Raw genomic sequence first — 137,612 nt, forward strand, 5'->3', positions numbered from 1 at the left:
GCTGCTCATGCACACGCTGCTCGGCACTGCACATTGCTCCCCCCGGACACAGAAGTCCCTGCCTCGGAGAGCTCCCCTTAGACAATACAAGCCTGCTGTTAACACTGCACCCACAAAGCCATGGGGGCTGCTGGACTTGCTGACAAAAGCTCCCCAGCTCAAAGCTGCATTGCTGGAGACTTTCATGGCCCTGGGGTCTGGGCATCCCAGAGCCAACCCCAGGGGCTCCCTAGGCTGTGTTTCCTGGGACCAAGGCTCTGTGTTTCTGGACGTGTGCGTTTCTCTGCTCTCCCTCCGTGGAGCTCTCCACTCAGCTCTGCGCCGATCCCCAACATCTGGGCTCCCTAGCTTCTGTCTGTGCCACGCTCTGAACATGCAAAGGGCTCGGGGTGGCAGGAAGGAGCCACTCCGCAAGGATCTGTGCAAAGGGAACCGCAGGCGTCCCCTAAGAAAACCGCGCCTGGCCTGGCTGGTGCTCCCATCTCCTCGCTGTGCCCAAGGCTGCTTCCCCTCCACCCCGTGGCCAGCGGGGGGTGATTTCCTGGCTAGCGAAGAGGTGCCCAAAGCTGCGAGGACTTTGGAACTTCCAGCACGGACTCCAGTGACTCACGGGGGGGAAAGAAAGAGCCAAGCCCTCCCCAAAGTCTTGTGACGATCCGAGCACTTTCCCATGACTAATCCCCCCGCTCGGCACCCCCTCCAGCGGAGCCGCGTTGGGCAGGCTGCCGGCGCTTTGCTCTGGCTAAGGCCTGTCGGCCCCGGGGAATTACTTTTCATAATCTGTGGAAACATCTCATAATTCACGTTAGACACGGGGATTACGAATATTCCGGCAATATTTGCACAACTGGCTCTCGGCACTCGCCCAGCCAAGCCTGAGGGGAGTGGGGGGACTCTCAGGTACGGGCTGGGGGATGCGAGGGGGGAGCAGCTGTCTTTCGTCTGTAACACATGGACTTTATTATTTTCTCATGTTCGCTCTGGAGCAGCCCCGGCTGGCGAGCTGCGCTCGCTACTCGGCTGTTCCACGTGGAACCGTTCTCCGGGAGAGCGAAGGCCGGGGAAGTCAGGCCGCGATGCCAGCATGGCTCCCTGGGCTGGGAAACATGAGGAGGAGCTGGGACAGAGGCGTGCCAGGGCACGGAGAGCCGCGCTGCGGGCTTGCGTCAGGCCTGAGCAACAGGGTGCAAAAGAGGCCAAGCATTACTGAGCCAGAAATCCGCTGGCTGTCCGTCTGTCTGTCCTATGCCAGCCTTAGCCACGGCACACAGGGCACACGCTGGCTGTCAGTCTGTCTGTCCTGTGCCAGCCTTAGCCACGGCACACAGGGCACACGCTGGCTGTCAGTCTGTCTGTCCTGTGCCAGCCTTAGCCACGGCACACAGGGCACACGCTGGCTGTCAGTCTGTCTGTCCTGTGCCAGCCTTAGCCATGGCACACAGGGCACACGCTGGCTGTCAGTCTGTCTGTCCTATGCCAGCTCTAGCCACGGCACACAGGGCACACGCTGGCTGTCAGTCTGTCTGTCCTGTGCCAGCTCTAGCCATGGCACACAGGGCACACGCTGGCTGTCAGTCTGTCTGTCCTGTACCAGCCTTAGCCATGGCACACAGGGCACACGCTGGCTGTCAGTCTGTCTGTCCTGTGCCAGCTCTAGCCACAGCACACAGGGCACACGCTGGCTGTCAGTCTGTCTGTCCTGTGCCAGCTCTAGCCACGGCACACAGGGCACACGCTGGCTGTCAGTCTGTCTGTCCTGTGCCAGCTCTAGCCACGGCACACAGGGCACATGCTGGCTGTCAGTCTGTCTGTCCTGTACCAGCTCTAGCCACGGCACACAGGGCACACGCTGGCTGTCAGTCTGTCTGTCCTGTGCCAGCTCTAGCCACGGCACACAGGGCACACGCTGGCTGTCAGTCTGTCTCTCCTGTGCCAGCTCTAGCCACGGCACACAGGGCACACGCTGGCTGTCAGTCTGTCTGTCCTGTACCAGCCTTAGCCATGGCACACAGGGCACACGCTGGCTGTCAGTCTGTCTGTCCTGTGCCAGCTCTAGCCACGGCACACAGGGCACACGCTGGCTGTCAGTCTGTCTGTCCTGTACCAGCCTTAGCCACGGCACACAGGGCACACGCTGGCTGTCAGTCTGTCTGTCCTGTGCCAGCTCTAGCCACGGCACACAGGGCACACGCTGGCTGTCAGTCTGTCTGTCCTGTGCCAGCTCTAGCCACGGCACACAGGGCACACGCTGGCTGTCAGTCTGTCTGTCCTGTACCAGCCTTAGCCACGGCACACAGGGCACACGCTGGCTGTCAGTCTGTCTGTCCTGTACCAGCCTTAGCCACGGCACACAGGGCACACGCTGGCTGTCAGTCTGTCTGTCCTGTGCCAGCTCTAGCCACGGCACACAGGGCACACGCTGGCTGTCAGTCTGTCTGTCCTGTGCCAGCTCTAGCCACGGCACACAGGGCACACGCTGGCTGTCAGTCTGTCTGTCCTGTACCAGCCTTAGCCACGGCACACAGGGCACACGCTGGCTGTCTGGCTGTCAGTCAGATGCGCATTATGGAAGTAGATTCTGGCCAAAGAGCGAGTGGATTCTGCACCCCAGAGGTGGGACTTGGGGGGGCCCCAGATGCTGAGCAGAGTCTGTGGGCCAGAGGAGAGTCTGGACCGCAGAAGCACATCTCCTCCTCCACCCCAGACAGGAGGAAGGGATTTCCCCAGGCTGCCAGGAACCAGAGCCGATGGCTCATCCACATGCAGAAAGGAAAAACCGGGCTGGGCCTGGGGGATGGGGAGAGACAGCAGCGAGGAGCCCACCCCATGCAGCGACCTGGATCAAGAAAGGAACCACAGACAGACCCTGGGGCTTGGGCCCCAAGCACAGCCTGTGACCCCGTCCTGGGTGGGTCGTGCCTACGCACCCCTGATAGACGCCAGCGGGGCCTGTCTTTTCCCTGCACCTTGGCAATGTTCTGTCTGGCGTGGGCCTGCAGTCTGAGTCATCTGGCTCGCTCCTAGCCAGACTCTTGGGCAGCTGAGCTGGGGGGGATGGTTCCTTGGTGCTCTCGATAGTGGGCATCAAGCTACATAATCTGGGGGACTCTAAATCCCAACCAGTGAGGCTCCCTGCCTGGGCATGGGGGGCAATGGGGCTGGAGCAGAGCCTGTGTGTGCTCCCACGGGAGCTTGGCAGGGAGAGGGCACTGCACTGGGACAGGGGGGAGGACCACACGGGAGAGGCAAGTTCTGGGAACTCCCGTTCTGGGAGGACACCAAGGCTCCTCTTCCTGCTAACCCCGCTCGGAGGTTTCCCAGCGGGAAGTGCCGATGCAGCACCAGCCACGCGCCGTGTGGGAGCACGGCCACTTTGTCCCTGTTTGGGTTGAAAAAGCCTCAGAACTTGAAGAGCACAGGAAGGTGAGAGCTGCCAGGCCGGGCCAGCCCAGCGGTCCTGCTAGCCCACTCCCCGGGCTCCGACAGTGGCTGGGGCCAGCATACTTCCATCTAGAACAGCATTCATTAGTGTCAAAGCCACGAAGCGCTCCAGGCCCCTGAAGGTGGCCCGGCCTGTGACGCCCAGGCCAACAGGCCCGAAACACCTTTTGTCAGAAACTTCATTTCATGGGGCGTTTTGAAATGTCAACTCTTCGTTCTGAGTTGGCGCGAAGGGACGTCTCAGCGACTGGCATTTGCTCTGCATCTCTCCCTGCTCTCGTCCAAAGCCCTGGAGCTGGGATTTGCTGTGTGTCATGTAAACCCCCAGCTGCCCCGAGCCAACCTTTACTCACTCTCCCTGGGACTCCACAGGCCTCCGGGGAGCCCTGGAACAACAGGGATCTATAAAAGGTCCACTACATCAGCACAGGGCTTCCTCTTCCCCTGCACAGGGGGTGAACTGGTCCAGAACAGAGCCCCTGCGGGTGGATTCAATAAAACCTCAGCTTTAGAGAACATCTTTCATCCAAAGAGGCCCCAGGCAGTTAGCTACATCCAGGAACTGCTGCATCTGGCACTGATGTGCAGCCACCTCTGGGGTAGGACACAGCAGCTGTTTAACAGCTCACAGCAATGCTGGGATGTAGTCCCCCCACCGCGCTGTCTTCACTCAAATCCCTCCTTGGAAAGTCTGGCCCTGTGAATCCCCTGAAGGAAGGAGATTGTTACAGAACGTACACAGCAGCATAGCTTCGAGCCTAGCCCACCACCCCGGGCCCTGCCGTCGGAGCGGCTCTGGCTCCCTTGGGCCAGGGCTGCACCCTCCCAGGCTCGGTGTGGGGTGGAGCAGGCTGACGGCACTCAGAGAAAGAGAAATGTTTGGCGATGCAGCAGGCCGTGGCAGAGCTGTGTCCGGCGGGGACACCAGGGTTACGGCCTGTGTTTTTGTGACGAGTGCTGTGGGATCTTTCCCAGCACACCACCTCCTAACACCCACCTGGGGTCAGTCCTGGCTGGGCGGAGAGCATCCCCGGATGATCCCTCCCACCGCTCTTTGCAGCGCAGCACCCCGTAGGGTCAGACTTGGCTGGATGCAGAGCACCCCCCAACGGAGTGGCTCACACCGCTCCCTGAATTTTCAGCAGCGGTCTCCCATCCGCCTGCTGGCCTGGTGGCTCCCGCTGAGCTAGCGAGGCCGGTGGGGATCAAAGCCTGCGGAGTCCCTGTGCCCAGCAAGGGGCATTCTCGCTGGAGGGGAGGGGCTCTTGTTTGGAGTCAGGATTAGCAGCATTAGAAAGGGAAGACTTAATGACACCAGTTGTGCTGTGGAATTGTGTTTGCCAGGGGATGGGCAGTGGCGGTTCCCAGCACCCCCCCCCCCCAGGAGCCCTGCCACACAAGCAGAGCCAGGACACACAAATATTTGTGCCCAGACTTCACAGGACAGTGAGAAGGAATTTCATTCCTGCACCCACCTGCTCCTCCCACAGGACGGCATTAACCCTTCACGGCCAGCTCAACCAGGGGCAGGCTCAGCTTAAGGCCCACGAGCTCAAGAAGGAGCTCTGGCCTTGCTCGGGCTCACTGGAAGGGGGGACCCTGGAATTCCCCCCCTGCAAAGCTCCAGCCCTTAGTCTGGGGGGCAGGCAAGGGTGCTGGGTGCCCTCTGGCACAGGAATGGTGGCTGGGAAGGTGGGGCTCATGGACGCCTCTTGAAGGGAGGGGGCAGGCTCCCGTTGGCGTTGGCTTTCCCTCCCCATACGAATATAGCTCCAGTTCTTGCTGTTTAGAAAGTGCCCAGTCGCCATGGAAAGATAAATTAGGCAATTAACCCCGAGACGCCCTTCCCTTGGCTCAGCCACTGTGAGCCCACGTCCAGACAGGTCCCGGTCCCCCCAACCCAGGGCCACCCCCGTCCAGGTAGCACCCTCTTGAGCACAGCTCTCCCTGCCCGTGATTGGCGCCAAGCTCTGGTTCAAAGCCCGGCTGAAATCATGGCCCAAGTTCCTAGGCCAGAGCCAGCCCCTGGGGAGCCGGGCTCCAGCACTTGGATTTTAATGTGTTGCCCTCCTGCAGAGGTTACTGGGGGTGGGGTGGGGGGGGTTAATTAGGAGAGACGGGCTGGCTGGGCTGGTCCCTGGGAGGGACAGCACTCTCCTGCCATCCATATTAGCCCCCTCCCAGGTCTCCCCCCCGCAGCGGTGTAACAGTCCCATTCATTAGAGGCTTGGAGTGCCCAGTCCATCAGGAGAGTGACAGGACCTCTCAGTAGGGCCCAAGGATGTGTGTGTGTGGGGGGGAGTCAGCATGGGCCCCACGGGGGGACTCCTAGTGATGCCTGAAATAGCAGCCCTTGCAGCTGGGGGATGGAGAGTGTCACAACTGCGCTCAGGGCATCCTGTCCTGTGGTCCCTTGGCCAGGCCGGCTCTGGGAGGCCCTGGAGAGCACTCCCCGGTGTGCCGCAGCCCTCTCCCACAGCCACTATTCAGAATTTCTGTGCTGGGCCCAGTGAAGAGGCAGGTTTCCTGTTTACCAAGATCATAAACAGCTAAGCCCTGGGGCGGCTCGTGTTTGACAGAACCGTGGCGGGACAGAGAGCCCTGGGGCGGCTCTCGGTCTGACAGAACCATGGCGGGACAGAGAGCCCCGGGGCGGATCGTGTCTGACAGAACAGTGGCTGGACAGAGAGCCCTGGGGTGGCTCGTGGTCCGACAGACTGTGGCGGGACAGAGAGCCCCAGGGCAGCTCGCAGTCCCACAGAACCGTGGTGGGACAGAGAGCTCTGTGGTGGCTCGTGGTCCGACAGAACCGTGGCTGGACAGAGAGCCCCAGGGTGGCTCGTGGTCCAACAGACTGTGGTGGGACAGAGAGCCCCAGGGCAGCTCGCGGTCCCACAGAACCGTGGTGGGACAGAGAGCTCTGTGGTGGCTCGTGGTCCGACAGAACCGTGGCTGGACAGAGAGCCCCAGGGTGGCTCGTGGTCTGACAGACTGTGGCGGGACAGAGAGCCCTGGGGTGGCTCGTGGTCCGACAGACTGTGGCGAGACAGAGAGCCCTGGGGTGGCTCGTGGTCCGACAGACTGTGGTGGGACAGAGAGCCCTGGGGCAGCTTGCGGTCCGACAGAACCATGGCGGGACAGAGAACATCCCGATGCCCCCCAAACACCCCCTAGTCCAGACCTCAGGGTCTGGGAACCTACTGAGACGGGTGCATCGGATGAAGGATGCCCTTCCCCGCTGAGCAGTGAGCAGGTGCTTGCTGTGTCGCTCTCCAGCTTTCTCGAATGGGCCGGGGTGTCCAGCTGCTCCAGTTTGGTTTCATCTGGAGCTGAACTGAGCTCTCCCTCCAGGGCCCAGCTGGGTCAATGTGGGGCTGGGGGAGTGCGCTACTGCCTAGCCCCACTCCCTGGGGCAGGGGCTAGGGTGCAAGTCCCCCATTGGGGCCAGGATTGCCCCATGTGCTTTATTCCTCCCTATTCTTTACTCCTGTGCCTTGCTGTTCCCCAGCCCTGGCTAACGGAGGCACGTGGAACCCAGCAGTGGCCAGTTCCCTGGGCTCCCAACGATCTGTGTCTGCTCTGGGGACAGACCTGGGTGCTGCGGGGGCAGTCCAATGTACTATGGGCCCTGTGGAGCCCACCCAGCGTTTCCCCCACTCGCTAGCAGCCTGGGCACCTCAGCCGCCATGTTGCATGGGCCTAGCCTGCCCCGCACAGAGCGGGCTGCACAGTGGTCAAACCCCCGAGCACCAGGTCTCGCTCCAGGGAAGTTGAGTCCCCCTCGGGCAGCAGGTCCTCTCCCTGTAGGGAGGTTGCTTTCAACCCGCCCCCCACATCCCGGCCTGCCGGCATTTCTGTGGGATGCCAGGAGAGGAGGTTGGGTGCAGGTGGCGGGAGAAGGGGTTGGAGCTGGGTCCCCAGGGAAGCGTGTGAGAAGGGGGCAGGGGGCAGCTGGCAGGGGGTGTGCTGGGGGAGGGGATTGGAGCTCCAGGCCCCTGGTCCTGAAAGAAGGGGGAGCGCAGCAGCTGGCGGGGGTGTGTGCTGGGGAAGTTTGGGAGGGGATTGGAGCTGGGTCCTCAGGGAGCCTGAGAGGTGTAGGGCCGTGAATGAGGTGCTGGTGGCTGTGTTTATCCTCCAAACGAATGTTTATTATCAATTTGCAAATGTAAAATTGGCGTGAGGAGGGGGTGGCAGCTCGTCAGGGCGAGAGCTCGCAGGGGCAATGAGGTGCTGATGGGCTCCATGGCTGTGACCTGAGACAGGGGCCCAGCTGAGCTCCCCACCCGGCCAGGTTCCCTCGGGACGATGGACCCTCCAGCGGCCCCGGCTGTATGCTGCAAAGACTCCAGGGCAGAACAGTGTGATGTGGAAGCCGGTCAGCATGCGAGTGGGGGTGTGCATAGATTAGCTTTATCTGTGCCCCCCATACATGTTGAACCTCCCCCCACATGCCCGCACAGTCCCTGTTCGCCCCACGGGCAGAATCCTGAGAGCTGCACCCCCATTTGAACGGCCCCGTTGGCAGGTCCCAGGGGGCCAGGAAGGAGAAAGCCAGAGGGGTGCACCCTGTCACCGGCCTGTCGCCTGCGCTGGGCTCCAGATTCATGCAGTGGCATTCTGCACTCCCTGCCCGCTCCTGGTGCTGGTCTCCCCCACGGCAGGGAGCCCCAACCCCTGTGTGCGCCCCCTTTGCCCAGCTCCCCATGCCACCCCCTGCAGCCCAGCTCTCTGCACTGCCCTCCACCCAGCCTGAGCACAGCTGGCCCATGAGCAAACAGAGCTGTTTGCTTTGCTGGCAGATTAGCAGCCCACAGTCAATCCCCTTTGTCCGCTTGACTTTCTCTTTTATGATGGGATCTTTATGGCAGCAGGGGCTTCAAAGGGCCTGGGGGCTTCCCCTCAGCTGCCCCCACCCCAGGCACCTGGAAGTGGCCTGTAGCTTCCCATCTCCCCCTGCAGCTAGTGCTAACATTCTGGCCCAAATGCCCGTGTGGGAACCACCAGGGCTGCAGCTGTGGGTGGCCTTCCAGCTGCCTCTGGGAGGGGGAAGACAGGCGCCGCTGGGGGGCATAGGACAGGGAAGGGCTCAGTGGAGATGGCACCTGACTGCACGGGAAAGGGCTTGAGTGAAGTTGCAGAAAGAATCCCCCAGAGCCAGCTCCCCCTTCCTGGCTCGGTCATTCACACCCATGCAAACTGAATGCAAATGGCTCCCACCAGGGGGAAAGAGGAGAATCCTGGCCTGGGAGCAATTGTCACCCACTCTGCCCAGGTGTAAATGACGATGCCAGGTGCCAGAGGGTGGCGCCCATCCCTCTGTCACCAATGCAGCAGCCATGCAATGGGCCCCTCCCCCCCACCTGCGCCAAGACCCCTTCTGTCCCTCGCCCAGGCTTTGCTTTGAGTGCTCCTCTCACCTGGAACAATTGGTCCCCATATTCCAGCAGCTGTGACCGGGCAAGTGCTGGCAGGGCAGGGCCTCGGAGCAAGGTGACACCTCTGAGCCCCGTTTCCATAGCAGCTGAAAGATGGGCACTCATGTTCCGAGCACAGAGGCACTCGCCCAGCCGGGGGCATTCGGTCCTTGGGGCCCATTTGCAGCTTGGGCTTTGCTAAAGCTTTTGGTACCAAGCAGGGAGATATGCCACTGGTCAGCCCAGCAACTGGGCAGAGCCCCACCTAGCCTATTCACACAGGGACTCCAAAGGGAAGAGCCCTGTTGGGATTCATGCTGGAGATCTATAGGCGACAGGCCCTATATCCCATTCCCTGACCCCCACCCACCACCCAGCCGTTCCTCCAAACCAGAGCAGATTGCAGCATTGGCATCACATGGGTTACAGCTAGCAAGAAACAAAAGCCAACAAGAAGAGTTCTTTAAATACATTAGGAGCAAGAGAAAGATGAAGGAAAGTGCAGGTCCGCTACTTAGCATGGAAGGAAACTAATAACTGGTGACATTAAGAAGACTGAGGTGTTTAATGCCTATTTTGCTTCAGTCTTCACTAAAAAGGTTAATGGTGACCAGATACTCAACAATGAATAATACTGACAAGGGGGAAGGAACGCCAGGGATAGAACAGGTTCAAGAAAATTTAGCTAGGTTAGATGCATTCAAGTCGGCAGGGACTGATGAAATTCATCCCAGGGCAAGTAGCTGGAGCAATCTCCGCTCCGTTAGCAATTATCTTGGAGAACTCCTGGAGGACGGGTGAGGAGCCAGAGGCCTGGAGAAGGGCAAACATAAGACCTGACATTAAAAAGGACAAAGAGGACCCAGGGAATTCCAGACCTCCGAGCCAAACTTCAAGACCTGGACAGATACTGGACCCAGTGATTACACACTCAATTTGTAAGCCCCTCGAGGGTGTCAGGGTTGTAAGCTATAGCAAACAGGGACGTGTCAAGAACAAGCCGTGCCAAACCAACCTCATTTCCTTCGTGGCCAGACCTGCTGGCCTAGCGGCTGGTGGGGAAGCAGCCGTGAGAGATCTTGATTTGAGTAAGGCTTTTCACACCGTCCCACACGTGACATTCTCATAAGCAAACTAGGCAGCCTCGGAGGAGAGCAGGGTAGAGAGGGAGGTCTGGGAGCCCCAGGTGTAGAGAAGGCAGCAGATGAGGTCACCCACGTAAGAGTCTAGAGCAGGGGACCAAGCCCAGCACCCTGAGGTGCAGCAGCTGAGCAGGGGAGAGATGATGCTGAAGGGGAGCTAGCAAGAGCATGGGGCTTGAAAGCTCCAGAGGGAGGGGAGGGGGAGTACAGAGCAAAGGGCCTGAGACGTAGCCAGGAGGAGGAAGTCACTCAAAGCAGGGTGACAAGCACTGATCCCCAGTACATACCTCTCTGTTGGCTCCCATGTGATCTGCCCACCCATGGTGGCTCAGATCTCAATAGCCGATGCCCCCAAAAGTCCCAGAGCAGCCAAGACACTTTGCAAAATATCCATCTAGATAGCACTTCACTTACCACTGACCTGCAGCCAGCAGCTGTTTAATAGCAACCCCGGGCATTGCTTTGGGATAGGAAGGGAGGAACAGTCCCTTTGAAAGGGAGGGGTGATTCCTGGGATCAGAAGGATCTCCCAGAGCTAGAGTTTTGCCAGGATGTGGGGTTCAAGCCCTCTGATTCTCAGAAAAGGGTCCCAGAATCACAGGAGGGGCTGCACGAAGCATGATCTGGGAGCATGGGACAGCTCAGTTAATAAGCAGCAGTAACTCAGCCTGTCCTGCAAACAGCCCTTGCCCCAGCGCGAAGATTGAGGCAGCTCTGGGTGTGGCCTTTTATGTAAATTATTCCACACACTAATTTGCATGTCTCAATTGACTTCCGCTTATGGTCAATGCACCCTGCCCCAAGCAGTGGCATGGGCAGGACATGGAGCTGCAAACGTGGAGCTGGCAGCTGTAGCTGGGGAGGAGTGAATCCAGGATGAGTGGGGGCTGGGGAGCCGGGATCCATGGGGGGTGTGTAGGGTGGAGGGTACTCTCGGGGAGAGGTAGGTGCTAGTTGGGATCGACCTCCACCACTACAGGATCCACCCTGGGGCTGGGGGGAGCAGCAAGAGGGGAGAGGCAGAACAGCTGATCCCAGGAGCCAGATGGAGCACTTATAGCTCTGTTGAAGGTGCCCCCGTCCAGCTAATACACAGGCAGAGCTGGTCATCCGGCTCCTACCAGGCCTGCAGCCTACACCACAGCTGGGGCTGGGGTAGAAATAGCAGGCTTTATAGAGGCATCTTATTTCCCATCAGGCGTAGCTTCCTTAAAGAAACAGGCACACTAGTGTAGCCTACTCCAAGTTGCAACCCCTGCTCTGAGTCCTCGGCTCATGATCTCCCAAAGCCCCTCCTTTTAGGAGTCCGTCCACGCAAGCGCAAACCCTTCTGGTCGCCCCTGCGTATGACAGAGTAATGGCACCCAGCACCCCCGTCCACCTGGGAGACTAGGAAGAAAGAGAAGGCAGGAGACGAGGCCTGCAAGGAGGGGGAGAGACAGCACGAGCCTTCATTCATACCAGGTAGGTCTCCTTCGCCTATTACCAAGCCCACCCAAAGCCCTATGGTATCATAGCTTCCCAGCTCCCTCCCCTGCGGCAACTCTGTTCACCCCATGCAGGAAGAATCAGTTTCCAGCTAAATGTGGCCTAGATGAAATTACTGTAAGGTGGGCGCATAACTGGTTGAAACACCGTCCTTAGCGAGTAGTTATCAATGGTTTGCTGTCAAACTGGGAGGATGTATCTAGTGGGCTCCTGAAAGGTTCTGTCGTGGGTCTGGTACCATTCAGCTTTGTCATTAATAACTTGGAAAATGGAGTGGAGGACATCCTTATAACATTTGCCGATGACACCAAGCTGGGAGGGGTTGCAAGCACTTTGGAGGACAGGATTAGAATTCAAAAAGACCTAGACAAACTGGAGAATTGGTCTGAAGACAACAAGATGAAATTCAATAAAGAGAAGTGCAAAGTACTTCACTTAGGAAGGAAAAATCAAATGCACAGCCATGAAATGGGGAATAACTGGCTAGGTGGTCGTACTGCTGGAAAGGATCAGAGGTTAGAGTGGATCACGAATTGAATATGAGTCATCAGTGTGATGCATGTGCAAACAAGGCTAAGATCGTTCTGGGACATATGAACAGGAGTGTCATATGTAAGACACTGAGAAGTGCTCTACTTGGCATTTGGGAGACCTCGGCTGGAGTACTCCATTCTGGACACCATTTTAGGAAAGAGGTGGATAAACTGGAGAGAGCCCAGAAGACAGCAAAGAAAGGTTTAGAAAACCTGACCTATGAAGGAAGGTTACAAAAGTGGGTCTGTTTAGTCTAGAGAAAAGAAGGCGGAGGGGCGACATGACAACAGTCTTCAAATATGTTAGGGGCTGTTATAACGAGGGCTGTGCGATCAACTGTTCTCCTTGTCTACTGGAGGTAGGACAAGTAGGAATGGGCTTAATCTTCAGCAAGGGAGATTTAAGTTAGACATTAGGAAAAACTTTCTAACTCTAGGTAGTTAAGCTCTGGAACAGGCTTCCAAGGGAGGTTGTAGAATCCTTGTCATTGCAGGGTATAAAAACAGATCAGACAAATATCTGTCCAGGGTGGTCATAGAATATTAGGGTTGGAAGAGACCTCAGGAGGTCATCTAGTCCGACCCCCTGCTCAAAGCAGGACCAACCCCAGCTAAATCATCCCAGCCAAGGCTTTGTTGAGCTGGGCCTTAAAAACCTCTAAGGATGGAGATTCCACCACCTCCCTAGGTAACCCGTTCCAGTGTTTCACCACCCTCCTAGTGAAATAGTGTTTCCTAATATCCAACCTAGACCTCCCCAACTGCAACTTGAGACCATTACTCCTTGTTCTGTCATCTGCCACCACTGAGACCAGCCAAGCTCCATCCTCTTTGGAATCTCCCTTCAGGTAGTTGAAGGCTGCTATCAAATCCCCCTTCATCCTTCTCTTCTGCAGACTAAATAACCCAAGTTCCCTCAGGCTCTCTTCGTAAGTCATATGCCCCAGCCCCCTAATCATTTTCATTGCCCTCCGCTGGACTGTCTCCAATTTGTCCACATCCCTTCTGTAGTTGGGGGACCAAAACTGGACACAGTACTCCAGGTGTGTCCTCACCAGTGCCGAATAAAGGGGAATAATCTCTTCCCTCGATCTGCTGGCAACGCTCCTACTAATACAGCCCAATATGCCATTGGCCTTCTTGGCAACAAGGGCACTTCTAGGTTTACTTGGTCCTGCCTCAGTGCAGAGGGGCTGGACTTGATGACCTCTCAAGGGCCGTTCCAGACCTACATTGCTGTGATTCTGTGATGGCTCAGGACATCGGTTTCCCGTCTCATTCAAAAGGCGGCGACTGCAGCCACACAGTGCCCCCCAAGCACTGCCCTGGGGCATTGGGGTCAGCCCCAACTGCGAGGCGAGAACCACCCCCGCTGGCTCCCCCACCTGGCTCCCTGCGGCCCCGGGGCACTGGAGCCGAGAGGAGCACGCCCCCTACCCCACTGCCTACAGCAGTGCCTGAACTCTGCCTTCCCCGCTCTCGCCAGGCCGCGCCGCGGGGAGCCCAGCACCCAGGCGCTCTCCCGCTGGCTCAGAGACGGGGCAGGCCGGGGCCAGGTAGATCCGCTGCAGAGATTTTGCCCTGTCAGAGCCCAGCCTGAGCTGCCCCCGTCCAGCTGAGGCTGCAGCAGGACACTGTGACTTCTAGCTGCCAGTCACTGTGCTGGGGAGCCAGAGGGACACATGTCACTGGACTCTGACGGGGCTGGCAGACAGGCCAAGGGGCTGCCTAGGGCCAGGGCTGCAAGGTAACAGTGGCCCCCCCATCTCCCATGGTTTCAGATGAAGCTACCCTGCCGCCACCTAGTGGCAAGCGAGTGACACCGTTGGCACCGTTTCCCTCTTCTCAGCGTAGGACGGGTTGGGATTTCATCCACCTGCCCCCCTGACGCTGTCCCCATGGCAAGGGGCAGGATCATCCCCTTTGGGATCGGGGCTGCTTGTATTCTGAATGCCCCTGTGTCACCCAGGGGCCCCCGCCAGCCACTGCCTCATGCACAGCCCTGCGTGAGCAATTACTGAATGCTGGGGTAGATTTGGGAGGGGCCCCTGTTCGGCAAACGCTGATTCAGGCCCACAATGCTGCATGCAGGGGTTGGCCCGGACACCCTCCACTACACACTATGGGGGTCTGATGTCCCGAGAGCGGGTGATGCTCAGTCTAGGCCCTGGGGAAAGGTCTGCGATGGGAGCCGGAGCGTGGTGTCAGCCTGAGAGCTGAGACACTCCACGGAGTGCAGTTCACCCCCAATTAAGTGGCTTGCGGTGGGTGGGCAACAGCAAGTGCTCCTGACAATGCAGCTCTTTGCACTATGCAGACGTTGCATTCTGCAGGGACGGCCCTGGCAGCCAGAGAGCTTAGGGACCGTTACTCCTGAAGATCTGCAAAACACTGGGCTTCCCAAAGCAGATCAACATGCCAATTGCCCAAGCAGGATCCAACAACAGACCCCTCTCAGCCGACGCACTCCCTGGCGCTAACCCTACTCGCACTCCCCAGTGTCTTCCGCTGCCGCAGCCTGGAGTCCTCGCTTCTGGGGCCGGATGCGAGAAGGGTCGCAGGCTGGAGACTCTGCATGGTGCGTCCCCATTAGCCTTGCTGCTGAGCCCAAGGCTTGGGCTGTTAAATCAGTCTGGGTCCTGTTGCTCAGATCTGGCCCTTGCTGTTGGGATCATGGCCTTTGTCAGCCAGAACTGTACAGCAACACCCTGCTCCTGGCATGTCAATTTGTCCTTTTGAAGCTCAATTTCTTCTGAGATGCCTCAGCCCCGACCCCCACTGGGAACCTGAGACGGGCGTCCCCAAAGACAGTGACAGTTCAGAAATAACTTCCCTGCTCCACCAGGCTGTCTGTAAACCTTCGATGAGTTACTGCACCAGCCCTGTCCCTGCGGCCCTGTCTCCACTCTGGCGGTCACCTGTGCGCTCTTTAACTGACCATATGGGCAGTTAGATCTTGGAGAAATGCTTTTTACCAGCCGGGGTGCAGTTCGTTTTCGACTCACCACTTATGCCTGGTTGTTGCAAGGGTCCAGCCACACAGATCCAGTTGCAGGACTGGGGCCTTGAATCACGTGTTCAGGTGTCGAGCTCCTGCTTAGAACTTTATACCCAAAAAGCCACAACCCCCCTCCCCCCCCCCCCCCGCCCCCATTCCATGGTATTGAAATGTCCCGGCCACGCACTTATTGTGTTGCTGTCTGGAAGGAGGTTGTGAGCTCTTTGGGCAGGGCCTGCGTCTTATTGGTTTCGGGAGGCACTTGGCACACTTTGGGGTGCTTGGTTAGTTATTACTGTTGTTGCTGCTCTTCTGGGGCTGGTTCTAACCAGGTCCAAATTAATTTAGTTTCCTTAATTACCAAGGGAAAGGTCGTCCCGCTTAAAGCATCAGCCCTCTGCTCCCTGGGCCACTCTGTAGATTTGGTCCCAGGAGCAGGCTGGCAGCCTCTTTGGTCCATGCTCTTTGCTGTGGGTTTATTTCCTGCTGGCAGCCCACGGGCTGGGCAGAGGAAGCGCCCCCATGGGCATGGGCACCGGCGGCAGCTCCGTATAGGTCCCAGATGGGCTGTGGGAGGGCAGAGGGCAGATTTGTGAGCCGCTGCTAAATTCCAGTTTTAAAGAGAATCCACTTTCAGGTTCAAGCAAGAGGACCAGGAAGGCAGTTCAGTGTGGAGGCCATGCCCTCCCCATGGCATCCGGGTGCCCTTGGAGACGGGGTCCGAGGCTCTGTGCCCACTTGCAGTTGGCGTTATGGAGACACAGAATACAGCCAGTTGAGGACTGGGGCGGTTTTGCTGTGCCCTGCATAGCCCTGGCGCTTCAGCCCCTGGCTCAGACTCCCTGATGCCAGGGCGCCTGCAGCCCGTCACGTCCACAGCAGGCAAGGAGGTCAGGCAAAGACGCCCACCGCAGCTCGGCAATGTTTGTATTGGGCAAGGCCAGGTGTGTGGGAAGCCGGGGGTGTTTGACCCCGGTGCGCTTCACTCGCCTGCCAGCCCACTCTTGCGTCTGCTCAGAACCAGGCCGGAGCTCCTGCTGGCATACGCCCTGCCCTCCGGCTTCCCCTCCAGATCCCAGACTGCCGGCCCAGCTCCTCTGCGGCTCTCCAGGTTGGCATGGCAGGGCCTGGGGTCGGGGAGGGAGGGAGGTCATGGGAGAGGAGCGGTGTTTGTTTTTGTCTGGTCTGTCTCACATCCAACTTCCCAGGGAGGCCGCACCTCTGCCAGGAACAATGGCCCACGTGGCTGGCGTGTGAGCATGTGCAGGTGTGTAAGGCCGGAGGTGTTTTGTGTGCATGCGTACGCCTGACCGTGAGCGGGACTAGTCTGAGAGGAAAGGCAGGAGACAACAGTGAACCCAACTGAGGGCTTCCCAGATGCAGGGCAGCTGGGGGGCAACAGACGTGAGTCAGTGGTTGGTTGCCAGGGTCTTTGCAGATGCTGGTAGCGCTGGGTCCCTGCCTCTAGGCGCTTGCCCTGCAAACAGCTTCCTCCTGCAGCCCTGGGCGGAGGAGCCCGGGGGAGGAGCCGACGTGGCTGGGGTGGGGTCTGACCCTTCTCCGATGGCCATACCCTGAGAAGATGCATGCTAGGAACTACGGGGGCAGAGACTGGCAGGTCTGTTCCGACTGAGCCCCTCAGGCCCCGGAGCACGTCGTGCTTTCTGTGGGACGGGCACCCAGCGCAATGGGTCCTGACCCCTCTTGGGCACCCCCGGTGGCAGCACGAGAGGTGGCCCTGGGGATCTCCGGCAGCATGCCCCCTGTACATGCAGCTCCCGAGCAGAGGAAGGCTGGGTGCCCGCTCCGAGGGGTGGGGGCAGTGTACAGCCGAGGGGTGTCAGGGCTGTTGGCACAGCTGCGGGGGGTCATTTTCCAACTGGCTCTAACTGGATGGGTCGTTACCCGGCAGACAGCTCCCCTGGGGAAGGGGCTGGGGTGTATGGGCAGCAGGGCAGCACCTGGCTAGACAGCCCAGTGTTGAAGGAGGCCCTACAGTGCTGTGAAGGAAGAGCCTCACCCCATCCCAAGAGGCACCTGCAACCTTGAGGATGCTGGGGTGCACACATGGAGCCCTCCTGGGGGACACTGGGATGTATTCAGCTTCTGCCCATGCGGGAGCAGCTCCTCCCTGGGGGTGAATGTGCTGGGGGAGGGGGGGTCTGCCCTTCCCCATTCCGCGCTGGCATCCTGGCACTCACCAGACAGAACTTCATGGGGTGGGGGCGAGGTGGGGGGTTACAGGGCCCCCCCGGGCAGGGGAGCTGAGGGTTTGACGCTCCAGGCTGGCTGTGTTTCACCCCTTCTTTTACTGAACAGGTGGCAGCCTGGGCTTTCCACAGTTAAACCAATCCTGGGGGACTTTCATTAACAATTAACGTTGAGCAAATAGCTCGAGAGTCACTTCCCTGCAGAGCCCCTGCCTAGCTCCTGCGCTGTCCCTTCCCCGGGCTGGGCCCCTGCCTGGTTCCGGTGGGCCACCACTTCCCTGGGCTGGGCCTCTGCCTGCTGGGCTCCTGCAGTTGCCCTTTCCCCAGCCCATGCCCATCTTCCACGGCTGCCCCTTCCCTGGGCCTGGGCCCCTGTCCCACAGTTGCCCCTTCCCCAGGCCCCAAGGATTCCACCAGCTGCCCCCTGGGCCTGGGGGCTCTGTGTCTGCTTCCTCCCCTGTCCCTTCCTGACTTGCAATCTGCTCTGGGCTCCCAAAGCTCACACCTCCCCACCCCGCCCCAGAGCTGTGTGTCCTTCCCACTGCCCCACTGTACGGACTTCTCGGCTGTTTGCGCCTGGTCTGGACAGGGTTTTCCAGTGGCCACTCGCGGTGAGGAGTCCAGAGGGACTGGCTCGTTTGGATGGGACATGCCGGTCACATGGTATCAGCTCGGTTCCCTGGCTGGTTCCCTGGTTCACAGAGCTTAGCGCCTAGAATCCGATTCCTTCCCAGGAATCTTCTCAGCTCTGCCCTGCACCCCCTCTGGGGCAGATGACTGAGTCCAAGGGTGGCCACAGAGATGACCCAGGGGCCCAGGGCAGAGGACAGTGCCTGGAGGCACTTCTGTGGGGCAGCAGGAGCTGAGCAGGTGATAAAGCCCAGGGACGAGGCTGAGGGTAGCTCTGAGGATGCTGGAAATGGGGCTGCCCATTCTTTGCATTAGTGTGAACCCGACACGGCTGGATTGCCTGACACAGACATGAGGGTAGCGGGCCCCTTACAGCTCCCAGGGCAGATGTGTGTGTGTTCCTCTGGATGGTGGATGCTGGGGGTCTGGGGCAGGATTATCACCAGCATCTCTGTGTGTCACTTAGGGGACCTTGCGGGGTGGGGGTGGGGTTTGCATCCCTGAGCCCACAGGCCAGGACTCCGGTGCCAGGGGGAGTGAAGGGGGTGCTGGGAGCAGGTCCACCATGGAACTGGAATTTCCCTTCTCTGCTCACTAATTGCACCGTCTCCATTCCAGGTGGTGCCGAGAGCAGCCCGTGAGCCCTGACCTGCTGGCTGGATGGTTGGGGCTTTCTGGGGGAACCAGCCAGCTGTGCAGCCCAAAGCAGACACCCTTGCAGGCCTCCAGCCGTGGGGAGCCAGCGCCAGGCCCCCAGCTTGCATGCCGTTCACTCTTTGGGGCACTCAAGTTCCCACAGTCCGTGCTGTGAAAGCAGGTGGGCAGGAGACGCGGACCCAGCGGGAAGTGGGGCTCACCCGGCTCGTGCAGAGAGGGAGCTGGTGGGGCTGGTTCATGGCACGAGCTGTATCGCACGCCAGTGGGTGAGCACAGCGAGGTGGTTGCCTCCGAGATCCCAGCCCGTGTGCACAGCTCCAGTGCTGCAAGCCAAGGAGGAAGCCGGGGGAAGCAGGAAGCCTTCCCAAGGGCTTGTGCTCTGTGCCCCAGTGCCTTCCCTCGGAGGTCAAACAACACAACAGGAAGCCTTGCTGTGGTCACTCGGCAGCGGGAGCTGGGCAGCGTCACTCGGGGGCTCTTCTGTCCCCTGCCCCACGGCCCAGTCCTCCTGCCCTGCCAAGAGCCTGGGCTAAAGCTGCCCTAAATGGAAGCCGGACGGGAGCAGGAGCCCAGCCGCTGGCCCCGGGGAGAAAGATGCAGTGCAGAGACGGCCAGCTTAGCATGGAGTTGAACAGTGAGTGCTGGGCTGGGGGTGGACAGGGACAGGGCACCCCCCAAGTCTGGGCATGGGGAGGGGGGTGGAGTCTCACACCTGGACAGGGATAGACAGAGCTCCAGAGCGGGCCCTGCTTGGTCCGGGGCAGGACTGGTCCCTGCAGCCCAGTGTCCAGGGCTGTGCCCATGACTGCGGGGATGAGGCCTCTCCCCCTTGGGAATGTGGGGCTCAGAGCTATTGGCTGGGCACTTCCCAGGCCTGTAACATCAGTGACTGTGCCGGCCTGAGACAGCCCAAGTGCCCCCGGGTGCCACAGACTGCCCTCCAGCCCCGGGTCACTCAGAGCACCCCGTCCCCCCGGGCTGATGGGGCGTCTCTCACTGCTTTGCCCACTCTCAGTCCTTCAGGAAAGGGAATCCCCAACCTGCCGGACCCTGCCCCAAACAGCCTCAGCACCGAGCGCCAGCCGAGGGAGAGGGAGCAGGCCAGCCCCTGCTTGGCTCACAACCTTGTTCCCATCACATGGCCCAGATCAACCTGTCCGTGCATCGGAGGCTTTCACACTGTAGGGGACTGGGGATGGGGGCGGGGAGGCTGCCAGGGATGGGAGGGCAGGGCTGGGCTGATGGGGAGGGAGAGGCAGGGGCCAAGTGAGTCTGGTGGCAGTGAAGGGGCAGTGACCAGGGGATGACGGGGATGGAGGGGCAGGGCAGGGCCGGGCAGGAGTGATGGAGATGGAGGGGCCGGGCCGGGTGGGGGTGATGGGGACGGAGGGGCAGGGCCGGGTGGGGGTGATGGGGATGGAGGGGCAGGGCAGGGCCGGGTGGGAATGATGGAGATGGAGGGGCAGGGCTGGGCCGGACGGGAGTGATGGAGATGGAGGGGCAGGGCTGGGTGGGGGTGATGGAGACGGAGGGGCAGGTCAGGGCCGGGTGGGAGTGATGGAGATGGAGGGGCAGGGCCGGGTGGGGGTGATGGGGACGGAGGGGCAAGGCAGGGCCGGGTGGGAATGATGGAGATGGAGGGGCAGGGCTGGGCCGGGCGGGAGTGATGGAGATGGAGGGGCAGGGCTGGGTGGGGGTGATGGAGACGGAGGGGCAGGTCAGGGCCGGGTGGGAGTGATGGAGATGGAGGGGCAGGGCCGGGTGGGGGTGATGGGGACGGAGGGGCAAGGCAGGGCCGGGTGGGAGTGATGGAGACGGAGGGGCAGGGCAGGGCCGGGCCGAGCGGGAGTGATGGAGACAGAGGGGCAGGGCTGGGTGGGAGTGATGGAGATGGAGGGGCAGGGCCGGGCCGGGCGGGAGTGATGGAGACGGAGGGGCAGGGCCGGGTGGGGGTGATGGGGACGGAGGGGCAGGGCAGGGCCGGGCGGGAGTGATGGAGATGGAGGGACAGGGCCGGGCCGGGCGGGAGTGATGGAAACGGAGGGTCAGGGCTGGGCCGGGCGGGAGTGATGGGGACGGAGGGGCAAGGCAGGGCCGGGTGGGAGTGATGGAGACGGAGGGGCAGGGCAGGGCCGGGCCGAGCGGGAGTGATGGAGACAGAGGGGCAGGGCTGGGTGGGAGTGATGGAGATGGAGGGGCAGGGCCGGGCCGGGCGGGAGTGATGGAGACGGAGGGGCAGGGCCGGGTGGGGGTGATGGGGACGGAGGGGCAGGGCAGGGCCGGGCGGGAGTGATGGAGATGGAGGGACAGGGCCGGGCCGGGCGGGAGTGATGGAAACGGAGGGTCAGGGCTGGGCCGGGCGGGAGTGATGGAGACGGAGGGGCAGGGCTGGGTGTGGGTGATGGGGACGGAGGGGCAGGGCAGGGCTGGGTGGGGTTGATGGGGACTGATGGGCAGGACAGGGCCGCTACAGCAAAGGCCTGGGGTGCTCAAAGCAGCTGAGTAGCAAGGAGCCTCTCCCAGGGGACTCAAGGGGAGACGCCAGGCTCCTGAGCTCACAGACTCACCGGCCGAGCGGAGCGAGCTCACCCACAGGCCAGAGAATCCCCGTCCCAAGCTCTGAACTCCCCTGGAACTAGCGCGTCTCTGTTAGAGACCCAGGGCTCTGAGTGCGGGGAATCGGCCCCCCAGCAGTCACTGCAGGAAGGGTCGCTGCCTCTGGAGAGTGCAGGGCCCGGGGGCTGCCTGGGGCAGGGTGGGGGTTTCTGGGACGCACTGTACAGAGGACACTGGCATTCCCCGAAATGCTCTGAGCCGCGTGTGACGCCACCCACGACGTAGAGCCCGTCCGCGTCTGTGCTGAGGCCACCGAAGAGGAACCTGCGTCCAGAATCGCTCGCGGTGCAAACGCGCCTTATCAGCGGGATGAGAGTGCGACGCACACGGCCAGCTAAGGAAACCATTTATCCTCCCCTATCGCTGCCCCGCTTCCTGGGGATGGAGCCCAGCAGGAAACATGGCCCCATTTCACTTTTGCAGTGGATACTTGCGGTTCTCCTGCCAAGGGGCACTGTCAAGTAGGTGGGTCTAATGTTTCAGGGTGTAGAACCCCTAATTCTAGAGGGAGGGTGGCCTAGAGCTCATGGCCTCCCTTTGGGAGACCTTGTTTGCCACACTTTAACCATTCATGTTGAAATTTTCCATGCCTGGGATCTGCCTCCGGCTGAATCTTTTGGGAAAGTTTCAGCTAAAACGATTCTGTTAGAGGAGAGGAAAATATGTCGTTTTGCCCATGTTAAGAAAACACATGCAAGTGTTTGGCTGGGAAGCTCTCGCACTCCCCAGCTTTGGAGTAAGGCTTTGAGATTTGGCAGAAGGGTTGCCCTGGTGGGAGTGATTTGCCTTTTGCCAACCCTGTGAAAACCAACCCAAATTCGGCCACGTTATAAGCCGCTGAAAAAATCTCAGTTTGCAAAAGAGATTTGTTCTAGTTTGGCAGCTAAATTCCCCAAAGTTTTCATCTGCACTGAGCATGCTCCAACCCTCGCAGTGCCCAGCCTGCAGCCAGACCCCATCCGCAGAGGGCAAATGAGCATGTCCCACCCTCAGCTGGCCTTTTCCTGCAATTGTTGCTCTGGACATCAGCAGTCTGAGACTCTCCTGTGCTCTCGGCGCGCCGCCTGCTGGGGCCCAGGCAGCGGGGGAACTGGCGAGGAAACTGGACAGACGCACAGGAGAGAGGATTGGGGGTGCCTGGAGACTGGCTGCAGAAGGGGGCAGAGAACTTGTTAGAGTGGGGGTGGGCAAGGAGCTGGGGGACAGAGATCGGCTGTGTGGGGGGGGATCTAGGTAAACGGTGGCAGAGACAGGCTGCAGCAGGTATATGCTGGGTGGACTGTTAAAGAAGGGGTTGTAACCACTAGATCACACTCCCCTCCGCAATCTGGAATTGATCCCAGAAGTCTTGTGTCTCACCATTCCTCTGCTGTTGGCAAGCAGCTGTGACGGCCGCAGCGCATCCGCACAAGTGGGCCGAGGGAAGGTTGCGGGGCTTGACTTTGCAACTGTAATGTCCTTTTACCATTGTTTTCTGGCTGTAATAGTCACATTTGTTCTGCTGTCGTCTCAGTCCATTGGAAAGCGTTGGAGATGGCCTCAGCCTTCCCCTGCCACATTCCCGCACCTGCGGTTGCAGCTGCTCCCTGAGAAGCCGAAAGTGAAACGGCACGGGGCTAGCACGGGGACATTGCCTGGCCCAAGCTGATGCGGTTGCGAGTGGGAGGGAAATGAGCTGCTTACCTGGGACGGTTACTCTCCAGGAGTTAGCAGTTCAGGGAAGGGCTTCTGTTTGGAAACCTGCTGACGTTCAGCCTGGCACGGCCTTCCAAAGCCCCTTAGCTAGTAACAGCCATATGGCCTGGTGGGTAGGGCCCTGAGCTAGGAGACCCGGGTTCTGGTCCTGCTATGGACATGCTGCAGGGGCTTGGGCCAGTCACCTCTCCTCTCTGTTCTGCTTTGTCTGTTTGGACTGTGAGCTAATCAGGGCAGGGACTGTCTCAGTGTGTTTGTACAGCACCAAGCACAGCAAGGCCTGATTTGGTAGAGGGCTGTCAGCACCACTCTAGACCAGTTCATAACACCAGTCACCACCACAAAGGGGCTTTCTGTCTGAAGATGCCCTAGCCACCTGTGGGGCAACACACATGTTAATCCATCCCAGCAGCCTGCCGGCTCCCTAACTGGGGCCAGAGGGCATCTCTGGGAAGATTCCCTAACCTTAAAACTGTTTCCCTCTTGATCCGTTTCTCCTTCTCACATTTCTGCCACCCATTTGCCTGGCAGATCCCCTCATCCCTCCCCAGACCCGAGTTGCTTTGGAAAGAAACAGCTCTTTTTTTAAACAAAGCACCCACCGTACCCAATTCTCCATGCCTGGCACCGTGGGTCATTTACACCTGTGCAGGTGGGTGTATCAGACACCCCCTGCTGGCAAGCGGAGAATTCGTGCACAGCGGTGAATGGCGACGCGGGGGCCCACACAGGGGCGGTCAGGCCCAGCCCCTCCTTTGCCCTGCTCTTGGCTAGACAGGGATCAAAGCTGTGTCGACAAGACAGTGTGGACTTTAACGTGAGCTAGGCTAGAGGAGTGAAAGTTTAGGCCTGAGCTGGAACGTGAGCAGTTTCACACGTGTTAAAGGACAAGTGCATGGGCTGCCTTAGACTTTTCTCACACGTTCGACCGTGCTCCAGTGCTGGGTAGGAGGGGAGGGGGATGGAGGAGGGGGTGGTCCCACTCCCAGTGGGGCAGAGAGCTAGGCAGGTGACCAGCACTGGGCCAGGGGTGACTGGCTCGGTTTTGGAGCTCAGCTTGGTTTGACTTAAAGCGCCGGCCTCAGGGCGGACAAGTAAATCACTGTCCTGCCTGGCAGGTAGTGGGTGGGGTGCGTGACTACCCGGAAGGAGAAGGCAGGAGAAACAGCTGGAGAAGCACGTGTGGCCCAGCATGAGTCTCCATCAATGGGGCACCCACAGGCTGCAGGGAGGGGCGGGTGAGCCACGCCTGGCTGCGCACCAACTAAATAACCGCAGGTGCTGAAACCAGGAGAGGGCAACACAGACAGGGCCAGCATGTAGCCAGGTAAAAGCCCCAGGGGCCTAGAGACGGGACAATAGGCCTGTGCTAGCCCTGGAGAACGGCCCAAGAACTGACCTGTGGGTGTGAGATGGGGGCACAGCTCTCCTTGGGTGGGGTGTGGGGAGGCAAACTAGGGGAGATTCTTGGGCTTTTCCCCATGGAGCGGGCGCGCAGGTCTCCTGGCTGGGCTCTGCCCTCGGGGAAGTCTGGCCCATGCTGTCTTTCCCTTTGGTTGCCCTCAGGGCTGCTGTTCCTCACAGCATTCCTCCTCCACATCAAGCTGTCCAGGACGAGCCCGGCCCGGCTGGTCTGCGACAACCGGCTGATCCAGAAGTACATCAGCGAAGCCAAGGACATGGAGAAGAGAGTGGTAAGGAGACACGCTCCAGCCCGGCTAACCAGGAGCTCCCCACAGCCAGCGCTCCTGCTCGGGCCCCTACAGCACCCCCTGCTGGGAGCTCCCCCTCAGCCAGCCCTCCTGCCCTTCTCCCTACAGCGCCCCCTGCTGGGAGCTCCCCCTCAGCCAGCCCTCCTGCCCTTCTCCCTACAGAGCCCCCTGCTGGGAGCTCCCCCTCAGCCAGCCCTCCTGCCCTTCTCCCTACAGAGCCCCCTGCTGGGAGCTCCCCCTCAGCCAGCCCTCCTGCCCTTCTCCCTACAGCGCCCCCTGCTGGGAGCTCCCCCTCAGCCAGCCCTCCTGCCCTTCTCCCTACAGAGCCCCCTGCTGGGAGCTCCCCCTCAGCCAGCCCTCCTGCCCTTCTCCCTACAGCACCCCCTGCTGGGAGAGGCTGGGAGCTCCCCCACAGCCAGCGCTTCCGCCTGAGCCCCTACAGCACCCCCTGCTGGGAGAGGCTGGGAGCTCCCCCACAGCCAGTGCTCCTGCCTGGCCCCCTACAGCGCCCCCTGCTGGGAGAGGCTGGGACTGGCACAGCTGGGAGCTCCCCCCACAGCCAGCGTTCCTCCTGCCTGGCCCCCTACAACGCCCCCCTGGTGGGAGAGGCTGGGACTGGCACAGCTGGGAGCTCCCCCCACAGCCAGCGTTCCTCCTGCCCGGCCCCCTACAGCGCCCCCTGCTGGGAGAGGCTGGGATCACACAAACTTCAGAGGCAGGAAGGCAGAGAAATATCCTGCCTGGCCAGCTGTGCGGCACAGCCCCTGCCACGCCTCCACTCCTCCTGAGCCTGTGCTCATTCCGTCTCTTGCCCCTAGAGCTGGCCTCACGGGCTGGGCTCTCCTAGGCCTCTTGGCGTCTCACTCGGTGCTTTCCACCTCCTCTCCCCATAGAGCCAGTGCCAGGAGCTCCCCTCACTCTCCCAGCCCCTTCCTCTGCCCATGGTGGACTTCAGCCTCCGGGAATGGAAAACAAAGACAGTGAGTAAGGCCAGAGGCCCTGGGGGACAGGCGTGGGGTGGGGTGGGCCCAGGAGTTCCAGCTCTTCCCTGGCCACGAGGGGGAAGATGATCACTCAGCCCATCACAGAGGGGGCAGCAGACACAGGGAGGAGTCCCTGAGGGGAGGGAGATATTTGTCCCACTGCTGGCTGCTGCCCATGGGCTCAACAGGGGGCAGTCTTGCTCTCTAGGGATCCCCCTTGCAGGCTCCCTCGCCCCCTGCTGGTGGGGTGATGCCAGCGTCCACGTTCCCATCAGGCTGCTGGGTTAGGAGATGTGGGAAGGACTGGGGCTCTCACCCCTGAGTCCCTGCCTGCGGCTAGGGGGCCCCAACCCCTGCAGCACTGGGGCCAGGCACTCACGCCCCCCCTCCCCCTTCTCTGTCCCTGTCAGAATGAGACAAAAAGGCAGGAAATCCTCGGTGACCTGGCGCTGCTGGTGGACGCGGTGACCGCTGTGCAGGGCCATGTGAGGCAGGAGTGTGCGGCTGCCCTCCTGGGGCAGCTCTACAAGAAAGCCAACTCCTTCCTCCTGCTCCTGCAGACCTTCAGCTGGCAGGTGAGACCCCTTCTGCCCAGCCCCAGCCTTGCCCCTCTGCCCCCATCAGCCCTGCCCAGCCCACCCCCATTACAGCAAGGTGAAGAGCTCACCTTGCTCCTCTCTAAGCCCGGAGTCCCAGCTGCAGATTTGGCCCCAGACGGTGACGCTGAAGGGGATTGCTCAGGGCGGGGGAAGCTGTGTGTTTGAGTGCCCATTCTCTGTCTTGGGACAGGTCAGTGCCTGGCAGCCAGACCGCACCTCCCGGACAACCCTGCAGAGCCACCCCAGCGTAATCTTCCTGGTCTACCGGCAGCTCGTGCAAGGCAAGCTGCGCTTCCTGTTCCATGACCTGGCAAAGGATTTCTGCCGGGAAGGAAGCCAAAGGGTGCCAGAGCCCCCAAGCACCCCATGTCCCCAGCTGCCTCAAGGGGACAGTGAAAGCCCTGCCTCATGATGGAGGCACCCACCAGACCACAGGTGGAGACAAGGTGGGAAGGAAGCATATCCTGCCCCCTCCCACTCTCCAGCAATTGGGGGAAGAGCAGGGCAGAGAGGACCCTGCTGGAGCAGAGGAGGTCACACCCAAGGACAGAAAGGGGGCTCCTTCAGTCCTAGAGAGGCCCCCCCATTTCTGCGTTGGTTAATATCGACTCACAGCGAAGACTTTAGAGCTGAGCAAAAAGGGGCCTGGCCCCCATGAGACTGGTTGGGGCCAGAGGATGCAGTGTCAGCTCTGCACATCCCAGGAAAGGGAGAGGATGCTGCCCTCCAGGGAGGAGCTCCTGTGGGCGCACAGTGAGGCAGGACTCATTGGCATGGGGCCTCTGAATCCAACCAACACACATGCAACACGTGCGGACTCGTCCCCGCCCCAGGGCACATGTGAGAGAACTCACTCCCCATCCACCAGCCCTGTCTCCAGCCAACCACTGTGTAATCCAGCCCAGCACCGCGGGGCGGGGGACTCGCTGTGCCAGGGGATCAGCCGGCAGAACGCTGCTGTGGGCTAAGGCACTTGCGGGTGCACGACCCTGCAGCCCCAAGGCTCGTGCCCCCAGCTCTCCATGCGTCACCGCAGCCCAGCCTCCCCGCAGGGAGGGTGTTGCTGCACTTGCTGCTTATCACGACGGTGGAAGCGGAAAGGAGACGGATTCGGGCTGCTCGTTAGAGTTAAGGATCAGGAAGGGGGCGGGTGTCTTTTACTGGGAAAACGTCTTACGATTAAAGAGCTTATTTTTCTAAAGAGCCCTGTGATCTCGCTTAGCGGGGGTGCAAAGCTCACCGGCAACTGTGGGATCTGGGGCTAGCGCTGGGACCCAGGCCTGCTCGCTGGGGGCCCATGCACAGGGGGGCGCCAGACTCTCTCCTCCACTCAGCTCCCTATCCTGCTCTGGAGGATGTGTGTGGGGGCTGAGAACCAGCCCCACCCTCCCCTAAGAATGAGGTATCCAGCGCCCTCCTGCGGCCACTGCAGGAACGGCAGGCAGACAGGTGCCTTTTCTAGAAACAGAGCAAGCTCCGGCTCTCACACTTTCTCCTAGCCTAGCCTCTTCCCAGGCTAAAGCATCTCGCAGGCATCTCCCCTCTCACCCCTACCCTGCAGCAATTTCTAGGCTGAATTACATGGAAGGAGACAGCATTATAGAGACCATGTCTACGCTACACGCAGTACGTCACGCAGACACTTCCTTCAGCCTGCTGCATTCTTCCTCCACGCCCCCTCTAAAACCCAATCCCCACTGCCTGCCACCCCACTCCCATTCTCGGCTCTCCTGGGAGTTTCGGGGCCATTCGCACCTCTGATCAGAGTGGATTTTTCACTAAGGAAACTCCAGGCAGCAGAGAGGAATCTAAGGGCCAGGATCCAGCCCACGAATGAAATCAGCGAGATTGAGCATGCTCAATAGAGCTGCGTCTGGTTTCACTGGCTGGCTCTGCATCTGGCTTTCAGGCCTTCCCTCCACCAGAAAGGGCACGAGCCCCTGGGCCGGCAGAGCTTGTCCCAGCCCCCCAAACAAAAACCTCTATTGGCAAAAGTCCCTTTTCGCAGGTGGAGTGGACTTTTACTGCCATAGCTACTTTGGAAAAACTCTACCTGTGTCCGGACACTAAGGGCCACCCCATGTGTTGGAAGACTTGGCTCACAAGCTCTCCGGCAGGGGGAGCCCTCTCCCCTTTTTATTGAGGCTGGACAAGTAGCGGATCCCAAAACTTTTTACAGTCGTAACCCAGGGTCACAGTCTGGATATAGCCAGAAATGACTGGCATGGGGAAAGGGGGACAATAGCAGAGTCAACGCGGAGACAAAATGAAGCATCTAGCCCTTAGAGTCGCAAAGGAAACTTTCCAGTGTAACTAGTGCAGCCGTGCCTGAAACAAGGGACCGACACAGTCAGGTCTGCACACCTAGAAGCCAGAGTGCAGAAAGAGGTGAACTCCCCATCTTAAACACCAGTGGTTTTAGCTGTGTCACTGCCGATGGTTTAAGCAGGACGTCGGGACTGGAGCTCTCGCACCAGAGCGTAGCAATCTGCTGTGGCTGAAGCGTTTGATTCGATCCCTGTGGTCCTAGTCCTGGCCAGTCTCACAATGTCGCATCTCCTTGGCACCTCTCATCTCCCCGCCCCCACATCTCACACGTGCTAGAGTGACCTAAGCAGAGACACATCCGAAGAACCCACTTTAGTAAAGAACCAGGTGGGGCTGGCTCATAACGATTCCCTGTCCTGCTCCCAGCCAACACAGAGGCCACGAAACACAAGGACTGCTGGAAACGGTGCAGACTTTTGCCATGCAGCCAGCAGAGTGGAGCCGACAGGGAAGCAGCCCCACAGCCAGTATGGGAAAGGAGGGGTCTGGAAAGGAGCCTGCGGCACACACGGCAGCCACTCACCATCGCCTCCAGCCAGGGACCTGCCTATCCCCCTGCTCACGAGGGGCAGACCGCTGGCCTGGAACAGGAGTGGGCTGCAGGCCCCAGCAGAGGGGCATCATTGGCAGAACTGCGGGTGGCGCAGGGATCTGGACCAGCAGGGAGTACAACAGCCTAGTGGCTCCCTTTTTGCGTCACTCCAGAGGGTCCTGATGGGCCAAAAGAGCTGAAATCCAGCGGCCGTTGAACACAAGGGTCCCAGTCTCGGCCAGCAAGGCCCTGTCGATTTGCAAAGCCTGCGTGTGAGGCAGGGTCCCAGCTGCAGCCGCAGTCCCCAGCTGCTCGGCCCCCTGCGGTTAGAAGGCCAGTTTCTTCATCAGGAGGTAAACCCTGGAATCCACTTCAAAGCCGTGCAGGTTGTTGGCGTCTCCCTGGAGTCTCATGAGCAGACCACCGTAGGACACGTAGGCAGAACTAGGGCAGGAGAGGGGCAGAGGTGAGAACAGGATCCCATGGATCAGGGCGGGGGCATCACACCCAGGTTCCAGAAGCCTGAGTAGCCAAGAGGCAGCCACAGTTGCTCACCTCCCCAGTGTCAGCGGCCCTACTCGTGGCTAAAGGGAGCCCCTGGCTATGGCCTCCAGCCATCACCTCTGGGAATTAGGAGCCTGCTACATGAGAGGAGTGCAGTGGACAGCGCTCAGTGCCCCGGTGTTCCCCTTACGGATCCACTAGGGACTCTGGGCAGGACCATGTTGCCCTCTACCTTGACTACCCCAAGCTCCAGGCACCGCGCTTTGGAGGGGCACAGAACCGCACCACCTCTTGTGGACAACAGGGGAGTGGCATGGGGGGTAGGGGCAAGCAGGGCACTTACAGGAGTGTGGCTGCCTCAGTGGATGGGTGCCCTTTGGAGGGGCACAGAACCGTACCACCTCTCGTGGACAACAGGGGAGTGGCATGGGGGTAGGGGCAAGCAGGGCACTTACAGGCGTGTGGCTGCCTCTGTGGATGTTTCATCGCCCTCAATCCTGTACACCTTCCCGTACATCACATATTCAAACTGGTCGGCCCTGCGTGCAACAAGACACCAGGGTCGAGAGAGGCGCACACCCACAGACCTGACCCTCCTGCCCAAAGCAAACATCCACCAGGGTAAAGCACCAGATGGTTCCTGGAAAACCACCTGGGGCCCTCTGCACTCCTGCAATGGCCCTGAATGTAGCCAGCCACATAAGCACAGTCTGGCCTCTGCCCCCACAGCACACAGGGACGCTCAAGAGATGTGCAATCCAGCCCTACTGAGTCACCAATGGACACCGCCAGCCGAAGCAGCAAGTAACCCCCTGGTGAGTAGGAAGCGGGAGCTACAGACCCAGGGCCGCCAAGAACAGGTAGGGGCTGCTCAGATATGACAGTGATGATGTATAAATAGTCACAGACACAAGAGAATTTAGAAACCAAAAAAGAAACAGAGATTGTATAAAAGTTAAAGATGAGAAGGAAAACCGAGAGAGAGGAAAAGTGAATGGGGGCAGGACAAAAAAGCAGGCACCAATCAAACGCGCCAGGAGACAGAGCAGTACCCCGCTGCCAACAGACCACAAGGGGACTCCACCAGGCAAAGGCTGGGAACTCGTTAGCCCCTTCTCCCAGGTGTTTAAAGGCCAAAGTCATCAGGCAGCGACGCTGACCCATGGTAGCTCCCCAACTCCACGCTTTCCCCACTGTCAGTACCCCTTGGTTCACTGCCCTCAGCCAGCTCGGATCCCCACAAGAGTTGACCATACCCGACCCAAGGGGAATTCATACTGAGGACTGCCCCATTACCTGGACGGCCTGTCGTCAGTGGGATTATACTCCCCATCATCCAGGGTCCCATCTTCATACAAAGTGCTGGCGATAACCAGGCGAAATTTGTCACCTGAACCACACAATAGAGAGCAGGAGGTAAAAGGCAAGCCTCCAAGGAGGCCAGCTGCTCACAGCCACATCTGTCACAGGCCGCACATTCTCATGCACACAAGGGCAGGGGAAAAGGGAGCAACACAGAAACCAGAGCACACCAGGAGTACTAGCTGTATGTTAATTCAAACGTGCTCGATGGCAAAGACGAGCGAGCTACGTGCGAACTGGCTCCTAGCCCGATCTGCCCAGTCAACAGGGAACACAATATTCGGGGCTCCCAGCTCCAGAGAAGGTGATCAGGGACACTCAGCAGTGCATCCAGATGCCAGGTGATGCGCTCGGAGTAGCACGGACCCCAGGGTTCATGGAGCTGTCAGGCAGGTGAAGAGCATCTCTCCTCACATCACAGCTGTTTGTGGCCACTGGACCTAAGTAATTAAATGCACTGAACGCATCCAAGGCCTCTTTCCTTCAGAATGGCAGCATGCACGTGAGGGCTTACTGCACTTTAAATCATACACTTCAGATGCACACCTTTCCTTAATTTGCATTCGTATCCTGGGTAGACAAGCCCTCAGTGTTATGGGCACCTCTGCCAGCAGCTGGCTCTTGCTCAACAGGTGCTGCCTGTTACAGAGATGATCAGTTGCCAGCCTGTGGGCATCCTACATACTTACCCAGGTCCACGGGGTAGATCTGTATATTCACATCCAGGATTAGGTCCATTTTGAAAGACTCACTTTCACAGTGCAGGCGGGAAACTGGAAGAGAAGGAGCGGAAACAGCAACACATGAAATACGGGGCCTTTCGTCTCTAGGCCCTCGGTCCAGATCCAGCCCCAGATCCCAGGGGGAAGGAGGTGTTATTGGACCTGTCCCTTCTACGGCCTCAATTCCAATTTAGCCTCAGATCTGGGGTTGGGGGGTGTTATGGAACCTGTCCCCCTGGGGCCTCAGTCCCAATCCAGCCCTCAAAACGAAGGGGGGGGAGGGTTAAGGGGCCTGCTCCCCTTAGAGCCTGGGTCCCGATCCAGCCCCAGATCCGGGGGGTGGAGGGGGTTATGGGGCTGTTCCCCCCCGGGGCCTGGGTCCCGATCCAGCCCCAGATCCGGGGGGTGGAGGGGGTTATGGGGCTGTTCCCCCCCGGGGCCTGGGTCCCGATCCAGCCCCAGATCCGGGGGGTGGAGTGGGTTATGGGGCTGTTCCCCCCCGGGGCCTGGGTCCCGATCCAGCCCCAGATCCGGGGGGTGGAGGGGGTTATGGGGCTGTTCCCCCCCGGGGCCTGGGTCCCGATCCAGCCCCAGATCCGGGGGGTGGAGTGGGTTATGGGGCTGTTCCCCCCCGGGGCCTGGGTCCCGATCCAGCCCCAGATCCGGGGGGTGGAGGGGGTTATGGGGCTGTTCCCCCCCGGGGCCTGGGTCCCGATCCAGCCCCAGATCCGGGGGGTGGAGGGGGTTATGGGGCTGTTCCCCCCCGGGGCCTGGGTCCCGATCCAGCCCCAGATCCGGGGGGTGGAGGGGGTTATGGGGCTGTTCCCTCTCGTGCCCTGGCGGGAGGAGCCCCGGGGGAGGGAGACCCCGGCCTGACTCACCCCGGTCGAATTTCTTGCCCTCGGGGTCGATGTCCTTCACGTCGAAGATGTCCTCGAAGAGGATCCCGGCCATGGCGAGCGCGGGGCGGCGAGCGCGCGGCAGGGGCTCCGAACCTCACTTCCGGCCGCCCTGCGCCCGCTCGAGCCCACGCGGAGCCGCCATGTCAGTGCGGGGCGGAAGCTCTTGCTCCCCCCCCCGGGGCAGGGGCTGCGCATGCGTACAGGCTTCCTCGCGGCTCGCCTGACGGGCGGAAACGGGGCTCGTCCGTTTCCGCTTCCGCCCCCTGACTGGGGAGTCCTGGGCGCCTGGGTTCTGTCCCTGTCTGCTCCACCTGCGGGCAGCGCCAGTAGGGACGGGCGTTAGGTGCCCCGCCCCAGAGAGACCAGCCCCCCCCCCGCCTTCCCCTGAGGCGCGCGACACCCCCCCCCGTACAACCCCCGGGGGAAGGGGGGGGACCGCCTGGCCGCAGGGGTGGGAGCCTCACCCGATCCCGGGGGCGGGGGCAGCGGGACTATTGTGATAACACCGGCGGGGGGGGGGGGGGTCTCCTGATCTCTCAGGCCCAGGGGTGTGTCTAGACTGGCGGGGGGGGGGCACCCTTTAAACTCCCGGCTGCACGCGGCTACTGTTTGAAAACGCCCCGCGGTTCCCGCCCAGGTGGGGTGGGGGGGGGGGGGGGTTCGCTGAGCTCTCGCCCCCTGCCCGCCGGCTCCAGGTCCCGGAGGGCCCGCCAAGGCCCGCGGCTGTGTCCGGCCAGAAAGCCTCCCCCACCCCCTTGTTTGAGCCCCTGCCGGGGCGGGGGCGGGGGCGGGGGCCCGGCTTGCAGCGGAGCAGACAGTGCCCGGGCTTGGCATCAACCAATTGCAATTAAATCTTGAAACCGCCCCCGCTGTCCCTGAGACCCCCCGTCCCCGCCCTGCGCGGAGGGGGCCCCACTGAGCTGCTTCTCCTTCAGAGGCGCCTGCGGCCGGGAGCGGGGCCCTGCCCACCCACACCTGGGAGCGCTGGGAGAGGAGGAGCCGGAGCCGGCGCTTTGCCCTGGTCGCTGTCGGCTGCGGGCTCGCTCGGCTCCGCCCCGGGCTCGCTGGATCCTGGTGGGGGGCTGGGGCCCCCAGCGACGTGCACCTAGGGAGGGCTGGCGAGAGGCCCGGGCTGCCCGGCCAGGCACCCGGGCTGCGCGATGGCCCCTGGCAGCGGAGACGCCGCAGCCGGGCGCTGAGTCCTGCAGGGAACCGTCACCTGCGCCCCGCGGGGAGGAAAGCAGCAGCCGGGTCGATGGAGTATCAGAGGAAGAAGAAACTGACCAACTTCACCATTGGCCTCCTCTTCCTCTCGGGAGGGATCGAGTACGGTGAGCGCTGCGGGCAGGGGGCGATGCCCTGCCAGCCTGGGCCGGCCACGGAGTGTCAGAGCCATAACCGGGAGGGTGACTCCGGACACCTCCACTCCCCCATGGGCCTGCTCCCATGGGCCCTGCTGGGGGGCACCCACGTCCTGCTGCGTCCATGAATGACAAACCCGCTGGTTTAGGTCCTATAGGCGGAAGCTCTGTCCCTGAAGGTGGGTTTGTGAGTCTGCTCCTCTCTGGTCCCATTGCTTTGTGGATGTTAATGGACCTGGGTCAGTCTCTCTCACCATGTCACAGATGGGGAAACTGAGGCACCGAGGGGGTGGTTAAATGACTTGCCTGAAGTCAGGCGGCAAGTTGGCAGCAGAGCTGGGCTCTGCTTCTGGCCTGCATTCTGGACCCTTTATGCTGCAGCGGGGGGCCCCCCAGTCAGGTGTTCCCTTGGCCCAGTGGGGTTCTGTGGATAGGGCTGGCACAATGGGTCCAGCTCTTGTTGCAGGGGTACGACTTCCCCACTCTGCACTCCAGCTATTCTAGACGGTCACAAGTTGGGTTAATAGATGTTAAAGCCGGAAGGGGCCATAGTGCATAATGCAGGTCATTGGATTTCACTCCGTTAGAGCAGGCCCCGAGCTGAGCCTGGAATTGGGGAGGTGGAAAGGTGGCTCAGAATCAGGGCCCAGCAATTGTCAGGCTAGGATAGCATGAGAGGAAGGAAGAGGCCTGCTTGCGTCTCTGAATGGGGGAGTGGAGTGGAGGGGTGGGGTAGGGGGAGAGGTGAAGGCTATGGGGACTGTCATCATTCTACTAGAGAACAGAGCAGATTGCCTTTGGAATCAGGCTGGTGTCCCCCGCCACCTCGAGACCCCCTTGCGCATCTGCCTCTGCTGTGTGACCCTGCAGTGGATCTGGTCCTGTCTCTTGCCAGGACACCGGAACAGCCTGTGCTCTGCCTCTGGCATGTGACCCTGTGCTGCCTTGTTTTTCTGGCTGGGTCGAGCAGTGCCTTGTGAAACCCCAGGACTAGAGACTGTTTTAATGGCAACGCCTTAAGCCAGGTGCTTGTGCCCCTCCGCCCCTCATAAGCTGGTGGGGTAGCAAAGGGATTGGTAATTAGCAGTAGCTGTTTACAAGGAGACATCAGCATCTTAGATCAATTGTGGGGAGTCTCCTGTGACTCTACTGGCCTTTATTGGGGCTGGAGCAATGGTGGACGAGAGCCATGGAGGGGTTTTGGGAGCCTGGCAGGCCCTGCAGTGGGGCTGGCTCGGTATGTGGGTCTGTTCCTATATGGATTTTTAGATGCATTGTTCTTTTCTTACTGGGACTTTTTCCCCTTGGCGAGACGTGCCCCAGTGCTCCCCAAAGTGCTGGGAATTGCTAGGCTTGGAGTGGGTCTCGCAGGCCCCACAGCTCTTCCACACGGCTTGGTGGTGTGAGGGGATGGGAGGGCCCCTGCTGAAGCAGAGCTGGTCTCCTAGTTTCCTTTGTTAATATTTAACAAGCTGCAGTCTGAGTCTGTAACTCATCCTCCAGGGTCAGCTGAAGGGTGGGACTGGAGGAGGCACTGCTGCTGGGTGCCAGCCTTCGGCACCCCTAGCTGACTTACATCTGCCAACAGTCTGTCAAGTAGAAAAGGAGTACTTGTGGCACCTTAGAGACTAACCAATTTATTTGAGCATGAGCTTTCGTGAGCTACAGCTCACTTCATCGGATGCATACCGTGGAAACTGCAGAAGACATTATATACACAGAGACCATGAAACAATACCTCCTCCCACCCCACTCTCCTGCTGGTAATAGCTTATCTAAAGTGATCACTCTCCTTACAATAAGAAAAGGAGTACTTGTGGCACCTTAGAGACTAACCAATTTATTTGAGCATGAGCTTTCGTGAGCTACAGCTCACTTGAAGTGAGCTGTAGCTCACGAAAGCTCATGCTCAAATAAATTGGTTAGTCTCTAAGGTGCCACAAGTACTCCTTTTCTTTTTGCGAATACAGACTAACACGGCTGTTCCTCTGAAACCTCTCCTTACAATGTGTATGATAATCAAGTTGGGCCATTTCCAGCACAAATCCAGGTTTTCTCACCTTCTCTCCCCCCCACAAACTCACTCTCCTGCTGGTAATAGCCCATCCAAAGTGACCACCCTCTTTACAATGTGTATGAAAATCAAGGTGGGCCATTTCCAGCACAAATCCAGGTTTTCTCACCCCCCACCCCCCCAAAAAAACACACACACAAACTCACTCTCCTGCTGGTAATAGCTTATCCAAAGTGACCACTCTCCCTACAATGTGCATGATAATCAAGGTGGGCCATTTCCAGCACAAATCCAGGTTTTCTCACCCCCCACTCCCCCCAAAAAACACACACACAAACTCACTCTCCTGCTGGCAATAGCTCATCCAAACTGACCACTCTCCTTACAATTTATTTGAGCATGAGCCTGTCAAGTGTGATGAGAATTCTGTGCCCACCAGGGGGCACTGAAGGAATGGGGCAGGGGAACTGGTTATAGGTGGGCTCACAGCTACTCCCTTCTCCCCTTCTTTCAGAAGAGGGTAATACTAAACTCATGCTTTGTAGGTATTTTTTCATGCTTTGTGTGTATATAAAAAGATCTTCTACACTTTCCACAGTATGCATCTGATGAAGTGAGCTGTAGCTCACGAAAGCTTATGCTCAAATAAATTGGTTAGTCTCTAAGCTGCCACAAGTTCTCCTTTTCTTTTTGCGAATACTGACTAACACGGCTGTTACTCTGAAACCTGTCAGATTGCAAGTGCTATCACTCCTCCTGCTTCAGGGGATAAACCGATCCCCATGCCAAATCAGAAGCATCTCCCACTCCTTCCATGAGCTGATACTATATAATTAGAGCCCTGGGGTGGCCACTGTTGCAGGGAGGCTGCCAGACTAGATGAGCCATTGGTCTGTCGTGATGATGAAAGCTGCTGGACTAGAGGAGCCCGTGCTCTTCTCTGGTGGCCGGTGAATTACATTAATTACTTGGCCAGCAGGTTTCCTGGATATCCTCATGCTTGAAGCTGGGCTGCACAATTCAAGGGCCTGAGTCACTGGCATCCCGAGCAGTGTCTGTAATTAAGTGTTTGTCTTGAAACACTGAATGTTTGATTGAGGAACATTAGCCACTGTGCATATCCCCGGCTTTTCCCAAGGGTCAGTCCTAGGACTAATCCTATTCAACATACTCATAAATGATCTGGAGAAAGGGGTAAACAGGGAGGTGGCAAAGTTTGCAGATGATACTAAACTGCTCAAGATAGTTAAGACCAAAGCAGAACTTCAAAAAGATCTCATAAAACTAAGTGATTGGGCAACAAAATGGCAAATGAAATGTAATGTGGATAAATGTAAAGTAATGCACATTGGAAAAAATAACCCAACTATACATACAATATGATGGGGGCTAATTTAGCTACAACTAATCAGGAGAAAGATCTTGGAGTCATCGTGGATAGTTCTCTGAAGACGTCCATGCAGGGTGCGGTGGCAGTCAAAAAAGCAAACAGGATGTTAGGAATCATTAAAAAAGGGATAGAGAATAAGATGGAGAATATCTTATTGCTCTTATATAAATCCATGGTACGCCCACATCTTAAATACTGCGAACAGATGTGGTCCCCTTATCTCAAAAAAGATATACTGGCATTGGAAAAGGTTCAGAAAAGGGCAACTAAAATGATTAGGGGTTTGGAACGGGTCCCATATGAGGAGAGATTAAAGAAGCTAGGACTTTTCAGCTTGGAAAAGAGGAGGCTAAGGGGAGATATGATAGAGGTCTATAAAATCATGAAGGGTGTGGAGAAAGTGAATAAGGAAAAGTTATTTACTTGCTCCCATAATAAAATAACCAGGGGCCACCAAATGAAATTAATGGGTAGCAGGTTTAAAACAAATAAAAGGAAGTTCTTCTTCACACAGCGCACAGTCAACCTGTGGAACTCCTTGCCTGAGGAGGTTGGGAAGGCTAGGACTATAACAGAGTTTAAAAGAGAACTGGATAAATTCATGGAGGTTAAGTCCATTAATGGCTACTAGCCAGGATGGGTAAGAAATGGTGTCCCTAGCCTCTGTTTGTCAGAGGGTGGAGATGGATGGCAGGAGAGAGATCACTTGATCATTACCTGTTAGGTTCACTCCCTCTGGGGCACCTGGCATTGGCCACTGTTGGCAGACAGGATACCGGGCTGGATGGACCTTTGGTCTGACCCAGTATGGCCGTTCTTATGTTCTTGGGCACACAGCATCTGACCTGTCCCATGGAGGGGTCTCGACTGACACTGGCAGCCAGCACTCTGCATTCCCTGACGCAGCACAGGGAGCTTCCCCCTTTCCTTGTGCCCCTCAGCTTAGCAGGATGAGCAATCACCAGGCCTTCCCGTGGTTGGGTGCTGAGATCTACAGCCAGGATCAAGGAGACAGCCCCTGCTCTGAAGAGCTCGCAGTCTATGTAGCCAAGACAGGCAGAGGGGGCAAGGAGAGGGGGGCTGGGGAAAGGAGCATTTGTCCAAGGTCAGTGGCAGAGCCAAGGCTAGAACCTAGGTCTCAGGCTCCCTGTGTGCCCTGGGCCACGCTGCTTCTTTTCAGGGTATGGCTGCAGGTGCCCCAGGTCATCCTGGCCCCAGCTGAGCTCTGGATCCACAAATGTCACTGGGACACACAGAGTTCTGCAGTCCGTGTGGGACCTCATGAAAGGGACGAGCTGAAACTGTCCTGCCTGAGGGGTCCTTCCTGTCCATCCCCCGCTCCTGTTCGAATCCACAGGTCTCTTCCCCCTCCCCCCCCACACACCTGTTCTTCGTAAGTATTTAGTCTCCTCTTTTGTCAGCTTCCAGCAGGAACTGGGGCTCTTGTCGTCCCCGACCACCCGCTTCCTGATTTGTGGCTCTCTAGAGGCAAGGTATTTGCAGGTCATGCCCTCAGTCTCTCCTTGCCATCCCATCCAGAGCTACCTTAACACCCTTATCCGCCTGGCTCTCTGTCGCCCGTCCACAGAGGGGCACGAGACCTCGCCCTGGTGATACAAGTCTCATCCCTGTGCACAGAACTGGCTCTCCAGGTGAACACTGCCGACCGGGGGAGGGAAGAGGGGCCTGTCCCCACAGCAGCCGCTTTGTTTCCAGCCCCCTTGTTAGTGACGTTCCATCCATGCCCCAGCATGGGGAATTTGACACTTATTGCTGAGTACAGCTCTTCTGCCTTTGAGAGACCCCAGTCCTCTAGCACCTGCAGATTCATCCAGATCCCTGGTCTCTTCCCTTATTCCACAAATAACCAAGTATGGGTTTCCCAGCTGGAGGCCACCTCCATGGGCAAGGTGCTGCCCTACTGTTGGGACGGCCATTGTGCTTCTGGCTCGCCATAGAGCACAGTGTATGGGAAGAGGAAGGGAGAACTGAACCTGCAAGGAGCTGATTTGCTGTTCCCCTTGGCCAAGCCAACAGGCCTCCAGTTCTGGCGATAACCGAGTGATGGTGCTGGCTGGGGTTCACCATCCACGTGGGAACGTGACCTGAGATGATGGCACTGAACACACCATGTGCTCAAGAGCTGGTTAGTGCCTGGAACTTTAGCAAGAAGGAAAAGGCCCCAGGTACATAGAGATGATATGCAACCCAGTTACAGATGGGGAAAATACACGAGTTAAACAATTCCCCATTCTCAAAGCTCTCCCTGAACCTAGCTTTCCTCTCCAGCTGCTCACTACTCCCCTTCATCTGTGCCGGTTACAGCCATCTCCTCGACTGCTCTGAGCTCCGCACTGGATTCAACCCACCTCCTGCCTGCTGCCCTCCTGAAACCATCTCACCCATGGCTGCCAATGACCTCACCAGACCTCGGGGCCTCTACTTGGACCTCCTTGGCCTCTGCTGCTGCTAACACTGGGGTCACGCAGGCCTTGTCCTGGGCCTGCTCCACTTCTCCCTTCACAGACTCTCTGGGGCTCTGCGCAGGCTCGCCCTGACCACCTAGGCCAGGGGCAGGCAAACTTTTTGGCCTGAGGGCCACATCGGGTTTCCAAAATTGTATGGAGGGCCGGTTAGGGAAGGCTGTGTCTCCCCAAACAGCCAGGCGTGGCCCGGCCCCATCTTCTATCTGACCCCCCTGCTTCTCGTCCCCTGACGGCTCCCCCGGGACTCCTACCCCATCCACCATTCCCTGCTCACTGTCCCCTGACCACTCCTGGACCCCCTACCCCTGACTGCCCCCTGCTGCCCCATCCAACCCCCCCCCATTCCTGACTGTCTCTCCCCCCCCTCCCCCGGGACCCCTGATCCATCCAACCCCTCTGTTCCCTGCCCTCTGACCACTCCGACCCCTATCCACACCCCTGACCACACCCCCGAACTCCCCTGCCCTCTATCCAACCCTCCCTGCCCCTTGCCCCCTTACCGCACCGCCTAGAGCACCGGGTCAGGCCGTGGCTCTGCAACTGCACTGCCCGGCTGCCCCGAGCGTTGCGCCGGTGGCATGGTGTGCTGAGGGGCCGGGGACTAGGCTCCCGGGCCGGGAGCTCAGGGGCCGGGCGGAAGGGTCCCGTGGGCCACGGTTTGCCCACCTCTGATCTAGGCAGATGACTCGTGGCGCTCCCTGTCCCCTCCATAAACCTCACCTCTCAGCCCCTCGCTCCAGCGTATCCTGCTGGTTCATTGCCACTCTAACCCCAAGCGGAGCTCCTTGCTGTCCCGTCCCCCATTCTGGCGCAGTTCGCCGCACCGCCCTTGTCCCTGTCGCTCAGGGTTTGTCTGCACTGGTGCTGCACCATCAGAGGTAGCGTGGATGCGTCTCCTCCTGCTGAATGTGCAGCTCTAGTGTAGACATAGTATAAACGGGGGTGGGCGGTGTTCATATCTGACTCCTCCCTCTCCTGGCTAGCGTGTCCCAATCCTGCTTCTCTTCCTTCATAACCCAAGGTCTCTTATTTCCTTTTCCCCGGCAAAACTCTCTGCTCTGGGGCCTTCCTGTTCTCCTCCTCCTTGCCCTTCTCACGGGGGAGTCCAGACCTGGAGCAATGACTGAGCAAGACTCCCTGGCTGGCGAGGGTGGGAGATTGAATCCCACCAAAGGGCGGCAGCAGGGCGGGTGCTCTCAGTATGTGGGATGCTACAAGCATCGGCTCCCGAAGGGAAGGTGTCCCTGAGGTCTCAAAGGGTAGCAGAAGAACCTTGAGGCTGGTTCTCCATGCCTGGGGCAGGCGGTGGAAATCATTAACTAGGGAGGGAAGGAGAGAGCGGGGAGATGCTGGCGAGGGGCAGGGGGAGCAGTGCTGTGGCTCTCTGGTGGAGGCTGCAGGGCAGTGGGCAGTGCCCATAAGCGAAGCAAGGGATGTCTTCTCATTAGCCATCCTACTGTGACTGCCCAATGAGGGCTAACAGTGAGACCTGCTTCCTGGCCATGTCCTGGGCGGGGCCAGTGTGACAAAGCGGGACTGTTCTTAATGTTTCCTCTGAATAGTGTGGGGGTGCCTCAGTTTCCCCTAGGCAGTTCTTAAGTATCTAGGCGGTGGGTTAAGGGTGTATGATCATTGCAGAGCCCTAGAGGGCAGGTGTGTGCAGGGGTCTGGACACAGAATGGCCGACACCCTGTTTCCTGGCAACTGATGGCCGGGGCCCTTCCCCCCCCTGCAAGGTGAGAGCTAAAGGGTTGGAGAACAAAGGAATCCGGTGACCTCCTGGCCCAGGAAAGGAACAAAGCCCAGGGGAGGAGGGGCTGGAGGGAGTTTCAGTTTGGGGCTGGCTGGGGACATGGAGTGAAGGGCAGACATGGTTGTCTGGCTCACTGCCCCCCAAAATGGAGCCCGCTGAGGGGTCCCGTTCTCTGCACCTACAAGCTCTGTGTTAGACCATGTTCCTGCCATTTAATAAACCTCTGTTTTGCTGGCTGAGAGTCACGTCTGACTGCGGAGTTGGGGTGCAGGACCCTCTGGCTTCCCCAGGACCCTGCCTGAGCGGAGTCGCTATGGGAAGCGCATGGAGGGGCAGAGGATGCTGAATGCTCCGAGGTCAGACCCAGGAAGGTGGAAGCCGTGTGAGCTGTGTGTCATGCAGACAGGCTGCTCACAGAAAGGCAACTGCCCCAGAGTCCTGACTGGCTTCTTGGGGAGCAGTTCCAGAGCATCACACAGGGACTCCATGACAGCCGGTTCTAGGTTTTTTGCCACCCCAAGTTCCAAGAGCGCAACTGCCCTAGCTTGCTTTGCTGATGCCTAGAGCCGGTCCTGGTCCTGGGGTATGGAGGGCATTGGGCAGCCTGGCTCTGGTGGCCTGGTGTTTCTCATTCTGGCAGCACTCAGACACTGTGGTGCGTTATAGCCGCCTACAGAGGCCAACGGGCAGAGACGACTGACGTGGTAGAAGCTGTGGCAGGCAGGTAGCTATGGGAAAGGGTCCCAGGCTTCTTGCCACAGATACAGCATCTAAACTCTGCTTAAAGAAGGTGATGGCGGGAGGCATGTGAGGACTTCGGTTCTGGCCCCTGTTGAGCTTCATAGAGTTTCTCTGTCTCCCTCCTGCAACGGCCGTTAAGTGCGATGTAAGATGGCAGTGACTGGGTGAGGTGCACAGCCCACTCGCCCTGCTGAGGGGCTCGGCTGCTGCATAAACACCTCGCAGTAAGGCCTCACAGGAGCTCTAGGGTAGCGGGTGAGGGCCCCTGACCGAGGGAAGGAGGCTCTGGCAGGCTGAGACAGGAACAGGCTGAGTTGTGCCCTCTTAGCAAGGAGGGCAGGGGGCCGAGGCCATGGGGTGCTGCTGGGGTCCACGTGAGTCTGAGGAGCTGCTGCAGCCTCCAGCACCTTCCATCCCAAGGGAGGGTGAAATGCCCGGCAGCCACTGGGGAGCTCCCAGGGCCCAAAGGGGACGGTTTGAGTCCTTGGGTGGTTGGCATCTCCCCCTTCCTGAGCAATGCGTCGGTACTGGTGATCCGGCTGGATAGCCGGCAGTTGCCATGGGCGGGGGTCAGAGGCCCAGCTGGCAGGCCTAGGGGACCCAGAGACCTCTGCCCTCTTTGTCCAAGGCCAGCCAGGGATGGTCTCATGCTGCACCAAGGCTGTCTCACAAGGTGGGCTGTACGTTTGCCCCAGGGAGGCAGGAACATGGATTCAGGGGAAGGCCGAGCACCCATTTGAGGTGGCCTGGCAGGACCTATTCTAGCGCTGTGGCGTGGGGCTCCTGACTGTCTGTCTCTGCTCCCCATTAGCGGTGATTCTGCCCACGATCTGGGCCTACTTGCAGACGCTCCATGCTGAGCCGTACTTCCTGGGCCTGGGCATCTCTGCCTTCAGCCTCACCGGCCTGCTTGCGGGGCCCCTCTTCGGGCACTGGTCTGATCGGAGCCAGCGCACCAAAGCCATCATCCTCTTTGCCAACGTGTTTGAGATAATGGGTGAGTGAGCAAGTGAAGGCCGGCTGGGCTGCTTCGCTGGTGGGAGCAGTCCAGAGTGAGCCTGGGTCCTGGCCCCCAGGGAGGGTGGGGTGGGAGGGCAGGATTAGTCCCACTTATCACAAGGGTGTAAACATGCAACACCAAACTCTAAATGCAGGTACCTGAGGCCCTGATTTACAGAGATCCCGAGCACCTGCTTCTACTCCTAGGAAACCTGCAGAGCCAGCCCAGCTGCAGCAGGGAGCTGGGTTCTAGTCTGGCTCGGGCATCAGATGAATTCATTGTTAACCAAGGTCCGGTTGCAGGACCCAATCTTGCCCTCAGTTACGAGGGGCAGCTGGGGGATCCCTGTGGGGCAGAATTCAGCCTGCAGAACCTCTGGTGCTGGTGCTGACCCATCAGCTGGACAGAGCTCAGCTCTGAGCGTGCCGCGCTGGTCACCAGCTAAGTACCCGTTTACGTCAGCCCACGTGCTCTACTGCATGGGGGCTTGGTGTTGCAGGACAAGGAGCATGGGGCCTGTGATGCCATTGTAACACAGGGACTCTTTTCAGAGCAGGATCGCAGATAACCCTCCTGCCTGCAACACTAGGGTGCAGAAGCCAGGAGTTCTGAAGGACTCGATCCCTGCTCCAGCCCCATGGGATGAGACCCTCACAGGTGTACGTGGGGTTGATTATAGCCAACAGGGGACAGCAGTGCCTGCCCGTCTCCTTCCTCCATGAGGCTTGCCTCTTGGCTAGTCCAGCTGGCTTCAGGGATGCACCCGCACCCCTTTCCTGGCTGGCTGTTACTTTGCATGTTCCTCCCTGCGTTACCTGTTCCTTTTTGTCCCCCCAATTGCAGGGAATTTCATGTACTTTATGGGCATCTCCAAGTGGCTCCTCCTGGGCAGCCGGCTGGTGGCAGGTAAGAGCTGCTGGTGGGGATGCTGTAGGCCACGTGGATCTAGGCTGAGGGTCTCCAGATCCAGGGGCTTGTGCCGGGGGCTTTCAGAGCATGCCCCGTCTCTTGCCCCTGACTGTCCTTGTTTCTGGCAGGTGTTGGGACGGGAGCGGGTGCCTCCATCTTTGGCTATCTCACCCGCTCCACCACCTCACAGGAGCGCGCCAAGGTGTTTGCTGCAGTGATGGCATGCCGGCAGGTTGGGCTGCTGATTGGTAAGGTACCCCGGGACTACCCCCCCCCATGCCCTCTCCGCAGCAGGCCCGCAGCATGGGGGGAGTGGTGGGCCTGAGCCGTGAACTGGGGCTCTGTGGTCCACACACAGTCCATGTTCAGGAGGCGCCTGCCCCATGCACCAGGCTCTTGCCTCAGTGTCGCTCTCTTTGCTGTGGAGAGGGGCCACTGAAGAGAGCTGGCTCAGCTCTGACTGCCCTGTGCCCCTGAAAGCAAGCTGTGGTAACTGTCGGGGGATGCCGTGTAGTGGCTGGTGTTTCTCAGGTTGGGAAGGGTATGGGGCCAGGGCATGGCAGTGCGGTGCCAGACCACGGTGGCATTGCCTGTCAGGGGTGGGGGGTATGTGACAAAGGATCTCCAGAGAGGCTGTTGCCAGAGGCAGTGGGGGTGGCTATCAGAGCCTGGCGAGGGTGGGAGAGACCCACCATCTCCTTCACGGTGCCCATTCTTTGCCCCTCTTGCTGCAGAGGGAGGTGGCTGGTGGCAGTGAGGGGCATGCCAGTCCCACCCTCCTCACTCTCTGTGTTTTCCTCCCGGTGCCCGAGTGTGACCCCGCCATCTCTTTGTGCTCAGGACCCGCCTGTAACCTCTTCCTGCGGCTCTGTAACTTCCGGCTGGGGCCCTTTGAGGTCAACAAATTCACCTCCCCGGGGGTGAGTATTCCCAGGGCGGCGCTCGCAGCCGGGGAGAGCTTGCCGGGTGAGTCGGCCCCGAGTTCCCTGGGTGGGGGAGCTGTGGCTCCGGGCACTCAGGTGTCTGTCTCCCTGTGCAGCTCTTCATGTGCCTGCTCTGGATCCTGCTCCAGTTTGTCGTTGCGGTGATGTACTACGACCTGCAGCCCGTGCCCCACCTGCCGCTGGCAGCGCAGCAGGAGGAGGAGCGGGAGCCCTTGGTGCAGCACGGCGCTGGCCAGGACGAGCCCGCTGAGCACCGGGGCTATGGCGGCACTGGCCAGAGGACGCCCCCCGAGGGAGACGAGTCCCGCTACGTGCCCAACGGGCACCTGGCCGAGGAGGAGGGCAGAGTAAAGGAGAAGAGCCCGTTTCAGAACTTCAGCGCCATGCGAGGTGAGTGCCCCCAGCCTGGCATGCCCCCATTTTGATCAGTACTGTGCTGGGCAGTACGTGGCAGGGATTTGTCACGGGCTTCAGTCGAACCAGGATCCTACCCCTGCCGCAAGTCTGGCAGAGCTGGAGTTGAACCCACACCGCTGACATCCCAGTCCAGCGCCTTTGCCACAAGGCCAGCGGTGTGCTCCGCAATCAGGGTGTCAGAGCTTGTAGGGGAAAGGTGAGCCACGTGTTCCACAGACCCCGCACAGCGGCTGCTCTGAGTGGTGCTGACGAACTCTCTGTGCCCCGTTGCACCAGCCTGGCAGCTGCATAAGCCCCCAAGGATCGTGACACTGTGGGGCTGTTGCTGGTGGGTCTCCTGCTGCTCTGGACAGCTATGTGGGAACTGAAAGCGAGCTGTTTGGGTGCTGATTGGCGAGAGGGCCTGTGGGCACCATGGGGCCTTCCTGCTTGCCCTAGAACCCCAGAGCAAGCAGATGGGTCAGCACCCAAGTGTCCCAGACTGGACAGCCTGGACCCAGTGTCCCGCGGGCACACTGATGGGCAGGGAGCAGACCTGGGCACAGAGCGGGGAGTGCAGGCCCAGCTGTAGGAGACCCTGATGATCCCTTCCCTTCCCTAGGCACTGTGCCTTTGCTCCTCCCCCGGGGCTGTTATCCCTGGATTGCAATAGGGGAAACTGAGTCCCAGAGAGGGGAAGGAACTAGCCCAAGGTCAGCCAGCAAGCCGTGGTGTGAGCCGGCAGGACGAAGCTATGGAAGGGTTTGCATGAGAGGGAGTTGGTGGGACTCTCCAGCTGGGGGTCCAGGAAGGCTGGGCTCTAGGGCCGGTGGACTGTGGAGGAGGGCAGCGCCCCCTCTTTCTCACACCCATGTGAATTGGGAACCAATGAGTGGAGAAACTGGCATGCAGGAGAGTGTGGGTCTGCTGCAGATGGAGTTCAGGGCCAGAAGAGGATCAGACTCTCCCTTGCCCAGCGTGTCTGGTTACAGTAGCATCGTGCTTCCTGCCCTGAGCCATGTTGAGGGGGCCTGCGCTCTGGCTGGCATAGGAGTGTGCAGGGGCCTAGTTTGAACATCCAAACCCTGGTGCTACTGAGGTTCCCCAGCATCCCCCTCATCCCAGAACTTTGCTTGTGCCACCCCCCAGCCTTCCCTGTCACCTGATTAGCCCACTGACCTGTTCCATTGGGCAATGTCTCTCCCGCCTCCGCCCCCAGTGGGAGACAGGGAGGGCTGGCCCCTCTCCTCGCCAGCACCACAGCCCCGTGACGTCCGCATGGTGTCGTTGCAGAGTACCTGCGGGAGGAAGTGGTGGTTCTGCTCACTGCCCAGTTCATCACCCTGTTCAACCAAACGGCCCTGGAGGTGAGTGGCTGGGGGCTTGATGGGCAGGTCGCTCTGTTCCACTCCCACTGAGGGTGGGGGGAGGCGGGTTTCTTCTCCATGTCGGTGGTGGGGGATCCAGCTCCTCTCACAACCAGACTGGGTCCAGGGAGCGTCTCCTGTCCAGGTTCTGGATATGTGTTTCGGGGTGGGGGAAACAGGGGATCTCCTCTCCCCTCCATGTGGTGCTCTGGCCTCTCCCAGACCCCTGGTGGGGTTCACCTTTCACCTGCACCTGGTGCCCAGAGGGCGGGCATCTCTCCCTGGGCCAAGGTCTCCTTGTGGAGAAGGGCAAGGGGAAGCCCAGAATTGGGTGAACGTTGGGCATGACCCAGGGTTACCTCCATCTCAGGGAAGACAAGCGGGAGCAGAGACCCAACGTGCTGGTCAGGAGAGCCCTCCCACCAGGGATACCCTCTGGGCAGAGCAGGGGAGGGGGCACCTCGTGGGTGAGGGTCTGTACCTCCCCATCCCACGCAAAGGGGGCTCCTCACAGCCATGAGTGTAGGGTGGGCAGACATGTGACGGCTTTTCTGCCTGTCTGGATGTCTCTAGACCATGGTGACTCCCATCACCCAGCGCTACCTGAGCTTCGGGGAGCTTGAGAACAGCATCATGTACTTCCTGTGCGGCATTGAGGTAGGTGAGACCCCAGCCCTGGGGTCTGTAATGGCAGGTGTCCTGGCAGACATGGCGTGGGGCAGGTGACTGGCTCCCATCCCACGGTGCATGTGTACACGCATGATCCGGACCCTGCCGAGAGCGCTCGCAACCTATGAATGTCTGACCCTCTTTCTCACCTCACGCCCCGGCCTTCCTGGTGACCTGCCCGCCCCCCCTCTCGTCCCCTCCCCCTCTTTGGGATCCTTCAGCTAATTGCTTTTTGTTCTCCACCCCATGCTTCAGATGTATGTACAGCCAGACTGAGGATGGGGTGGAGGGAGGTCTAGGCCTAGAGCCACATTTGGTGCCCCCACTACCCTCGTCACTAAGCCAAGCCCTCCTCTGAGTCATCCCTCCAGCCCCGACCTCCTCTGTCCAGCCCAGGCAGCGAGAGAGGCTAGTCATGCTGGGGTCCCATCCAGCCAGGCCTCTCCTGCGGCCCTGTTGCAGCCCCTCTGGGAGTATTGGTGCAGCTAGTCTCATGCTCCTCCACTCGCATGGATGGGGCTGAAATGCCTGTGCCCTGTCTACACTGGCACGCTCACTGTTCCCATGGTGCTGGCCTGCAGGGGCGGGGTGCCCAAAGAATGCCAGTGTAGACGCGCCCAGACAGAACTCGTGTGGCACGTCTCCTCTGCCCTTGCTCCGGCAGTGTGCGGAGTGGGGCATTCTTGCCAGCGGTCTCTGCAGCTAGGGCAGGGTGGGCTGCAGGCTGGAGAGACCTTGTGCCCTGCTGGCAGAGAGCCTGTGGCCTGGCCTTGCCAACCTGCCCCGGTCTGCATGGTGCAGGCCATTTCCTGGAGCCTGACTGTGCTGGCTGGCACCTGTGCCCGAGCATGGCCTGCCTGCTAGCCAGGGGATGGGCGAGCGGTGGTGCTGAGGCCGTGAGGGGGAGGGCAGTCTGCAGAGCCCTGGCGAGCCGTGACTCCTCTGATAAGTGAACACAGGGCATGTGCTCGTGTGCCCAGCGCTGGGGGCCTGGTGCTGGATGGCTCTCGGGTGCTGCTATCCCGCAAGAGGCCCTATGCGGGGCTTGCTCTGCCCTCCTTCCCTTCAGTCCCCCACTCTGAGTCACCCCCTGACTCTGGCTCCCCCAACCGCAGAAGGGCCCCATTTCTGACGGTCTTTGCACCCAGCCCGAGGTCCAGGGATTGTCTAATAACTCAGCTTCCCCCCTTCCCCCAAGGTGATCTGCGGCTTCTTCCTGGTTCGTTGCCTCAGCAGCCGCCTCCCCGACCGCGTGGTCCTGGTGCTCGGGCTGGTCATCTGCAACGTGGCTTGTGTCTGGTGCCTGCTCTTCCTGGCACGGCCCCAAGGTAACCATCCTGCCAGGATCTCTGATTCCTCTCTTCCTGGGCCCTTCTCCTCACTCCCACCTGAGGGGAATCGCTTGACAGGGGGTTGGGTTCGCTGGCTAGGGATGGATGGGGGACAGGAGCCTGGCATGGCTCTGGAGTGCTCCCCTGGGCTGCGGGGCACCTTGCCTGGCTCAGGCTGGCCCAGGAGTGCCCTGAGGTGGCCCAGCAGGGGCTGTGTGGTGGAGAGGAGACCCCTTGCCCAATGAGCGGTGGCGATGCTCAGCTGCTGTAGGTGGCATGGGCGCTGTGACGGGCCCAGCGCCTTGCTGGCGCTACGGTTCCCCAGCCCCTCTGTCTGCTCGGTGCCCAGGGAAAGGAGCAGGGGGTGCTCTCCTGGGCGCCCAGCGTCATGAAAGTCTGGTCCTCTGCTGATTAGGAAAGCTAGCAACCGAGCATGGAGCATACTGGGAGCGGGCGGAGCATGCCAGGGGCTTGCCCATTGAACAAGCATAGGTCCTGATTCGAGTCTGCCAGTCTCTGGGGCTCTTTGCACACCGGGCCCATCCACCCCCCTGCCATGTCTGCATTGCTGCCACAGGAAGCTTTCCCATCCTGCTGTCTGAGCTGGTGGTCGGCGTGTTCCTGCAGGTGCTGGGGCTGCCCTTCGTGGCTGTCTCCCAGGTCTCGCTCTTCTCCAAGGTCACAGCAGAGAGAACACAAGGTGAGCCTCGGGGCAGGGTCGGTGCCCGGGCTGGGGCATGGTGCCCACTTCCTCCCCTCCCCTTCAGAGCGCAGTCTGCTCTGGGACTAGCTGAGCCATGCCCAAATTGCAGATGCCTGCCTGCCCCTTCTCACTCCAAGCCCAGATACCACAATGAAGGGCACCCTTGAGATGGGTGTCATAAAACACCCAAGGGACCTCTGTGCGGTCGGCCTCTCCCACCCCTCCCACCTTGTGCCTTGTAGGGACACCAGGGCAGCAGTTTGGGACAGCTGGGATCTTGGATGGTGCTGTTAAGAGCATGGAACCGTTCGCTTCACCCGCACAAGCTGGGCCTGACTCCTCCCTGGCCCTGGCTGAGATGAGTTCCCCCGGGGCTGAGTCTGGCGCGTCTGTCAGGATCTTGGTGTCAGAGCAGGTAGCTCTGTCCCAGGAGGAGGCTGTTAACCCGTGGCACGGGGCCCGCTTTCCAAGGCGGGTTTCCATTTCACATGGCTGTGTTGGGTTTCTGATCAAACGCTGATTCCCCGGGTCCAATTTCTATCCCACTTTAGCCTGGCCCCTTCCAGCCGCTGAGTCCTGTATCCGCTCCGTGTTGGCAGAGCTGGCTTGGTTCCTCTCAGCTCAGTGACTGGCTTGCCAGGGTGATCTGAGCCACTCTTGCACCCGATGAATGGGGACACCCTTCTCCTCGGCAGGCCTCCCTGAATCACTCCTTGAGATCAAAGCTTGGTGGGATCCTTTGTGAGGCCCCGCTGCTGTCTGCCACCTAAATGCTGAATGAATTTCTAGGGGTGTGTTGAAGATCTGGCATGGCACAGGTGGGTAGGCAAAGCCTAGCATGGAGAAAGAGCAGCCAGGGAACCCAGCATGGGTCTGCCAATTGCTGTGACCAGGGGCCACCGACCTTCCTGGCCTTGCAGAAATGTCCAGCTGGAAAGGACCTCGAGAGGTCATCGAGTTCAAGCCTCCAGTGCTGAGGCAGGGCCAAATATACCTAGACCATCGGTTAAAACATGATGGGGACCCCACAACCTCTTTTGTTAGCCTGGGCCACAGCTTAACTACCCTTTGAGTCAGAAACAGCGACATGATCCCTTTCCTGATATCTAACCTAAATCTCCCTTGCTGCCGATCACCCGCATTACTACTTGTCTGACCTCCAGTGGACATGGGGAACAGTTGGTCTTTGTCCTCCTTGTACCAGCCCTGAACATATTTGAAGTCTGTTATCAAGTTCCCGCTTTTCTCTAGAGTAAACGTGCCCAGTTCTATAACCTTCCCTCATCGGTCATGTTCTCTCAACCGTTTCTCTCTGGCCTCTCCCCACCCTGGATTGGACCCTGAACCGAGGCCTCCGACTCCCAGGGCCGTCCGAGAACGCTGATCTTTGATGGAGTATTTTCATGCTGATCCAGCAGGACGGGGAGGCAAGGACACTGCACTGCAGAGACCATGGCTCTGTTTGTCGAGCCAGCGCAGAAAAGTGTGTGGGCCCCACATCCCATGGGACTTTCTTTTAGGGGGCGGGGGGCTGCTTCTCTCTCTCTCGCCTACCTCCCATCTCCCATTCTGTCTTTCTCTGCAGTCGTGCACCAGTCCCGTGCTCCTTTGGTTGTGGGGGGATACGGCCCAGCACCCAGGCAGTCTCACTGGCTCCCAGATGGCCATTGTCTGTTTCTGTAGCACCATGTTAGCGCTCAGGCTTCCCCGCCAAGAGAAAGGCAAGGTCCCCACCTGCCGGGAGGCTGCCTGCCTCTGGTCACACCCCAGGCAGGCCAGTACCTGCGGTGGCTTAGCGCCCCCTGGTGTCAGGAGCTGGGGACAGCAGGCAGCGTTAACCCTTTCTGTTCTTCCCGTGCTGTAGGGTTCAGCCAGGGCCTGCGGCGGTCAGTGGGGGGAGTCGCCACCATTCTGGGGCCCCTGTGGGCTGGAGGCCTGACCGAAAACCTCTACATCATGCTGGGGGTGATGATGGGCCTGCTGAGCCTGCTGATGGTGAGCACCCCGGGGACGGCCGCCTGCCCCTCCTCACCCTGCCTCTGGGGGAGCCAGGGCTCTAGCCCCACGGGCCGCATGCTGATGGCTCTTCTGCTCCTGTAGGTCATGGTCGGGCTCTCATACTCTTACCTGGTGGAGCCGCCCCGGGGCTACGTGCCAGGACCGTCCCAGGAGGAGCGGCGCTCGTGACCTCCCGCCCCTCTGCCACACTCCCAGAGGCATTGCACGGTTCAAAGCCACCAAGGTGAGAGCGTCAGAGCCCCTGGGCTCGGGGTGCCTCCTCTGCCCCGGTGGCCAAACCGTCCTGGGTCAAGTGCACCAACCCGCCTGGAAGAGCCAGGGTGAGGCCAGCAGCTCCTGCTGGAGGGACAGTGCAGTCCTGCTGCTTGGCGCTGGGGGGTGCTCTGAGCTGTTTTACTGCCGGGGAATCTGCACAGGATGTTTTATGAGGGAGACATTTTACAGAGAGCGGTTTGACCCTCAGAGGTCTGCAGAGCCACGGCAAGGTACCAGGGAACCCGCAGAAGAGCATTCGACCCTCCCAGCCTGGGCTCTCGTCAGTTTGTCCAGTAGGAAACAAACACCTTACCAGGGTTTCACACGTAATGTAAAAAATCTCTTGGTGGCAAAAATATGGGGGGAAACAAAGGAAATTCCCCAATAAAAAGTCAGTGTGATGGTTTGAGGAGCTGGTTCTTTTTAATAGACACCTTCATGCACTGTAGACATACTTGCCCCAAACACCCTTAACTCTGCCCTCCACCATCCATCTTGTGCCTCTGTCCCTGAGATACCTATCCTCTACACCTTCTCCGCACTTCCACTGGGACCTCTGTAGTTAACTTGCAAACCACCCAGCCACGAGCCCCAGCCGCTACTCCAGCTCACCGTCCCTTTCCAAGCCCCTTCGCATCCTGTAAACACACTGGTGCCTATATCCACCATTGCTGAAGGAGCTCAGATAAGGAGCGGCTAGCTAAAACCTGCCCGCTCCTTAAAAACCAGCTGAGGTTACAGAGGGCTGGAGGGCAGCATATAGTGTTTCTCTATTTAGAAAAGGCTCTAGGGGTAGTCTGCAGAATTACGGCCCCTGGGAACATGGTTGCAACAATAATTTAAAGGTAGAATAATAAATCACCTGGAAGATCATGATGTGAGAGGGTGTAGCCAGCACCGATCCTGCGGAAGAAAAGGGTGGCTCACTAATCCATTAGAATTCATTGTGTCTGTCGGTAAAACAGTGCCTAAAGGCGAACTGGCTAACGTGATATATTTAGATTTCCAAAAGGCCTTTGATGAGGCCTCTCCCATGAGGCTATGATAAAAGCGAAGCCTCATAAGGTGCGTGACCAGGTGCTGTCATGGATCAAAAACAGGCAGAGCGACAGAGTTCAAAGAACAGGAATAAACGGAATTTTCATCATGGTAGGAGGGCCCAGATCCTCAAAGGCATTTAGGCTTCCCTTGAAACCAGTGGAAGTTAGGAGCCTAAATATGTGTGAGAATCTAGGTCGAGGTGCACAGTGGGGTGCTGTACCAGGGCAGTGTTGGTTGATCTATTCATTAACCGTCAGGAGAGGGGTGGGTTGGGAGGTGGCAAAACTTGCAGTGGCCAGACTTTGAGTTAGGTTAGTCCCGTCCAGAGGGGGCTGTGCAGAACTTCAGAGAGCCCTCCCCAGCCTGATGAAAGGGCCACCTGAGGGAATGAATGATCAATACGAAGTACCGTGCTGGAGGCGGGAAACTGAACTACCCAGCGACCCCATCGGGTTCTCACTTAACTGCATCAACTCAGGTAAAGGTCCCGAGCATCGCTGTGGACCGCTCAAGGGAGAGCGCTGCTCGATGTGTAGCCTTAGTGAAAAAAGCAAACCAGGTGTGAGGCTGCATAAGGAACGGGCTAGTGAATAACCTGGAGAATATTGTGTTCTATAGATTATAGAGGTCTGGCTTCATCTGGCTCCTAGCTGCAGTGCTGGTCACCCCATCCCAGAAAGGAGAGAGAGAGGCGTGGGGGAGGAGAATGAGAAAATGGGGATTGTTACCTTTGAAAAGAGAGAAAAGGGGCCCTGATGAAAGTCTATAAAGTGACTAGATTAGACTGTGGAATGCCCTGCCCCAGGAAGTTGGTGAGACTCAGCATTTAGCAAGATTCAAAGATGCTCCCAAGGACCCCAAGAATCTAGTTATCCTAAATGATGCTAACAGAGAGTATTAGAGGGCTGGATGGGTGGTAATAGCTGGGCATCGGGGATTAATTCAGTTGCTGTGTGTGGGGCAGGTTATCCCATATCTGCTACTGCAGCGGTCTTCCACCTATCTCTGAAGCAGCTGATGTAGACAGGACGCTGGACCTTGGCTCTGCTGCAGCCTGGCAATTCCTGTGTTTGCCTTTCCCGTCCATATACAGACCACACTCTCCCTCCCTGTGAGCTGGGAGAGACCATCTTACCTTCTGCACGCTGCTCCCCTGCGAGACTGGACTACGTCCCTAGTAAATGCTCCCCTGGGCCCTGTCCTGTGCTGGGAGATGGGCCTGGTCCAGCCTTATGTGTCTGCCTCATGCTGGGAGGCATTCCGGAGGGCCCCCACAGCTCGCTCAGGATCTCCTGGGTGTGTGGGAGGGCAGCGCCCCCCTGACACTCTCCCCACTTCTCTCCCATTCAGATATGGCACTGGCTGGCACCGAGGGCTCGTGCATCACAGCCTGTCACCATCTGGCTGCCCCCCTTCTGGGCAGGCCCATGGGGAGTGGGACCTGAGCTCAGGGCCTTGCAAAGGACAGCGGGACTGTCAGTGGATGAGCCCACATCCCTGTCCTTCTGGAGTGGCACTCCTTCCACATCCTTCCTTCCTTCCCCTCCTGGACTGGCACGCCCCACCACCCTGGGCTGGCCCTTGCCCTGTCCCTCCCTCCAAGGACTGGCCTTCCTGTGCTGCTGGCCACCTGCCCCCAGACTGACCAGCCTTCCTTTTCCACCCGTATGCCAAGCTACGCCCCAGCTGACTGCTGTCTCTCTGGACAGAGTGGCAAGGGGATAGGTGAAGTCCTGGGAGGTGGAGGTGGGTGGGAGATGCTCCTGGCCTGCTGGGGGTGCAGGATGCTGGCTCTCTCCTAGACAGAGTAATGTTGCTACCACCTTGCTGTTGGCAGGCCATAGGGGGCTGAGTTGTAGGCCTGGCATGGGGGTGGGTCTTTGTGGCTGGGTGTTCCTCACTGGAGGCTTGGCTGAGACTGCACCCTGGGGAAGGCGGAGGGCCTCCAGCCCAGGTGGAAGAGCCTGGCCCATGGCATCAAAGGGAAAACAAGGGCAATAAAGCTGCTCGCCTCTGCCCCCACCCCTGCTCTTCCCTCAGGCTCAGGGCAAGGGCAACCCGGCCCTCCTCACTCCGTGCCCACCGGGATGAAGGCCCTGCTGCAGGCGGGGGCTGGGCAGGGCTCTCCCTGTCTCCGTAATGTGTGTGTGGAAGAAAGACTAACCCCAGGCGAGGGGCAGAGGCTGATGTGCGGATTCATCCTGCCAGGCAGGGGGTCCAGGGCACTGCTGCACTGGGGGAGAGTCTGGGAGACCTGTGCCATCCCAGGGGCCCCACACGGGCACAGGCACTGCCAGGCTGGACCAGAGTGGGCCATCCGCAGCACTAACAATACCCGCCCGCCCCCCCCCACACACACACACACACACCGACTCCTCTCGTGTTCTCTGCCAGCGGTCTGGCTGGAAGGGGCCAAGCCCCACCAGCTGGCAGGCAGCTCGGAAGTGGGACTGATGCTGCACCTGCTGCAGTACCGCCTGCCACCACAGGGGGCTCCCCTGTCTGGAAGCTACAGTACCTGGCTGCCACTTGGGTTGCCAACCCTCCAGGATCGGCCTGGACCCGCCAGGAAGTAAAGATTGTCATGTGGTTACATCTCCAGGACTAGGTCCAACCAACATTGGCAACCCTAGCTACCGCTAGGGGACTTTGGCCCAGCAGGCAGTGGCGGGAGGGGGGTTGCGGTGGGGCCAGCCCCATGGAGGCAGAGCGTAGGATTTTGTGTGTGCTCCTGGCTGCACTGCTCCTGCCTTCCCAGACCCAGCAGCGGGAGGGGGAAGGAGCAGGGAGGTGCTGAGCTGGCGTTTCTGAGCCTGGTGCTGGGGGGGCAGGGAAGCGGGCTGGGTTGGCTGAGGCTAGTGGGTGTGGGGTGCATGCCAGGGCCAGAGCAGTGTGTTCTGAGCTGGGGGGTGGGGGTATTTTCGGGGGCAGGGGGAGGTCTGAGCTGGGAGAAGGCTGGGTCGGGTTGAGGGCAGGGGGGATGGAGTCCGTTGGTGAAGGAGCCGGGGTGCTGGGAGGGCCGGGGGCCGGGTAAGTGCTGCTCTGGGTGGCTGGGCCTGGCCTGTTGGCAGACTCAGGCAGCAGGGACCAGGAGTGGTGTGAGAGGAGCACCTGCCCTCGTGCTGGGAAGGGTCCGGGGCAGCGTGGCACCGGAGGGAGGACCAGCTTCAGGACCTAGCTGACTCCGCACTGGCTGGTGGGCGCTGGACACTGCGAAGAGTCGCCAACAGTCCCATGTTATGAGGGACATCCCTGATTTAAAGAAAGAATGGCCTGGCCTGTATTAAATCGGCACAAGACGCCTTTAATCCTGTATTTCCACCAGGCCAGGGAGTGGTGCTCTGGCACTTTGCTTTGCATAGAGCCACTGCCCGACTGGCAAGCTGAGCTGGCCACGGGATCGGAATGCTATTCGCACTTGGCCTAGCTGCCCCTCCGTCCTGCCAGGCAGGGGGGCGGCTGGGCCATATCTGAGAGGCTTTGGAACCAGGCAGCTGGAGCTGTGCGTGCGTGCTGCCGACATGAACCCGTCACCACCTGGGGCACCCAAGGGCCGTCCATGAGTGCCAGCAGTGGTTCCCGGTGCAGTGCTGAGGGCAGTAAGGACAAGAGTGAGCACTGGTCCATTTTAATGCACTGGGGCAAACCCCCCCCCCCCCCCGCTAGGTCTGTCTGTCCCTGGGGCGCTGTGGCCAGTCCCCCCCGCTGGGTCTGTCTGCCCCTGGGTTGGGGTCTCTCCTCCCCAGTGCGCGCCATGGCTGTTGTCCCCACACTTGGTGACTGGGACTGGTGGGGGCCCAGTTTTACTCCTGTTAGTTGAGGCAGCTCAGGGGGAGGTGTTTCCTGCTCAGCGCAGAGGCAGGGGAAGGGTTAAGCTGCCCAGGCCAGTCCTGTCCCTCTGGGGCAATCCTGCTGTGAGTCCCTCTGCTCAGGCCCCCTTACTGTGCCCCCCCACCCCCATAAAGGCCCATGCTCAGCTCTTGAGCACTGTGGGCATTTACTGCCACGACCAGGCTGAAGCTCGGGTTTTAGACACAAGTGACTTGAGTTTACGGGTCTCAGCTGGGGTCTGGGTCCTATAAGTGTCTTGCATTTCTGTAGCCCCGGATCCTGGCGCCTGCCACACCCAGCCATTGAGTTACCTCGCCGTGGGCATGGGGCAGAGGCAGCTGCTAACAGGTGGGTGGAATAGTAGGGGGCCTGCAGGAGAGCTGGGATCCCAGGGCTGGGATAGCAGGGGGCTGTGGGGCAGGATTGAGGGGTATCAGCAGAGCTGGGAGGAGCCCAAGCCTGGGCTAGCAGGGCAGGGTTGGGGGTAATGAGGAAACTTGATGGGGCTCTTTGAAGATTCCCTTCCCCTCGCCCCGCCCCCAGCCCCACAGCTGTGGGTGCAGAGCACATGAACAAGTGACTCTCTCCTTCTCCAGAGCACAGTGTGTTGTGGGGTGGGCTGAGCAGAAGGCCTGTGCTGCTCCAACCTCTCCCCACAGCACTGCCCACGGAGGGAGGAGAGGCTGCCTGGCAGTGGAGGGGAGAGGGGAATTTGGCTGCAACTCCAGCCCCAAATGCAGCCCCTGCTCCCCTCCCGCCTTCCCCCTGATCCGCAGCCCCAACCGCTTGCTCCATGCATCCCCCACAACAGTCTGGCCCCAGGGCTGGTCAGCTCCCCCAGCGTCTGCTGCCTCCCGCGCCAGGCCTGGGGCAGCCCCGGCTGGAGGTCCCAGGGCTCCTGGTGCAGGCGGTGTCCCCTGGAGCCCCCCGCTCCCAGGAGCAAGCTGGCCCGGAGCTGACCTTCCTCCTTGCCCCTGGATGCTGGGGTCCAGACCAGGCCAGCTAGGTGCTCATGGGCCCTTCCTTGACTCACCAAAGGAGCGTGGCTGTCTCTGGGGCCAGATACCATGGTGGTGGGCCCCTAGCTAGGGAGCAGGGTGGCCGTCAGGCTGCCTTGCCCAACCCACGGCAGCACAGAGCTTTGCTGATGAACGTGCCACTGTCCGAGAGGCCCATGCCTCCAGCCCCCCTCCTGGACAGTGGGGGTGGGGGGAGCTGGGCAGGTGGGCCCAGGTGCACCGTGTGGGGGGGGGGTGGAGGAGGCAGGGAGACTGAGGGGGAGGGGCAGGCGAAGCAGCCAGCTGCACAGAGGCACAAAGGTTAACCCCGGCCAGGGGGCCGCGCTCCCATCTGGCATGCCCCTCCCCGTGCCCGGCCGCTCACACTCGACCGAGACTCTGACCTGGCATCCAACCCGTGCAGTTGCTAAATATAGCCCTGCTTGCGGGCGGGGGGCGTGAAGCAAGTGCCATGTCGACTCACCCGGTGGCCAGGCACTGAACCGGAAGGGTGGCTAAGCGGGCGGGGGGCGGAGGCTGACTGGGGGTTACGTGCACAGATCGGGGCCTGTTGGCAGCGCTGCAGGGCGCCCAAACACTTGGCATCTGGTCGGGGGGGGTCAAAAGTTCAGCCGTGGCACTTGCTCCTCCCCCCCCCTTAATTCCCAAAGGCAGCACGAGCCGGTTTAACCCGTTCTTCCCCGGCTGGCACACCGGAGCCCCCTCACCCCCCAGCCAGCAGCCCTGGACCCTGCCAGCCTGGCCTGCAGGGCTGAGAGCGAGACCCCCACAGCTGCCCCGGGAGGGATCAGAGAAGGGGCTGGAGGAGCCCCCGACCCAGCCAGGGAACCGGCCCCCTTGTGAGGGCGGGGGACGACGGGCGGGGACGTGCAGGCGGAATGTGCTTCTCTGCAGTACTCCCTGCTGGGAGAGGGGGCGCTGCGTGGCTAGCGCCTCGGCTCATGGCCCCAGGGGCAAGGAAGGGGCTGGGCTCCCTCACGCTTGGTGCCTCCATGCCAGGGAGCCTTGGTGACTGCTGGGGGCCAGTGGGTCAGGGATCTGGGGTGTGCCTGGGCACAGAGGCCCCGGTGCGGTGATGGGGACACAGAGGGCAGAGGTGCAGGGGCGAGAGCGGCCTGGATTCCAGGGCAAACCGGGCCTCGCTCCCCAGTGCCGGAGCATCTGAGCTGGAGACGCCAACGCAGGAGCTCAGAGACTCGCCGATGGCCGTGGCTAATGTGCCTCTCCAGGGGCGGAGATGATAGGAACGAATGGCCGGTCCTTAGCATGGAGGGTGGGGGTGGCCAAGGCCCCCAGGGCTATGTACTGGGCACTGTGTCCCCTTGACTAGAAGGAGGCGGGAACGTTTGCTGAGAACGTGGTGAGGTAGGTGAGTTAGGGCCACGCCTGGTGCAGGACGGCTCTTTGCAAATGGATGGTGCATCCAAGGCACCTCTGCACCCTGTCTACCTCTGAGAGCCAGGACGTCCCACGCGGGCGGATCGGTGTCCGGCGCCGAGAGCCGGGACGTCCCACGCGGGTGGATGGGTGTCCGGCGCCGAGAGCCGGGACGTCCCACGCGGGCAGATTGGTGTCCAGCGCCGAGAGCCGGGACGTCCCACGCGGGCGGATTGGTGTCCGGCGCCGAGAGCCGGGGCGTCCCACGCGGGCGGATTGGTGTCCGGCGCCGAGAGCCGGGGCGTCCCACGCGGGCGGATGGGTGTCCGGCGCCGAGAGCGGGGCGTCCCACACGGTGGGATGGGTGTCTGGCGCCGAGAGCCGGGGCATCCCATGTGGGGGGAAGAAAATTGGCGTTGGGAGCAGGCCGGGTGGCGTGGGAGGATCCAGAGTGCGCAGGGTGCAGGAGTTAGGGAGTCAGGTTCACGGCGGGGTCACCCGGCTGCCGAACGCAGGGACGGCTCAGCCCAGCTCCCATCCACTTGCGCTTAATTCATTTGGACGTAAACTGCACTTTCCGTTCGTTTCAATCAACATCTCGGTGCTTAGACCAGCCCCTTCCTGTCCCCCACCCCAGCAGAGCACTCTCCGTCCTCCTCCGCCCCCACAGGCCCCCTCAGGTGGGGCCAGGGACCTGGCTACTGCCAGCGCCTGCCCAGCGCAGACTGGGGGCAGCGAGCCCCTAGGGGAGGGCAAGTGGTCAGGAGGGCAAGACACCCCACACCCAGGCACATGCCCTGCCTGGCTCTCTCAGGGCTGAGCTGCCACACGCTCCGCGTGGGCGTTATGGGCCATGCTGAGCCCAGGGCTGTGGGTTATGGGCAGCATCTGTGTGACCCCCGGTGTCCCGTCAGGCAGGTGGCTGACAGGACCCTGAAACCAAAACCGCATCCCCAGCAAATGCGCTCAGCTCTCCCTGCCACCTTACAGAGGCTGCTTCCGTCCCCACAGTGCAAGCGGCATCCCAACCCGGGCCCAGCGCCTGGCCCCATCCCCAGCTTTCTCCCGGCCCCCTGCCCAGCTCCCTCCCGGCCCCCTGCCCGGCTGCCTCCTGGCTCCCTCCCAGCCCCCTGCCCAGCTCCCTCCCAGCCCAGTGCCCAGCTCCCTGCCCGGCTCCCTCCCATCCCAGTACCCGGCTCCCTCCCAGCCCAGTGTCCGGCTCCCTCCCAGCCCAGTGCCCGGCTCCCTGCCCAGCCCCCTCCTGTCCCAGTGCCCAGCTGCCTCCCAGCTCCCTGCCCAGCTCCCTCCCAGCCCCATCCCTATCTCCCTCCCGACCCAGTGCCTGGCTCCCTCCTGGCTCCTTCCCAGCCCCCTGCCCGGCTCCCTCCCAACCCAGTGCCCGGCTCCCTCCTGGCTCCCTGCCTGGCTCCCTCCCAGCCTGGTGCCCGGCTCCCTCCCAGCACCCTGCCCGTCTCCATCCCACCCCGATGCCTGGCTCCCTCCGAGCCCAGTGCCTGGCTCCCTCCCAGCCTCCTGCCAGGCTCCCTCCCAGCCCCCTGCCCGGCTCCCTCCCAGTGCCTGGCCCCATCCGCCTGCCCGGCTCCCTCCCAGCCCCGATGCCCGGCTCCCTCCCAGCCTGGGCCTGCTGCTTTCCAGCCTGGAGGCTCTATCTGGCAATGGCCGTGGCCCGCTCCATGGTTGGGAGCGACTCCAGCCTCACTTGGCTTGCTGGACCGGGCGCTTCGACAGGACGGGGCCTTTGGCCCACATGGCTGCAACTCTGCTTCCCTTTGCCCGGTTCGTGGACCCCAGATGCCTTTCCTTTGCCCCGAACTGACAGTAAACCCAACTACCCTGACCCCAGCTGCCTCTGGTCGCTGGAGTGCCTGGCCATGGGGATAGGGGGCGGGCAGCCCCTTGTGGGATAGAGACACCCCTTTCCTTTCAGGGGCCCGGAGGCATGCTGTGGGCCTGGCTCCCGGCCTCCTCCCCAGAGGTGGGCGCCCTGCAGTGCGGCCCGTGCTTTGCCAGGCCAGGCGCAGGCTACCCAGGAGATGCGGGGCTGGATCGGGTGTGAATTGGGGAGGGGGTGGAGACGCCAGGTCCTGCATTGCCATGCGGTCTCCTCCCCTTCTCTCCTGGCACAAATCCTCACCCCCGCCCCCTCGGGCTCGGGGGGCGCCCTGTGTGAGTCGTACAAGGGGGAGCTGGTGGCGGCTATTCCCCCCCCAGCCCTGCTACAGCCCCCTGCCCATGCTGGGGGCTGGTGCCCGCCATGCCCTCTCCTGTGCCCGGGACACGAGGTGCTGCAGCAGCGGGTGCTCTGTGCAGGCTGGAGATGGCGAGAGATGAGCCCAGTGGGGGCGTGCCCGCTTGTTCACCCCGGCAGTGTCTCTGGGCAGGAGCTAAGAGGTCACGGGCTGCCCTGGGGCCCCTTCGGAGATGAGCCGTGGCCGGTCCCTGTCGCCCCCAGGAAGCTCCTGTCCGTCCTCATCAGCGTCCCCGTCCCCCTCGGTAGGCGCAGGCTCATTCAGCTGGGTACCCCGGGGAACAGCCCGCAGCTCCCCCCTGCTCCCGCCCTCCCCACCCCTGCAGCACGGGCTGCATCTAAGGGGGGGAGTTGCCACTGATGTCAGTGGGGTGGGTCCCAGGGGGTGGGGGGAGCAGCAGGCGCTTCGTTCCCTGAACGAGCTCAGAGCTCGTGACCCTGCAAGGGGTAAAGAGAGGGGCACAGGTGGGGAGGAGCCAAGCCCAGGGGGAGCGAGGGGGGCATGGCCAAGGGCCAGGGCTGATGGCTTCTAGGCTAGTAACCAAGGCAAGAGGAAATGAGTGCAGGGGGGAGGCAGTGGGGGCAACAGGGGTGCATGGGGGCAGTGCAGGGGACAGGGTGCATGGGGGCAGTGCAGGGGATGGGAGGCATGGGGGCAGTGCATGGGACAATGTATGGAGACAGTGCAGGGGATGGGGGTGCATGGGGACAGTGCAGGGGACAGGTTGCATGGGGGCAGTGCAGGGGATGGGGATGCATGGGGGCAGTGCAGGGGATGGGGTGCATGGGGGCAGTGCAGGGGACGACAAGGCATGGGCGCAGTGCAGGGGACGGGGATGCATGGGGGCAGTGCAGGGTGAAGGGGTGCATGGGGGGAGTGCAGGGTGAAGGGGTGCATGGGGGCAGTGCAGGGGACGGGAATGCATGGAGACAGTGCGGGGGGTGGGTGCATGGGCTGGAGCTGCAGTGCAGGGGATGGGGTGCATGGGGGCAGTGCAGGGTGAAGGGGTGCATGGGGGCAGTGCAGGGCACGGGGGTGCCTGGGGGCTGTGCGGGGGACGGGGTGCATGGGCTGGAGCTGCAGTGCAGGGGATAAATTGCGGGGTCAGTGCAGAGAGACGAGGAACATGGAGGTGGGGGTGCTGCATCTCCCATACCTTTCTGTTGCTGAGGGCCTGCTCCAGGTCTCACAGGCGAGGGGGTCTGAGCCCCTGCCTCCCCAGGCAGTGTGGGTGCGGGTCTCCCTCTCTCCTCCCAGGTCCTCCAGACATGGGTCTGAGTCTGGGGCCCCTGCAGCTTGTGGGATCCGATCGTGATCGTGCTGAACCTCCCCAGCAGGTGGCAATGCTCCACCAAGAATGGTCCCTCTGGTGGGAAATCAGGGCTGCAGGCCTGGGAGCTGGGGCTGCCCTTGGGGAGGGGGCAGGGATCCTGCTGGGGGCGCTGCACCCCCCACGAAGCAGGGACCTCCCCAGGGCTGCATCAGGCATTGGAGTGACAAGGTCAGAACCTCACCGGGGGTACGTGCCCCCTGCAGCTGCTGGATCCCCAATGGGGTCCGCTCACCCGCATACCCCATGCTGCCCTTCCCCACGGGTACACCTGCCCGAGCACATGCTGTCGTCACCTGGACCCCGACGCCAGGCTCCCCCCAGGGCAGCCCCCAGACCTGCCTGCCCATTTCTAGCTCCCTCTCCTGGCCAGCCGGGCGGGGAGGGGCGAGGCCCTAGAGCAGCAGGCGTTGGGGCCTCCCCACCCGTAGGAGCTGACGGGGTAGAGACGGCACAGCCTTGGCTCCACCCGGCTAGACAGTGTGGGCAGGAGGCCCCGAGCTGCCAGGGCCAGCCCAGAGGGAGCTGCTGCCCGCCACTCACTGGGCCTCGTTGCCCAGTACCGTCGCCCTGGGGTAAAGCTGGGGAGCGCGGTGCAGGGGCACTGCATGAAGGGGGCAGGATGGCCTAGCGGTACCAGCGGGCGCTCGGCCGTGCCGCTGCCCTCCACGCCTGTGTCAGGCCCCCCCGCTCCCTGTGCTGAGCAGTGGGCTCGCCCCATAGCCAGCGGGCTAGCTCCGGGGCCTGCTGCTCCCCGGATCTGCCCCGCCCTGGGTGCCGAGAGGCAGGAGCTGCCAGCGCTGGGAAGCCGGTACCGACCCCGGTGTTGCTGTTGGCTGGGAAGCACATCAAAGTGATGGGGGGAGTGTGAGCCCAGCCCCTCGTTTCGACGCTAACAAGGTCAATCCACTCACGGGGCCCAGGGCCATGGCATCCCAGGCACATCCGAGGTTGCCAGAGCACAGCCCCTGCCACCCCAGGAGGGGCAACTGGCCCCACAGGACAGAGACCCCCTAGCCCAGCCCCTCCCATGCCCCCATCATTCAGTCCTGAGCCTTGTTAATGGCAGAGACATAGTTTGATGTCTATATTTCGGGGGTGGAGGGGCAGTTCCAGTCAGGCCAATGCTCCCCCATTCCTCTAAACTACGCCCATGGCTAATGGGGCTCCCACAGTGACCCTCCTCACAGCTGCAGAGGGGCAAAGCTGCCTGAGGCCACCAGCAGGGTCGGGGGCCAGCATGTGGGCTGGCCCCACGCCCCCCTCAGCCGCAAAGGCCTGGCAGAAAGCCCCACAGTGGAGTGTGACACAGCCCGGCCTGGCTGGAGTGCGGGTCCCTGCCCGGGGGTGTACGCTGGCTCCCCGCTGGCTCTGGGCACTGGCCTCAGAGTTGTAGGTCCAGGGTGCCCGCAAGGAGATGGGCATAGTGAGCAGCTCAGGGAGTCGGCTAGGACTGTGCCAGGCATGTAGCGGAGTCTCAGCACCCCGCCACCTGCCACCATCCACCATCCCCCATCCCCATCTCTTCCCACATTTGGTGTTTCCCAGGAAGCCCCAGCACCTAGAGTCACGGGATCAGGAGAGACTCGCAGCTTTCACCTTACCCGTCAGTCAGATTCTGGCCCTTGGGGCCGCAAGGAAAAGCAGAAAAATGTGACCTCCACACCCCGGAGGTTTGTGTTTAAAAGCTCAGGATTTCTAAGCCGATCTCCTGGTCTTTGACTGCCTCAGTGGCCAGCGCCCCCCTCGCCCTCGATCATCACCCTGCTCCAAATTCTGGCTGGTGCCCCAGTGGGGAGGGGCTCCAGTTTCAGCCCCAGGCCCTGCTGGGCTCAGACCTGCTGCCTTGAGGGCAAAGGCAGAACAGAACAGACATTCCAGGGAAGTCCCCAGCCTTGTCTCTCTGCCAATCTGTCCCCGGGGGCCCCCATCCTAGTCTCTGCCACTCCAGCCCCTGGTACCCCCTGGCAGTTCAGCCCCAGGTATCCCTATCCCCATCTCTCTGCCATGCTGTCCCCGCATACCCCTGTCCAGGTCTCTCTGCCAGTCCATCCTTGCGTCCCCGTCCCTGTCTCCCTGCCAGCGCAGCCCAGCCCATGGCAGGGCGCCAGGTGAACGGCTGGGTCTCGGCTTCACCCTGGTGCTGATTGACTAACGAGCTCAAATCACCATGAGAGCTGCAGCCTGGGAACATGCCCTCGCTGCGAGTGCCGCGGCCCCCGTCCATCAGCTGCAGCCAACCAGGGCTGGCGTGGGAGCCCAAACGGGCCTGGCACTCACCACTCGCCAGCTCATCATGTCCCTCGTAAATGTGACAGACCGGAGAGTTATGGGGGGATTAACTGGTGGGAAGCAGCCCTGGAGCCAGAGAGCGAGTCCCGGGAGACAAGGAGAGGGATGGGGGTGGGGCAGAGGGCAGCCCCAGGATGGGGGGAACGGGCAGGGGATGGGGCAGTGCGCCAGGGCAAGGGAGGCAGCTAGCCTCTCGGGACGGTCCCGGTGGTGGGCCGAGCACCACTGGGAGGGCCTGGAATCCCCACCAGGTCTGAACTCCAGGGCCCCCATGTCGATCCAAGACCCTGTAGGCTGAGAGGGGCCAGGGTCAGCACGTCCTCCTTGCCCCTGCGACTGGCTCCCCTTCTCTCGCTGTGCTTCGGATCCTGCGTTGAGCAAGCCCTCGCGGGAGCAGGGGCCCGGCAGCAGAGGATCAGAGGCCAGCAGCCTACGGGCTTGGGGGAAGGTGTGATGGATGGATGCCAGGGGGGACACAGGGCAGAGAGCCCCGGTTGGTGCCCCCTTCTCCAAAGTGATGTCCGGGGAGCCCAGCCTGGCACCCAGGAGAGCTCTGCCTGGATGCGGGAGTGAATCTCAGAGTCATGCTCCTGGACTGAGACCTGACTGCTGCTCAGGTCTCCGGGCTCCAGGGGGCCAGGAATGGGATGTTCAGGTTATTAGATGACAGGGACATGGTCTAAAACAGAGCATGTAGGTGCAGAGAACAGGACCCCTCAGCTGTTCTATGCCACACCATCACCGGATCCCCTGTGGCATAGGCACGGGCCCGCACCGTGCGGTCATACCAGACCTTCTGCTTCTTCTGGGCTCTGGCCAGATTCTCCCTGGCCAGGCCCATGAGTTCAGCCAGTTTCTCTCGGAAGATCAAGACATACTCCACCACTGACTCTCCATCGGGAGTGGCCTTCCCCTCCTACTCATCTCTCATCAGGTCCAGATCCAGCCCCAGTTCGAAAGGTGAAAATCCGGTAGACTCTTGGGGTACCTCCCTGTACGTGAACAGCAGATGAGGTAAGTACTTGTCCCAATCCTGCGGGTGCTGGTTCATAAAGGTTTTCAGCATCATCTTTAGCGTCCCGTTGAACCTCTCCACCAGCCCATTGGACTGGGAGTGATAAGCCGAGGCCCAGTCGTGCCGGACCCCACATTTCTCCCACAAGCACCGGAGCAGGGCCAACATGAAGTTGGATCCTTGGTCTGTCAAGACTTCCTTGGGGAACCCCACTCGGCTGAAAATGGTCAGGAGCGCATCCACCACGGTGTCTGCTTCAATGGAAGCTAAGGGCACTGCCTCGGGGTAGTGGGTGGCAAAATCTACCACCACCAGAATGTATTTCTTCCCCTACCGGGTTGTCTTGCTGAGAGGCCCCACGATGTCCATGGCCACCTTCTGGAAAGGTTCCTTTATAATGGGCAAAGGTTTCAAAGCCGCTTTCCCCTTGTCCTGGGCCTTCCCCACCCTCTGACAGGGGTCACAGGATCAGCAATACTGCCGGACAGTGGTAAAGACCCCGGGCCAGTAAAAGTTCTGTAGCAACCTCTGCCGGGTGCGCCGGATTCCCTGGTGCCCTGCGAGGGGGATGTCATGGGCCAGGGACAGTAGCTTGCGGCGATACTTCTGGGGGACCACCAGCTGCCTCCTGATCCCACAGGACTCCACTTCTCCTGGGGGAGCCCATTCTCGGTATAGGAACCCCTTCTCCCAGAGGAACCTCTCCTGGCAACCTCTCCTCATGGTCCGTCCCACACTGAGGTTGGCCAGGTCCCTGAGCTTCCTCAAAGAGGGATCTTTCCTCAACTCAGCCTGGAACTCAGCGGCTGGGGAAGAGATGGGGCCCGGTTCCCTCTCACTGGCTGGGTCTGATGCCACAGCCTCTCTGAGCCATGCCCCTTGGCGCTCCCTCCCCACTAGGTTAGGGTCCTGTGCATCCGGTATGGTACCCTCCCCAAGGTCAGGGTGCAGTGCCCCTCGCTGGCTCTGGCTATGGGTCACAACCAGGGTGTTCTGGGGGTTGCTTGGTGTCGCGGAGTGTGGGGGAGTCCAGGCCCTGCACCCCTCTTCCTGGGATCCACTGAGACTCTCAGCCAGCCAGTAAAACAGAAGGTTTATTGGACAACAGGAACACAGTCCACAACAGAGCTTGTGGGTACAACCAGGACCCCTCAATCACGTCCTTCTGGGGGAGCAGGGAGCTTAGACCCCAGCCCTGGGGTTCCCTGTGTTCCTCTCCCCAGCCTCCCAAACTGCCAACTAAACCAACCCAGCAGGTTCCCTGCTGCAGCCTCTGTTCACCTTCCTGGGCAGAGGTGTTACCTCCCCCTCCCCCTCCTGGCTCAGGTGACAGGCTCTCAGGTCTCCCATCCCCAGGGCACATTCCCAGGTCAACACTCCCCCCTCCCTGCTGAGTCACTTCGTCACATCTCTCCCCCCTTCGAGACTGAACTGAGCGGGGTCACTGTGACCAGTGACCTGGGGAAGTTCGGGGCCCCCTCTCCGGGACAGCGCATCCGCTATCAGGTTGGCACTTCCCTTCACGTGGACCACGTCCATGTCGTAATCCTGCAGGAGCAGGCTCCATCTCAGGAGCTTGGCGTTGGCTCCTTTCATCTGGTGCAGCCAGGTCAGGGGAGAGTGGTCGGTGTAGACGGTGAAGTGTCGCCCGAAGAGATAGGGCTCTAGTTTCTTGAGGGCCCACACCATGGCCAGGCACTCCTTCTCGATGGCCGCGTAGTGTTGCTCCCGGGGTAGCAACTTCTTGCTCAGGTACACGATGGGGTGTTGTGACGAAGTGGGACTGTTCTTAATGTTTCCTCTGAATAGTGTGGGGGTGCCTCAGTTTCCCCTAGGCAGTTCTTAAGTATCTAGGGGGTGGGGTAAGGGTGTATGATCATTGCAAAGCCCTAGAGGGCAGGTGTGTGCAGGAGTCTGGACACAGAGAATGGCCGACACCCTGTTTCCTGGCAACTGATGGCCTGGGCCCTTCCCCCCTGCAAGGTGAAAGCTGAAGGGTTGGAGAACAAAGGAATCAGGTGACCACCTGGCCCGGGAAAGGAACAAAGCCCAGAGGAGGAGGGGCTGGAGGGGGTTTTTCAGTTTGGGGCTGGCTGGGACATGGAGTGAAGTGCAGACGTGGTTGTCTGGCTCACTGCCCCCCAAAATGGACCCAGCTGAGGGGTCCCGTTCTCTGCACCTGCAAGCTCTGTTTTAGACCATGTTCCTGTCGTCTAATAAACCTCCTGTTTTACTGGCTGGCTGAGAGTCACGTCTGACTGCGAAGTTGGGGTGCAGGACCCTCTGGCTTTCCCAGGAGCCCCGCCTGAGCGGACTCGCTGGGGGAAGCGCACGGAGGGGCAGAGGATGCTGAATGCTCCGAGGTCAGACCCAGGAAGGTGGAAGCTGTGTGAGCTGTGTGTCCTGAAGACAGGCTGCTCACAGAAAGGCGACTGCCCCAGAGTCCTGACTGGCTTCATGGGGAGCAGTTCCAGAGCATCGCCCAGGGACTCCGTGACAACTGGTGGCAGCGGTGGGATGTACTGCACCCCGTGGATGGCGCTTCCTGCAGTAAGTGACTGGGGAGCAGTAACACGAAGGGGGATTGCCGAGGACCAGGCCTGCAGAAGGCTCAGAGAGGAGCGGTTTCAGGGGGCGGTTAACCCCTGGGAGTGTGTGACCAGCGAGAAGGACTGTGCAGTAGCAGGGTTCCCCTGGGGATTGCAGCGAGCAGTCCAAGGGGCGGAGGAGCCTGCAGCTCGACCCTGGCAAAGAGGTGGTGACCTCGAGAAGGGCTGGCACACTAGGGGTTCTCCCTGGAAACCGTGGGGAGCTGAGAACACACGGGCCTGTGAGTCCACAACAACTTGGGAGGAGCGGAGTGATGGCCTGTCCCCGTCTCCTTAAGAAGGACATTGTAACCCTGTGCAAAAAGAGAGGGTTGAGCGTTGGAAAGTTCACCAAAGCAGAGTTAATCGTGCAGCTGGAGGAGGATGACCGCTCTAAGGAACAGATTCCTGACCCCAACTGGGGCTATAGCAGGATCTGGGAGCAGCTGGAGCGGGAGCCAGACATCGCCAAGACTCCTGTCTCCGACCAGACGAGGGTCTTCACGATCGGGTTCCCCATCGGGGGATCGAGACGGACGGGATTGGAGCGGAGTCTGAGAGAGCAAGAGGACCGTGGGAGACAGCGAGAGCCCGAGAAAGAGCTGCAGAAGCAGCAGCAGGATGAACTGGCGGTGGTGGGGCGGAGAGGCCGAGGGGACCTCCCCGGGGTGAGTGGGGATAGATCCCGGGGGGCCAGTTCCGCAGGGAACCTCGAGACTAAATTGCTGCCCCTAGTTAAGGGGGGGTGTGTGGATGCCCACCTCACTGCCTTTGAGCAGGCTGGAGATCTGAACCAGGGAGACCCTGCGGAAAACCCCGGTGTCTAGCTCCCTTGCTGGGTCCCAAGGCCACAGACTCCATCAGCCAGATGGGTGGGGAGGTGGACAGGCTCCCACTCCTGACCCCAACCTATATGTCTGTGTGGAGTTCCCTGGGGTCAGGCCCCTCGGACCCCCAGTGGGAGCGGAAGGGGATGGTCAATGGGGAGACATTCCTGGGGTGGCGAGATCCTGGGACAGAGAGAACTGGTGTCAGACCCTGGGTGGTGCAGCCTCAGAGGCTGAGGGCCTGTGTGAGCTGGGTGAGGGTCCCAGGGACGAAGCCCCTCGCCCTGCCTATGGCCCAGATCCCTGTGCAGACACAAGAGGGGTGGGGCTGGCTGGCCGTTGGGGTGCTCCAGGATACCAGCTGTGAGACCCTGTTGTGGGGTGACTGTGTCTCTTTGGGACAGGATCCAGGCCCTGCTCCTGTAACTGCCGAGGGTTTGAATTTGAATCCAGGGAACCAATCGGTGGAGAGGGAAATGGTCAGTGAAAATGCAGATGACCTGGCTGGCAGCAGGGAGGAGCCGCTAGGCTCAGGCTACCTGCCTGCCTGTAACCAGACCCCTGGGACTCGGTGGGACAGAGAGATGCTCCCTGCCCCCTTGCACACCAGACTGGGGACTCTCGCTGGCTCTGATGCAGTGAGGAAAGCAGTGGCCTGCCCCACTGGGACAGCAAGGGCAGTGCTGAGCACAGTGGGAGCTGAGACCCCAGCTGAGTGGGGGGAGACACAGGCAGGGCAGGGGATCTGTGGGGAGTGGCAAGGTGCTTGGTAAGGAAAGTTTGGATGAGCCTAGGCAGCCTTGTGAGCTGATGGCTGTGTCCAGTCAGCAGGGTGGGAAGGCGAGGAGAGTGGAAGATGAGTGTCCCTGGACCTTACCTGTTAGCTGGGTGGAGAATTGGGACAGTGAAGGAAATGGGTCTCTGTCTGTCAGGGGTATTGACTTGCCTATGGAGGGAGCTACCCTGATCTCCAAGCAGTTGTCTGTGACCAGCCTTGTGTGCTGGGACAAGGGGAAAGAGATCCCAACCTGTGTGTCTGGTAAAGGAGGAAGTGTGTCCGGCTCTTCTTGGTCTGTGGAGCAGACAGAAGGGGCCTTTCAGCCTGTGATGGTTGAGGGTCGTGCAGTTGTCTCAGAGCTGGTTCTGGATTCAGCTAAAGCCCAGGAAGGGAAGGGTCCTAAGTTTCTGTCTGCTCGGGAGAATGGCCCTGTAACTAGGTCGCATCCAGTTAGGGTCTATGTAAAATCCCAGAGACCAGACAATTCTGGTGCTTGTATTTTGCCTGTTGCTAGTGTGTTGTTGGAAAGGGTGGAGCAACTCTGTCTAATCAGGGTGAGATCCTAGCCAGGGCACAAGGAGAGCATGAAGGTGTGTGATTGTGTTACCTACTGAGGGTGTGGAAACCTGTAGCAAGGAGGAAAAGATTCCTGAACTTGTGTGTGGCAAAGGGAAGGAGAATGCTTCTGACCTTTTATCTAGAAAGTCTGTAAGTTTGCCTGAAAGGGGATTGTGTAGGAATCCGCCTGATGGGCCAGAGGTGATTCTGGATGTAAGGGAGACCCAGAAAGAGTCTGTTGTTGCTCAGGAAAGTGTTCCCCTAGAGCAAGCCCTAGGTAAAGAGGGTAAGAGCAGAATTTCTGGGAGGGGTGAATTGTTGCATAGAAAAGCCCTTGGGAAAGGAATCCTCATGGAGTCTTTGCAAACAGTTTACTGCAACTGAAGGGTGTGAAAGTGATTTAATCAAGAAAGTTTCAGTTCCTAACAGCCAGAAATTTTCTGTTGTGAATGGATCCACTGACTTTGCTGTTGAAAGATCCAGTGTGGAGAGCTTTGAGAAGGTCTCAGATGGAGTGAAAGCTGTTAAGAAAGGTATACCGTCCTATAACCAAGTGGCTGTGTTTGGCCAGCTTGTTGGGGAGACAAGGTTGTGGAGAAAGGGATGTCTCCATGCTAGTTCTGTAAGTGAACAGTATGTGGCCCAGGTCAAGATGGGGGCCCTTAACCAAGAGAGCCCGAATTGCAGCCCTCCAGACTGGAGCTCTGGGAGAAAACCCAATCCCAGTTTGACCCCCTGGGTTTTTGGGGTGGCCAAAGGGCATGGGCTGCAGAAACCTTCCCAAATGCAGCCTGCTAGTGCTATCGACCACCCCCGACCTAAGGGAGGGTGTGAAAATGGAAGGGCCTGGTGTAACTCCTACCAAGGAATGGGAGAGATGCTGGGGCATCCATGGGAACGTTGGTGGCTTCGAACTTCCCCAGGTCACCGGCTAAAGTGACCCCGCTCAGTTCGATCTCGAAGGGGGGAGAGATGTGACGAAGTGGGACTGTTCTTAATGTTTCCTCTGAATAGTGTGGGGGTGCCTCAGTTTCCCCTAGGCAGTTCTTAAGTATCTAGGGGGTGGGGTAAGGGTGTATGATCATTGCAAAGCCCTAGAGGGCAGGTGTGTGCAGGAGTCTGGACACAGAGAATGGCCGACACCCTGTTTCCTGGCAACTGATGGCCTGGGCCCTTCCCCCCTGCAAGGTGAAAGCTGAAGGGTTGGAGAACAAAGGAATCAGGTGACCACCTGGCCCGGGAAAGGAACAAAGCCCAGAGGAGGAGGGGCTGGAGGGGGTTTTTCAGTTTGGGGCTGGCTGGGACATGGAGTGAAGTGCAGACGTGGTTGTCTGGCTCACTGCCCCCCAAAATGGACCCAGCTGAGGGGTCCCGTTCTCTGCACCTGCAAGCTCTGTTTTAGACCATGTTCCTGTCGTCTAATAAACCTCCTGTTTTACTGGCTGGCTGAGAGTCACGTCTGACTGCGAAGTTGGGGTGCAGGACCCTCTGGCTTTCCCAGGAGCCCCGCCTGAGCGGACTCGCTGGGGGAAGCGCACGGAGGGGCAGAGGATGCTGAATGCTCCGAGGTCAGACCCAGGAAGGTGGAAGCTGTGTGAGCTGTGTGTCCTGAAGACAGGCTGCTCACAGAAAGGCGACTGCCCCAGAGTCCTGACTGGCTTCATGGGGAGCAGTTCCAGAGCATCGCCCAGGGACTCCGTGACAGGTGTCTCTCCCCCTTTTCATCCTCCTGCATTAACACCGCCCCCAGTCCCGTGTCGGAGGCGTCGGTGAACACCACAAAGGCCTTGTCAAAGTCCGGGTTCGCCAGAACTGGGCCACTGACCAGAGCCTCCTTCAGCGCCCGGAAAGCCACCTGGCACTGCTCGGTCCAGACCACCTTGTCTGGCTTCCCCTTCTTGCATAGCTCAGTGATGGGGGTGGCTATGGCGCTAAAGTGGGGCACAAATCTTCGGTAGTATCCTGCCATCCCAATAAAGGCTTGGACCTGCTTTTTGGTGTGGGGAGCGGGCCAGTCTCTGATCACCTCCACCTTGGCTGGTTCCGGCTTTAGGCGGCCGCTCCCCACCCGATGGCCCAGGTAAGACACTTCCGCCATCCCCACCTTGCACTTCTCCGCTTTTACAGTCAGCCCAGCCCCCTGGAGTCGGTCCAGCACTTGTCTAACCTGGGACACGTGGTCCTCCCAGGTCTGGCTAAAGACACAGATGTCATCAATATACGCCACGGCAAAACTCTCCATCCCCCTCAGGAGCTGGTCCACCAGGCGCTGGAAGGTGGCCGGCGCTCCCTTGAGGCCGAAAGGCAGGGTCAGGAACTCATAGAGCCCCAGAGGGGTGATAAAGGCCGATTTCAGTCGGGCATCTGCATCCAGCGGCACTTGCCAGTAGCCCTTTGTAAGGTCCATGGTGGTAAGGTACCGAGCTCCTCCCAGTTTGTCTAGGAGCTCGTCCGGCCTGGGCATGGGGTAGGCATCAGATACAGTGATGGCATTGAGCTTCCGATAGTCCACGCAGAACCGGACCGACCCGTCCTTTTTGGGGACCAGCACCACCGGCGAGGCCCAAGGGCTGGCAGATGGCTGGATCACCCCCAAAGCCAGCATGTCCCGGACCTCTCTTTCCAGGTCCTGAGCAGTTTTCCCTGTGACTCGGAAGGGGGAGCATCTTATCGGCGGGTGCGACCCTGTCTGCACCCGGTGGACAGTCAGATTAGTGCGTCCAGGCTGGTTGGAAAACAGCTGTCGGTACGGATGCAGCACCCCCCTGACCTCAGCTTGCTGGGCAGGGGTTAGCTGATCCGAGAGGGGGATTGTTTCCAGGGGGGAACCAGCTCTGGTCCCAGGGAATAGATCTACTAAAGGGTCATCTCCCTGCTCTTCCCACTGTCCACACACGGCCAACACCACATTCCCCCTGGCATAATATGGCTTCATCATATTCACATGGTACACCCGGCGGTGGTGCGCCCGGTTCGACAGCTCCACCACATAGTTTACCTCATTGAGCTGCTTGACGACCTTGAAAGGGCCCTCCCAGGCGGCCTGTAGTTTGTTCTTTCTCACAGGGATGAGAACCATCACCGGATCCCCGGTGGCGTAGGCACGGGCCCTTGCCGTGCGGTCATACCAGACCTTCTGCTTCTTCTGGGCTCTGGCCAGATTCTCCCTGGCCAGGCCCATGAGTTCAGCCAGTCTCTCTCGGAAGATCAGGACATACTCCACCACTGACTCTCCATCGGGAGTGGCCTTCCCCTCCCACTCGTCTCTCATCAGGTCCAGGGGGCCCCTCACCCTCCTTCCATATAACAGTTCGAAAGGCGAAAATCCGGTAGACTCCTGGGGCACCTCCCTGTACGCGAACAGCAGGTGAGGTAAGTACTTGTCCCAATCCTGCGGGTGCTGGTTCATAAAGGTTTTCAGCATCATCTTTAGCGTCCCGTTAAACCTCTCCACCAGCCCGTTGGACTGGGGGTGATAAGCTGAGGCCCAGTCGTGCCGGACCCCACATTTCTCCCACAAGCACCGGAGCAGGGCCGACATGAAGTTGGAGCCTTGGTCTGTCAAGACTTCCTTGGGGAACCCCACTCGGCTGAAAATGGTCAGGAGCGCATCGGCCACGGTGTCTGCTTCAATGGAAGCTAAGGGCACTGCCTCGGGGTAGCGGGTGGCAAAATCTACCACCACCAGAATGTATTTCTTCCCCGACCGGGTCGTCTTGCTGAGAGGCCCCACGATGTCCATGGCCACCTTCTGGAAAGGCTCCTCTATGATGGGCAAAGGTCTCAAAGCCGCTTTCCCCTTGTCCCGGGCCTTCCCCACCCTCTGACAGGGGTCACAGGATCGGCAATACTGCCGGACCGTGGTAAAGACCCCGGGCCAGTAAAAGTTCTGTAGCAACCTCTGCCGGGTGCGCCGGATTCCCTGGTGCCCTGCGAGGGGGATGTCATGGGCCAGGTACAGGAGCTTGCGGCGATACTTCTGGGGGACCACCAGCTGCCTCCTGATCCCACAGGACTCTACTTCCCTTGTGGGAGCCCATTCTCGGTATAGGAACCCCTTCTCCCACAGGAACCTCTCCTGGCAGCCTCTCCTCATGGTTCGTACCACACCGAGGTCGGCCAGGTCCCTGAGCTTCCGCAAGGAGGGATCTTTCCTCAACTCGGCCTGGAACTCAGCGGCTGGGGAAGGGATGGGGACCGGTTCCCCCTCAGTGGCCAGGTCTGAGGCCTCAGCCTCTCTGAGCCGTGCCCCTCGGCCCTCCCTTCCCACCAGGGTAGGGTCCTGCGCCTCCGGTGTGGTACCCTCCCCGAGGTCAGGGAGCAGTGGCCCTCGCCGGCTCTGGCTACGGGTCACAACCAGGGCGGTCTGGGGCTTGCTTGGCCAGTCCTCTAGGTCTCCCCCCATCAAAACTTCAGTGGGCAAATGGTGGTGTACCCCCACATCCTTGGGGCCCTCCTTGGCCCCCCATTTCAGGTGTACCCTTGCCACGGGCACCTTAAATGGGGTCCCGCCCACCCCTGTCAGGGTCAGGTAGGTGTTGGGCACCACCCGATCTGGGGCCACCACCTCGGGCCGGGCCAGCGTCACCTCCGCGCCCGTATCCCAGTATCCATTGACCTTCCTCCCATCCACCTCCAGGGGAACAAGGCACTCTCTCCGGAGGGACAGCCCCGCGCCCACCCTGTAAACTGAGCGCCCTGAGTCCAGAGCCTCCAGCCCTCTGGTGGAGCTGGCCTGGGGTACTCTTCCCTCCTGAGCAGGTGGTAAACTGGTAGGCCCCCTTTCCTGGGTCGTCTGCCCCTCGTCCAGCTGGGTCCCTACCCAATTAACCCTGGGTAGGTTGGGTCTGCTCAGTTTGTCCCTGAGCCCAGGGCACTGGGACCGTATGTGGCCTCTCTGGCCACAGTGATAGCAGCTCAGGTCACGTTGGTCCCCTCGAGCGGGTCGGAGGGGCCCGACGCCAGGCGTTCCCCTTGGGAGGGGGTTCTCCCTATTTCCCCGCTGGGAGGCCCCCTGGTGACTCTCTCTCTGCATCGGGGGGGGCCTGTTCTTTTGGGACTCCTCCCGGCTACCCCCTGACCGACTGTTCACAAACTCGTCGGCCAGCTGCCCTGCGTGCTGGGGGTTCTCGAGCTTTTTGTCCACCAGCCACAGCCTCAGGTCGGAAGGGCACTGTTCATACAGTTGCTCCAGTACAATTAGGTCAAGCAGGTCCTCTTTAGCTCGGGCCCCAGCTGTCCACTTGCGGGCATACCCCTGCATCCGGTTGGCCAGTTGTAGGTAGGTGACCTCAGGCGTTTTACGCTGACTCCGGAACCTTCTCCGGTACATCTCGGGGGTCAGCCCAAACTCACGGAGCAGGGCCTGTTTGAACAGTTCATAGTCCCCTGCCTCCGGCCCTGTCATCCGGCTGTACACCTCCACGGCTTTGGGGTCCAGTAAGGGGGTGAGAAACTGGAGCCTGTCTGCAGGGTCAACCCTGTGCAGCTCACAGGCATTCTCAAAGGCCGTCAGGAAGCTATCTATGTCCTCCCCCTCCTTACGCTGGGCCAGGAAGCACTTATCAAAGTTCCTTGCAGTCTTGGGTCCCCCCGCACTCACCGCAGCCGTGGCCCCACTGCTCCTCAGCCTGGCCAGCTCCAGTTCATGCTGTCTTTGTTTCTCCTTCTCCTGACGTTCCCTCTCCTTCTCCTGACGCTCCCTCTCCTTCTCCTGACGCTCCCTCTCCTTCTCCTCCTGCTCATGTTGACGTTGTTTCTCCTTCTCCTCCTGCTCATGTTGACGTTGTTTCTCCTCATGTTGACGTTGTTTTTCATGATCCTCCAGCTCCCTCATTTTCATCTCCCTCTCCCATTCCAGCCGCCTCCGCTCCAGGGATGGGGAGCTCCGCCGGGAGGATCCCCTGCTGGGTGCTGGGGTCAGGGTGCCCTCGGTATTCGCTGGGCTTCCCCCAACCCCTCCCCCAGGCATAGGTAGGAAGGGTCTCGGGATGTCCTCGGCAGCAGTCTGACCCCTCCCAGCCCGGTCAGGCCCCGGGGCCCACGCTGCGTCTGCCGGGCGGCTCCCCTCAGGGACAGGGATCGGGTCATCCAAGCGATCCCTCTCCTCCAACTGGGCAATCAGTTGTTCCTTGGTGGACCTCCCGATGCGCAGCCCCCTCTGCCTGCACAGCTCCACCAGGTCACTCTTAAGGCGTTTAGCGTACATCTCCCTGCTGGCCACTCGCAGGCCGGGCAGCTTCCCACGGTTTCCAGGAAAAGCCCTTAGTGTGCCAGTCCTTCTTGAGGTCACCACCTCTTTGCCAGGGTCGAGCTGCAGACTCCTCCGCCCCTGGGACCGCTCGCTGCAATCCCCCGGTGGACCCTGTTACTGCAAAAGTCTTTCTCTCTGGTCACACATTCCCAGGGGTTAGCCGCCCCCCGAAACCGTCTCTCTCTGAATCTTCAGCACGCCTGGTCCCCGTCAATTCCCCTTCGTTTTACTGTTCCCCAGTCACTTACTGCAGGAAGCGCCGTTCACGGGGTGCAGTAGATCCCACCGCTGCCACCAGTTGTCGCGGAGTGTGGGGGAGTCCAGGCCCTGCACCCCTCTTCCTGGGATCCACTGAGACTCTCAGCCAGCCAGTAAAACAGAAGGTTTATTGGACAACAGGAACACAGTCCACAACAGAGCTTGTGGGTACAACCAGGACCCCTCAATCACGTCCTTCTGGGGGAGCAGGGAGCTTAGACCCCAGCCCTGGGGTTCCCTGTGTTCCTCTCCCCAGCCTCCCAAACTGCCAACTAAACCCACCCAGCAGGTTCCCTGCTGCAGCCTCTGTTCACCTTCCTGGGCAGAGGTGTTACCTCCCCCTCCCCCTCCTGGCTCAGGTGACAGGCTCTCAGGTCTCCCATCCCCAGGGCACATTCCCAGGTCAACACTCCCCCCTCCCTGCTGAGTCACTTCGTCACACTTGGCCAGTCCTCTAGGTCTCCCCCCATCAAAACCTCAGTGGGCAAATGGTGGTGCACCCCCACATCCTTGGGCCCCTCCTTGGCCCCCCATTTCAGGTGTACCCTTGCCACGGGTACCTTGAATGGGGTCCCGCCCACCCCCGTCAGGGTCAGGTAGGTGTTGGGCACCACCCGATCTGGGGCCACCACCTCGGGCCGGGCCAGCGTCACCTCCACGCCCGTATCCCAGTATCCACTGACCTTCCTCCCATCCACCTCCAGGGGAACAAGGCACTCCCTCCGGAGGGAAAGCCCCGCGCCCACCATGTAAACCAAGAACCCTGAGTCCAGAGCATCCAGCCCTCTGGAGGAGCTGGCCTGGGGTACTCTTCCCTCCTGAGCAGGGGGTAAGCTGGCAGCCCCCCTTGCCTGGGCCGTCTGCCCCTTGTCCAGCTGGGTCCCTACCCAGTTAACCCGAGGTAGGTTGGGTCTGCTCAGTCTGTCCCTGAGCCTGGGGCACTGGGTCCGTACGTGGCCTCTCTGGCCACAGTGATAGCAGCTCAGGTCACGTTGGTCCCCTCAAGTGGGTCGGATGGTCCTGACGCCAGGCATTCCCCTTGGGAGGGGATTCTCCATATTTCCCCGCTGGGAGGTCCCATGGTGACTCTCTGCATCTTGGGAGGCCTGTTCTCTTTTGGGACTCCTCCCGGCTACCCCCTGACAGACTGTTCACAAACTCGTCTGCCAGCTGCCCTGCGTGCTGGGGGTTCTCTGGCTTTTTGTCCACCAACCACAGCCTCAGGTCGGAAGGGCACTGTTCATACAGTTGCTCCAGTACGATTAGGTCAAACAGGTCCTCTTTAGCTTGGGCCCCAGCTGTCCACTTGCGGGCATACCCCTGCATTCGGTTGACCAGTTGTAGGTATGTGACCTCAGGCATTTTACGCTGACTCCGGAAACTTTTCTGGTACATCTCGGGGGTCAGCCCAAACTCACGGAGCAGGGCCTTTTTGAACAGTTCGTAGTCCCCTGCCTCCGGCCCTTTCATTCGGCTGTACACCTCTACGGCTTTGGGGTCCAGTAAGGGGGTGAGAAACTGGAGCCTGTCTGCAGGGTCAACCCGGTGTGCCTCGCAGGCATTCTCAAAGGCCGTCAGGAAGCTATCTATGTCCTCCCCCTCCTTACGCTGGGCCAGGAAGCACTTATCAAAGCTCCTTGCAGTCTTGGGTCCCCCGTCACTCACCACAGCCGGGGCCCCACGGCTCCTCAGCCTGGCCAGCTCCAGCTCATGCTGACGTTGCCTCTCCTTCTCCTCCCGCTCATGCTGACGTTGCTTTTCATGATCCTCCAGCTCCCTCATTTTCATCTCCCTCTCCCATTCCAGCCGCCTCTGCTCCAGGGATGGGGAGCTCAGCCAGGAGGATCCCCTGCTGGCTACCGGGGTCAAGATGCCCTTGGTATTCGCTGGGCTTCCCTTAACCCCTCCCCTAGGCATCGGTAGGAAGGGTCTCAGGATGTTCTCGGCAGCGGTCTGACCCCTCCCAGCCCGGTCAGGCCCCAGGGCCCACGCTGCATCCACCGGGCGGCTTCCCTCAGGGACAGGGATCAGGTCATCCAAGCGATCCCTCTCCTCCAACTGGGCAATCAGCTGTTCCTTGGTGGACCTCCCAATGTGCAGCCCCCTCTGCCTGCACAGCTCCACCAGGTCGCTCTTAAGGCGTTTAGCGTACATCTCCCTGCTGGCCACTCGCAGGCCTGGGCAGCTTTCCACGGTTTCCAGGAAGAAACCCTAGGGTGTCAGCCCTTCTTGAGGTCACCACCTCTTTGCCAGGGTCGAGCTGCAGACTCCTCCACCCCTGGGACTGCTCGCTGCAATCCCCCGGGGGACCCTGTTACTGCAAAAGTCCTTCTCTCTGGTTACACACTCCCAGGGGTTAACCGCCCCCTGAAACCATCTCTCTCTGAATCTTCAGCATGCCTGGTCCTTGTCAATCCCCCTTCGTTTTACTGCTCCCCAGTCACTTACTGCAGGAAGCGCCGTTCACGGGATGCAGTACATCCCACCTCTGCCACCAGTTGTCACGGAGTGTGGGGGAGTCCAGGCCCTGCACCCCTCTTCCTGGGATTCACTGAGACTCTCAGCCAGCCAGTAAAACAGAAGGTTTATTGGACAATAGGAACACAGGCTCAAACAGAGCTTGTGGGTACAACCAGGACCCCTCAGTCAAGTCCTTCTGGGGGAGCAGGGAGCTTAGACCCCAGCCCTGGGGTTCCCTGCTTTCCACCACCCAGCACCAAACTGAAACTAACCCCCCCCCCCCCAAGCAGGCTCTCTCCTGCAGCCTCTGTTCACATTCCTGGGCAGAGGTGTTACCTTCCCCTCCCCCTCCTGGCTCAGGTTACAGGCTCTCAGGAGGGGGGTGAGGGGGTGAGAGAACCTGGATTTGTGCAGGAAATGGCCCAACTTGATTATCATGCACATTGTGTAAAGAGTTGTCACTTTGGATGGGCTATCACCAGCAGGAGAGTGAATTTGTGTGGGGGGTGGAGGGTGAGAAAACCTGGATTTGTGCTGGAAATGGCCCAACTTGATGATCACTTTAGATAAGCTATTACCAGCAGGACAGTGGGGTGGGAGGAGGTATTGTTCTTTATATCTGTGTGTATATAAAGTCTGCTGCAGTTTCCACGGTATGCATCCGATGAAGTGAGCTGTAGCTCACGAAAGCTCATGCTCAAATAAATTGGTTAGTCTCTAAGGTGCCACAAGTCCTCCTTTTCTTTTTGCGAATACAGACAAACATGGCTGTTACTCTGAAACAGGTCTCCCATTGAAACTCCCCTGCCACATTCCCAGGTCAACACTCCCCCCTCCCTGCTGTGTCACACTGCCCCATCTCCATGCAGGGCACTGCAGCCTCCCACCCTGCCCTATTCCCCCCCATCCTTGCCCCATCTCCATGCAAGGCACTGCAGCCTCCCGCCCTGCCTCACTGCCCCCCATCCCTGCCCCATCTCCATGTGGGGCACTGCAGCCTCCCGCCCTGTCCCGCTGCCCCCCATCCCTGCCCCATTTCCATGAAGGGCACTGCAGCCTCCTGCCCTGCCCCGCTGCCCCCCATCCCTGCCCCATCTCCATGCGGGACACTGCAGCCTCCTGTCCTGCCCCGCTGCCCCCCATCCCTGCTCCTTCTCCATGCAGGCTTCTGCAGCCTCCTCACCTGTGCTGCTGCCCCCCATCCCTGCCCCGGGGAGCAGTGGGGCAGTGGGTGGGCGCGTGGCAGCTGAGGGTGGAGACCGTGAGCCAGGCTGGTGGGGGAGGTGGCTGGGTGCCAGGGGTGAGGTGAGACCATGTCGGGCACTTGCTCTGTTTGTCTTGGCCCAGCGGGCAGGACACTCCTCTGGCAGCTGTTAGGCAGATGGCTGGTTAATGTGTGCCGGGATTACGGCTGCCAGCGGGGATTGCTAACCGGCCCGGGAGCCTCTATCACTTTCTCCAGCTGGCACAGGTTCTGTGGCCAGACACCGGCGTCTGCCTGCCGGAATGGCTCGGGGTACTGGGATCTGGGGGGTGGAGGAGGGACTTTGGAGGGGCCTGGGGGCCTGGGACAGGGAGAGAGTCAGTCCCCACCCCAAAGCAATGGCATTTGGATTGGGGGGGAGTCTTGGGGAAATAGTGACCCCTTGTGTGCCAGGGCTCTCCCCCCTCCCATGAGACCCATCTCCATGCAGTCCAGCGCAGGCCAGGTGCAGAGGGGGAGTTACCATAGTGCGTGGAGATGACACAGGCTGGATCACTGCGGGGAGGATGGCCTGTGTCTTTGGGGGCGGGGGGGCTTTGCACAGGTGGAAAGTGTCTCTGCCCATCGTCGCTGCTTGGGGGCGGAGCCAGTTGCCCCTCCCAGGCCCTGGCTTGTGATCAATGCCGGCGGTGAGGAAAAGGGTCCCCGGAAGCGAAATGCCCCCCACCCCTCTGAGAAGGATGAGGGTGACACGGGGAGCAGGACGGGTGAGGTGGCAGTGGAGACCCTGTGCAGCATCCAGATGGGGCAGGGAGGGGGGGCAGCGGGGCAGGGCAGGAGGCTGCCGTGCCCTGCACGGAGATGGGGCAGGGGTGGGGGTGCAGTAGTAGGATTTATTGTTTGCATTTTGTATAATTTAGAATTAAAAATAATGGCTAATAATGTCGCATATATTTAGTAATAGACCTTTGAGGTCACCACTTTGTTGTAGGTTTAGCTTGTAGGCACGTGCTTAGGCCCTGATCCTGCCAAGGGGCTCAGCAGACATGCAGGAGACTGTGCCGGCAGGTCCCATGGAAGGACTGGGGCTAGCCCAGTGGGTTCCAGGGCAGAATTGGGGTCTTTCCTCTTACTCTCCAGAGCCGTGACTGTTGCAGCAAACTCCAGCTAATTCCTGGCAAGTACTAAAGGGGACTGGGAGGAAAAGAGAGGAAACAGCAATTTGGTCTCAGCACTGTTAAAATCAGCTTGCACTCCCCACGGATACTCCAAGGACCATCGGCTGAGAAGGAGATGGGGGCACCAGCTCTTTGCAGCGGGCACGGAGCGGGAGCAGCTGCTAACCAGCAAGCAGGGGCTGCTTAGGGGCTGGCAATCGCTCGCCCAGCCTCCACCCCCCTGAAGCTCTGAGGGGTGCAGCAAGTTTCATTTTTCAGTATTATTTGTATTCCAGCAGCACCAGCTGAACCCAGGGCCTCGCTGTGCCCAGTGCCACACACGGCAAGAGACCGCCCTGTCCTCGAAGAGCTCGCGGTCTGCAGAGACATGCCATGCCCAAGGTGGGAGGAAGGGATTGCGGTACCCTGCCCCTCCCCCCCATTTGCAGATGGGGAGCTGGGGTACAGAGAGATAGAGTCATAGACTTTAAGGTCAGAAGGGACCATTATGATCATCTAGTCTGACCCCCTGCACAACGCAGGCCATGGAATCTCACCCACCCACTCCTGTAACAAACCCCTAACTTATGTCTGAGCTACTGAAGTCCTCAAATCGTGGTTTAAAGACTTCAAGGTGCAGAGAATCCTCCAGCAAGTGACCCGTGCCCCACGCTGCACAGGAAGGCGAAAAACCCCCAGGGCCTCTGCCAATCTGTCCTGGGGGAAAATTCCTTCCCGACCCCAAATATGGTGATCAGCTAAACCCCAAGCATGTGGGCAAGACTCACCAGCCAGATACCCAGGAAAGAATTCTCTGTAGTAACTCAGATCCCACCCCATCTAACATCCCATCACAGGCCAATGGGCATATTTACCGCTAGTAGTTGAAGATCAATTAATTGCCAAAATTAGGCTATCCCACCATACTATCTCCTCCATAAACTTATCAAGCTTTGTCTTGAAGCCAGATATGTCTTTTGCCCCCACTGCTCCCCTTGGAAGGCTGTTCCAGAACTTCACTCCTCTGATAGTTAGAAACCTTCATCTAATTTCAAGTCTAAACTTCCTGATGGCCAGTTTATATCCATTCATTTTTGTGTCCACATTGGTACTGAGCTTAAATAATTCTTCTCCTGCCCTGGTGTTTATCCCTCTGATATATTTATAGAGAGCAATCATATCTCCCCTCAGCCTTCTTTTGGTTAGGCTAAACAAGCCAAGCTCTTTGAGTCTCCTTTCCTAAGACAGGTTTTCCATTCCTCGGATCATCCTAGTAGCCCTTCTCTGTACCTGTTCCAGTTTGAATTCATCCTTCTTAAACCTGGGAGACCAGACCTGCACACAGTATTCCAGGTGAGGTCTCACCAGTGCTGTGTACCGGTACTCACATCTCCTTATCTCTGCTGGAAATACCTCGCCTGACGCATCCCAAGACCGCATTAGCTTTTTTCACGGCCATATCACATTGAGGGCTCACAGTCCCTGTGATCAACCAATACCCCGAGGTCCTTCACCTCCTCTGTTACTTCCAAGTGATGCGTCCCCAGTTTATAACAGAAATTCTTGTTATTAATCCCTAAACGCATGACCTTGCACTTTTCACAGATGTGGGGCTAGACTTCCTAGTGCTCAGCACCAACTTGCACACCTAAAGAAGGGCCAGGGTTTCAGAAATGCCTGGACCCAGCAGCTCCTTGTGGGACTGTGGTGGGGCATCTGCCCCACACTGGCCCATAAGGGATCAATAGAACCCTAGGGAGGCTGTGCAGCAGACAGCCAATGAGAGAGGGGCTGTGAGGAGCAGCCAATCAGGACCAGGCAGGCCCATATAAGAAACGCTGCAGGGCCGAGCAGCTTCAGTAGCTGCCTGGAGCTTGAGGAGGGAAAATCAGGCTCCTAGCAGGAAGAAGGGAGCTCGCGCCTTGGACAGAGCAGTGCTGCTATTGGCAACCATGGGGAACTAAAGACTGCTCCTGGTTGGCTGCAGGGATTCACAGGCTGAGGACCTGAGGCCAGGGCGAGGAGAGTGCTGGGGGCTGCAGGGAAGAGGCCCAGGGAAATGAACTGAGGAGTGGGAGGGGATGAAGCAAGTGGCAGCCATCTACAGCATCCTTGGGCCGGGCCCTGGAGCAGTGGGTGGGCCTGGGTTCCCCCCACCCTGGCTACTGAGGGGAGTGGCTGGGCTGTGGACTGCAATCCCCCTGGAAAGGGGGAGAAGAGAGCGTGACACGGCTGGAGGGCTGTGTCATGAAGAGGATGCTGCGGTCTTGGGGTGTGCCATGCTGCAGCTGAGAAGCAGAGAGCAGATGGAGCGGGTTTGCCAGGAAAGGGGCATCGCGCGCAGGGCGCGATGGTGCCCATGGAGGGATCAGAGGCAGGACAGAACCCAGTGGCACGAGGCTCAGACAGGAAGGTCAAACCATGTCTATGTGTTATTTGTACAGCTGGGCCGGCGGCAGGGAAGAGGCATCGCCTGCTTTTCCGGAGACAGTAACGCATTGAGGGTCCCCCGCCGTTCCCTGAGCTGCGCCTATCTAGGAATGGCCTCGAATGCTGCAGAGATGGGGTATAGCCATCTGCAAACGCTTGGCCCAGGTCAAGAGGGGGCCTTGGCAGTGCCCGGAATTGAACCAGGTCTCCTGAGGCCCAGTCCAGTGGCTGAGCCAGCAGCGCGCCATTCTCTTCTGGGCTGCTGATGAGCACAATGGCTTTAAATATCTAACGATCAGCAGCTCCCAGGCCCGGCTGCTGGGCACCAATAGATCCCTGGGAGGTGACTGGCCGGGGCGGGCAGTAGACACTCAGTAGAGGAGATGGAGCCGGCCGGCATCTCTGCTTCTGGCCGAGGGTGAGCAAGACACCTGTGGTCACAAGCTACTGGGCTGATGTGACAAAGTGAGACTGTTCTTAATGTTTCCTCTGAATACTGTAGGGGTGCCTCAGTTTTCCCTATGCATTTCTTAAGTCTCTAGGTGGTGGGGTAAAGGGGTGTAATTGTTGCAGAGCAAAGGGTCAGTGTACGTAAATGGCCAACACTCTGTCTCCTGGCAATAGATGGCCTTGGCCCTTCCTCCCTGCAAGGTGAGAGCTAAAGGGTTGGAGATCAAAGGAATCCGGTGACCTCCTGGCCCGGGAAAGGGACAAAGCCCAGGGGAGGAGGGGCTGGGGAGAGTTTCAGTTTGGGGCTGGCTGGAGACGGGGAGTGAAGTGCAGACGTGGTTGTCTGGCTCATTGCCCCCCAAAATGGACCCAGCTGAGGGGTCCTGTTCTCTGTACCTACAAGCTCTATGTTAGACCATGTTCCTGTCGTCTAATAAACCTCTGTTTTACTGTCTGGCTGAGAGTCACGTCTGACTGCGCAGTTGGGGGGCAGGACCCTCTGGCTTCCCCAGGAGCCCCGCCTGAGCGGACTTGCTGGGGGAAGCACACGGAGGGGCAGAGGATGCTGAATGCTCTGAGGTCAGACCCAGGAAGATGGAAGCTGTGTGAGCTGTGTGTCCTGCAGACAGGCTGCTCCCAGAGAGGAGACTTTCCCAGAGTCCTGCCTGGCTGCGTAGGGAGCAGTTCCAGAGCAGCGCCCAGGGACACTGTGGCAGTGGGTTCTGGGTTAGCCTGCCCACGTGCACACAATAGCAGCTCCTAGATGCTGTCACGCAGTCCCTGGGTGATGCTCTGGAACTGCTCCCCACGAAGCCAGTCAGGACTCGGGGGAAGTCTCCTTTCTGTGAGCAGCCTGTCTGCAGGACACACAGCTTCCACCTTCCTGGATCTGACCTTGGAGCATTCAGCATCCTCTGCCCCTCCGTGCGCTTCCCACAGCGAGTCCGCCCAGGCAGGGTCCTGGGAAAGCCAGAGGGTCCTGCCCCCCAACTTCGCAGTCAGACGTGACTCTCAGCCAGCCAGTAAAACAGAGGTTTATTAGATGACAGGAACATGGTCTAACATAGAGCTTGTAGGTGCAAAGAACCGGACCCCTCAGCTGGGTCCATTTTGGGGGGCAGGGAGCCAGACAACCCCATCTGCACTTCTCTCCATGTCCCAGCCAGCCCCACACTGAAACTCCCTCCAGCCCCTCCTCCTCTGGGTTTTCCCGTTTTCGGGGCCAGGAGGTCACCGGATTCCTTTGATCTCCAACCCTTTAGCTCTCACCTTGCAGGGGGGAAGGGCCCAGGCGATCAGTTGCCAAGAAACAGGGTGTCGGCCATTCTCTGTGTCCAGACCCCTGCACACACCTGCCCTCTAGGGCTCTGCAACGATCACACCCCCTTACCCCACCACCTAGATACTTAAGAAATGCCTAGGGGAAACTGAGGCACCGCCACACTATTCAGAGGAAACATTAAGAACAGTCCCACTTCGTCACAGATGCACACTAAGTGCCCGCGGGAGCCCCAGCCCGGCCTGGGGCTGTGGGGCAGGGGACACCTGTCCCATCCTAGCTTGACCAAAGGGCGTGGTTGCTTTCTTTGGGGAAGGGGGCTCTGCAGGGGGCTGGCCCCACACGCAGGGGCTGCTGGGCCCAGGCAGCACTAGGACCCGGCGGGGCTGAGGGGCCTGCTCTGGGCCCTCTCCAGGGAGCTGTGCTCCCAGGGTCACAGGCATGTGTTAGTTCTTCACTTCTGCTTCCTAATTACAGCCCTTTCCGTGTCGCCAGTAAACAGACGCGTCTTCTGACGCCTCCTGAAATGCGGCCCTGAAAGAGCCGCTCTCTGCATTAAACTGTCTGTTGGCATCGCTCACGCCCGGCTGGGCAGTGCTGGCATCCGCTCCCACGGCAGGGCACCACGCTCACCCCACCTTGGAAGGGAACGGGGGCCGGGGGGCCCAGGCCACACCTGTGCTGGGGGAGTCAGGACCTCTGTGTTTATGGTTCCCTGTAATGAGCCCCTGCCGCCAGCTCTGAGCGTGGGAACCCCCATGAGGGGCTGGAGCAGCCCCCAGCCGACCCCAGTGTGCAGGGCGCTCGGTCCCCAGCCAACGTGGCCTCCCCCTAGCTCTTTGTGCTCTGCTTTTTCCACTAAGGCCTAATTTGCCAGAGCGGCACGCCCTGTCCTTGGGCTCACCCCGGTGGCAGAGGGAGCTGTCGGAAAGGTGGCACCCGACACCCTGCAGGTCTGTCTCTTGCGGCCTTCCATAATTGACGGCCCATCACCGGGACGCCCTGCTCTGTGCCATGGGCAGGGGGCACAATTACCGAAACGTGGCCTGGCCCGTACCAGCTTTGCTCTTTCACTAGCTGAGCCTTGGGAGCTCCCAGCGGCCTGCGAATCCCCTCCCCAGTACTGGGGTCCCTGGGTAGGCGCTTCCGCCCACCGTGCTGTGCCAAGTCCGGTTGGCCCTGGCAGGGAGAGGAGGAGGATCCCGGCTCTGCCCCCAGGCTCTGATCCTGGGGTCCACAGCACGGAGAACGTGCCTGGCTGGATCTCTGACATGAATCCCATGGTGACTTGCTGGGAGATGGGGGGATTGAGCGTGGGCTGGAAGTGCCTGGTGGGAACATGGGTATATTCAGCGCCCCCTCATCCTGGAGCAGGGCGGGACAGTCCCTCTCTCTACAGCTCTGGAGAGGCCCCTCCTGGCCTCCTGACACCAGTCAGCACGACAAGCTGGCCGGAGCTCCGAGAAGACCCGCAGTGGAGGGATGGAACAGCCGACTCCGTCCAGCTCGGCTACATGATAAGGGGGAAGGGACGGGCTGAGGTGCTGGGTGCAAACACCAGGCAGGCAGAGTGATCGCTGGGGTGAAACCAGGGGGTGGGATGGGACCTCGGGGAAACGTCTCGACGGGGGAGTGCATCCGGCTGGGAATCTTCCCCCAGGGAAGGGCCGGCAGCTCTGCCACGTGGGCAAAGCGCTGTTGGATGGGCCCAGGAGGGCGTCTCCATCTCTAGCCCTGTGACCCACCCCGGGGGCCCTGCAGTGTAACATGTGGGCTTTGGCTGGTTGGTTGGGGAAGGCTGTGCTGACTGGCTGGCAGTGGGAGGGGTGGATGGGGCTGATGCCCCCAACCTCCGGGCCAGGGAGCAGGGGCTGTGTTGGGACTGGCTGCCAGGAGCGGGGGGGTTAATGCAGAGCAGTCTTGGTAAACAGGCTCATCTTGCTAACGAGCGGTGCAAGGAGGCAGCCCCATCTGGCTTGGCCCAGACAGCTGCAGCCTGCCCTGGATTTATGGGCTCGCTCAGGCCATTACGGCCCTCGGCGGAGCCGGGAACAGCTTCCGAGCGCAGGGGCTAGTTTGTTTCCCGTTTGGCTAATGCCCTCCTGCTGTCACTGGGTCTGCGCGTGGCTGAGCAGGGCCGTTTGCCGGGGCACTGACATTCACGCAGGACAGGCCCCGCCATGGCCATATGGCAGCCACTGCAGAGCACACAGCGAGGGAGAGGAACCGACAGGACGCGGATGCGTGGGTATGGGTGGGTGCTGCGGATGGGGAGTGAGGGGCGCTGGCAGGGGCGGGGGTCAGGGCTGGAATAGCAGGGGACTGTGGGTCCAGCGTGAGGGGCATGAGCAGGGCTGTGTAGAGGGGGTGCAGGGCTGGGCTTGTGGCGGGCTGTGATGGGGGACACCGGCCGAGCTGTATGTGTGGGGCACCCAGGGCTGGGAGGGCAGGGGCTGCAGGTCGGGATCGAGGGCCATTGGGAGAGATGCGTGTGGGGAGCCCATGGGTGGCGGTAGCGGGGGCTGCGGGTCAGGAGGGGGTGGCGGTAGCTAGCACTGTGCCAACCTCATCAGGACCACAGGGCGGCGAGCTCGCAAATCCATCTCGTAGGCAGGTTAGCAGCCTCGGGGGTGGGCAGCTCCTCTCCTGGCACCCCTGCCCGGGTCTGGGTGCCCAGGCACCGCCCCAGCTGCAGCCACAGGGTCCTAACGGAGGCAGCCACGGAGGATGCTGAAGTTCAGCCCAGGAGTTACGCTGCCAGTCGGGGCTGCGTTAACAGAGCCATTAGGAGAGAGGGGGCGGGCGAGGCGGCAGCCCTGGGGGGCCTGGTAATGGGTGAGCTGGAATCACATTAGGGAGAGTCATGCCCACTCCCAGCCTCCCCTGTGCAGCTCAAGGCCCTTGCCAGAGCGGGCACCGGGTCCTTCCCATCCCACTGCTAGCCAGTGGAGACACAGAGGGATGGCAGGGCTCGGGGAGGTCACCCGGTAGCATAGCTGGACAGCGGTGTTGGTGCAGGACTGTGGGGTGAGCGCGGCACAGGGCCTGTCGCTGCGGCAGGGGGAGGCTGTCTCAGGGGGCAGGGCTGAGGGCTGCCCATGGCTGGCAGTTCAGGGGCCCTGTGTGTGGGGTACACGGGAACCTACCTTGCCCCAGGCCTCTGCTCTCACACTCTCAGAGGCTCCACCCTGCCGGGGCTTTTGGGGTCATGCCTGGGGCTGCTGCAGCCTGGATGAGGACGTGGAGCGGAAGAGGCTAGAGAGATCTGGGTGGGTCCTATGAAAATGAGCACTGAAGCCTTGAGTCCCTGGTGGCCCCCCCTTTCCCCCCGGCATCGGTCACATCCCCTGACCACTGGGGAGAGGGTTTGAGTTGGCATCGGTCCAGCCACTCCAGCTGTACTGGCCCCTGGTCTCTGGCGAGGCATGGAGGAGCTGTTAGCCCCACCACTCCTGGCATCACTCCAGTTTGGTTCCCTTTTAAAAGCCATGGCCTGGCCTTAGAAAATGCGAACACCACGATCATGACTCTGTGTCCCCATGGGACCCCCAGGGTCTGCCCTCTGGCTGCAGGGGCCAGTGTGTGTGCCGGGGGAGAGGGGGGCAGCCGGAGCGAGCGGCTGGGGAATCAGAGACAAAGCTGGAATGTCTCGTGTCCTCGCCCCAGCAGGCTCTCCAGCACCCACTGCCACGGGGCCCTGCTCCTTTTGCCCAGCATAGCCTGTTTGGTGAAGGGCCTTTTGTGACGAAGTAGGACTGTTCTTAATATTTCCTCTGACTACTGTAGGGGTGCCTCAGTTTCCCCTATGCATTTCTTAAATCTCTAGGTGGTGGGATAAGGGGGTGTAATTGTTGCAGAGCAAAGGGCCAGGGTACATAAATGCCCGACACTCTGTCTCCTGGCAACTGATGGCCTGGGCCCTTCCCCCCTGCAAGGTGAGAGCTGAAGGGTTGGAGAGCAAAGGAATCTGGTGACCTCCTGGCCCGGGAAAGGGACAAAGCCCGGGAGGGGGGCGGGGAGGTGGAGAGTGAGTCACTTTGGGGCTGGCTGGGGACATGGAGTGAAGTGCAGACGTGGTTGTCTGGCTCACTGCCCCCCAAAATGGACCTAGGTGAGGGGTCCTGTTCTTTGCACCTACAAGCTCTGTTTTAGACCATGTTCCTGTCATCTAATAAACCTTCTGTTTTACTGGCTGGCTGAGAGTCACGTCTGACTGCAGAGTTGGGGGTCAGGACCCTCTGGCTTCCTCAGGGCCCCACCAGGGCGGACTCACTATGGGAAGCACATGGAGGGGCAGAGGATGCTGAATGCTCCGAGGTCAGACCCAGGAAGGTGGAAGCTGTGTGAGCTGTGTGTCCTGCAGACAGGCTGCTCCCAGAGAGGAGACTTCCCCAGAGTCCTGCCTGGCTTCATAGGGAGCAGTTCCAGAGCAGCGCCTGGGGACTCCGTGACACCACTATGACGTTCTTGACATAATCTGGGACCGCATAGATCATCGTTGCAACCAAGGTCCGGTAGTGGCACCAAATCTTATGTAAAGGGGGTCAAATGAGGTGTCTAAGACAAGGTTATTGTCACGGAGTCCCTGGGCGATGCTCTGGAACTGCTCCCCATGAAGTCAGTCAGGACTCTGGGGTAGTCGCCTTTCTGTGAGCAGCCTGTCTTCAGGACACACAGCTCACACAGCTTCCACCTTCCTGGGTCTGACCTCGGAGCATTCAGCATCCTCTGCCTCTCCGTGCGCTTCCCACAGCGAGTCCGCTCAGGCGGTGCTCCTGGGGAAGCCAGAGGGTCCTGCACCCCAACTTCGCAGTCAGACGTGACTCTCAGCCAGCCAGTAAAACAGAAGGTTTATTAGACGACAGGAACATGGTCTAAAACAGAGCTTGCAGGTGCAGAGAACGGGACCCCTCAGCTGGGTCCATTCTGGGGGGCAGTGAGCCAGACAACCACGTCTGCACTTCACTCCATGTCCCAGCCAGCCCCAAACTGAAAAACCCCTCCAGCCCCTCCTCCTCTGGGCTTTGTTCCTTTCCCGGGCCAGGAGGTCACCTGATTCCTTTGTTCTCCAACCCTTCAGCTCTCACCTTGCAGGGGGGGAAGGGCCCAGGCCATCAGTTGCCAGGAAACAGGGTGTCGGCCATTCTCTGTGTCCAGACTCCTGCACACACCTGCCCTCTAGGGCACTGCAATGATCATACACCCTTACCCCACCACCTAGATCCTTAAGAACTGCCTAGGGGAAACTGAGGCACCCCCACACTATTCAGAGGAAACATTAAGAACAGTCCCACTTCGTCACATCTCTCCCCCCTTCGAGATCGAACTGAGCGGGGTCACTTTAGCCGGTGACCTGGGGAAGTTCGAAGCCACCAACGTTCCCATGGATGCCCCAGCATCTCTCCCATTCCTTGGTAGGAGTTACACCAGGCCCTTCCAGTTTCACGCCCTCCCTTAGATCAGGGGTGGTCGATAGCACTCGCAGGCCGCATGTGGGAAGGTTTATGCAGCCCATGCCCTTTGGCCACCCCAAGAATGTCTCCCCATTGACCATCACCTTCTGCTCCCACTGGAGGTCCGGGGGGCCTGGCCCCAGGAAACTCCACACAGACATATAGGTTGGGGTCAGGAGTGGGAGCCTGTCCACATCCCCAACCACCTGGCTGACGGAGTCTATGGCCTTGGGACCCAGCAAGGGAGCTAGACACCGGGGCTTTTCCGCAGGGTCCCCTTGGTTCAAATCGCCAGCCTGCTCAAAGGCAGTGAGGTGGGCATCCACACCCCCCCCCCTCCTTAACCAGGGGCAGCAATTTAGTCTCGAGGTTCCCTGCGGAACTGGCCCCCCGGGATCTATCCCCACTCACCCCGGGGAGGTCCCCTAGGCCTCTCCGCCCCACCACCGCCAGTTCATGCTGCTGCTGCTTCTGCAGCTCTTTCTCGGGCTCTCGCTGTCTCCCACGGTCCTCTTGCTCTCTCAGACTCAGCTGCAATCCCGTCCGTCTTGATCCCCCGATGGGGAACCCGATCATGAAGACCCTCGTCTGGTCGGGGACAGGAGTCTTGGCGATGCCTGGCTCCCGCTTCAGCTGCTCCCAGATCCTGCTATAGCCCCAGTTGGGGTCAGGAATCTGTTCCTTAGAGCGGTCATCCTCCTCCAGCTGCACGATTAACTCTGCTTTGGTGAACTTTCCAATGCTCAACCCTCTCTTTCTGCACAGGGTTACAATGTCCTTCTTAAGGAGACGGTGACAGGCCATCACTCCGCTCCTCCCAAGTTGTTGTGGACTCACAGGCCCGTGTGTTCTCAGCTCCCCACGGTTTCCAGGGAGAACCCCTAGTGTGCCAGCCCTTCTCAAGGTCACCACCTCTTTGCCAGGGTCGAGCTGCAGACTCCTCCGCCCCTGAGACTGCTCACTGCAGTCCCCAGGGGGACCCCATTACTGCACAGTACTTCTCGCTGGTCACACACTCCCAGGGGTTAACCGCCCCCCGAAACCGCTCCTTTCTGGGCCTTCAGCAGGCCTGGTCCTCGGCAATCCCCCTTCGTGTTACTGCTCCCCAGTCACTTACTGCAGGAAGCGCCATCCACGGGGTGCAGTACATCCCACCGCTGCCACCAGTTGTCACGGAGTCCCTGGGCGATGCTCTGGAACTGCTCTCCATGAAGTCAGTCAGGACTCTGGGGTAGTCGCCTTTCTGTGAGCAGCCTGTCTTCAGGACACACAGCTCACACAGCTTCCACCTTCCTGGGTCTGACCTCGGAGCATTCAGCATCCTCTGCCTCTCCGTGCGCTTCCCACAGCGAGTCCGCTCAGGCGGTGCTCCTGGGGAAGCCAGAGGGTCCTGCACCCCAACTTCGCAGTCAGACGTGACTCTCAGCCAGCCAGTAAAACAGAAGGTTTATTAGACGACAGGAACATGGTCTAAAACAGAGCTTGCAGGTGCAGAGAACGGGACCCCTCAGCTGGGTCCATTCTGGGGGGCAGTGAGCCAGACAACCACGTCTGCACTTCACTCCATGTCCCAGCCAGCCCCAAACTGAAAAACCCCTCCAGCCCCTCCTCCTCTGGGCTTTGTTCCTTTCCCGGGCCAGGAGGTCACCTGATTCCTTTGTTCTCCAACCCTTCAGCTCTCACCTTGCAGGGGGGGGAAGGGCCCAGGCCATCAGTTGCCAGGAAACAGGGTGTCGGCCATTCTCTGTGTCCAGACTCCTGCACACACCTGCCCTCTAGGGCACTGCAATGATCATACACCCTTACCCCACCACCTAGATCCTTAAGAACTGCCTAGGGGAAACTGAGGCACCCCCACACTATTCAGAGGAAACATTAAGAACAGTCCCACTTCGTCACAGTTATGATTTGCAGGTTATGATTTTGCTGTCTATATGTGTGTATCATTTGGTAGTTGAAGTTATGAATATTGTCTCTATACTGTCTGTATTTCAAACTTATGCTGTGCTTCTGGGTGACACTCCAGACAAGTTTTGTCAGCTCTGCTTAGCCTGCTTGATGGCCCATTAAGGACCATCAGCGATACAATTGACCCATTGCGAGAAGGCAGATACGCCTTGGGACTCAGCAAGGTGTGCAGGGACCTGCCTAGGGACAGAGCTCTGAGGTTTTTTCAGGCCATGTGCTGGGCAGCTTGTCTTTGGGACAAAGAAAGCAGAGACCACATGGCAAGAGACTATAAAAACTTGCTGCAGCTCCTCCATCTTGTCTTCAATCCTGCTTCATACCTCGGGAGGGACTTTGCTACACTGAAGCTTTGAACCAAGGACTGATGACCCATCCCAGCTGTGGATGTTCTCCAGAGACTTGATTTGAACCTGCAGCTTATTCCATCACTGCTGCAAGCCTGAACCAAGAACTTGGCCATCACTGTATGTCATTGATTCCATTTAACCTATTCTAGCTCTCATCTCTATCTTTTTCCTTTTATGAATAAACCTTTAGATTTTAGATTCTAAAGGACTGGCAACAGCGTGATTTGTGGGTAAGATCTAACTTGTATATTGACCTGGGTCTGGGGCTTGGTCCTTTGGGATTGAGGGAACCTTTTTTCTTTTACTGGGGTATTGGTTTTCATAACCATTCATCCCCATAACGAGTGGCACTGGTGGGGATACTGGGAAACTGGAGTGTCTCAGGGAATTGCTTGTGTGACTTGTGGTTAGGCAGTGGGGTCTTCTCTGTCTGTCTGGTTTGGTTTGCCTTAGAGGTGGAAAAACCCCAGTCTTGGGCTCTAACTCCCTGCTTTAAGCAATTTGTCCTGCATTGCCACTCTCCGTTGGGTCCCACCAGAACCAGCATCGTTACAACCATTTCTCTGTAGGGCCCCGTGCCCACAGCAAGGCCAGGGGCTGAGAGTCTCAGGGTGGGGGCAGTCACTGCCAGCCTCAGGGCAGGGTCTCCCTTTCCCCAGGAAGGGGACCACTTGCGGGTCTGGGTGCCCCCAGCCGGAGGATGTAAGGGGGGGCTGGTCGGCAGCTCCGGGCCGTGCCCTAGGCTACGCAGCCCAAAGCCTTGGACAAAACATTCGTCTCTGCCCTCCTGGGGAGGCCTGGCTGGGGCCCAAGGGTGTCTCTGGTCCTGATGTCCCCGGCTTTGCCCTCCCTCGTCCCGCTCCCTCTCCAGGAGTGGAGCTGGCAGCCCAGCTCCTGTCAGTCTGGGGGGGGCGTGTCCCTGGCACTTCCCCTCTCACTGCTCATCAGACCCAACTGTCCTAATGAGCTGCAGCCCCTCTGGAGCCGGTAGCTTTGGCTTTCTCCCATTCCCCACCTGCAAAGCCCAGGCTCCTCCCCCATGGGGCACCTTTATGATTATTGTGTCGGTTACTCCTGGGCCAAGGGACCAGCCTGGAGCAGGGCCCCAATGCGCTAGGCGCTGTACAAACCCTGAGCAGCGACAGTCCCTGCCCCACATAGCTTATACGCTCAATGGAAGAGCCAGAACCAGGTCAGGGCCAGGGCGTTCTGCACGAGCAAAGCGACTGCGGTGTGTGGGCCAGGATGTTTGATTTTTCCCTCTGTTGGCAAGGGGGGAGCTGAGCGGGGAGGGGACCGAAACCTTGGCCCCTGTCTGAGGAATTGCCAGCTGGGTCTTTCATTTTCCTCCTTGTGCCACTGGCTCCTGGGGCACCTGGCACCCCATGCCCTCCCCAGCAGGGTCAGGCGTTTCCAGCTGGCATGTGCCAGCCACTGCCTGCCAGGGCTCAGGCAGGAACGGCCCCAGTGGATCTGGTTCCCAGGCCCCACGCCTCCGGCGAGCGCTGCTGGGGGCCGGGGCAGAACAGCGTGGAGCTGGGAAGCCGCCATCTGACAGGCATTAACGTTTCCGGAGCATTTCCAGCCCCAAGCGCGGCCCGGGGCCCTGGCCGCCACCGCGCTCCCCGGCTGGAGCCTTTCTCCAAGGGAGAAGGGGAATGTTTGGACTCCAGCCCCAGGAACCTCGGGCCAGCGCCGGGGAGGGGTGGAGGGACGAGGCTGTGTGAACGCTGCAGCCCCAGCCAAGAAATTTTCTCTGCTAATGCTGCCAGGAGCCAAGTAGAAACATCTGCCAGGGAGGAGCAAGGCTTGGGGAGCCGCACAGGGACGGCCGGGGCGCGCTGTCCTTGCTTTTCAGGGGCCTTCCTCCTGTCCTGGGTGCACACAGCTCTTCTGGCTCCTGCTGGCTCAGGCCCTTTACAGTGGAAAGAATAACCATGCCCTGGAACAGTGGCTCACCGCGTTCCGGGGGTCACTTTGCCAGCCCAGCCCTCTTGGCCACTGCCCACGGCCTCTTTCCTCAGCCGGGGCAACTTGTTTCCTCTCCTCCATTCTCAGATAATGGTCAGATCCAGCGTATCCAGCTCCCTGGGGGTGGAAGGTCCCATCTAGGCCCAGGCTGTGGCTCTTCCAGTGATGAATGCAGCTGAGTCTGGGTGTATGTGCAGGGAAGAGGATTCTGCATGTGGCAGAGGAAAAGCCAAGCGGTGTCAGAGCTGGCCTCTGCAGTGGCCACCACTGGCCCTTCCAGGCTGTGTGTGAGCCCTAAAAAGCCCTCTCTCCCCCTGCAGGCAGTGCTGGGTCTTCTATGTTCCCACATCCCAGAGACCCCCCCAAAGACAAGCCTTAGCAGGCCGGGCTGCAGTTCTGAGCTGCATGCTCTCACCACCGTCTGTCCCCCATCGAGCCGGGGAGCCAGTTCTCCCTGCACCCTGGTTGCACGCCAGGCTATCCCTGCTGCCTGGCCCCTGGCCTCGTCCGCCTGGCCCCCGCCCGCGGCTCTCAGCAGTCATGGCAGCCCCGGTTCCCTTGCGCATGCCGTGACTCAAGGGCACCGGCTGCCTTTTCATTAGCACCATCTCTGCAAAGTGCTGCATTCAGCAGGTGCGTTCAGCGCCCACAGCCACGCGTACCCCCGCCGGCTCTGACCCCACGCAGCATCCCCGGGGAGCCAGCAACAGTTCCTCCTGGTTCCTCTTTACTTGGGTGAAAGCTGACACTTACGGTAAATTATTTATGCTGCAGCTAAGAGCTTTGTGTGGGCTTTGCCTGGTCCCCCCCCCCCCCCCCGGTATGGCACAGCTCTGCCAGGGCACAGAGCCCTGTGCAATGCCAGCCCTGGGCTGCCTGGCACACAGCTCTGCCGGTGCCCCTCAACCCCGACCCGCAGCCTCCTGTTACCCCAGCTCTGGGCTCTCCCCAGCTCTGCCGATGCCCCCAGCCCTGACCCACAGCCCCCTGCTATCCCAGCCCTGGATTCCCCCCAGCTCTGCCGATGCCTCCAACCCCGACCCGCAGTCCCCTGCTCCCCCAGCTCTGGGCTCTCCCCAGCTCTGCCGATGCACCTCAATCCTGACCTGCAGCCCCCCTGTTATCCCAGCCCTGGGCTCCCCACCCACAGCTCTGCCGGTGCCCCTCAGCCCCGACCCACAGCCCCCTGCTACCCCAGCCCTGGGCTCTCCCCAGCTCTGCTGATGCCCCCAATCCCGACCCACAGCCCCCTGCTACCCCAGCCCTGGGCTCTCCCCAGCTCTGCCGATGCCCCCAATCCCGACCCACAGCCCCCTGCTACCCCAGCCCGGGGCCTGTCCTCAGCACTCTGATTGTTTGGTTAAACTTTCCTACGTTCCAGCGCCTTTGCCGTGCCGGGGGCTCTTGTCAGAAATGTGATGCACAATTGCCCGGGTACCCGGGGGACGGGCCGCACACGGGATTAGCCTATCTTAGTAGAGCCAAGGGCACTACCTGGGCACAGGGGAGAACATGAGGGCCTGGGCTGCTGCCATGGAGGTTTCCATGCCCAGTGTCTACTCCGGACCCAGGCTGTCACGCGCTGGGTCTTCGTCCTGTTTGGAGGGGCTGACTGGTGCCTTATGGGCTGTTCCCCTGCATCCGGCTGGGCACTCCCCCGGCTACTCCCACAGAGATGCCCAGTGGAGGGACTCCCCCAGTCCCCCCAGTGGGACAGGAGCACAGGGAGCTGCGTGGGACCTCCCAGCAGGGATGGCGGAGTTGGCCCCCATTGCCATCCTGCAAGGCATGCACCAGCCCTGCTCGCTGAGAGGGGGACCCAGGCACGATCCACATCCTGGCCTCTTCCCTCCCGCCCCGAGGCACGGGACGGCCAAACCATCCCCACCGCTGTCCCGATGGCCACACCCGGTCGCCCACCCCTTCAAATTAGCCCCTGGGTGCTTTCCCCCACACTGCCCCTCACCCCTGGGGGCAGCTCCCCATAAACACCCGCAAAGCCACCTTCTCCAGCTCCCGCCTTAAAACTCTCCTCTGCAGTGAGTGTGATGAAGTGGGACTGTTCTTAATGGTTCCTCTGAATAGTGTGGGGGTGCCTCAGTTTCCCCTAGGCAGTTCTTAAGTATCTAGGTGGTGGGGTAAGGGTGTATGATCCTTGCAGAGCCCTAGAGGGCAGGTGTGTGCAGGGGTCTGGACACAGACAATGGCCGACACCCTGTTTTCTGGCAACTGATGGCCTGAGCCCTTTCCCCCTGCAAGGTGAGAGCTAAAGGGTTGGAGAACAAAGGAATCAGGTGCCCTCCTGGCCCGGGAAAGGGACAAAGCCCAGAGGTGGAGGGGCTGGAGGGAGTTTCATTTTGGGGCTGGCTGGGACATGGAGTGAAGTGCACACGTGGTTGTCTGGCTCCCTGCCCCCCAAAATGGACCCAGCTGAGGGGTCCTGTTCTCTGCACCTGCAAGCTCTGTGTTAGACCATGTTCCTGTCGTCGAATAAACCTTCTGTTTTACTGTCTGGCTGAGAGTCACGTCTGACTGCGAAGTTGGGGTGCAGGACCCTCTGGCTTCCCCAAGACCCCACCTGGGCGGACTCGCTGTGGGAAGCGCACAGAGGAGCAGAGGATGCTGAATGCTCTGAGGTCAGACCCAGGAAGGTGGAAGCCGTGTGAGCTGTGTGTCCTGCAGACAGGCTGCTCCCAGAGAGGAGACTTCCCCAGAGCCCTGACTGGCTTCGTGGGGAGCAGTTCCTGAGCAGCACCCGGGGACTCCGTGACAGTGAGGCCTACACAACACCTGCTGTGGCCACACCACAGCTAGCCACGCTGACCAGCCCTGGCTCGTTGGTTCCCTGGGCTGCCCTGGCCAGCTGGCCGGATCCATCTGTGACGAAGTGGGACTGTTCTTAATGTTTCCTCTGAATAGTGGGGGGGTGCCTCAGTTTCCCGTAGGCAGTTCTTAAGTATCTAGGGGGTGGAGTAAGGGTGTATGACCATTGCAGAGCCCTAGAGGGCATGTGTGTGCAGGAGTCTGGACACAGAGAGCGGCCAACACCCTGTTTCCTGGCAACTGATGGCCTGGGCCCTTCCCCCCTGCAAGGTGAGAGCTGAAGGGTTGGAGAACAAAGGAATCAGGTGACCACCTGGTCCGGGGAAAGGAACAAAGCCCAGAGGAGGAGGGGCTGGGGGGGGGTTTCAGTTTGGGGCTGGCTGGGACATGGAGTGAAGTGCAGACGTGGTTGTCTGGCTCACTGCCCCCCAAAATGGACCCAGCTGAGGGGTCCCGTTCTCTGCACCTGCAAGCTCTGTTTTAGACCATGTTCCTGTCGTCTAATAAACCTTCTGTTTTACTGGCTGGCTGAGAGTCACGTCTGACTGCGAAGTTGGGGTGCAGGACCCTCTGGCTTCCCCAGGAGCCCCGCCTGAGCGGACTCACTGGGGGGAAGCGCACGGAGGGGCAGAGGATGCTGAATTCTCCGAGGTCAGACCCAGGAAGGTGGAAGCTGTGTGAGCTGTGTGTCCTGAAGACAGGCTGCTCACAGAAAGGCAACTGCCCCAGAGTCCTGACTGGCTTCATGGGGAGCAGTTCCAGAGCATCGCCCAGGGACTCCGTGACACCATCTGCCATCGCTAGCCTCAGCCTGAGATTTCCAGCACGTTTGGCCCTGTGTTTGTACAGCTCCGAGCACAGCAGGGTCGCGGTCCGTGACTGGGGCTCTGGGACTCTATGGCAATACAAAGGCTGCGTTAGAATCATTCGTGATAACACTGCGGGGACCTGCTCGCCGGGGCTGGTGTCTTAGGGAGAGTCAGGAGCAGGCCCCGTTTCGCAGACTGTAGCCGAGGAACGTGGCTGGCGGAGAGACGGGTCAGTTGGGGGAAATGGCTGATGGGCGGGGCGCAGCGAGGGCCCTCCCTGCAGCGGGGCGCGGGAGGGAGCTGCCACATGTTCTCTGCACCTGGAGAGCCCTCGCTGGCTGGCTTGGCTCTGGAATGTAAGCTGGGCCCCGGGGCCGGCGCTGCTCAGGGCGAGCGTCCATCCTTCAGACGATCCAGCCAAACCTCCATGGGTGGGGAGGAGAACGAAGCAGGCTAGCTGCAGAGATGAGCTGCCCAATTGCACTGGAGAAGCAGGTGGCACGGAAGGCCTGGCACGGACCTGGGCGGCCAGCCCAGACGCTGAGAGGGGGAGGGGAGCACCAGCTGGCACCAGACAGAAGGTCGGAAGGGACCTGGTGGTTTTGCCATCCATCAGCTAGTCAATGCGCGGCCCCCACCGGGCCCGGGCCCAGCGTCATCAGCCTGTGGGGAGATTTCAGCGAGGCTGTGAATCCAGAGCTGTGTGCAGAGGAATCTCCCGGCGCCGCCTCGGCCTCGGGGGGGCGGGAGGGGGGCGCTTGGATTCCTCAGCAAGGGTCAGAAGTTTAGCATGACTGAGCCGATGCCAAACGGGCCGTGAGAGCGGCGGAGGCATCCCAGGAATGGCTCAGGAGAGGTTATCCCAGTGCCATCATCCAGCGTCCGCGTCGGCCACGCTCCAGGCAGCTGCTTGGCCCGGCGCTGCGGGAAGTGCCCAGTGCCTGGCGCTGCCTAGGGGACGCGCCGCTGAACGCAAACATCGCAGGAATCCAGCTGCAACCTCGCCGGGGCAGGAGGGTGGTGCTCTGGGTGTCTGCACAGAGTGACGCAGGTTTGCTCCGTGCTCCGGGGAGGATCGGGGCCAGGGGAGGCCAGCTGATGTGGTAGGGCATCCCCAAAGATCGTGGTCACCGCAGGCCCCCCAGCTCCCTAAGGTGTCACTTACCTTCCTGACTGGGGTCCCCGAGCTGCTTTGGCCCTTCAGCTCTGGTGCTGAGCCCTCGCCATGACCTGGGACAGGGACGCCTGGACTGGCAGAGCTGCGTGTGACAGCTGAAAAGAAGGCACAGGGCTGGCTAGTAGCCTCTGAGGTGCTAGTACCCCGGGGCGCTGGTTAGTTGATCTGGCTGGTGTGTGACGCACACTCCCCAGATGGGTTGGAAGCAGCCCTACCCCACACTGTGCCCCCCAGTCCTGCTACCTTGTCACGGAGGCCACCGGGAAGATGCTGTGCAAGACTCAAAGGGGAAAACTCCAAGATCAGCGTGGTGAGGCTTGCCAGCCCCTTTCTTGCTGGAAATGCTCGTTTCTGGCCGATCTCTGGCCTGTCCTACCTGTCCCTGCACCTGAAGCATGCTCTGTCCCCAGGGCAGGAGGGGGGCTCGACTGGGTGCACGGCAGTGCATTCAGACTGGCTGCATTAGCCTCCCTCCAGCACTCCCCTGCTTTGCCTCTGGCATGTTCTGTGTTGGAGGCGTGGGTCGGACTCTGTAGGAAAAGGTTGCCATCGTGTCCATTTCCCGCAGTTCCCCTGCCGGGGGCAGAGCGTGGGTAAAATCCCGGCCAGGCCGAAGACAAGGAAATGCGGCCTAAGTGACTTCCCTAAGGGCCAGGATCCCCCCGGGGTCTGTGACCTGCCCCCTCCCCCCCACGGGTGGGCTGCACAGCCACAGACGGAGATGAGTGAGCGCCTAGACCTCCGGTTGCGGCTGTGAGTCCAGAGCCTTTACGGAGACCTGGGGCAGGTCCCGTCAAATCAGGCCCATGCCAGCGGCTCGGCAGAACAATCGGTTCCAGCATTCACGGTGCCCTCCCTCTGGCGCTGGGTCCATCAGTGCCTGGCTCGGGGCGTCTCCAGCCCTTCCAATGCCGGGGCGGGGTGCGAGTCACTGACCCACGAGGGCGCTGCCGGAGGCACAGGGCGATCGGCAAGGGGACGCACAGCGGTGTGAAAGCTGGACGAGCGGCGTGAGCTCTCTACTGTGCCCCAGAGGCCAGGTGGGCTCCTGCTGCGGCCGGGTTCCCTGTGGGCCTCCGGAGACGGGTCGATTTGTGTCCAGCAGGAGTTGTGAGCCCCCCTTTCGGGGAACAGACTGCGAGTTTCTGCCCAGGACGTGTGGGTGATGCACTTTTGCTGTGATGCCTTTCCCCAGGGTGTGTGGAGTGTGGACCCAGGGGAGGTTCACGCTGAGTCTCCCAGCATCGCCCCCGGTGCCAGGCCTGTGTCCAGCGCAGGAATTTGCTCCTGTCAATAAAGGTTCGTGGAGCTCAGCTGTGGCTGGAGCTTTTTTTTTTTTTAATGTAATTGTCAATTACTCTCCTGGCTGCCCTTTGAGGGGACCCCCGGGGCTGGGGGTGCTGACAAACGCCCCCGCCACTCTCGGAGCGTGGAACGTTAGAGCCTCGTGAGTGGCAGCACCCTAGGGCTGTGGGGGGGGGGAGGAATGGGAGTGTCACGGGGTCCCCGGGCGCTGCTCTGGAGTTGCTCCCTACGCAGCCAGGCAGGACGCTGGGGAAGTCTCCTCTCTGGGAGCAGCCTGTCTGCAGGACACACAGTTCACACGGCTTCCACCTTCCTGGGTCTGACCTCGGAGCATTCAGCCTCCCCTGCCCCTCCGTGCACTTCCCACAGCCAGTCCACCCAGGCGGGGTCCTGGGGAAGCCAGAGGGTCCTGCACCCCAACTGCGCAGTCAGACGTGACTCTCAGCCAGCCAGTAAAACAGAGGTTTATTAGACGACAGGAACATGGTCTAACACAGAGCTTGTAGGTGCAGAGAACAGGACCCCTCAGCTGGGTCCATTTTGGGGGGCAGTGAGCCAGACAACCACGTGTGCCCTTCACTCCATGTCCCAGCCAGCCTCAAACTGAAACTCCCTCCAGCCCCTTTTCCCCTGGGCTTTCCCCTTTCCCTGGCCAGGAGGTCACAGGATTCCTTTGTTCTCCAACCCTTTAGCTCTCACCTTGCAGGGGGGAAGGGCCCAGGCCATCAGTTGCCAGGAAACAGGGTGTCAGCCATTGTCTGTGTCCAGACCCCTGCACACACCTGCCCTCTAGGGCTCTGCAATGATCATACACCCTTACCCCACCACCTAGATACTTCAGAACTGCATAGGGGAAACTGAGGCACCCCCACACTATTCAGAGGAAACGGAAACATTAAGAACAGTCCCGCTTCGTCAAAGGGAGATCCCCCCTCCCCAGGTGACACCGAGCTGCTGGAGGCAGCCCCCCTTGGGAGATGGCACCACATGGAGTGCACACCAGCGTCCTGGCGCGGCTGGGGCGAGCGGGGCTTAGCACCAAACCTGGCCACTGCTTCGCAGCTCAGTGGGCACTAGGGGAGTCAGCTGGTCCCAGGGAGCTCGGATTAGAGCCGAGCAGAAAAGGGAATGATTAAGAAGGAAACGTTAATTAATCCTCTTTGCCGGTGGCTGAGTCCTTTGGTGGGAGTGCCTGACTCGCAGCCAAGTCACTGATCACAAGCCCTGCGCAGGGCTCTGCACGCCGACCGGGGCGGCTTAATCCCCACTGGCTTCCCAACACGCTTGCAAGGTGACAGCCAGAAGCCAAGGTCGTCCTTGGCACGGCCCCTCCCAGCCCACCCTGGGGCTGAGCAGGGGCCAGGCTGCATCTCCACGCACAGACCCGCTCCCCCGTCAACATTAAACGGGTCACTGCTAACTGCGCCAGGAATTGCGCCAGGGCTGTACGGTAGCTCGGAAGGCTGAGCATGGCCCTGCCCTGCGGGCTCCCTCTGCTTCTGCCCCACGCTGAGTCCGGTGAGCCCGTCTCCGAACTCAGCGTGGTGTTTGCCGGCCTGCCGGCCCTTGCTGAATGCTGTGGCTGGCCGAGGCTCTGGGCCCAGGACACGGTGATCAGTTCCTGTTCTCTGCCTGGAGTTGCATTTAGTGACGTCAACAGGTCCCTGGTGATGGTGGGACTAGGGTCATCATGCCCCATAAGGAGGGGTTAGGAGAGCTGGGCTGGCCCCCTAGATCACGGGACCTCCTTCAGAGAGACCGGCCCCCCTGAAGTGTGGGAGACCCAGCGATCTCACCCACCACCGTCTGCCTCCAGCCTCCTTCCTCGCCCACACCCAGCAGAGAGGGGGCACCCGGGCTCCCACCCTTCACACTACACAGCCAGGCAAGTCTTGGGGGACCTGGAGCAACGTCCTCAGGGGAGTGCACAGAACGGACCCCCCCGTCCTGCTGCAGGGCCCCGCAGTCACCTGTGAGGCTGCTGACCCACCTGTCCCTGCAGCGCAGGGCTGAGGACCATGCTGGGAAGGTGGCTAGCGAGGTTGGCAGCTTGGCTTTGCTCCTGCCCCTGCTCCAGCCAAGGTGTGGGAGTCAGTCTCTCCCAGTCTCCTACGGGGATCCCAGAGCCGGGCTCCTTGTCAATGCAGATGGGAGAAGGCCCGGGGACTCCAACACTGGGGGCCCTTTGTCTGGGTCTCAGCTGGTGCTCCCCCATCACCCGGTGCAGGGAAGGCAGAGGGTAATGCTGCTAGGCAGAGGCACCTCACCCCTGCACTTGTGTGCCCGGGCGTGAGGGCATCTGGCAAGGCCGGGCACAGGATCCTTGCTGCTCCCCGACACACTGCAGCAGGGACGCCCAGTGACCCGCCTGCGCCCTCTCCTCTCCAGCCAGGCCTTGCCACTGAGCCCCGGTCCTTGGCCCCTCCAGCTGGGGCTACTGCAGCTGGCTCTGCCTAGGGGCGGAGGCGGGCGAGGAGCGGAGGCTGCAGCTCATGCAGCACGGAGCAGAGGCGCTCGCCTCGCAAAGCAGCAAAGGCTGCTGGGGGCAGACGACTCAGGGCTCAGCTGTCTCCATCCCCATCCTCCGAGACAGAGGCGCCCGGCTCAGCCGCGTGGGCGCTGGGGCAGGAGGCTCCGTGACTCCTTGACAAAGGTCAGCCTGGGCCTAGTAATCGCGCCAGGTGCCCGGCCCCCGTCCTCCCCAATGTGGCGGGGGAGCTGTAAGGATGCTGGTTCTGGCGGGACCCAATGGAGAGCGGCAATGCAGGACAAATTGCTTCAAGCAGGGCGGTTACAGCCCACGGCTGGGGTTTTTCCACCTCTAAGGCAAACCAAACCAGACAGACAGAGAAGACCCCACTGGCTAACCACAAGTCACACAAGCAATTCCCTGAGACACTCCGGTTTCCCAGTATCCCCACCAGTGCCACTCGTTGTGGGGATGAATGGTTATGAAAACCAACACCCCAGTAAAAGAAAAAAGGTTCCCTCGATCCCAAAGGACCAAGCCCCAGACCCAGGTCAATATACAAATCAGATCTTACCCACAAATCATGCTGTTGCCAATCCTTTAGAATCTAAAATCTAAAGTGTCACGGAGTCCCTGGGCGATGCTCTGGAACTGCTCCCCATGAAGCCAGTCAGGACTCTGGGGCAGTCGCCTTTCTGTGAGCAGCCTGTCTTCAGGACACGCAGCTCACTCAGCTTCCACCTTCCTGGGTCTGACCTCGGAGCATTCAGCATCCTCTGCCCCTCCGTGCGCTTCCCACAGCGAGTCCGCTCAGGCGGGGCTCCTGGGGAAGCCAGAGGGTCCTGCACCCCAACTTCGCAGTCAGACGTGACTCTCAGCCAGCCAGTAAAACAGAAGGTTTATTAGATGACAGGAACATGGTCTAACACAGAGCTTGCAGGTGCAGAGAACGGGACCCCTCAGCTGGGTCCATTTTGGGGGGCAGTGAGCCAGACAACCACGTCTGCACTTCACTCCATGTCCCAGCCAGCCCCAAACTGAAACCCCCTCCAGCCCCTCCTCCTCTGGGCTTTGTTCCTTTCCCGGGCCAGGAGGTCACCTGATTCCTTTGTTCTCCAACCCTTCAGCTCTCACCTTGCAGGGGGGGAAGGGCCCAGGCCATCAGTTGCCAGGAAACAGGGTGTTGGCCATTCTCTGTGTCCAGACTCCTGCACACACCTGCCCTCTAGGGCTCTGCAATGATCATACACCCTTACTCCACCCCCTAGATACTTAAGAACTGCATAGGGGAAACTGAGGCACCCCCACACTATTCAGAGGAAACATTAAGAACAGTCCCACTTCGTCACATAAAGGTTTATTCATAAAAGGAAAAAGCTAGAGATGAGAGCGAGAATGGGTTAACTGGAATCAATGACATACAGTGATGGCCAAGTTCTTGGTGCAGGCTTGTAGCAGTGACGGAATAAGCTGCAGGCTCAAATCAAGTCTCTGGAGAACATCCACAGCTGGGATGGGTCATCAGTCCTTCGTTCAAAGCTTCAGTGTAGCAAAGTCCCTCCCGAGGTATGAAGCAGGATTGAAGACCAGATGGAGGAGCTGCAGCAGGTTTTTATAGTCTCTTGCCATGTGGTCTCTGCTTTCTTTGTCCCAAAGACAAGCTACCCAGCACATGGCCTGGAAAAACCTCAGAGCTCTGTCCCAAGGCAGGTCCCTGCACACCTTGCTGAGTCCCAAGGCGTATCTGCCTTCTCGCAATGGGTCAGTTGTGTCGCTGATGGTCCTTAATGGGCCATCAAGCAGGCTAGGCAGAGCTGACACCCTCTTGTCTGGGGTGTCCCCCAGAAGCATAGCACCCTCTTGTCTGGGGTGTCCCCCAGAAGCATAGCACAAGTTTGAACTACAGACAGTATAGAGCCAGTATTCATAACTTCAACTACAAAAATGATACACATACACAGACAGCATAATCATAACCAGCAAACCATAACCTTGTCTGAGACACCTTATTTGACCCCCTTTATACAAGATTTGGTGCCACTACAGGACCTTGGTTGCAACAATGATCTATACGGTCCCAGTTCAAATCAATAACATCACAGGAGCGCACTGCAGGCTCCCTGGGGCTCACAGCTAGATCAGAGATGCTGGCTGGGGAACGAGCGCTCGTGTCTCTCTGGACAGAGGTTGTGTCTCGGATCCAGCCTGCTCCCTGCCCCAGGGCTGCTCTGGGCCTCTGGGCTGGGGCCGGCTCACCTCCTTGCCGGGGGCAGCTCCTCTCAGCACGGAGAGTGATCTCCAGCCCCAGCGCCCCTTGGCTGCTGCTCCAGCCCCTTCCCTGGCCCTGGCTTCCTCTCCAGCCTTGGCCACTGTCCTGTCCCCTGGTTATGTCCTGTGCCCTCTCATGACCCCTTGAGCCCTGCCTCTGCCCCCGTCCCCTCCCCTGGCTGCTGTTCCGGCCCCTGTCCTGTCCCGCTCTGGCCCCGGCCCTTGCCCTGGCCCATCTGGCTTTGATTCTGCAGGAGGATGTGACCAGGGCTCCCGTGCTGCACGCTCCCTCTCTTCCGGACATCGCTTCTGTCCTTGCGCCCCGTCTCCAGCGCATCTGCTTCCCATTAGGGCCAGTGTGTAATTGTACCAGAGCCGTGGCCAGTGAGTCCAGCTCCTCGGGGTGTGCTCCATCTAGGGCGTTCCGCATCAGGCGGGGGGGAGAGGGTGCTAACGGCACGGGGGGTGGGGCCACGGAGGTGAGGATGTGACACCCCAGTGTCAAAAGGAGCCCAGCTCCCTCTGCCAGCACCAGTTTATATGCCAGCCAAAAGCCAGTAGATCTGGCAGCACAGCGCCCCCTAGAACACTGGGGCCAGCACTGACTGTGTGGGGGGAGCCCCCTACTGAGCCCTCACCCCGCTCCCGGCAGCACAGCGCCCCCTAGAACACTGGGGCCAGCACTGACTGTGTGGGGGGAGCGCCCCCTACTGAGCCCCCACCCTGCTCCCGGCAGCACAGCGCCCCCTGGAGCACTGGGGCCAGCACTGACTGTGTGGGGGGAGCGCCCCCTACTGAGCCCCCACCCCACTCCCGGCAGCACAGCGCCCCCTGGAGCACTGGGGCCAGCACTGACTGTGTGGGGGGAGCGCCCCCTACTGAGCCTCCACCCTGCTCCCGGCAGCACAGCGCCCCCTGGAGCACTGGGGCCAGCACTGACTGTGTGGGGAGAGCGCCCCCTACTGAGCCCCCACCCTGCTCCCGGCAGCACAGCGCCCCCTGGAGCACTGGGGCCAGCACTGACTGTGCGGGGACAGCGCCTGCAGCATAGCGCCCCCTAGTGCCTTTCTTGGGCATCGGGGCCAGCACTAGCTCCAAGGGCAGGACGGCCCCACCAGCGCTGTCGGCGGCCTGGGTTTTCCATCAGGGAAGCTCTCCCATGCCAGTACTGCACCGACGCTGCTTGGCCTGTGAGGTCTGCTGCCACGCTAGGCCAGGGGGTACAACTGCAGATACATGGGCCTGGTGGGCAAGGAACGGACCTGGGCACCAAAAGCAAGCACGTGGGCAGCCGGGAGCGGGAAAGTCCTCCCTGCTGATCTGGTCTCCCCCAAGCTGGGTGCCGTTTAACGCTCAGTGCATGGGACTGCCCCCCCTTTGCCCCCAGAGCACGTCCTGGACAGGTGCAGGGGGCGGGATCCCAGCAGGTGAGGCTGAGGGAGCAGGAGCGGGGTGGGAGCCCTGGCATGGGTGCAGGGGGGTGAACAGTGGCGCAGAGCAGCAGGGAGGTCACTGACTCCAGGGCTGCAGCTACAATACAGAAACTCTGTTAAATCGCTGGGTTTGGAGCGCCAGGAGCCAGGGGTGGGGGCCATCCTGAGGCCACCCTGGGCCCCGTCGCCAGCTGAGCTCTGAGCCCTGTGGTGTCGGTGAAGCCAGGGCTACGGGGTGGAGCTGGGCCCTGGAGGAGCAGAGCAGGGGATGCCATGCTGCGGGGACGTACATGGAGCCTGGGCTTCCTTTCCCCCCAGGACAGACAGCCCCTCAGGGGCAGGGTGGTAGGGAGCCCCGGCAGAGGGGGAGCGCCCTGCCCTTGCTCTCCCTGGCTGTCCTGCCGGCGCTGGTGAGAACAATGGGGGATTCTTAGGCGCTGGCGGAAGGGAAAGAAAAGACCTTTGCGAGTCCATAAATCTTTGCATTTTTTCCCACTGACTCTGACCGTCTCTTGTGGCATCAATAAATTCTGCTGACAGCTCTTCGCATGCTACAGTGGTTATATCATGCAGCACGTTCATTTATTAAAGGACTCAAAGCGGTTCGAGTGACAGCTCCGTGTCACCCAGTCGCGCTGGGCTAATTACACACCCTCCCTGCACGGGAGCTGGGGACCCGGGGAAATCTCCCCCGCGAGGGCCAGGACATGCAGTGGGAACTGCTGCCCCACCGGGCTGCTCTGGGGGATTTTGCTGAGCAAAGCAGGCAGCCCCCCACTGCCTGTACCTCAGCCAGGCCAAGGTGGCGTTCCCATCTGTCTACCCGCTGCGGACTCCGTGACACCGCTGCCCTCTCCTCTCTGCTGACCTGCACTCAGATCTCACTCCTTCTGAGTGCGGGGGGCGGGCGCTGGCCGCGTGTGGGGAGGGTCCTTCGCTTGACCTCTGCTCCGAGCAACCCCCACCATGCTCCAGTCTATCACCCTGCGGCTCCCACCCCTCCTGACGCCCCTCCATGGTCTCCCTTGTCAGCCCCTGCATGCTAGCCTGCCCCCCTTTCTCACTGGTCCACCTGTCCCCAGCCTTGGCTCCCCTCTTCCTGCGGGGAGTCGCTGGGGAAAGGCCGGGTGTGTGGGGAGCTCCGCGGGAGAAACGTGAGGGTGCTCTCTAGTGCCTCCCATCTGCTTGGCCAAGCAGTGCTGCTTCTCCCCGCTGGCTGAGTCCCAGACCACAAACCCATTGCCTCCCGCTCTGGCAGTCACAGGGCAACTGGCCCTTTAAGGGGAGATGTCTCCAGCCCCACCTGTGGCACACTCCACACCCCTCCCCAGGTGGGAAAATGAGCAAAGTCCCATGACAGGGTGGTCATGCAGTTAAGGTGAGGGGGGGGATAGGGCATCAGAGAGAAGGGAGGCTCCAGGTAGGAAATCCTGGGAATTGCTGCTCAGTAGGGAGCAAAGGCGCCCGTGAGGGGCTGAGGACAGCTAGCCCCACTGGCAGGGAAGAGGGGCTGGGCTCAGTTTGAGATGGGGGTGAAGACTTTGTTTCGGACTCAGATCCCTGAAAGGGGCCAGAGGACCAAGTTGCTGCAGCAGCCAAACCAGGCTGGAAGGTCAGGAGATCCAACCTGTATAAGGGGAAACTGAGGCAGCGGCTACCCCAAAGCTGAACCAGGTAGGAGGCGCTGCTCCAGGCCATGCTCCCGGCCTTTCTGCCCCCTTTGCTCTCTGACTCAGAGGGGCCCTGCCTGCTCCTTGGGCATCCCCTGGCCTCCTTCACCTGGCTCTCCTCCTTCCAGGCCATCAGTTGCCAGGAAACAGGGTGTCGGCCATTCTCTGTGTCCAGACCCATGCACACACCTGCCCTCTAGGGCTCTGCAAGGATCATACATCCTTATCCCACCACCTAGATACTTAAGAACTGCATAGGGGAAACTGAGGCACCCCCACAATATTCAGAGGAAACATTAAGAACAGTCCCGCTTCGTCACACACACCCGGGCAGCTCCCCAGGGGGCCTCTATGGGAGACCCTAATACAGTTAAGGGTTCTGGTCACCGCCGGGGTCTTCACCGCTGGATCGTCCAGCCTTGCCTGTGTGCCTGTCTGCAGCACATGTGGGACTCCTGGTCCTGCCAGCAGCCTGGGTGTGACGAAGTGGGACTGTTCTTAATGTTTTCTCTGAATACTGTGTGGGTGCCTCAGTTTCCCCTATGCATTTCTTAAGTATCTAGGTGGTGTGATAAAGGGGTGTGATTGTTGCAGAGCCCTAGAGGGCCAGTGTGATGGTGTCTGCACGGAGAATGGCCAACACCCTGTCTCCTGGCAACTGATGGCCTGGGCCCTCCTCAGCAAAGGTGCCAACTGAAGGTGTTGGAGAACAAAGAGATCAGGTGGCCTCGTGGCCCTGGAAAGAGACAAAGGCCAGAGGAGTGGCAAGAGAGTTTCAGTTTGGAGCTGGCTGGGGAAATGGAGGGAGGCCCAGATGGGGCTCTGGCGTCCGTGCCCCCCAAGACAGACCTGACTGAGGGGTCCTGTTCTCTGTACCTACAAGCTCTGTGTTAGACCGTGTTCCTGTCGTCTAATAAACCTTCTGTTTTACTGCCTGGCTGAGAGTCACGTCTGACTGCGGAGTTGGGGGGCAGGACCCTCTGGCTTCCCCAGGACCCCGCCTGAGCGAACTGGCTGTGGGAAGCGCACGGAGGGGCAGAGGAGGCTGAATGCTCCGAGGTCAGACCCAGGAAGGTGGAAGCCGTGTGAGCTTCTTGCCCTGCAGACAGGCTGCTCCCAGAGAGGAGGATCCCCCAGCGTCCTGCCTGGCTTTGTAGGGAGCAGTTCCAGAGCAGCGCCCGGGGACTCCGTGACACTGGGCGACTGCTTTGGCGCTTGCAGGGAGAGGGGTTTCAGGCAATGGGCCGGTTTCTCCCATTCTCAGCATGCCCTGCAGCCTCTCTGGTGGGCGGTGGCTGGGCACAGGCCCGTAGTGTCCAGCCCAGGCTGACAGCCCAGAGATGCATGGCTTGGCCAGGCTGTGATTTCAGGCCAGGCTGGAGGAGTTGGATCCCTGAGGATCTAAAGGGAGCTGGCAGGGCTGCTGCTGGCAGGGATGGCGCTTTCTTCTGCTGCACAAGGGGACTTTGAAGGTCTGGCCTGGAGTCAGCAGCTGGTACAGGAGGGATGCTGCAGCCAGAACAGCCAGCGTGCAGGGGAATGCAGGCCAGGGGTAAAACAGGGCTGGGGAGCCCCGGGGAGCCTGGACTCTTGGGTTCTAGTCCCAGCGTTGGCAGGGGAGGGTGTGGCTTAGCAGTTACAGTGGAGGAGGGGGGACTGGGCTCGACTTGCAATTAATTAGATCTAGGATTAAGCCACGTCTCCTGGAAAAAGTTTCAAACGGTAGAAAACCGGTGGCCTGCCCTCTGCATTGCTTTCCACCGAAGTTCGGAGTCTCTCTTGATGCGCTGAGCCCTCCATGAGCTCGGCCCTTTCCCTGTGTGACCACAACAGCTGTGCTCTACCAGCTCAGTGACACTGGCGAATAGCGGGAGGTGCAGGAGGCAGGGCCCTCTCCGGAGCTGGGCCCAGCCTGTGGAACTCACTGCCACAGGAGGAGAGAGCAGGAGCCGCAGTGTGCCTGACCTCAGCCCAGAACTCAGCTCCGCCCCTTAGCTTTCCTCACAGCAAGCCCCATATGTGGCTGGACAGACACACCGGGCTAGATGGCCAGACACACAGCACCCTCACCCACTCGAAACAGAAACCAAAGCAAACTGGCTAGGCCAGGTAATAGACAGAAGAGGCAGGCTTAGTGGGTGTGAGGGCAGAGATCTGGACAGGGGCAGCCAACCCTGGGCAAGACAGGCCAGGGCTGGAGCATGGTGTGGATGCACGAGGCGAGCCCAGTGGCCTATCTTTCTCTGCCCTGCTTGCAGGGTGCCCTGAGATCACAGGACCCGCTTGGCAGGGCTGGCGCCCAGCTGCCAAAGGGGATTCTGTGGCCGGGGCTGTCTGTGCCTCCCAGATGCCGCGAGGTCTGAGTGACAGCGGGAGGCTGCCCGCTGCCCTCCCGTATGTTGGCACTGTTCAGCAGCCTCCTCCCTGCCAAGTTCTCGCCAGCTTGACTTGGGCCCGAGACCATAAATCGAAACAATCCTCGGCTTTCTGCCCCCTGCCCCCCGGCCATGACGGGCTAATCTGAGGAGAGTGCGCCTGCCCTCCCCCTCTGGCTGGCTGTCCCCCTCCAGCTGTCTGTGGTGCTGGTATACGGGGAGGCCAAAATGTGGAGTGTGCATCCCCCCCTCCCTCCCCCCCCAGTAAATCAGAGTGGGCGGCTGGGGCCCTGCCGGGAGGGACCTAGCAAGGGCTGCTGGAGAGCAGGGCCCTGCAGAGATGCTGGGGCACCCCCAGCATTTCAAGCCTATGCCTCGGCCTCTCTCCTGCCACACTCCCTACTCTCCTCCTCCCTCTACCTGCCCTGCTCACCCCTTTCACTCCCTCTGCCCTTTCACCTGCCTCCCAAAACACACATCCCTCACTCCCCACCCCCGCTGCCCCCTCTGGCTTTCCATGTTCCATGCCGTGTGCCCCGCAGAAGCGGATGGAACCCTGGTGCCACCTGTATCCCTGTTCTCCCCACTTCCGTCCCTTTGGGATCTGAGCCCCACACAGGGCAGGAGCGTTCAGTCGGGACACACCCTTGGCTTTGGTCTCTCCTGTCCCCCTGCCCACAGAGGGTGTAGGGCAGGGCTGGCAGTTGCAGGGCCCATGAGCCGTTAGGCACTCGGGCCAGGTGCGCTGCCTGGGGCCCGTAGGACAGACTCAGATTGTGCAGGAGTTGGGCTTTCATTGAAACAAAGGTAGTCTGCAGCCCTCGTGGGTTACCTGAGGGTAACGGACGCAGCCACCTCTGCCTGAGTCTGCTGAGAGCCTGAACCAACAGCTGAGAGGGGCAACTCCCCTGGCCCCAGGTCAGTGAAGTGACAATGGTGCAGTGCTGACATTAATTCTTGCACCGCTGGTCACTATAACAGACGGGGTGGGGAAGGGGTAGGAGGAGACTGGACGCTGCTGCAGAGAGGGAAATGCAGCGGGAGACCAGAGGCAACTCGCCAAAGGAGGGAAGGGAGAGATGGGGCCCGAGCCGCGAGCTGAAGGGAATGGATTTCCCCTCTGAGTGACAATAAGAGGCCAATCAAATAACGGGACAGTCTGTCACTGCACAAACCCCTTGATCTTGGGGCAAACTTTCCCCTGCTGTGGGGTCTGCTGTGCATTGGGGAGCTCAGAGTCCTGAGTGTGTATCACCCCCCCAACCACCGGCACCACGCAGCCCCGTCTTCAGCTCACACACCCTTCACGGTGCTGCCGGGCTGACGAGGCACCCTGCTGGCCTGGGTCCAGCGACCAGTTCGGAGCCCGCAGGGTGGGCATGCTCAGTGGTGATCTGGCAGGGAGTGGCCCATTTTGCTTCTGAGGCAGCGAAGCCCTCTGGGAAGAGACCCACGCTCGGCTCCGGGTGCTTGTGGCTTGCAGCCTGCGTGAGCATGATCGCCACTGTCTGCCCTTGGGCCGGGCTCCTGCCTTTCTCTGGGGCTTTGGCTCACCTGGAGCTGGGGGGGGCAGAAGGGAGAAGCTCCTGAGAGAAGGGTGGGGAGGGTCCCCCAGCTTGTCCCCCTTTGGGGTGGGGCGCAGGCAGCCCCTCTCTGCACCGCTGCCCCGGGATGGGCACAGCCTTACCCAACCTGCGCAGAGCCGCCCGGGAGCTGCAGAGAGCCCTGTGCATCAGGGCGTCCCCAGGTGCTGGGCAGGGCCAGCCCACAGGGGGAGAGGCCCAGTCAGCCGGTGAGCTATGGAACCGGAAGGCCAGGGGATCAGGCGGAGAGCAAGGGGCTGCTCCCGCTGCGGAGGAGAAGGCTCCGCGCCTCGTGGCTGTTGGGTGGAGACCTGCGGGGGGGCAGCGTAGGACAGTGGAGGGGAGGCCGGTCAGTCCAATCCGTCGGCGCTCATTTTGTGCCAGCCCCCATCGTATCCGGGGCCAGGATGTCGGCTGGGCCAAGGCCTGGGGGGGGAGCCGGAGGTTTAGAAATGAGAAGGGTGAATCTGAAATAGAGCCTGAAGCGAAAGAGAAGCCTGGGAGCTGTGGATGCGGCAGGGCAGGGCAGGGCTGCTTGGCATGGCTGAGGGCAGCAGCATCCCGGAACAGGGATTTGGGGCAGGCCCGGAGGAGGGGCCGGGTGTGGGGAGCACGGCATGCCTTCTGCTCACTGTCAGAGTGGACCGCGGGCACTGCCTTCCCCTGCAGACCGACCTGGTGTCCTGGGGCTGCGCCGCAGGGGGCAACGAGGGAGAAGGAAAGCCCAGGGGAAAGGATGCTCCATTCCCAGGGGCTGGAGAACGGAGGGAAGCCGGAGACCAAGGGGCTAGCCACAGGAAGAGGCCGTTTTAACTTGAGGCTTCGTTCTGCTACTTGACCAAAGGAGGCTGAGAGTGCTGTTTGCAGGAAGGGCCCCCCCGCCCGGCCCTGCGGCTCTGGAGGGAGCCAGAGGTGAGTCAGAGCAAAAGCACGGGAACAAGGAGTTCTAACCCCCTGTCCCTGGGTGAGCCCCAAGGGCCCAGGCCAAGCGGCCCCCAAAACTACAGGGAGCGGTTGCTCTGGTCACACAGCGGCTCCCCGAGCCAGCAGATGTCAGTGTAAGCTCAGGAACGGGCCCAGTTCCTCCCAGCCCCTACCTGGGCCTGTGCCATGCTGAAAGGAGCAAGTGTGGGGGCGAGGGAGTTGTATGGGCCTTGCGGGGCTGAGCTGGTGGGTCCCCCCTCCAAGGGAACCTCTGCACAGACGCCTGGCAGCTAGCCACACGTGCGCGCACACGCACCTGCTCGCACTATCCAGCTACGCAGCCTTGCACGCTCCGACACAAGCTCTTGCACACACACGCCCTCTTGCCCGCTCACACACATCCATGCAGCTCCCGAGCTCACGTGTACCCAGATATCTGAGCGCAGGAAAATGCACTCGCAGCCAAGCGCGCGGCCCTACTGCCCCCGGGCCTGCCCAGTACATGTGTGTGTACACCACTGTGGGCCTGCATGCTGCACGTGCACTTAGATGCACGCCCGCCCCGCCCCCCCGCAGACAAAGGTATGCAATTGCTGGGGCTCATCCACAGCCTATGCACAGACACGTGCTGGGAGAGGGGGGCTTCTCTGCCCCATGCTGGGCGTGGAGAGCTGTGAGCGTCCCCTCCATTTTGCACTGAGCTCCCATCTCGCTGCCGGGCGCAGGGAGGCTGCTCTCATCCCCATTCCAGGCATGTGTGGACTCGCATGAGCACATTCCAGTGCGAGCGCGGGCTGAACCTTGTCATCTAGTATCTCCTCCTCCCGGCTCCCCACTGGCCGCCCTGGCCCTGCCCTCTTCTTTGGGGGCTTCACTGTCTCCTCCGGGCCCCCTGGCCATTTCCGCGGGGCTCTTTGTCCTGAGATCTCCATCCTCCCCTTGGAAGGTCACCCTCTCCTGAGCCAGGGGCAGTGCTGGGGACCCTGCAGAGCGGAGCCTGACTGTTTTGGGGAGGCAGAAGCACTGGCTGGGGGGAGCTCCCAGCTACTCCAGTCCTAGTCTCTCCCACCAGGAGGCGCTGTAGGGCAAGGGTAGGAGCGCTGGCTCTGGGGGAGCTCCCAGCCCCTCCCAGCAGGGGGTGCTGTAGGGGGCAGGGTAGGAGCACTGGCTGCGGGGGAGCTCCCAGCTACTCCAGTCCCAGCCTCTCCCAGCAGGGGGCGCTGTAGGGCAAGGGTAGGAGCGCTGGCTCTGGGGGAGCTCCCAGCCCCTCCCAGCAGGGGGCGCTGTAGGGGGCTGGGCGGAAGCGCTGGCTGTGGGGGAGTTCCCAGCAGGGGGCGCTGTACCCCACACTGTTGGCAGAGAAGAGCTCTGGGGAGCTGTGTGCAGTCTCTGAGCTCCTCCTGGCTAATCCGTGTGTGCTGCACGCGGGTCTCCCAGCTCGCGGAGGCTGCTTTTAGAGGTTAATTAAAGTGAAGCACTTTGAGAAGCATCTGGTCTTTCACTCAAGCCCAATTCCCCTTATCGGTCCAGGCAGCCGGCGCGGGGCCGGAGCGCCAGGCCCGCCGCAATGCGGGGCCGAGCCACCCTCCCGCTGGGTCAGCTCTGTGCTCGCGCAGCCCGGGGGAGAGCGGCTCGATCCCAGGCCTGGGAGCAGCGGCTGCCGGAACCGGGCCCAGACAGACCATTGAGACAGCACCAGAGCGTCCTGTGCAGCCAACCTCCGAGGGGCGAATGGCGGGAGGGGGGCCACAGAGCCGCGGGCTCTAGCTGCCCACCTCTCCTGTGGCCTGGGCTGGCCCAGGGGCGGCTGCAGCTGGTCCTTCCTGCCCATCCCACCTCCACTGGCTTGGGGGATTGACAACAGGGGTACTGGGCACCTTTGTGTTAGCTTGGGCCCAGCGGCTGCCCCGGGGGGGATTTGCAGGGCAGGGACCAGCTCCTTGGGCACCCTCTGCCCAGCCTCCAGCCTGCTCTCATGCCTGGCCGTCCTGGGCTCTCTGGTGACCCTGAGCCTTCGTTCCCTTAGCCCCGCTGGGTCGAATGGCTTGGCATGAGTCTGTGCGAGGGGGGCGCCTGCTCTGGGGGGGAAGCCCAGTTCTCAGACTTTCCCCGACCCTGCCAATAAGGGCAGGGCAGCCCTCAAGCCCCTTCTTGCCTCTCCACCCCGTTCTCTCCCCCTCTCCCTGACCCCTCCGCCCCTTTCCCCCAGGATGTGCCCCAGGACCTCACTGGGGAATACCCTCCACACCCTCAGGACACACCCACGGGAACCCCAAAGGATTATCATGCTCAGTTGTCCTGCTGGGCCCATGCCAATTTCATCCACGCAGGCTACCCACCTGCAGGAAAGTGGCCTGGTTTTTAAAAGCCCGCTGTGTCCCTACCACCAGGGCAGCCAAGCCCCAGTGCGTCCCACCCCCCTGCCCTGCCCCTGCTGCATATGAATCTTTGCTTCTCAGCACTGTGGGCTCCCCAGCCTGTGCCCTGCCCCAAAGATGAGTCTTTTCACTCCTCCAGCTGGCACGCTGCTACTAGCCAGGGCGGGTGAGGTTCATCCTCCTGGGCACACACGGTGGGGCCCAGCTACCGCTTTGTTTCTCCGTCGTTGCCAGAACCTGGGAGAACCGGTTTGATGGCAAGGCCGTGAGCCCTGGAGCCCTCCGAATGGTGGACGAACGGGAGCTTCCGCCCCGCACCACGGTGGCACCTGTCCTGAGCTCTGTCCCTGAGGCCTCAGCACCTGGCTCGCGGCTCCGCGGGGCAGCTGCCTCCTGGGCCCAGACTGGGAAGGCGAGTGTGGGGAGCCCAGGGCCCTGCCCAGGGCCGGGAGCCTAGCCTGCAACTCCTGGTAGTTACAAGTGGTTGGTGGAAGCTTTTGTTCCAAGATCTGCTTCTCCCATCTCCATTCCTTCCCGCTGGGGAGGCCTCAGCCCAGCCCTGCGTGCCGGAGCCACAGGGCTGAATTAATGCGTGCTGCAGTGCTCCTGAGCCTTGTCTCCACAAGAGACCTAGACCCCACTGAGCCATGCTTGTTCCTCCTCGGGCCACTGAGATGCACCTGGCGTCCTCCCACGCAAAGCATCCGGCGACCTTCCATGCAGGCTGGGGCCGTGGCGGGGAAGGAGCGAGCAAGCCTTGGTCGGGGGAGCGCTCGTGTCGCTGTGCAGAGGTCTCGGTCCTTGCTAGCTGCTGCAGGAGAGGTCTGACTGGGCTCCATTCTGTGCTCTGCTGCCCAGCAGGCAGTGTGGCTGGACGGTGAGCGCCCCCTCTTTGGGCCTTTGCGTGTGTACAGCCCTGGCACGATGGGGCCCCAAGCCGACGGGGTCTCTAGGAGCCCCTGGGGTGCCGGTAATGGTAACAGAAGCCAGCAGCTGGTCCCAGCAGCGCAGCGGCCACCCCGGCGCTCAGCTGCAAGCTGTGTTCGGAGCAGGCAACTGGCTCCGTCATCTTCACCCTCGCCTCCTGAGGCCGGCTCCCACGCCTGCAGCACGGCTCCCACGCTGCCCAGTCGCCGGCGGGCATCTCCGGGTGCAGCATCCTTCTCCCTGCCTGCCCTAGCGTCTCTGGCTAGCACAGCGGGCAGGGGAGGGATCCATCACTAACCCACAGGCCAGGCCAAGGTTGTCACTGCTGTCCGCTGCCTTGATGTCCTCTCATGGGACTGGGGCCTAGAAGGACGAAGGGCGATGGGAGCGGAATTTTGCTGGCAAAGGGGAAGCCAGGTGGGAATAGGGCTCAAGGGAACGCGCGCTGGAAGGAGAGGCTGTATGAAGGGAGGAGAACAAAGAGGACTCGGCACATGGAGGGCTGGGTGACTGAGCTGGAGAAGGACGTGACTCAGCAGAAGCCACCTTCTCCACCGGGATTTGCTGGCACCCTGCATGGGCCACGGGCCCCCTCCCCCAGCACGCAGCCATCCGGCGCCGCACGGCCCTGGTTCCTGGAAACCCGCCGCACGCTCAAGTCAACGCTTTGTTGTTGATTCATCAAAAGCTTCTTAACTTTTTGCCTGTGTTTGTTTTTCAGCTTTTCCCACCGTTGTGTTCCCAGGTTGCTGCAGATAAGGCGGGTTTGCTGGCTTCTGACCACTCGGGGAGAATTAATCTATAGCCCTGGCACCAGATGCCGCGGACAGGAGGGAAGGAGGCGGGAGCAGGCCAGGGAAAGTCAACACCCGCCCCTCCTGGGCCCAGGCACCCAAGGCAACAGCTGAGAGCTTGGGTGAGAGTCACATGGGCAGCTGTGGGCCATGCCCCACCTCCCTGGCCTGGTGCACAGGGCCCAGCAAGGGCCTCGAAAAGGCTGGGTGTAAGAACACTACACTCAGGCCACCAGCTGGTACCGGGAGGCCTGGGGAGTCTCCTGCCCCCAGACCGTGATTCCCAGGAGGTTGATTTCAGAGAAGCAGCCGTGTTAGTCTGTGTCCGTAAAAAGAAAAGGAGGACTTGTGGCACCTTAGAGACTAACAAATTTATCTGAACATAAGCTTTCGTGAGCTACAGCTCACTTCATCGGAGGCTGAGTTCTTCATTGCTTTGACGGCTCTCACTTGCGATTTGGTGTGATAGGGTGATTGAGGCCCAAACCCCCCACGTGCCCCATGCTTCCCTGTCCCGAGACGGAGCAGGTATTGGGTGTATCGGGGATTGACCCAAACACTCTGCATGACCCTACCCCGGGCAGGGGCCGGGCACCCTGTATGCCCATTTGAGAGCCCTGAGGGGGGTTCTTCTGTATAGTATGCCAGCCATTGCCCAGCGGGCCCTGTCGAAAATATTATCTGGTGGGCCCGGGGAAAGGGGCAGATCCTGTTTCCTGAGACGCTGAGGCAAACCCAGAGTAGCTCTTCCCACATCAGTGCAGCTGCTCCCCGTTTACACAGTAGCTGAGGACTCCATCCGGCCCGGGGCTTGGAGTCTCTGCTAGCTTTGGAGCAAAACGAATGATTGCTGCTCACGCTCCCCAGCTCGGAGCAGGCCTGGCTCAGCCGTCTCTGGAATCCCTGGTATCTGGGCCCTGACGCTCTGTAGATGTGCTCTGCGAGGAGGGGCCGTCGTCAGACCTTCCCCACTGCAGGCAGTCCCTGTACCAGCCCCTGCCTCCTGCCTCCAGGAGTGTGCAGATCTCTGCACTGACCCTGCTCCAATGAGCTCGGGAGCCTGCAGCCAGGCTGGGGGATTTAGCTCCTGGCTCCTTAGGCCTCGTTCACAGCAAGGCCTGTGTTTGGGTTTTGTAGCTGAGCCCGCGTTCTTGCTGACGCCTCTGAGGGTGCTGGCTGCCACAAAGGCCCGTCTGGCGGGGAAAGGCAGCAAACATTAAAGTGTTTAGCAGCTCTTGATCCAAATCCCCGTTCAAAGAGCCCGCTGCATTTGTTAAGACTTTATCTTTGGTTTCAAGTACAACGAAGAACGCGCTGGGGCTCATTCTGCCCCGGGCTCAGAGGAGATTCCCCAGCTGCGGGCCTGCCCCAAACACGGCAGGCTGCCTGGCCCCGGCATGAGGTCACCTTCCCAAGGATTCTCATGCTGTCTGCGGGGAGGCGGGTGGGGAAAAGGCACCTGCTGGCACAGCGTGGGTGTGATACAGCACAGCACAGGGCTTGGGGGGCCGGTGACAGCCACTAGCATCCAGGAGAGGGACAATCAGATTCAGTGCAAAAAAACCACAGGGGCAAGAGGTTTGTTAACGCTACCGATGGTGCTCCCTAGCTGCACTGCATGTGCAGATACCCCCCCGCCCCCGCCAATTCCATAGCAATGGCTGGTGTGTGGGGAGACGTCAGATAGTGGCTGGGGCATGCATCTCCTGAGCGAGTGGAGAGGGGAAAAGGGGTTACACCCCGAAGTCTGGATGGGAGGTGGGTTTGGATTGGCCTCTCCAGGAAGAGCTGGGGGGCCTCCTCTCTGAGCCTCCAATGAGCAGGGATGCCAGGGGGAGGCTGGGAGCAGTTTGCTCGTTAACATGGATGATCCCTCTCGGAGGGCCCCTCCTCCAGAGCGGAGGTGTGCTGGGTACCAGAGGGTACCTGGAAGAAGAGGTCAGCCCCAGACATCAGAGTGACCCTGGCATCTCAGGGTCCCCAGCGCTGGTGCTCACCCCATGCCTCACACTGGGCCGTTAACCAAAGGCCTGGCCCAGGGCAGGTTCCTGAGCGTGGAAGCATTCCCGCAGCAGGCTGTCTGCTCCCGGCGCTCTGGCCCTCCTCTTGCCCACCCAGCTGGGGTTTCTCCTCCTCCCCGCACTGGGCGGAGGGCTTGGCCCACCAAAGTGGACCAAGTTATGCGGGCCCGGATGTCTTGGGCCCCTCCAGGCTCCTGTGAGGGTCCCAGCCCCTGTGAGTAGAATGGTTTGGGCCTGTGAGCCTGTATGTCCTGGAGGCACCTGAGCGTCCCACTCTTCTCCCCAGAGAGGCCCAGGCAGGGAGTGGGGACGAGAGGCTCCCCCCGGCGACCTGGGAGCACGGTGGACCCTCGTCCTGTTGTCTGGAAGGAAGAGGAAAGCTTTTGATTGGGGAGATCGAAGCCTTTGCTCAGCTGGTCACTCCATCTGTCCGCCTCACTGTGGGCCCCGGGGCGAGGGGGTCTGGTATTTCAATGCCAGGGCAGTGACTGGGGCAGGCAGTGGCCCTGGCGTGCCTCACTGGCCCAGCGATCATCCCCCCCTAGGAGACAGGCTGGTGACTGCTAGTCTGGCTTTCAGAGCTGCCGAGAGCCCACAAACCCCACTGGGACCAATGGGAGCTGCTGGGGCTCGGCACCTGTGGAAATGAGGCCACGGGGGGGGGGCTATTGGGAGGCGCCAGGTTCCCATAAGGCTGAGTCCAGTGTCAGGGAACTGGCATCGCCTCTTTATCTGATTAAAGGAGTCTGCCCGAGACCAGGCACCCACTGCCACCATCTCCCTGCCAGCAACTGAGGGTGGGCCCAGCACCTGACCCGTACCCAGAGGAACATGCTCTGATACCTCTGTGACCTCCTAAACCAACGAGGGAAATGCAACCTAGCCGGAGCTACTATAAGGTGGGTCATAACTGGTTGGAAAACCATGCCCAGAGAGTAGTTATCAGTGGTTCACAGTCAAGCTGGAAGGGCCTAGCGAGGAGGGTCCCTCAGGGATCGGTTCTGGGTCCAGTTTATTACCCACACAAAATTCTCTGTTACTCACATACTCTAGGGACATACCCCATCCCTAGGGCTCAGGGTGTAACCTTACACTCTGCAGGTTTGTGGGGTCTTTTACCAGTGAAAGAGCCTTACACAGTAATATTCTGCTTAACCTCTATTTATTAACAATCACCAAAACAGACTGCACACACTACACATACAGTCCACACCACTCCCAAAAAGGCAGACGAACTTTTCTTGATGGCCAGTCAGGATCAGGTCATCTGGAGGACTCCAGCTTCTGCACGGTGTGGTTGGCAGGGTGTTGAGGTCTGGCAGCTCTGATCTTGGGGCTGTGTCCTGGAGTTGGTTCCCAAAGAGCTTTCTTAAATTTGGACCCCAATTTATGGAGTGAAACTTGAGTCTTGCTTAGCTGTACCTTAACCAATCATTTTATTAAAATATTACTTTCTAACCAATCCTAACATATTGTAAAACAAATCTCTAACCAATCCTACCCCACCACCTTAATTGATTTACACAGGGCAAAATTAATTATGTAACAAACAGAAACAATCAAAGAACCAGGCAGAGATCATACAGACAAACACTAGGGAAGTGGGGACCCTAATGACAAAACAATAAAGAAATGGGGATTTCACAACCACAACTACTGAGAAGTGGTTTCTTGCCAGACAGGATGCTGTCAAACTAAGTTTTCTTTAACCAGCTTAAGATCTGTTTCTTTATCTGGTGATAGTGGGTGCTATTAGGACGGGGTCTCCTTCTTGCCAGCCTGATATTACATTGTTTTAATGTGATTTAGATGGAATGTGAGGATGTGACTTCCTGCTTCTCAGCTCATGGCTGCTGCTCTCAGACTTTACCATATGGCTGCAGGAAAAGGCCTTAGCTTTACAAGTTCTGTTCAATATCTTCATCAATGATTTAAATAATGGCATAGAGAGTCCACTTATAAAGTTTGCAGATGATACCAAGCTGGGAGGCGTTGCAAGTGCTTTGGAGGACAGGATTAAAATTCAAAATGATCTGGACAAACTAGAGAAATGGTCTGAAGTAAATAGGGTGAAATTCAATAAGGACAAATGCAAAGCGCTCCACTGAGGAAGGAACAATCAGTTGCACACATACAAAATGGGAAATGACTGCCTAGAAAAGAGAACTGCCGAAAGGGATCTGGGGTCATAGTTATGGCCCAACCAAATTCACGGTTCATTTTGGTCAATTTCATGGCCATTGGATTTTAAAAATTGTAAATTTCACAGTTTCTGATATGTAAATCTGAAATTTCATGGTATTGTAACCTTGGGGGTCCCAGTCCAAAAGGAGGTTGTGGGGGGTCACAAGACTATCATAGAGGGGGTCACGCTATGGCCACCCTTACTTCTGCGCTGCTGCTGGCGGTGGCTCTGCCTTCAGAGCTGGGCGCCTGGCCAGCAGCTGCCGCGCTCCGGCTGCCCAGCTCAAAAGCCAGCGCCACCCGCTTCTTGTGGAAGATTTGGTGTCGCGTTTTGGTTAGGTTCCTGTTCTGTCTTGGAAGGAGGGGACCTTTGCTTTGTCCAGAGGGCTGCCCCAGTCTGCACACCCCCATAGGGGGAGACTGTGGATCAAAGTGGGGAAGCCAAGGCCCAGATATGTAGCAATAAGCCAAACCACAGTGAAGGTGCTGGCCCTGGGTGCATCCAGACCTACCGCTTAGGCCCCATTCTAACCACTCCCAGAATGTCTGGGGGACTTGTACCCCGATGCCCTTCAGTGAAGAAGCTTTAGCTAAGCCCCAAATCAGTCTGCTTTGGTATCTGACTGCTGAGAGGTGCCCTTGGGTCACGGCACAGCCACGACTGGCATGCTCCCTGCCTGCCCTGCAGCCCCTCTCCCCCAGGGAGGGTCAGGGCACTGTATTGCCCCAGGCACTGGTCCCAGTTCCTTTCTGTGGCGGGGCGGCCAGCGGCTGCCTGTTCAGGAAGGAGCCCCACACCTCATTAGCCACCGTGTAGCTATCTTCAGCCAATAAATTATGGAACACCAGAGCGCCTTTGAAATGCAGCCAGGCTCCTAAATCTCAGTTTTCCCCCGTTTTGATGTAACTAATTTAGCAGGGAGCGAAATGTCAGCCGCCCGGCTCCTCGGGCTCTGAGAAAACAGGGGGAGGAAGCTAATTGAAGGCAGGAAGATGAGACTGAAGGGGCTTTGAAATGAGATGGAGGGGCGGAAGGGGAGCCCCTTGTGTGCAGACCAGAGCTCTGGCACACGCTCCCAGCTAATTAACTGCACACGGGCAGAGGCAGCCAGTTCACCCTGGCCCCGGGAGCAGGGACTCCAGGATTTTGCTGAGCAGCCAGGAATCCCCTCCTTCCCTGCGATGACATCTGGCAGGTAGGGGTGGACGGGGCCCAGGCCCTTGGGGCGTCAGCTTCTCCTGCCCCATTAATGCAAACCCTGCCCAGGCGCGGCTTTGTCCCCAGCCCGCTCTAGCTGGTCTGTGGGAGGAGCTCTCCCTGGGCAGGGGCTCAGGACCCTGCAGCTTTCACTCGCTCCTCTTATCCTGAGCACATGAGTCATGGCAGACCGCATCGGGTGGTGTGACCAGCCGGCCGGAGGCTACTACCCAGTGCGGGGCCGGCGTATGCACACCCCGAGCCACTGGGGCTGGCTCAACAAACCCAGAGCCCGGGACAAGGCCGGAGAGGCAAAGCCCAGCCTGGAGAGAGGGACCAAGGAGAGCCTGTGCCCCATGTCACCTCTGCGCCCTATGTCCCAGATACAAGGGGAGGCGCAAGGGACCCCCCTCAAACAATCAGCACTCACAAGAGCCTCCCCCTGAGCCCGGCCCTGGGGCCTGGAGAAAGATGGCCTCCCCCTGTCCCCACTCTGGGAGGGTGTGATGGGGTGTTCACGGCACACAGGGCCCAGAGGGGTTAAGATGGCTAAGCGGGCTAATCAACCACCCAGGCAGCACCTGGAGCAGGAGACAGGGAGCAGGGATTTAATGAGAAGAGGCTCAGCTGGGCAGGAACAGGTGGGTCCTATATAACCCAGGAAGCTGGCACCAGATGCAGGGATGGAGTCTGCAGTTGCTCCCTGGGAGATGAGAGGGTGTGTCTGGGGCTAGAGGCAAGTAGTCTGGGAGGAGGGAGTGGGGACTGGCCTGTCTAGAGCCACAGAGGTAGGCAAGGCTCAGAGCAGTGAGGTGTGGGGTAGGTCAAACCTTGGCTGTTGATGAGAGGGTCCCTGAGCCAGGACCTAGAGTAGATGTCCCAAGTGTGGATGAAGTGACACTGGTGGGGCAGTAAGCAGGAAGACTGCCTGAGCCCATTAGTCAAGAAGGACTTTGATACCTCGGAAGAGGGGAGCACGTAGGGTGACTTGGCTGGAGGGCTGATTCATAACTAGGAGGCTACGGTTCTTGGCATGACGGGTCTGCAGGACTAGAGGATGATGCTAGAGATACCGGCAGGGGAGGGCGCAGTGCCTGGCCAGAGCTAATCCCTAGGATGGCCAACAGGAGGCGCTACCAGCTGTGAGTGGAGCCCTGTGACAGAGGGGCAGCAGCGACAGACACTCAGGGGCGTGAAACCCCGAGCTGGGGGGTGGCTGAGGCCTGAGGGGCTGTGTCTGGGCACCCTGGGGGGGTGGCTTCCCACCCCAGTACAGTGAGATGGGGTGGAATGGGAGAGAGCTGGAGACTGGGAGGAAGGATTCAGTCAGGACACAAGCCGGGCTGATCCCGATCCCCACCCAGAAGTGTCCCGTTAGCAGACGTGGGCAGAACCAAGGCCGACTCGCCAAACACAGGGCTAGGGGGTGCAGGCTGGAGGTGAAGTCTGGGAGATCAAGCCCAGCCCCTGGTGCATGAGAGAGAGATCTCCCCAGGCCCTTCCGACTGCTTCAAGAGCTGAGGGAAACTTGTACCTAGCCCCGTGAGAAAGGAGAGCAATGGCCTCGCGCCATGGAGCTCCCTAGCCCAGGCCAGACCCGGTCACTAAGGGCTAAAGCCCCAGTCCCACCGCAAAGCGTGGCCAGGTGGAGAGGGCATGGCACCAGGAAGCCAGCTGGAGCCCTGCCTGGCTGGGTATGTACTGCCTGCCTCCGGCTGAGTCCCTAGGGCCTGTTTGCCCCCCTCTCAAAGGGCAATGATGACCTAGACCCAGGTGAGGAAAGGGCTCGAGATCTTGGCCTGGGCAGTGCTCTGTATAACGAGCTAGAGGTTTGCACGGGAGACATTCACTCCCCCTGCCTCCAGCAGATACGCTTGGGCTCTTCCAGGTGAGCCTCCTGTAAAACGGGACTAGCTGCTGATACCAGCAAAGAACTGGAGCGTGTGTGTGTGTGTGTTTGGGGTAGGAGTGCCAAGGCCGGCTCGTGGTGGGTGTGTGAGCCGGGGTGGGGTGTGTGTAAGGGCATGGGCACTCCTGGAGAGCAGCTCTGCAGTGGGTCCAGTCTGCCAGCCTGGCACAGGCTCCCAAGCTGATGGGGTGGGGGGGGAGGAAAGCAACTTGTTCTCTCCCTTCTCTGTCAGCTGTTAGCTGCCGCTGAACTTTGGACATCAATGCAGCGCAGCTCATGGCTTGGACTGGCGCTGGGCTGGGGGAGCTGAGCAACCCAGGGGATTCATGGCCCTAGGGATTTGGAAAGCACCCCTGGGCTGGGGGATTGGGCAAGAGCACCAGGCCAGGAGCCTGAGCCAGGGGTTATCCCCACAGGCAGCCCCCAGGGCTGGTAGGGAGCTGCCCAGTCTGGGAGATTAGGGCTTTGCTTGCAGAGAGGCACGACCCATGGGGAGCTCTCACTGCAGATGTGGTGGGGAGCTGCGGAGGGAGAATGGGAGGTGGGGGGGGGGGTGTTGTAAATCAGGAACCACATACTTCCAAGTGACAGGAGCAATGGAGCAACTGGGCCCAGCAGCCTTTTGGACAGGAAGACAGTGTGCAGGGAGTGGGGCAGAGAGAGCAGCCACAGATAATCCAGCCCTAGTAGGGGGCAGGTACAGTATGAACCCTTCTGTGACGAAGTGGGACTGTTCTTAATGTTTCCTCTGAATAGTGTGGGGGTGCCTCAGTTTCCCCTAGGCAGTTCTTAAGTATCTAGGTGGTGGGGTAAGGGTGTATGATCATTGCAGTGCCCTAGAGGGCATGTGTGTGCAGGAGTCTGGACACAGAGAATGGCCGACACCCTGTTTCCTGGCAACTGATGGCCTGGGCCCTTCCCCCCCTGCAAGGTGAGAGCTGAAGGGTTGGAGAACAAAGGAATCAGGTGACCTCCTGGCCCGGGAAAGGAACAAAGCCCAGAGGAGGAGGGGCTGGAGGGGGTTTTCAGTTTGGGGCTGGCTGGGACATGGAGTGAAGTGCAGACGTGGTTGTCTGGCTCACTGCCCCCCAGAATGGACCCAGCTGAGGGGTCCCGTTCTCTGCACCTGCAAGCTCTGTTTTAGACCATGTTCCTGTCGTCTAATAAACCTTCTGTTTTACTGGCTGGCTGAGAGTCACGTCTGACTGCGAAGTTGGGGTGCAGGACCCTCTGGCTTCCCCAGGAGCACCGCCTGAGCGGACTCGCTGTGGGAAGCGCACGGAGAGGCAGAGGATGCTGAATGCTCCGAGGTCAGACCCAGGAAGGTGGAAGCTGTGTGAGCTGTGTGTCCTGAAGACAGGCTGCTCACAGAAAGGCGACTACCCCAGAGTCCTGACTGACTTCATGGGGAGCAGTTCCAGAGCATCGCCCAGGAACTCCGTGACACCTTCCCCATCCCTGGGGAGCTCACAGAGCCCAGTGGGTTCCTTGAACGGCCATTTATAGCAGGTCATGGGCGGGGAGATGTGATGCAGTGTGGGCCCCGGGTCGGCCACCCTCCCTGGCAGATGGGAGCTGGGGAGGATGCGAAAGGATGCGAGGTCCCAGAGTGGAGGTCCCTGTCCCCATGCAGACAGGCTCACTGACCTCCGAGGTGAACGCACCCAGAAGCCCCTGTGGGGAAGCTCATGGGAGCGCTCGTGTGCAGGGAGATGTTGTCACAGGAGGCAGGTTCTCTCCCCATGCTCCTTGGGACCCGCGCCCTCTGGGGAAAACCTCCCAGGGAAGGGGTTCTGTCACTGCGGAAGGGCCCATCACCTGGTACCCAGGCACCGTGCCATTCCCTCCACCCCCAGGAGGAGGGCCCCAGTCAGTGCCCCCTGGTGTGTATCCCAGTGACTCCCTTGGGGAAGGCCACACTGAGAGGGGAAGAGTGTGCTCGTGCCCAATGTGGGGACTTACATGGGGCCGGGAGGTGCCAGTTACTCCCCACCCCCAACCTTGCCCCAATAACGTGTGGGGACTTGCTGGCTGGAGGAGCGCTCTCCCCCTATGAGCAGGCTCTGCTCGCCTTGGGTTGTACAGATGGTGCTGGGCTGGCTCCCCATACCCCTCCCTTTACACCCCCCAGTGCCTCGGGTCCAAGGGGCTGGCTCTGGGGGTTTCCCAGGGGTGTGTGCTCCAAGTCCCTTGGCTTCTGTGGCTGTCCACTGGAGTCATTGGGGTTAAAATGCTTGCAGGCTGCACATACCCCAGCACTGAGTCAGGCGGGCAGCTGTGCCATAACAGCGAGTGAAGGGCAGCATTGTAATGACACAAGGGGCAGAGTTAAGGTTGTGCAGACATCGCTTGCCCTGGGCAGCTCCTGTCTTCTCCCAGCCTCGAGGCTCTCTACCTACCATTTTTAAAAGAGAATTTCTTAGGTTTGTTTTGTAAAAGAAAGCGAAATCGTGGACTGTGGCGTTATTTGCTCTGGAGGAGGCATGGGTTCCTTGGAGCCAGCATCACCACAGCGGGTACAGAGTGAGCCCTGTCTCACTCTGTTTCTTTCACACCTACCTTCAATCCCATTCGCCTCATCCTGCCGCCCCCGTCCCTCTCTATTTCCCTTCGGACTGTAGCTCTGGTCTCCAAGCACGGCTGACTTGGTCCCTTCCCTGTCTGCTTTGACATCATTCCACTGCCTCCCCCACCCCTGTCCTGCCCACGAGGGGCATTATGAGCAGCTCCCGGCCAGGCCCTGCCTCCTGCGCCCTGTTGCAAGTGGGTGGGAGGGTGGGGATCATGTGCAAAAGGCTCAGACCCGGCAAAACAGAAACATCTGGCTAGCAGGAGCCAGCAGGTGCCACTTCCATTGCTCAGGGCCCAGCGGCTGCCAGGGGATGATAAACCGAGTCGGGCCCGTGGAGCCCTGCGGCTTATTGAAACCGTAAATAAAGGCTCTTCTAACGTCGAGGTTTACACAGACGAAGAGGTTTGTGTGTCTCTCTATTAAATTAACTATGCAGCCTCGTGGATGCACGCGTCCCGCTGCCCATAAATTGGCAGCGGAGACCCTGCTTTATTGGATGTTCTCTTGGGTTAGCGAAGTCATAAAACCTGCCTGCTCCCTGCCTAGCCCCCTCAGCCTGTGCTGCCACTTTCCTGGCCTGAGCTGCCTTCCCCGCAGAGGTTCACGGCACCAGTGAGAACAGAGAGAGGGGGAGAGACGGTGATGGTAGTGACAGCGGAGAACTGCCGCACCTGCAGGTGCCATCAGTCTCTGTGGTACAGGTTCCCGGCTTCCCTGCCTCACCACATTGGACCAATGGGCCCAGCTAGCCTCTGCTGGGTTGGATCAGACCAATGACTGATCTAGCCTGGTATTGCCCCTCTGACCTGACCCCTCCCAGATGCCAGGGAGCCTGGTACCTTGCCCACCCCAGTGCCCATGCTTATCTGACCTCTGCCAGGCACCAGGGATTCTGGTGCCAGGCACCAGGGACTCTGGTACCAGGCCCGCCCCAGTGCCCATGCTTACCTGACCCCTCTCAGATGCCTGGGACCCTGGTACTGTGCCCACCCCAGTGCCCATGCTTACCTGACCCCTCTCAGATGCCAGGGATCCTGGTACTGTGCCCACCCCAGTGCCCATGCTTATCTGACCCCTCCCAGATGCTAGGGAGCCTGGTACCATGCCTGTCCCAGTACCCATACTGACCTCTGTTCCCTTCCCAGCCTGCTCTCTTGCTCTGTGTGCCTGGCACGGCTTGTGTAAGGTGCTGAGAGGAGATCTCACACGGCTGTTAGCCCCAGCTCTCTGCCTTGCGCTTGCTGAGCTGACTCTCTGCTCTCTGGGCCTGGACTCCATCCCAGAGCGCCGGAGGGGGAAGGTGCAGACTTCTTTGCCCAAGAAAGCAGCCCTCGCTCCTTACAGGAGCAGGTCACCTGGGGCTGGCGACCCCAATCCGCCCCCGCCTCCCCAGCCCAGGCGGGGCCCGAGAGGGGCTGCACCCTGCTCTACCTGGCGCGTGGGGCTGCAGACGTGCTTCCCCAGCTGGCGATGCTGGGACGGTGGGAGCTTTGCAATCCCTTGGAGCCACTTCAGGGGCCTCGGCGTGATGGGCATCCCTCATTGTCTGCCCACACAAAGGGGTCGAGAGAGGTGGGATTCGGTTACATGTGCAAACAAACCGCTGAGCGGAGAGCGGGGCTCAGCCGCGGCCCCAGGGATGGGCGAAGGGGGGCAGCAGCCGCCATCTCTCAGGAGCCAGGCCCTGACCCACCTCACGAGCACAAGGGGCAGGCGGACGTGGGCCAGGGATGGGCCCTGCCCAGGTGGCTCCGAAGGAAGCAGGTGCAGCTTCTCCCTGCTCTTTGTTTGCAGCGGGGGTGGAAGCTTGGGGCTGTCCCTGGTTCCCAAGGCTGTGCGGTGGGGGCAGGTGCCGGGGTGGCCTGTTGACTCTGCGCTCTGCGTGTCTCTCTCGTTGTGTTTGAACTCCCTAATAGCTGTGCCGGGCGAATGCAAAGGGCTCTGCTGTTTACTCACAATATTTACTTACCCAGTGACTCATTTAGTTCCTCTCAGTGGCTTTGAACAGGTGCCTCGTAGCTACCGGTGCTGGAGAGCTCTGTTTGCCCAGGTCCTGCTGGCTGCCCTGGCCACGTCCCCAGTGACCCAGGAGCCGCCCCATGAAGCCGCTGTGCCGGGGATGCAGCCAGGGGGCCAGCGAGCTCCACCTCGGAGCAGCCTGGCAGGGCCGGCGCGAGAGCCGCAGGGAAACAACGCCATGAAATGTCGTCCTGGGGGCAGCTGGATCCTGGGTGTCGGCTGTCAGGAGGGCCCAGAGCCGTGGCACAGGGCACGGCTCCGAAGTGCGCAGCAATGGCACAGAACAGGAGCGACCGGGTTTTAGAGAGGGTCGGTGCCTCCCCCGCAGAGCCAGGCATGGGATGCGCTCACCGTCCAGCACATGGCGCACACCTGCTCCTGTGCAGCGCCGTGCACACGCAGGTGCATGCCTGCGCCCACCCGCAGGACCTGGCCCAGGCTACCCCTGTGGCATTCCCAGCACCCCGTGGCCAGCCGCCTCTGTGCGTACGCCCTCACGCATTCCTGTAGTGTTTGTGCACACACAGACGCATGCCCGAATATACGGCATCTGGGAACACGCAGAGTGTGTGTGCTCACACTGATGGGATGGACCCATACCTGTGTACACTCCCGGATGCACAACCCCTGGCATGTTCTCTGAAGTCCCTACGCACACTCACACTCACACACACGCACCCTGATCTGCTATGCCAGCCCCATAAATACCCACCTGAACACACGCCCACAGCCAGTTATACCCACCTCCCCCGGCCCCAGCCCAGCGTCCGCCTGCTTGTGTGTGTCTCTGCCCTCTCCCAGTCAGGGTGGGACCCCGGTGTGCTCCTGGGGTGACGTAACGGGGGCCCTCAAAGCGGACAGAAGCCCTAATGCTGGCAGCCCTGCTCTCCTAGCCTGCGGCGGGGTAGAGGCGTGTGCTGCGGGGGTGGGCTGCAGTCCCTGCCCACCCACCGCTGTGCCGTTGGTACCCAGTAGCTCTAGGTTGCCCAGTAGCTCTGCGGCTGTCTCCCCTAACGCTGCCGGGGCCCAAAGGAGCGTCTCTGGGCAGCCCCAGGTGCCAGCTGATGTGCCGAGGGTGGGGGCCGGGGGAAGCATGTGGCGCTGGGGTCGCTCCTGCTCAAATGCCTGGGCCCACGAGTGCCAGGTTTGTATTGTTTTTGGTTGGGCCGAGAACAGGTCCAAGCAGAGCCATACTGTCCATAAGACGGACCGGGGCAACCGCCCCGGACCCTGTGCTTTGAGGGGCCCCAGGCTTCAGGGGGATGTGGGGTCCAGGGCGGCCTGGGGAGTTAGCGGGGGGCCTGGCGCCGGCAGCAGCAAGCGACCCAGCCCCTGCCCTCCCTGCCCTGCCCCGCTGGCTTGGGGGAGGGGGCGGAAGCCGGAAAGAGGCAGGGCAGGACTTGGGGAAGGGCTGGAATGGGGGTGGGGGAGAGGGGGCAGAGCAGGAGTGAGAAGAGGTGGGGCAGGGCGGGGGCTTGGGTGAAGGGGTGGCATGGGGGCGGGGCAGGGGTGGGCTGGGTCGCTTGCTGCTGCCGGCACCAGGCCACCCTGGACCCCACATCCCCCTGAGGTGCAGGGCCCCGCAAAGCATGGGGCCTGGAGCGGTTGCCCTGGTCCGTCCTATGGACGGGACGGCTCTGAAAATAGAAGCCCAAACGCTGGTGGAGCCAGGCCCACCTTCCTTAATATTGGTGGAGCACGGGCACCGCGGGCCCATATAACTTGCTGCCCATGCCTGGGCCTGAAGCACGGGCAGAGCCGGAGCTGGTTCCCCAGGTGAGCGAGCAGCAGCTGGCTGCTCTCTCAGGGTGACACCTGTGCCTGGCAGCAGCCCACCCTACGAGCGTGCAAGCTCCCTTCTCCTGGCACGCTGGCTTCTCGCAGCCGCTCCGGGAGCTGGGCCTCCCGCTGCAGAGGCCGGAGGGCCCTGCCCTGGAGCTCACCGGCGGGCGCAGCAGGCGAGCAGCGGCAGAAAGCTGCCGGCTCCGACGCACCGGGCGCTTTGGGCACATCCTGCCCGTCCGAGGAGACGGCACCGTAGGCAGCAAAAGAGAACTAGGAGCCGCTCACGCCTGCAAGAGCTACAGGCTTCCCGCGGCCCCCATCGGCTGCAGAGCGACTCCTGCTGGCCGGGGCTGGGAGCTCCCGGGGGTGCCTGGCCAGGACCCCTATACACCCGGCAGGCTGGCTGCTGTAGCCACTAACACCCCTCCCCTTCCCTGGAAATGGATGAGGCAGCAGCTCCCATCCAGCCCCGAGGGCTGGAAGATGGAGCAGGAAATGCCAGGGAGGAGCAGGGGGTCACCCCAGAGCTGTCTGCCCCTGCTGGGGTGTAGCCCCCAGTCCAGAGGGGTGAGGGGGGGAGCTGCGGCATTGGTGTGTGATGCCAGTGCCCAATAGCACCACTGCATCCTCTCCTAGCCCTGCCAGGGGCCCGAAGGAGCCTCCGTGGGCTTCCCCACCCCCTGCTCATGGGTGCCCGCTGGAGCGCTGAGTCCCGGCGGGTGGCGGGGAGGAGGCAGCAGAGCGGTAATGGCTCCCTGGGGATCAGGTGGGATCTCCGGAGCCAGCTGCGTAATTAAGGCGAGAACTGAAGTGAAACCTGCAAGGAGGAGCTGCACAGCTCCCTAGGGAGATGGGTACCAGTTCAAGGAGGGATGCGGGAGATTTGCTGCATCGTGGGATTAGGCATTTCACAGTCTGTCTGCTCCGAACAGAGCCCAGGAGCCTGGTGCGGCTGGAAGACGCAGATCTCTGTGGGCTCATCCCAGCGGGCGTGGGAGAGGCCTTTGCCAGTAGTGCCCGGGCAGCCGGGACAGGGTCTGCTGTGGGCCTCCTGCCCACAGCATAGCCCAGCACACTCGAGTCAGCCTGCAAGAGATCTGGAATCACAGCTGGTAGCAGGCCCCCGTAACCTCCACGGCCTGGGTGCTGCTGCAGGACATGGCTGCTCTCGACTCTGGTCAGGGAACCCATGCTCTGGGCAGTGTACCCCCCGCTCTCCAGGCAGCAGGGCTGGAAAGGAGCCGGGAGCGGCTTGGAAGCACCGGTCAGGGAATTCCACTCCCACCAGGGAAATCTGATCTGCATGGGCTCAAGAGCTGGGGCAGTTCTGGGAGAGCGTCCCTGCACCCACGCCCAGTTACCTGCACCTGCGAACACCGAACAGACAGGCAGATGTGCCTGGGGGCTGCGGGGCAAGCTTGAGGGGCACCAGCGGAGCTGGGTGTGTGTGTATGGGGAGCCCAGGCCAGGACTAGCAGGTCAGGCTGCAGGGCAGGAGAGGGGCACCAGCAGAGGTGCGTGCGTGTCCCCGCAGGAAATTCCCACTGCTTCTGCCAGTGCCATTGGGGGCGGGCAACTCGCCAATGGGTCCTGTTGTCATTATGTCAGTGCCAGACAGCATGTTCCCGCTCTGAGCCTGGCTCGCGGGGTTTCGTTCACCCCGCTGTTATTTCACGGCTGGTTTTCCACAGATCTGAAGGCCAGACAAGACCACTGTGATCCTCCAGTTTGATCTCCTGTGTAACACAGGCCACAGAATTGCTCTGAGTTAATTCCTGTTTCAGGTCCAGTAGCTGGGGCTGAACTAATGTGTATCTTCTAGAAAAGCATCCACCCCAGCCATAGGTCAGTTGTTCTGATGGTTAATTACCCTCCCTGTTAAATGTGTGTGCCTTGTATCCAGTCTGAATTACTCTGGAAGGACCAGCCCATAGCCCCCCATGGACGTGACCATGAACTCTAACCCCAGACGCCGGGAATTGGGCCCATCTGGGGAAGTGGGGAGGGGCAGCCTACCTCTAGATTCGGGGAACGTGCGTCTGTCTGAGCTGCAGAGGAATAGAAACGAGTCAAGAATTAAGCTGTTAATGAGCCGTCTGTCACCGGCCTGTCAATTAGAGATCGTTCATAACGAGGAGATGAGAGGCCAGGGGATTCTCTGTTGAGCGGGATGCAGGGGAATTGTGTCATGGGGAGCGATGCAGGACCCCAGGTGTGGGGAATGGTGGGGACCATGGGGTTCCTGCCATGAGAGGCAGAACAAATGGGATCCTGGTCAGGAAAGTGTGTGGGGTGTGTGGTGAGGGGTGGGGGTGGGAAATGAGACCTGTGTGGGCAGATGGGACGCAGGGGCACTGACCAGGCGGAGCGGAAAGAAGAAGGTGACTGGAAGGACAGAGGGACAGATCAGAGCCTCATTCCCCACCCAGCCCCTCCTATGACCCTTTAGCCCAGCTCATGGTGGGTGTAACTCACGCCCCCTGCTGGTAGCAAGAGGGGAATTCGGGTGCGATGGCATTTTATATCCACTTGGCCCTCCTGCTAGTCAGGCCCCTAGTCCTGTGGTCAGACCACTAGCCCAGGCCCAGCTCTGCCAGGCGGGAAGGGCAAACTCCGGTTTCCCCCAAAAGCAAGATGAGGGAGGCTGTGTAACACCCGTCGTGGAGTCCCCACGTGTGCGCTTTGTCTGTCTGATGCTCCATCCCTACCGTCCGGCTGACAGTGAGCCAGTCCTGGAACAGGGCCTCACCGCTGCATGGCACTGCACACACCTGACTGGTGCTGCTACCCGCATCCCTGCGGGGAGACAGGCAGGGCAGCATGGTGCGAGATGGTATCCACTTCCCCGGGGTGTCCCGGCAGGATGGAGGGGCCCTGGGAGGTGGTTTTCCTGGGCTGCTGCCAAGGAGACATGGTGTGCGGGGACCACATCCTAAGGCTCTTGCAGACTCACATGCCTGTGGGTCTGGCTGAGCAGGTGAAAGGGAAGCTGCTCGCCCCTTGGAGAGTCCTCAGTGCCCGTCCCTCCAGCCTTCAGCACCACTAGGGTCTCAGGAGTGCATCTGCTAATTCCCCTCCTGATAACCCAAGGGCTCTGCTAATCCCCCCTCATTAACTCTCCCTAATCCGGAGTGAACAATGACTTGGTGATGGCCGTTTTAACAACTCCAGGCTCTCAGCAGCCTGCTCCCCTCCTCCCCCAGGAAGGGTTTAGGACCTGCCCCCTCCCAGTGGGGCTGAAGGGAAGGGATGGCAGCAGCAGGGTTAGGCAGGTTGCAGATAGAGTCTTGGTGTAGCACTGGAATGAGGAGCTTATAGGGAAATATAATGACTTATTGTCCCCAAGCCAAGGCCAGGCAGCTCCTGGATTCCCAGGGACGGGGACCTGCCCAGCTCTCGTGAGCCAGTCATTCTCTGCTCCTGGGTCTGGGCCAGCCCACAAAGTCCTTTTCAAAGACCAGAAAGCAGCCAAGGGCCTTCAAATCCTTGGGCCCTGAGCCCCACCTGGGAAAACACGACAAAAGGAGGAAACGGGACAAAAGAAGGTCCTGGAGATTTACCCAGCCCAGATCTTCCCTGCTCCCCCCCTGAACTGGTGTCACTCCCCACCGAATACAAAGAATCCCAGCCCAAGAAACCTCAAACCAGTTGTAGGGCCCTTCCCAACCCACCCATCTGAATATTGCAACCAGGCAACCCAACAGCTGTCTGCAGCACCCTCCCCTGTCCCACCAGCCCAAGCCAAGATGCTCAGAAGGGGGATCCCCCGTCCTCGCAACCCTTGGCCTTCACCGGCCTTTCTCTGATCTCTCAGGTATTTCATGGCTACGCTGGCCAGTGAGAGATTAGCCCAGTCTGGTGCCCCCTGCAGAGAACAGGGCCTGGCCCCCTGCAATCCCACAGTAACCCCAGCCCCTGCGCCTGGTGCTCTGGTCGGTGAATGTCTCCCTGTGGGTGCCCTGGCCCCGATCGAGCTCTGTAGCCCTGCCTAGGAGGGAACGAGACCCTAGTGACAGTAGGTAGCGTTTGCTGTATCAGACTGTAACCTGGCCCCTTATTCACCTCAGGGTCAGGGGCCTTCCTTCCCCTCTCCCCCCAACGGCTCTGGACCTAATCCCCTTGGAGGCCCACAGGATTTGGGAGGGGGAGGAAGGGAGAGGGGCCTTTGAAAGGCAGCTGAATGGGAAAGAAAAAAGTCCTTGGGTTTTGAGCACTTGGCTCCTCTCCAGTTACGGTGACCCTGGGAAATAGCAGCTAATTAAGGGTAATTTCCCCACAGTCCGTATTGTCTGGGGGACCTTGGGGATGGGACTGGAGGGGGGCAGGGTCATGGCAGGTGGGTTTGCCCCCCTCCCCTGTCTGGGGCCATTGCTGCTCCTTCCTGACGCTATTGCTAGCCAAATCCTTTGTCCTGTCCCAGTGGGGTTAATGGGATAATCCTGCCCTGGCCCCAGTGGGGCTAATGGGATAATCCTGCCCTGGCCCCAGTGGGGCTAATGGGATAATACTGCCCTGGCCCCAGGGCAATCCAGTCCGTAGTGACCTGTTCAGACAAGACCAGTGGGATGAGGGGACCATGCCAGGATCTGGATAGATAGAAATATCTGCCATCTGCTGCGGATCTCCTGGCATAAACCAGCTTCAGTGCGAGAACCTGGCTTCACTGCCCTTCCCTGCTCCATGTCGGCTGCCACCTCCAGACGCCTGCTTCAGCCCCTAGGGAAGGGGTCATGCCGGTAGGGCTCTGGGATTCTATTCCTGCTTCAGCCATTGACTCACCAGCCAGCCTTAGGTGAGGCCCTGCCCCTCTCTGGGCCTCAGTTTCTCCCTCCGAGAAACAGGGACGACATGACCAACCACCGGGGGCTTTGAGCTGCTGGGGCGGAAGGCACTGGAGTCAGCTGCATTCCTGACTCGTTGCGCCGTGACCCACAGACCTTGGGAGGCTCATGGGGGCTGCTTGGGCAGCTGTACCCCCACGCACATGCCGTTTGCCTCCATGGTGTTGTCTCGGGCTGGCCCCGGC

At 60.3% G+C, this 137,612-nt stretch overlaps 3 protein-coding genes across 7 annotated transcripts; 2 read left to right on the forward strand and 1 right to left on the reverse strand.

Moving 5' to 3' along the window:
- The first annotated feature begins 18,794 nt into the window (after positions 1-18,794).
- On the forward strand, positions 18,795-27,301 carry THPO (thrombopoietin). Of its 2 annotated transcripts, XM_048865463.2 has the most exons (5): positions 18,795-19,147; positions 24,391-24,518; positions 25,430-25,516; positions 25,930-26,094; positions 26,309-27,301. In XM_048865463.2, the coding sequence occupies exons 1-5, from the start codon at positions 19,108-19,110 to the stop codon at positions 26,528-26,530; spliced, it is 642 nt and encodes a 213-aa protein (XP_048721420.1). In that variant the 5' UTR covers positions 18,795-19,107; the 3' UTR covers positions 26,531-27,301. The 2 variants fall into 2 exon arrangements, with proteins under 2 accessions (XP_048721420.1, XP_048721419.1); XM_048865462.2 differs by lacking the exon at positions 18,795-19,147 and having other exon boundaries at positions 24,190-24,518.
- Positions 27,302-28,225: 924 nt separating this feature from the next.
- On the reverse strand, positions 28,226-32,656 carry POLR2H (RNA polymerase II, I and III subunit H). Its single transcript, XM_048865464.2, has 5 exons — positions 32,448-32,656; positions 31,534-31,617; positions 30,779-30,872; positions 29,938-30,021; positions 28,226-29,422 (listed from the first exon to the last, which is right to left on the reverse strand). The coding sequence occupies exons 1-5, from the start codon at positions 32,518-32,520 to the stop codon at positions 29,305-29,307; spliced, it is 453 nt and encodes a 150-aa protein (XP_048721421.1). The 5' UTR covers positions 32,521-32,656; the 3' UTR covers positions 28,226-29,304.
- A 389-nt stretch (positions 32,657-33,045) lies between these two features.
- On the forward strand, positions 33,046-52,212 carry LOC125643187 (major facilitator superfamily domain-containing protein 8). Of its 4 annotated transcripts, none has more exons than XM_048865461.2 (12): positions 33,100-33,799; positions 43,025-43,210; positions 44,057-44,119; positions 44,251-44,370; positions 44,963-45,042; positions 45,162-45,456; positions 46,756-46,829; positions 47,403-47,486; positions 48,697-48,826; positions 49,407-49,529; positions 51,397-51,527; positions 51,633-52,212. In XM_048865461.2, exons 1-12 carry the CDS (start codon positions 33,724-33,726, stop codon positions 51,717-51,719), a joined length of 1,449 nt encoding a protein of 482 aa, XP_048721418.1. In that variant the 5' UTR covers positions 33,100-33,723; the 3' UTR covers positions 51,720-52,212. The 4 variants fall into 4 exon arrangements, with proteins under 4 accessions (XP_074988191.1, XP_048721418.1, XP_074988190.1 ...); XM_048865459.2 differs by lacking the exon at positions 33,100-33,799 and adding an exon at positions 33,816-34,008; XM_075132090.1 differs by lacking the exons at positions 51,397-51,527; positions 51,633-52,212 and adding an exon at positions 49,775-51,388 and having other exon boundaries at positions 33,046-33,799.
- The last annotated feature ends 85,400 nt before the right edge of the window (positions 52,213-137,612 follow it).

This window comes from Caretta caretta, chromosome 9, assembly GCF_965140235.1.
Source record: "Caretta caretta isolate rCarCar2 chromosome 9, rCarCar1.hap1, whole genome shotgun sequence".
Lineage (NCBI taxonomy): Eukaryota > Metazoa > Chordata > Testudines > Cheloniidae > Caretta > Caretta caretta.

What these genes read in the sequence shown, in the direction of transcription:
- THPO (XM_048865462.2), top strand. Translation starts at nt 24,237, where the DNA reads ATGGGGGCACAGCTCTCCTTGGGTGGGGTGTGGGGAGGCAAACTAGGG. An exon ending in AGGACATGGAGAAGAGAGTG is followed by an intron (nt 24,519 to 25,429) that starts GTAAGGAGACAC and finishes CTCTCCCCATAG; the next exon opens with AGCCAGTGCCAGGAGCTCCC. An exon ending in TGCAGACCTTCAGCTGGCAG is followed by an intron (nt 26,095 to 26,308) that starts GTGAGACCCCTT and finishes GTCTTGGGACAG; the next exon opens with GTCAGTGCCTGGCAGCCAGA.
- POLR2H (XM_048865464.2), bottom strand. Translation starts at nt 32,520, where the DNA reads ATGGCCGGGATCCTCTTCGAGGACATCTTCGACGTGAAGGACATCGAC. An exon ending in GGGCAAGAAATTCGACCGGG is followed by an intron (nt 31,618 to 32,447) that starts GTGAGTCAGGCC and finishes CTTCTCTTCCAG; the next exon opens with TTTCCCGCCTGCACTGTGAA. An exon ending in GATCTACCCCGTGGACCTGG is followed by an intron (nt 30,873 to 31,533) that starts GTAAGTATGTAG and finishes TGTGTGGTTCAG; the next exon opens with GTGACAAATTTCGCCTGGTT.
- LOC125643187 (XM_075132089.1), top strand. Translation starts at nt 33,915, where the DNA reads ATGGGCCCTGCTGGGGGGCACCCACGTCCTGCTGCGTCCATGAATGAC. An exon ending in GCAGGTTGGGCTGCTGATTG is followed by an intron (nt 44,371 to 44,962) that starts GTAAGGTACCCC and finishes CTTTGTGCTCAG; the next exon opens with GACCCGCCTGTAACCTCTTC. An exon ending in CTTCCTGGCACGGCCCCAAG is followed by an intron (nt 48,827 to 49,406) that starts GTAACCATCCTG and finishes TTGCTGCCACAG; the next exon opens with GAAGCTTTCCCATCCTGCTG.